The sequence below is a fragment of the Halichoerus grypus genome, chromosome 4, assembly GCF_964656455.1.
Source record: "Halichoerus grypus chromosome 4, mHalGry1.hap1.1, whole genome shotgun sequence".
NCBI lineage: Eukaryota > Metazoa > Chordata > Mammalia > Carnivora > Phocidae > Halichoerus > Halichoerus grypus.
The window spans coordinates 156,165,923-156,310,101 of NC_135715.1; the positions used below are offsets into that span (position 1 = coordinate 156,165,923).

At 37.6% G+C, this 144,179-nt stretch overlaps 2 protein-coding genes and 1 non-coding gene across 3 annotated transcripts; 1 reads left to right on the plus strand and 2 right to left on the minus strand.

The window, feature by feature from the left end:
• The first annotated feature begins 837 nt into the window (after positions 1-837).
• CCDC150 (coiled-coil domain containing 150) lies at positions 838-77,291 on the plus strand. The gene is made up of 27 exons (XM_036107934.2): positions 838-1,015; positions 7,549-7,712; positions 9,017-9,237; positions 9,358-9,536; positions 12,623-12,691; positions 17,549-17,665; positions 18,770-18,899; positions 21,544-21,587; positions 22,920-23,012; positions 26,803-26,910; positions 32,121-32,245; positions 32,493-32,670; positions 33,201-33,269; positions 43,026-43,139; positions 48,180-48,263; positions 53,851-53,958; positions 59,870-59,998; positions 60,613-60,782; positions 62,597-62,690; positions 63,505-63,674; positions 64,646-64,772; positions 72,746-72,940; positions 73,389-73,457; positions 73,549-73,710; positions 74,391-74,477; positions 76,544-76,663; positions 76,947-77,291. The coding sequence occupies exons 1-27, from the start codon at positions 1,004-1,006 to the stop codon at positions 77,061-77,063; spliced, it is 3,255 nt and encodes a 1,084-aa protein (XP_035963827.1). The 5' UTR covers positions 838-1,003; the 3' UTR covers positions 77,064-77,291.
• LOC118545602 (small nucleolar RNA SNORD56) lies at positions 70,640-70,710 on the minus strand. The gene has a single exon (XR_004922161.1). It is a non-coding gene; the product is annotated as a small nucleolar RNA SNORD56 (small nucleolar RNA).
• A 17,443-nt stretch (positions 77,292-94,734) lies between the features above and the next one.
• Positions 94,735-140,596, minus strand: GTF3C3 (general transcription factor IIIC subunit 3). The gene is made up of 18 exons (XM_036107935.2): positions 140,419-140,596; positions 139,435-139,546; positions 136,919-137,109; positions 135,600-135,723; positions 121,871-122,062; positions 120,851-121,016; positions 117,209-117,356; positions 116,606-116,675; positions 112,959-113,062; positions 111,445-111,616; positions 109,278-109,480; positions 108,849-108,950; positions 107,459-107,594; positions 105,140-105,377; positions 104,344-104,534; positions 102,199-102,323; positions 98,719-98,871; positions 94,735-96,137 (listed from the first exon to the last, which is right to left on the minus strand). Exons 1-18 carry the CDS (start codon positions 140,518-140,520, stop codon positions 96,015-96,017), a joined length of 2,652 nt encoding a protein of 883 aa, XP_035963828.1. The 5' UTR covers positions 140,521-140,596; the 3' UTR covers positions 94,735-96,014.
• Positions 140,597-144,179: the final 3,583 nt, after the last annotated feature.

Consider the following 144,179-nt stretch of genomic DNA (forward strand, 5'->3'; position numbering starts at 1 on the left):
TTGGCTAGCAGAAGAATCAGAACAGCCAGATCATTTCAGTCAGTCACTTGCTTAGCAAATGAGGACTCATCTGGAATCTGACTCCATTCATCTGAGGGCTAAAGTTATTCTCAGCTGTGCCCCCGAGGAAAGGAGAGAAACGCATTAATTGCCCTGATGGTGGTTAACAGGTGTTCTCTTCAGCTACCTAAATGTAAAGCCGTTTTGTCTTTTCACTGTAGAAGGCTTCTCATCTTTAAGTGTGAATTCCCACTCTTAGAGCAAAACAACTCTGAAACGACTGCACTATTATTTTCAATGCTTTCTTGTTTCTTAGCTATTTACAGTCATATTTAGAAATACCTATTCACTTCCCTGTCGAGAAGGCAAGAAATATATTATGCTCATGAGACAAAAGACAAGAGAGCAGAAAACATGTGTTTTACTCTCCGCCTGGCCATCATGGACGAGGATGAAGAGGCTCTTGGCTTTTCCTTCAAAGAAAAGAATGTTTGAACTTTGTATTTTTACCATTTCTTATGCTCATTAATGAAATCTGTTATTTTCCTATCGTTCAGAAGTTACCCGATACTTTAGTCCTCCTAAACCTAAAAACATTTTTTAATCATGGACTCTCTCCCGTTGTGGGGTATGTTTGCCAAATTATCCAAACGCCGCACGTTCACCCAGGTGAGACCTGTAACTGCAAAGCCAACAGGACAATCCGGGAGGCGAGCGGGAGGAAACTACATATCCCGCCATGCCTCGCTCATGAGCACAATGGAGCCCTGTCGTCATCCGGGTCACGGGGCTGCGCGTTCCGTGCGCGCCGCCGGATTCCGGCCTGGGTGCCGCCCCGGGCGGAGGGCCCTCCTGGGCCGGGAAAACTGCAATTCCCGGCATGCGCTGCCACGGATGCGCCTGCGTACAGGAGCTACCGCGCCGGAGCGGGTTGGTTTAAAGCGCTGTGTTAGTTCCATGGAAACCGGCCTGCCTGCTGAGGGATAGAGCTACCAGCGGACAGATGGAGTGTGAGGTAAGGCTACCGGCCGTGGACGGTGTGCCGGTCCTGCGGGGGGAGTTGGCGACTCAGCCAAGACCACCATGATCTCTTCCTGCCGCCCTCTCATTCTCTTGGCAGTGTTTAGTCTCCGCCCTCCCGACCCCAGGATCCTAATTTATGGCGCTTCTGCGCTGGATGCAGGTGAAAACCGTTTAGGAGCTAAGTTTGCGTTGGACTGGCTGCAGCTGAGGGACGGAGGATAGCCACCAGGGAGGGCCTTCAGATAAGCCCCAATACCACCTTTTCTTTATATGTTAGGTTGGAGGTTAGAGGTTCTTAGGAAAGCCATTTCGACGTGTTTTTTTTTTGTTTTTTTTTTTATTTTTGTCACCTGTTCTATTCCCCGATCTGCTTTTTAGAATGCATTCGTTCCTTGAAGTTTTCCCAGTACCTGACACTTGTGCTAGAACAGAATAGATGTTCGTTAAATTTTTGTTGAGTTTTCCGTTTGTTTGCCAGCCACAGCGCCCCATTTACTGTGCTAGGCTCTGAAGATAGGGAGAGATCAATTTGACCGTACTTCTGAGCACTCAGTCTAGCTCGAACACCCACACACTCCTCATGTACTCGACTTGTTAATAGTGGAGCACCTAGGGACACTCAGTTCCCTGAATCCTTTCTGTTCTCCGTTAGACAGTCTTGTGGCTTTACAAGTGGCATGTGCGTTGACAACTCCAAAATTTATATCGCCAGCCCACACTTCTTCCCTGAACTCCGAATTAACAAGTTCAGTCTTGTTTGGGCCATCTTTTCTGTTTTAAATTTAACATTTCCAAAACAACTCAATCTTTCAGCTAAAACCAGTTCTGACAGGCTTCCATTGTCTCAATTAATGGCAACACCATCCTTCCAATTATATCCTTGCTCTCATATTTCATATCTATTCCATCAGCAAAACCAATCTTTAAAACGTATCTGGAGTCTGACCACTTCTTACTATTCTCTTGCTATCACCCCGGTCCTAGCCAGTGGCACCTCCTGCCTGGGTTATTGTAGCAGCTTCCCAACTGGTCTTTCTACCTCTGTGGTTGTCCTACCCTCCTGGGAGGGTACCCAGAGTGATCCAGTTAAAAGGTAAGTTACATCACAGCACTCCCCCACTCTACACAGTCCAATGGTTCTGAGAGTCACTGAGAGTAAAAGCCAAAACTTTAAGACCTAATGTGATCTGGTCCCTTTATTACCTTCTGACCTCACCTTCTATAGTTCTCTCCTTCACTTACTCCTCTCCAGCCAGACTGACCTCCTTACTGTTTGTAAGGATCTTTGTACTCACTGATCTTTGTACTCACTGTTTACTCTTTCTGGACTTTTCAGTCACCTGACTTTTACTAGTATATTACTTAAGACATTGGTCTTATTCATGCCATCCTTTCAATGAGGTAACCTACTTAGGAGCTCCATAGAAATACTCTCCCTAAATACAGAAACAGAATTGTATTAATTTGATAATGATACGTTTATGAAAGTAGCTATGAATGCACTTTTTTAAAACTAAAAGTTTATATCTTAGTATTTTTATTATTGTTACGATCAAGCATCAGGCCTTGGGTTCAAGACTACATTCAATGATATTTGCATCTTTTCAAAAACTGCAAAGCACACATAAGTCAAGCCATAGTCTCTTTGCTGCAATATTAGCAATTAGAGCTAGATTCTTTTCTTGTAAGATTGTACTTCTTAGACTCCGAGCTTTTGAGCTCTGCCTTCTGAGGATCTGCCAAGTGGCCAGAGGACTGTGTGTGGGGCCTGCCAGCTGAGGGAGGACAGGCAAGGGTATACTGCAGTGAAAGTGAGAATCTTTCCTGACTCAGCAGATTTACTGGATCCCAGGTAGTTACCTCACTCTTCCTTTAACAGGCTCCCAGGTATTCCGGGCCTCTCCCTGGTGGATATTAAGGCTGTCTTACTCTTGCTATTCATCTACCATTGATTGCTTCCTCGAGCTCTCCTGACCTTGACATGTTTTCTTTTTTTTCCCCATTGCAGGGGAGGTTTGTGGAGGAATGGTTTTCAGTTAATCCTGGGACCTGTTTTTAATCTCCAAAGAGTAGATTGGCTTGTTTAGTGGTTTTTTTTTTTTTTTGGCTTGTTTAGTTTTCCAGTCAACTTCTTGGATGACTTGCACATGTTCATCAGTGATTCACTAAGAGGATATTTCAAGAACACCGCCATGTTCACTTAGAAGCTTTATCCCCTGCCCAACATCAGTCTGTCCCGAGCATCTCACTCTTCCCTTTCTTAGGGTGAATTTTCTTTCCAGAAACCTGAATGGCTCCAGGGTAGATCAGGTTCAGGTGGGCATGAGTGATGAGGGGAATCAAATTCTTACTCAAACATATATAAACTTTCTCTTAAAAAAAAAAATTAATTTGGTTTTAAATTTTGTTTTTATGGCCAAAAGTGCACACAATACTGTAAAGTAAGTGTGAGCATTTTATACATATCATAGGTACTTTAGGGAAATATCAGCAAAACTGTGACGTTTCAACAATACATGAAAAAATTTTATTTTATTTTATTTATTTTTTAAGATTTTATTTATTATTTGACAGAGAGAGACACAGCGAGAGAGGGAACACAAACAGGGGGAGTGGGAGAGGGAGAAGTAGGCTTCCCGCTGAGCAGGGAGCCCTGATGCGGGCCTGGATTCCAGGACCCTGGGATCTCGACCTGAGCCGAAGGCAGATGCTTAACGACTGAGCCACCCAGGCACCCCTACATGAAAAAATTTTAGATGGGAATCTGTATCCCATTCAAAATATGTGGTAAACTTGTATTCCATTTTCTGTATTTTTTCCCTAAAATGGACTAATATTTGTATTAGTATTTTATGCTTGGCTTTTGATATAAATTAATAGAGGCCATCCTTTATATTATAACCAGCTGCCTCAGCCTAACAAGTTACCAGGGAAATTGTCCTCCCTCACATCTCCGGTAGTACTTGTCCTTTCTTTTACCACCCCTTCTACTTGTTTCTCCACCAACTATTGCCTGGGGCTACTGTGTTTCAGGAATGTTTTTGCTGCAAGCAACAGAAAAACATGACTAACACAAAAGGCAAAAGCTTATTTTTCTCAAATAAGCAGAGGTTGGATGTTACTAGTTTTGGGCAAAAAAAAAACAAAAAACAACCAAACCTCAGGTTAATCTGAACTTCTCTGGCCTTTTCCTTGTATTTCTCAGATGCTGGTGATCCCTAGCTCTCTGTGTCTAAAAGTGAGGCACTGCATGGCTGACTAAAAGAGAGCTCTCAGAGCTCTGGGCCTCATACAGGGAAGTGAAGGACCGGCACCATCATTTCAGTTTTTTCTATCAGAAAAACAAAAGCCTTCTCAGAAGCGCCTTGCAAACTTTTTGCCTAAAGTCTCATTGGCCAGAATGTGTCACATGGCTGTGCCAGCTGCAAGGGAGGCTGGGGACATGAACTCTTCAGCTGCTTTTATAGAGAGAACAAAGGAGTCAGCTCTGTCTACCCCAAACCTTATTAAACACTTTACATTTTCTCCCCACTTCAAGCCTGGTTTATTTCTAGGTGGGCAGTAACAAGACAGCAGGTGATAGAAAATGGAATGGAGGGTAAATCCATGTGGTGTTTCTCTGTGGTTACCCTTCCATTTTCTCCCCTCCCACACTCCCCCAACCCTAACCCTGGTTTCATGGAGGCTCTTCCTTCTATTACCTGAGGAACACTATCCTGGTACATGTGGTAACATGAGCAGGAGTCTCCAAATCTGGCTTTTTTTCAGAAACATGGATGAAACTTACTTCAACTCTTTGTAGATCCAAAGACTTTGTTACTGTCTATACCGTTGTCTTTCTCTTCAGGAAATTTTGAAAGCATGGACGGAAATTAATAATAGAGAGCTTCTTTGCCCCCATGTCCTTAAGCTGATCATTAACAGAAAATCTTTTAACAAATTCAGATTACATGTGTCAGAAATGCTTTCTGTTTCATAGAAGAGAATAAAAGAGAGAAATCCTGGTCAGAAGCACTAAAATAAGAGTAAAAAGAAAATTTGTACCCTTTGACCTACATCATTCCATTTCCCCTTCCCTCCACCTCATTCTATTCTCTGTTTCTATGAAATCAACCTTTTTTTTTAATTCCACATATAAATGATATCAAACAATATTTTTCTGCTCTGTCTGGTTCATCTCACATAGCATAATGCCCTCTAGATTCATCAATGTCAGTGGCAGGATTTTCTTTTTATGGCTGAATAATATAATATTTTATTATATATATTATATATATAATATATATATATAAATCACTTCTTCTTTGTCCATTCATCTGGTGAATGACATTTAGGTTGTTTCTCTATATTGGCTATGGTGAATAATGCTGCACTGAACATGAGTGAGCAGGTACTTCTTTAAAATCCTGTCTTTGATTCCTTTGTATATATACAAAGGAGTGGGATTGCTCGATCATATGATAGTTATATTTTTAATTTTTTGAAGAACTTCCATACTGTTTTCCATAAATGGCTGTACCATTTTATATTCCCACTAACAGTGTATGAGGGTTCACTTATCTCCACATCTTCACCAACATTTGCTATCTTCTTGATAATAGCTATCCTAACAGGTGTGAGGTGATATTTCATTGTGGTTTTGATTTGCATTTCCCTGGTGATTAGTGATTTGAGCACCTTTTAATTTATCTATTGGCCATCTCTTTGTTGTCTTTGGAGAAAATGTCTGTTAAGATCCTCTGCTCATTTTTTTAAATTAGTTTCTTTGCATTTTTGCTATTGAGTTATATGAGTTCTTTATATATTTTGGACATTAACTGCTTATCAAATCTGTGGTATGCAATTATTTACTATGATTCTGTAGGTTACCTTTTCAAATAAGTTCTGAGGATCTAATGTACAGCATGGTAACATAGTAATACGTTGTATAGTTGAAAGTTGTGAGAGTAGATCACACACACAACACACACAAAGTTAACTATGTTATCTATGTGGGGTGATGAATGTGTTAATTATCTTGATCTTGGTAACCATTCTACAGTGTATATGTATATCAAATAATCACATTGTACACTTTAAATAAAATTATATTCAATTATTCCTCAGTAAAGTTAAAAAAAAAAAAAAAAGACTAGACCATTCTCTGGGACCTGTTGTGGGGAGATAAAAGGTGATTGGAGAGCTATTTCAAGATGAAGAAATGTTCGGGGCACCTGGGTGGCTTAGTCGTTAAGCATCTGCCTTCGGCTCAGATCATGGTCCCAGGGTCCTGGGATCGAGCCCCGCATCAGGCTCCCTGCTCGGCGGGAAGCCTGCTTCTCCCTCTCCCACTCCCCCTGCTTGTGTTCCCTCTCTCGCTGTGTCTCTCTCTGTCAAATAAATCAATCAATCTTTTTTTTAAAAAAAAAAAGGTGAGGCAATGTTCTTGATATTGGCAAGAAACTCAGTCTTTTCACTGCCCCCATCATGCTGCTACCCCCTTAAATCCTGCCACCAGTTTTCCCACTTCTTTAATTCTTGCCTTGAGTGATGGAGACTATCAATTACTTGGACCTGAGGTAGTCACCAGTTGCACTGCCTGGGAGGTGAGGGGAAGAGAGATCTCTGATTACACAGCAAGAGGGGGAGAAAAGATGTGTTCCTAATATCCAAAGTGGGATCTTTGTGAACGTTTCCATGGGAGCACTGTTGCTAGTAATGGTTAAGGTTTATAGTCGGTTGGTATAGAAATGTCTATACAAAAGGTTGGAGTTGCAGGAAAATGTCCTTAAAGTTTCTTTCCCCAATGACCTTGTCATTGAACTTTGGGCCCATGATTCATCTATATGTTGGGACTGCTTCTTCTATGCTAATTCTGCCTAATTCTGTCACTAATATTTCAAAATATTAGGAAAGAAGAGAAGTCTGGAAATTTTATGTCAATAGCTATAGAAGAGTCTTTGCTAGGCTATGAAGTTAAGTTTGCAAATTATTTTTTAAAATCACTGCTTCAATGTAGTTGGTAAATTTATCTTACAACAAGTGCTCAGAAATCTAAGTATAGAATGTTTTTCTGAAAGGTTGGTTAGAATATGTTAAAATGGTGATGGCTAGTAATTCCCTTAGCCAAGTCATAGGTCCTAGTATGTGTCTAATACTACCAGATAGATAGACTAGATTATGATGAAATAACAAACTACTCAACAATCTCAGTGGCTTATAACAACGTAAGTTTATTGCCCGCTCACACTGGATGTCATGGACGGGCCATAGCTCTGCTTCATGTCTTCTTCACTGTGGGATCTTGGCACACTAAGCCGGCCCTATCTGGGTTGTTGCTCATCTCATGGAGGGGAGAAAGAAGGAGATGATGAATGACAAGTTGGCTCTTAAAGTTCCCACCCACATTAAACTGACCAAAGCAAGACACATGGCCATTCCTGACCTCAACAGAACAGGGATGTGTAATTCTCCCACAAGAAGGGACAGTGACTATTTTGAACCATAATAGAACCTACTATACCAATATTGTGACTTTAATCTCAGGTGCATATGGAAACTACAGTGTCCAGACCAGTCCTCTCTCCAACCCACATCAATGCTACAGCTTCTGAAACATTCACGGTACTTCAGGAAAGGATGAGAATAGTTGAGGAACAGACCAGTTCTCTGAGGGATGACCTAATAATGTTGGACTTTGGTGAAAAAAGGTAACAAATGGAAAATGAACTAGATCTTTGTAGGTTGAAGAATTCTTAGGGGTCATAGTACAGATGGTTCGGCAGATGAAATATAGGTATTTATAAAAGAATTGAGAAAAAACAGTTTCCATTTGCACATTAATTAGAAAATATTTGCGAGATAGAGTTGTCATCTTGTAATAGAGCTACTACCACTATTCCCCTGAACAGATACTTATTTCAAATGAGGAGGTGGGTCGGGGAATGGGGTAACAGGATGATAGGCATTAAGGAGAGTCCGTGATATAATGAGCACTGGGTGTTATAGGCAACTGATTAATCCCTGAACTCTACCTCTGAAAATAATAATACACTATATGTTAATTAATTGAATTCAAATAAAATAAAATTTTATTTTAAAATAAAATTTTAAAAATGTGCTAATTAGGTGCACAAACTGTTCATCTTCAAAACTTGATTGAAAACAAATACGGAATTTTTGTATAATTAGAAAAAATTTAGTTCATATTTTTAAAATCAAAAATAGACTTTGATATTAGTTAAGGTGAACATCTAAACTTGATTCATGACATTGATATTGTCTTCATTTTCTTTCCCCAGATTTATTGTAAATTAAAAGAAAGGTTTTAAATCTTTAAAAAAATTTCATAATTTAAAATGAGGTACTCAAAAAAAAAAAAAAAAAAACAACCCCACCTTTTTTTCCCCTTGGCTAAAGAAGGTATTGCCACTAAAAGTTGGATTATTAATGGCCTGAGGAATCTGGGTACTTAAGCAGCCAATATCAAATTTGCTGGTGTGATTTTCTTTAAGATTACAATATATTTCTTTAGTGTCTCTCATGAAAACCTAAAATTATTATAGTTGGTATTATAGCACCCATAGAATGAATAATTCTTCAGTAGTTAGAGATTAAATTTGTATAGATGCTGAGTATGTTAGAATAAAGTAGGAATGTTTATTATGACCTTGTTTAAAATTTTTCTAAAAATATGTGAATATATTTACTCCATGCTAACTTTAATTTTTTATAATTATAGATTTATCATTTAACATGTTTTATGTACCACATAAAACTTTACAAAAAATTCACATTAAAAGAAACAACCGTTATAAAGTCAGTGGTCTTTATCCAACTGACATTAGTCTCATCCTCTTTACCTAATGGTGCTTTCTATATTTAAATTTGGAGAACCAACAGATGCTTAACTAAGAAATCTAATTTTTATTCTTGGTAGAAATGACCTGATGGTTGGGATTACCATAGTACACATTGCATTGCATAATATTGTTAAATTGGGATCTTTGTCCAGAGGCCAACTGGAGACTCCGAAATGTTTAGAAGAGCCTGTGAGCCAGAATATCATTAGTCCCATCCAGAACGAAATGTTTTGTTCAGGAAAACCAGATATCCTATGGAAGAACTGTGAGTTTCTGGTAAATCGAATGTGCCGTCTGGAAAGCCTCATCCAGTCCTTGAAGATGAACATCTTTCGTCTGCAAACTGAAAAGGATTTGAATCCACAGAAAACAGGTACAGAGAGAAGAGAATCATCAGAAATTTGGTCCTGTATGGGTGCTTAATGAGTTTATGATTCTTTTCCTTTCCTGACTCCTTTCAACTGCTCCATGACCCTCCTGTGCTGTTGGGTAGCTTTTCTGAAGGATCGACTGAATGCAATACAGGAGGAGCATTCCAAGGACTTGAAGCTGTTGCATCTTGAAGTGATGAATTTGCGCCAGCAACTAAGAGATGTAAAAGAGGAAGAAGACAAGGCACAAGAAGAAGTGCAAAGGTTGACTGCCACCCTGGAGATTGCCTCAGAGACAAAGGTTTGAATCCAGATTTCTGAAATACAGATTCACTGTTATCTGTTAACTGGAGGAGGCAACAGACCCATAAAATTGACTTTTAAAATTAGGTGATATGATGTGAGGGTTCTTGACATTTCAAAGTTACCTACATTGATAACCTAAACTATTGTGTACTATCAGTAATGTGGTGTTTATAGAGCCCTTACCCTGATATGCATGAGAGTGGGAGTCCAAAGGTATAAGGCAGAGTCTCTGCTCTTCCAAGAGCTTATATGCTAGCTGGGAGAACAAGGAATAGCATGAAAAACTAAATAGAGAAAAAATAAGAAGTGTTAAAGAACAGTGTAACAGTAAGTGAATATTGACGTGTGTTTTGTGTTCAGGTGGGTTTGAGAGGGGGGGTATGCCCTATCTACCTAGAGTAGATTAGGGTAGGCTTCAAGGAAGAGGTAAGACATGAGCTGAATTTTGTAGAAGGCAAAGTAGAGAGGTGAGGACATTTCAAGGAGTATACACAGGCAGGAAAGAATATAGAGTAGGATAATAAACTGACAATTTTGTTCTCCCTTCAAGGGCCAGGCAGTATAATAGATGGTCAACATGTTATTTTGTTAAATTTTTGAAAAACCTCATGACAGGATGATACTGTCCCCATTTTAGTAATAAGAGCATTGGGCCCCAGAGAGAACTCATTTCTCTAAGATGACCCTTCCCTATTTTCTTCCTGTTACCCATCTTTGAACTTAGATTTTTCCACTGATAAAGTTAGAGGAAATGCATAAACTAGCCTGAGAGGAGTGAGGATTGGGGGGGGGCAAATAAATTGGACATTAGTGAAGGATCACATTATAGAGGATTTCAAAATCAAGAATAATCAATAGTTGGGCTTGATACTATGGGGGTGATTATCATTTTTGATAAGGAAGTGACATAACGAAAATAAGAAAACTAATCTGGCAGTGGTGTAGAGTTTTGGGAAACCAATTAGGAGTCCATTGCATGATTTGAGCCACAAGCCTTATTAGGTCTGACTTAGGGTGGCATTTTGAAAAGAAATGTTTTATGAAGAAAGATATGTTAGAATATGATACTGGACAGGAGCTGAGTATAGGAAAGAAGGCAAAGATGACTGAGGTTTTACATCTTGGATTGTGGTGCCATTAATAGTGATATAAAAGAGAATAAATAGTGAAAGCTGTATTTTTGATCCTCAGCTCCTAAGTACGGATAATATTTGAGGCAAGAAGAGATTGAATACTTAAAAAAAAAAAAAAGAATATACTCTGTAAGAAAAAGTTCTGTCAATTACCAGGTTCTCTCATTATTGAATTTTACATAAAAAGTGAATGTGTTTGGGGTCCCTTGGTGGCTCAGTCAAGTGTCCGACTCTTGATTTTAGCTCAGGTCATGATCTCATGGGTTGTGAGATTGAGCCCTGCCTGGGGTTCTGTGCTGGGGTGGGGGGGTGGTTTGCTTGAAGATTCTCTCCCTCTGCCCCTCCACCAACTTGCACATGCATTCCCTCTCTCTCTCATCTTTTTTCCTTTTTTTTCTTTTTTTAATACAAATTCAATTAATTAACCTATAGTGTATTATTAGTTTCAGAGGTAGAGTTCAGATTCATCAGTTGTATATAACACCCAGTGCATCCCCCTACCCATCTCCCCTCCAGCAACCCTTAGTTTGTTTCCTATAGCTAAGAGTCTCTTATGGTTTGTCTCCCTCTCTGATTTCATCTTACTTTATTTTTCCCTCCCTTCCCCTACATTCATCTGTTTTGTTTATTAAATTCCGCATATGAGTGAGATCATATGATGATTGTCTTTCTCTGACTTATTTCGCTTAGCATAATACCCTCTAGTTCCACCCTCTTCGTTGCATGTGGCAAGATTTCACTTTTTTGAAGGCTGTGTAATATTACATTGTATGTATATGTGTGTGTGTGTGTGTGTGTGTGTGTGTGTGTGTATATATATATATATATATATATAGCACATCTTTTTTTTTTTTTTTAAAGATTTTATTTATTTATTTGACAGAGAGACACAGCGAGAGAGAGAACACAGCAGGGGGAGTGGGAGAGGGAGAAGCAGGCTTCCAGCAGAGCAGGGAGCCCAATGCGGGGCTCAATCCCAGGACCCTGGTATCATGACCTGAGCTGAAGGCAGACACTTAATGACTGAGCCACCCAGGCGCCCCTATAGCACATCTTCTTTATCCATTCATCTGTTGATGGACATCTGGGCTCTTTCCATAGTTTGGCTATTGTGGACATTGTTGCTATAAACATTGGGGTGCAGGTGCCCCTTTGGATCTCTACATTTGTATCTTTGGCGTAAATACCTAGTAGTGCTGGGTCGTAGGGTAGCTCTGGGGTTAACATTATGAGGAATCTCCATACTGTTTTCCACAGTGGCTGCACCAGTTTGCATTCCCACCAACAGTGTAAGAGGGTTCCCATCTGGCAAGGTTCTCCACATCCTTGCCAACATTTGTTGTTTCCTGACTTGTTAATTTTAGCCATTCTGACTGGTGTGAGGTGGTATCTCATTATGGTTTTGGAAGGCAGCTATGCTCACCACTATACCACCAACGCAGATTCATTATGGTTTTGATTTGTATTTCCCTGATGCCAGGTGATGTTGATCTTTTCGTGTGTCTGTTGGCCATTTGTTTGTCTTTGGAAAAATGTCTGTTCATGTCTTCTGCCCATTTCTTGACTGGATTATTTGATTTTTGCGTGTTTTGCAAATATCTTCTCCCATTCTGTCGGTTGTCTTTTGGTTTTGTTGACTGTTTTCTTTGCTGTGCAAAAGCTTTTTATCTTGATGAAGTCCCAATAGTTCATTAAAATAAATCTTTTAAAAAAATAAAAATAAAAGGGAAAATAATAGAAGTCATGAATCAAAGTGATAAAATAACTTTCTTTTTAAATATCTCATTGTAATAATTATTTTAGACTCACAATAAGAAGTATTTATAACTATATTTGGAATAGCATATATAGGTTGCTAGAAAAAAGTCTAGATTTGAACTGATGTGCCTATAGACAGTTTCTTTCTTCATTTCAGATTATTTAGAACCTTTTCCCCTTGTACTTTTAGAAGAATGCAGCCATTATTGAAGAGGAATTGAAGACCACAAAACGCAAAATGAACCTGAAAATTCAGGAGGTAAGATAAAAAAAAGGTTCTGGAGGGTGGAGGGGGCATTGGAATTGCTGAGGGGAAGTCAAGAAGGTAGAAAGAATGAAAAACTTTGAAGAAAAAATATGTTACTGTGGAGTAGGAAGATTTTAAAAATATGCCACGTGAAATTCAAGTGAAAGTGGCTACCCTTATTTGACATTAAGAGTTCCTTTTGCCTCAGTATGGCCCTACAACCAGAAATAAAGTAAGTGCTTTGTGAGCCAGGAAGGAAATTAGTTACCATGAAATTCATATGCTAGAGCTAAGTGAACACCTTCATCCAAAGACCTTTTAAACTAAAGTTGTGTTTAAAACAAAAAGCTTTTAATAAGCCTGCTCATCTAATTTTACCTTGAAACCTCCATTTCAGCCTAAGTTTTAGTAGATAACAGATTGGGATTTGTGAAGTAGGTGGCTGCTAAAAGTTGCTGGACTAAAAATTGGCAGCTGAAAACAGTGGAAGAGTCAGGAGAATTAGTAATCCCACACACCCTGACCTAAAAACCTCAATATTCCCTGACAGAATAATCATTGATGTTTATCCAAATCAAAAGGATCCAAATTATATTTAAAATACCAAGAAGTAGATATACTTTTAAAGAAAATTCTCATGCAAAATTACTCTTTTAAGTTACGATTTTTAGTGCGTAAGGTGTTAAGTATAGCTATCTGGAAAATTCTCTCATGTACTTATTTGCCAGTAGCTACTGATAAAAGCATGATTTTTCATAGTTAGAATGTATTACATTTCGTGTATTTTTTTTAGTTTTTAGATATTTTAGTAGACTATTTCTTTTTTTTTTTAGAGAAGTTTTGCATTTATAGAAAAATTGCACAGAAAACAGTTCTCATAAACCTGCTCTCCCTATCCCTCCAGTTTCCCCTATTATATTACTGTGGTACGTTTGTTAAATTTGACGAACTAGTCTTGTTCATAAATAAATTGATAAATCATTACTAGCTAAAGTCCACAGTTTATATTAAGATTCACCCTTTGTTCATTACATTATCTTACAGAATAGTATCACTGCCCTAAAAATGCTCTGTGCTCCATATACCCATCCCTCCCACCTCCTCTTCCTGAGCCCCTGGCAACCACTGATCTTTTCACTGTCTGTAGTTTTGTTATAGTTGGAATGATTCAGTGTGTGGTTGTTTTGGACTGGCTTCTTTCACTTAGCATATGCATTTAACGTACCTCCAAGCCTTGTCATGGTATGGTAACTCATTTTATTGCTAAACAATATTCCAGTTGTATGGATGTACCACAGTTTGTTTATCCATTCATCTATTGAAGAACATCTTGGTTGCTTCTGAGTTTTGGCAATTGTGAATAAAGCTGCTATAAACATTCATATGCAGGTTTTTGTGTGGACATGTTATCTACTCATTTGGATAAATACCTAGAGCACAATTGCTGGATCATCTGGTAAGCTTTTGTTTACCTTTGTAAGAAAGTGCCAACCTGTCTTAAAAAATGGCTGTACCATTTTCCATTCATACCAACAATGAATGAGTTCCTTTTGCTCCACATTCTCATCACCATGGTGTCTTGTCAGTGTTTTGAATTTTTGCCATTCTAGTATGTGTGTAGTGGTATCTTGTTTTAATTATAATTACCTAATGATATATGATATTGAATATCTTTTTATATGCTTATTTGCCATCTGTATATCTCATTTGGTGAGGTGTCTGTTAGATCTTATGCTTATTTTGTAATTGGGTTGTTTGTTTTCTTATGTTGAGTTTTAAGAGTTCTTTGTATATTTTGGATGCTAGTCCTTAATCAAACATGTGTTTTGCAATTTTTGTCTCCATTCTGTAGCTTGTTTGCAGAGCAGAAGCTTTTAATTTTAATGAAGTCCAACTTACTAATTTTTTCTTTCAGGAACTGTACTTTTGGTGTTATAAGTCATCACCAAACCCAACACACCAAGATTTTTCTCCTGTGTTATTTTTAGAAGTCTTATAGTTTTGCATTTTAAATTTAAATAAATGATACATTTCGAATTAATGACATGAGGTCTGTAATCTAGATTCTTTGTGTGTGTGTGTGTGTGTATGTCCAGTTGTTTCAGCACCATTTGTTTAAAACACTATCAGTGATTACCATTTATCATTACTCTTTATTAGGAAAGTCTTAATTCTGAGTGCTGTGATAAAATCTTGAATTTTTTATTGAACCCTGTCAAGGATCCTTAGAAGGACTGTCCTTGTCAAAATGCATTTTGGTATTCAAGCAGGAAGGATGTATTAGTTTGCTAGGGCTGCAGTAACAAAGTACCACAGACTAGGTGGCTTAAACAACAGAAATTTCTTATATTTATGGAGATTTGAAGTCCAAGATCAAGATGTCAGCAGGTTTTTTTCTCCTGAGGCTTCTCTACTTGACTTGCAGATGGCTGCCTTCACATGGTCCTCACGTGGTCTTTGCTTTGTGTGTTGCACATCCCTGGTATCTTCGTGTATCTCCGTTTCCTTCTCTTATAAGGACACCATTTGGGTTGGGTTAGGACCCACCCTAACAGCATCCTTACAGTTTATCACCTCTTTAAAGGCCCTATCTCCAAATACAGTCATATTTTGAGATACTGGGGTTAGAGCTTCAGCATAATATTTTTGGGGAATACAATTCAGTCCATATCAGGGGGCCGTATAAAGACAGAATAAATGTGGTATACATCTTCCTAAGAGGTAAGAAATATATGTAGAATCTGGTTCTGATAGACATAAAACTGGTTGCTTTTAATAATACTTCAGAATTAATACCTCAGTAGTATAATTATCAAATAAAGATCCCTCTATAAAGGACTTAAATAGTATCTCGAGTACATTATACTATATAATTTGATCCAGAGCTTAGAAAAATATAGTAAGCTACAAACTAATTATAATCTGATGGGGCGCCTGGGTGGCTCAGTCGTTAAGCATCTGCCTTCGGCTCAGGTCATGATCCCAGGGTCCTGGGATCGAGCCCCACGTTGGGCTCCCTGCTCAGCGGGAAGCCTGCTTCTCCCTCTCCCACTCCCCCTGCTTGTGTTCCCTCTCTCACTGTCTCTCTCTGTCAAATAAATAAATAAAATATTTAAAAAAAAAATTATAATCTGATAGTATAGTTAGTATTAGATTATTAATACAGCCAAAAGTAAAAACTGTGGTTCATCCTTAAATAAGATTGTAATACTTATAATGATGAGGAAGGATGAGGAAGGAATTTCTAAACTTGAAATGAAGGAATAGAATTATAAAAGGTTCAATAGATTTGAACACATAAGAATTAAAAATCCTACATGTAAAGAAAAGAGGGGCAAAAAGCAAAACTAGTAAAACCTAGCAAAACTAGATAGAGTTAACAATCTTTCCTTTTAAAGAACTTAAAATTGACTAAAAACAAAAAACAAAAACCCCAAAAAAGTGGTCAACTAACATTTCAAAAAATATATAATAGCTCAGAAAATATACAGAGCTAATAACCATATGAGAAAATGTTTAATCTCACTGGTAACCAAAGAAATGAAAAGCTGTCAAGGTGTTATTTTTAATTTATTAGATTAGCAAAGATTTAAGAAAACAACAATACATAGTACTGATGGGATTTATTCTAATACTACTGATAGGCTAAAATTGGAAGGAAAATTATATATCAAATTTATCAAAAGTCTAAACATTATTAAACCTTTAACCTAATGATTCCTCTTGTAGGAATCTATCCTAAGGAAATAGAAATGCAAAGAAAGGTTTATTCACAGGCATTGTTCAGCAGAACAATATTTAGAATAGTGAAAAACTGGAAAAACCTAAATGTTTGTTATTAGGAGTATGATTAAGAATATTACAGAACATTTGCAAAATGGGCTGTCACGTAAGTTTCATGCCGACACACTTTCCATGTCTTTCAACTTTTTAAAAAGTTTTTCAACATAAAATAAATCATCCATAGAGAAAACACATGTAAAACATATGTACAATTTAGGAAAAGAGCTATAAAGTGTACTCTTAGGTCATCTTCACTGGGGCTTAAAAAGCAGAATTTCTTTCAACTTAACATCATTTCATAAAAGGAATAGCATTCTGCAATTCCCATGTAAGTTTGAAAGGATCTCTTTACCTCATGAGAAAAGAGATTCTTTTTTATATCTTTATCTAACTCATCATCATTTATTGAGAGAAACAAGGTTAGTGTACCCCAATTCTTGAGTGGTAGTTTTATCCACTACTTAACAGTTACTTCATTGTTTCTTTAGACCCTTAAATTCCAAAACAGAATTGGAACAGCTTTCAAGGGTATGTTTATAATCCTATGGGATAAAAAATATTTTAAAAAGGGAGATGAAGTAATCAAATATGGAAAAAAAGGAGTTAAAAGTGAAAGTCAGAAAATTCAGAAAGTATGTATATACTAAGGTGTGATGTTAGTGTTTTTCAACCTTCTTTTTGACAAGTCTACTGAGACATACATTTTATATTGTAACACCATACATAAATAATATACACAAACATTTCATGAAGCCTTACTTATGCTTCTTTATTACATGCTCTGTGCTCTGATAATTTTTTTTCCCCTTTTGAAAGTGCTGCTTGCAACTTACTAATACATCTTGACCCACAATTTGGAAAAAAGACTTACACAATGGGAAGACAAGGGCAACAGATTTGACTCTTCATTTCTTAGTAGTTTATCCCTTAGGGAGAAACACAAGCTTGTTTCTGAGTAGTCATTAATGAATGAAAAATGTTTGGGAGTGAGATGGCATGTCTGGTAAACTTTTCATGGTGAGTTTGATCTTTGGCAAACTGCTGTGATGTTCCCTTGGTCTTGCCTAACTGCAATTTGTTCTGTAGCTAAGGAGACAACTATCTCAGGAGAAGCACCTGAAGGAATCTCTTGAGAAATCTGCATCAGCCATGCTGTTCAAAATACAAGAAATGGAATCAACAGTGGAGGTGGAACGGAAACAGGTAGATTTTTCTCTTCTTATGTCAAGGAAGTGAAACCAAAAAGAAAGCTGATATTTTACCTGTAAGTCTTTAGTTTTGCTAACTTTCTCTAGATTTATTAAATTTTTGCCTGTAGCATTATTTGAAATACCTACATGTAAATTAGACTATTCAGTTCTAAGTATTCAAGGCAATTAGTAGTTCCAAATTCTAATACCTGTATTTGGATTACATAATCTTTATTTTAACCAATGGCTGTCCTTCATAATAAAATTATAAAAAAGATTTTACTTAAGGAATTTGTTTTGTTTTTTTTAAATATTTTATTTATTTATTTGACAGAGACAGACAGCGAGAGAGGAAACACAAGCAGAGGGAGTGGGAGAGGGAGAAGCAGGTTTCCCACCAAGCGGGGAGCCCGATGCGGGGCTCAATCCCAGGGTCATGACCTGAGCCAAAAGCAGCTGCTTAACTGCCTGAGCCACCCAGGCGCCCCCCCCCCACTTTTTTATTTTTTAAAGATTTTTTAAATTTATACAACTGCTGTTTTTAACCTCTTTCCATTTTTTTTTAAAGATCTTATTTATTAGAAAGAGAGCACAAGCAGGGGTAGCAGCAGAGGGAGAAGGAGAAGCAGGCTCCCCACTGAGCAGGGAGCCCGATGCGGGACTCGATCCCAGGACCCTGGGATCATGACCTGAGCCAAAGGCAGCCACTTAACCTACTGAGTCACCCAGGTGCCCCTACTTATGGAATTTGTAAATGATCCTTTATTGCTATAACTTGCACTACCAATATAGTGGCTACTAGCCACATATGGCTGTTTAAATTTAAATTAGTTAAAATTAAGTAAAATTAAAAATTCAATTTCTCACCCACTCTGGCCACACTTCAGGTGCTCAGCAGTTACCTGTGCCTGATGCATGTTGTGTTGGAGAGTGTACAGAAAGTTCTGTCGGACAGCCCTACTGTAAGACACTGTACCCTGCTGAAATCTTTAACATAGAAACTCCCCTTCTCCCTCCAGTGATGTTAAGATCAGAAAATCTGCCTCACACGTGTGCTCGAAGGTAGTTTGGTAGAAATCTTTACCTTACAGAAAGGAGTTTTTCTTACACATTTCAGGTGCAGATCTTGCAGCAAAACTGCATTGCCCTACGCAGGTCTATGCAGACCACACAAGAATTACTGGTGCAGGAGCAACAGAAAAAAGGAGATTTGGAGACTTCTATCTCACAGCTCAAGTCTGACCTAAGTATGAAAATAGATGCTAGAAATTACATTTCTGTTAGTTTTTTTGAGATTTCATGCAAAAACTCTTAAGATCTGAAATTCTTGAAGAGGCCATTGTTACTGAGATTTACCACAGGACGAAATGTAAAAAATTGTTGATTGCCTTTTTGTCTGTGGCACTGGAAAAAAAAAAAAGGTAATAAAATAGAATTTGATCCTCTGTAAACTATTCTGTATTTAAATTTTTTCTCAGGTTTATTTAAGTGTTCGTGGACTTGGGAACATTGGATTTCTAGAAATCTAGATTGAATATTGGATAATAGAACATTAATAAGGAAATAAGTCCTTTAATAGTTGCTAACCTGATTCTAACCATTTATCATGTCAGACTCCCATTTTTCAGGTTGCCATCCTATTGACCTGTATTTGTAGCAATGGGTGGTTGTAAGTTACCTTAGAGCTTAATGTCCTCATTTTACAGATGAGTAAACAGAGTCCTTATAGGTGATTGAGTTAGGAAAATGGATGAGTCTAGTCGTGATCCCGTGTTGTTCAGTCACGGTTCTTCCAACCCATCAGCCTTGTCGTATTTACTGTTGTTAATACGTAATTGTAAAGCAGTTTCAGCCAGTATCAAGTTTAGGGATCACAGTGCAGTGCTTCACATGAGCAACACTTCCTGGTTTACATAGAGCTTTCACATAAACGATCTCAGGTAACACGCTACACTATCCATACTTCCCAAAGGTAAAGCGATGCCTGAGCCTGTATCTTCTACCTCCAGTGTTCCTGCCAGTGTGCCTTCTATGCTCTCTGGCTGTAGTGAGAGCAGGGAATACCAAAAGGGAAATGAAAATTATAAAAAGCATGGAACAAAGAGTAATCTGTTCAGTGTTTTGTTCTGCTTTTAACAGAAAGTACTGTTTTTCCTTATAGTTGTTGAGTAGTGAATTAATTATCTGTGGAGTTCTCACTGATAATGCCCCAAGATAATTTTCCATCTTCCTGGGATTGTGTGGCTACAAAAAATACTTATTATATTTTATGGGGCTGCCACATTATCTCATTTGACCTTACAACCTTGTGAGCAAGATAAGAAAATATACCCCATTCTATAGAAGAATAAAAAGGTCTGTATCCAAGGACCTATGGCAAATAGGATAGCTGGGACTAAAACACAGATCTTTCTACTATAGTAGTAATTTTTTTCAATGTCACTTTCTGATTGGATTAATGCTTTAGTTTTGAATTTTGTAAAGAATATATGGAAGACTATTTAAAAGATGAAAATTACACAACATTTATTAAAACTAACACGAGGAAAAGGAAGCCTGTCTGAATACCAACTATATGCTTCATATTGAATAAAAGACTCTTTACATGCATGCAGTTTGATTACTTTAAGGTACAACAGTTAGGCTAACTAGGTTAATAAAAGAAATGCCTCTAGATATTTGCTTTAATGAATTTAAAAATGTAATTATTAGCAATAAACTTTTATACACACACACTAAGGTGATGAAATTGTTCTCCCAAGTAAGATAAACACTCCCCTTTCATTCTTACTTTGATTACTGGAATTTTTAGAATAGATCATATAATTATCTTTTTATCCTTCACATAATTTAAATTAGCATTTACTGTATTTGAAATGAGTCTTGGACTTATATATTCAAAAAGTATAGTTTTTCTGACTATATCCTACATAAAATGTGAGTTTTTATGTGTTTTGTAATTTTCTGGCTTTAGAATATTTAAGTGAAACAAAACTAATAAATCTTTATGCATTTTTCATGAAGCCAAAACGTTACTGTCAGAAAAGTTTACTTTGGGCTATTGGTATACAATGCCAAACTGTTCCCGTTTCTATCTTTGGTTTTATTTTCACTGTATATACTCTCTGGGTGGTTTCAGATCTTTTTTTTTTTCCCACATAAAATCATCTTCCTGAGCTCCAGATGGTATCTTACTGCCAACTAAACATCTATATATGGATGCCTTACAGATACCTCAAAACACACGGTGAATACTTAAATATTGCAATCATTCTTACTCATTCTGTCCCCCGAACCTGCTCCTCGTCCTGTGTTTCCTATTTAGTTGAAGAGTCTGCCACCCACTCCATTGCTTAAATCTGGACACTAGATACTCTCCTTGACTCATCTATTGCCTTTACTCCAGCAGCCAGCCGCCAAGTCCTGACAGTTCTCCCTTCTTGTTATTTCTGGAGCGTGTTTTCCTTTGCATCTTCATTGTCCTTCCCTTAGAGCCAGCTTTCATTGTTTTATACTTTGGTTACTGCACAGCTACTAAACTGATATCCTCTTCCTTATTGAGCCTCTGTTAGAGTGTTCTCTCTAACAAAAAGCTTTTGATCAGGTGCCTCTCCACTTTAAAATCCCTCAGACGTATCAAGCTCTATGCCTGGAGTAAAATATGACCTCATTGACAATTGCACATGACTGTGGACTATTTTCTTGATAATTTCATGACTTAATTTCCAGTCTATAAACATATGGTAGAAATATTTGCGTTCTCCTTATTTACACAACATACAGACTGGGGAAAAAAAGAAAGCAAGCTGCTCCAGGAGATGATACTGTGTGATTTCAATTATGCTGTAGTAAGTTATTATTACCATAGTTACGTGGACTCTTTGTTTTTAGTTTCTAGAGATGAGCTCATTTCCAAGTTGGTTGAAGAAAATAAGGTAAGTTTTGAGGTTGTAAAGTTCAGAGATGTTCTTTCCTCTCTCACTGAGTAGTATTTCCTCACTCGTGTTGGTTTACAATTGTTCTGATTCTCCTGAAGTCTTTATTAGAAAAAAGTTGCAGTGTAAATGAGTTGTATATTCAGACCTATTGTCAACTGGGTATTAGAAAATCATTTCACGCAGGTTATTGCGGTTTGATAAAAAGATGAATTAGCAAAAATTATGAGACTAATTTGCATTTTATCTTTATTGCAAAATAATTGTTATAAAAAAGTTTTTTATGAAATATAAGAAATATTAACTACTTTCTGGTAGCGATGGTTGCACAACAATGTGAATATACTTAATGCCACTGAAATTAACACTTAAATATTCTTAAGTAAACTGTACATGTAAAAATGATTAAAATGGGAAATTTTATGTTATTTATATTTTACCACAATAAAAAATGAAAAAAAGAACTATTACCACATTTATATCTTAATACATTTCTAAATCAACCTTAATGTGTAGATCCTGTTTGGAATAATTTTTCTGGGTTCTATCTCATCCTGTAGTAGGTGATGTTTACGTTAAGCCTTGAGATGCTTCTCCTGGAAAAATAGAAGAGAGGTCCTCTCTCCATAGGGAGAGGACTTGCACTTTGCCCTTCCCCATTTCAATAACTACCTGTTAGGGAAAGCCTAACCCACAACTCACATCCCTGTCACCTGTTTGTTTGTTTGTTTTGTTTTTAGAGCAAAGGTATTTTCTTTTGCTCCACACCCAGGTATTCCTTGATGAAAACATGTTCACGTACTTAAAACTTTAAAAGATCTTTGAATGTGTTTCTTTGAAATCACAAAAGATCTTAACTGCTTAGGGAAAATAATGTGTTTATAATATAAACTAACAAATATTCGTCTTAGCAGAACTTTCTTGACTTGAGGATGCTAATTAAATATTTACAGTATGGTTTTAGGCAAATTCTTTTCAGTTTGAAACTCCATATGAGAACATTTTTAATAAACAATTTTATAATTATTTAAAAAGAGAAGTTTCAGAGTTGAAGATATCAAGATTTTTAAAAATTCTTTACAAGACACTTATCTATATATATCATTAGTACTAGAGCTCTGGGTGTTATATGCAACTAATGAATCTTTGAACACAACATCAAAAACTAATTATGTACTATATGTTGACTAATTGAACATAATAAAAAAAAAGAAAAAAAGAACTTGAACTCATAGTAGCCAAAATACAGAACAGGTATTTTGATAGAGATATTCGTAATAGCTCTTACATGTAAAAAAAGGAGAGAACTTATTATTGTTTTTGCTCTTATAGAATGTGGAGAGGTCTTTCAACAAGGAACATGAAGAAAATGCATTTTTGAGGTCTGAAATAGTATCCCTTCATGAAACATCAGAAAAAGCACAGGTAGATCTTATCATTTCTATAGTTTTTAGATGTTACTTTATTTTGTTTAATTAAGGAACCAAGAACAAATTAATCCTGATTATATTAATTCATACCATCATGATAGGTATAATTGGCATATAATATTATATTTCAGGTGTACAACATAATGAGTCAGTATTTGTATACATTGCAAAATGATTCTAGTTAACATCCATCACTATATATAGTTAAAAATTTTTTTTTCTTGTGATGAGTACTTTTAAGATTCACTCTCTTAACAACTTTCAAATATGCAATACAGTGTTATTAACTATAGTCATCATGCTGTACAGTATATCCCCATGACTCATTCATTTTCTAACGAGAAGTTTATACCTTTTGACCCCTGTCACCACTTTCTCCCATCCCTTATACCTCCTCCCTCTGGCACCCACCTGTGTGAACTTGGTATTTTGTTTTTTGTTTTTTTAAGATTCCACATATAAGTGAGATTATATGGTGTTTTCTTCCTCTGGTTGACATATTTCATTTAGTATGCATTCAAGGTCCATCCATGTTGTTGCAAATGGCAAGAGTAAATTCTTTTTTGTGGCTGAATAATATCTGTATCTATCTATATACACACACGTACCACATTTTCTTTATCCGTTCATCTATCGATGGACACTTAGGTCATTTCCTCATCTTGTCTATTGTAAATAATGCTGCAGTGAATGTAGGGTTGCAGTTATCTTTTTGAATTAGTATTTTTGTTTTCTTCAGAAGAATACCCTGAAGTGGAATTGCTGGGTCATATGGTGGTTCTAGTTTTAACTTTTTGAGAAACCTCGGTACTGTTTTCCACAGTGGCTGTATCAGTTTACATTCCCTTCAGCAGTGCCCAAGGATTCCTTTTTCTCCACATCCTCTCCAATACTTGTTATTTCTTGTCTTTTTGGTAATCACCATTCTCATAGGTGTGAGGTGATATCTCATTGTGGTTTTGATTTGCATTTCCCTGATGATTAGTGATGTTGAACATCTTTTCATGTACCTGTTGGCCATCTGTATGTCTGCTTTGAAAAATGTCTGTTCAGCTCTTTGGCCCATTTTTTGATCAGATTTTTTTAAAGCTACTGAGTTGTATAGGTTCTTTATATATTTTGGATATTAATCCCTTATTAGACATACGATATTGATGTATGATTGCCAATATTTTCTCCCATTCAGTAGGTTGCCTTCTCATTTTGTTGATGGAAGTTTCCTTTGCTGTGCAGAAGCTTTTTAGTTTGATATAGTCCCACTTGTTTATTTTTGCTTTTGGTGTGAGACCAAGAAAATTACCTATGTTTTTTCCTAGAAATTTTATGGTTTCAGGTCTTATGTTCAAGTCTTTGATCCATTTTGAATTAATTTTTATGTATGGTACAAGATAGTGGTCTAGTTTCATTCTTTTGCATGTGCCTGTACAGTTTTTCCAACACCATTTATTGACGAAATTGTCCTTTCCCCATCACAAAAAGCACAGGTAAATCTTCCCATTTTTGTGTTTAATGTTACATAATTTTGTTCAATTAAAAAACCAAGAACGAAGATTGATTCTAATTGTATAAATTCATACCATTGCCATCATCCAAATTTTTTATTTTCATAAAATCTATTTCATCTATGAACCATTATCACATTAACTACATTTCCCATTTCACCAAATCTCCTATGACACATAAGTATATGAGATACACTGCTAAATCATGCACTAATTTACATTTTGTCTTTGTTTGCTTTATAATTTACTCGTTAAATATATAACTTTCATCTACACCTATGAACTAAGCGGTTCAGTGCCACTGGGTATGCTTACACTTTCATAACAAACAGCACAGTAGGAACATAAGTGCTTGCCAGATTTTAGAGTTATGTGTAAATATTTCCTGTGGGATGGTGGTTGCCAAATTTAGCTGATGTTATTTATGTGTGTGTGTGTGTGTGTGTGTGTGTGTGTGTGTGTGTGTGTGTATGCAGGCAAACAAGTTATTTCTCATAGGGTCAGTGAAATGGTATTAATCACTTAAAAGAACTTTTTGTTAGTACAATTTGATTACTTCAGTGTTGGGATCATAATGTTGCTGTGCTTTCTTTATGATAAAGAAAATAGAAAATAAATGTGTGGGGTGCCTTGGTGGCTCAGTCATTAAGCGTCTGCCTTCGGCTCAGGTCATGATCTTAGGGTCCTGGGATCGAGCCCCACATTGGGCTCCCTGCTCCGCGGGAAGCATGCTTCTCCCTCTCCTACTCCCCCTGCTTGTGTTCCCTCTCTCGCTATGTCTCTCTCTGTCAAATAAATAAATAAAATCTAAAAAAAAAAAATGTGTTATTTTATAAAATAATATAATGAAAATTACTACTCTTGCTATGGTAGTAGTAATTAACATTTACCAAACCCATTCTATGTTCCAGGCATAATTGTAAGCACCTTATGTTACTAACAAATTGTAATGCTTGTAATAGCACTACTATAGAAACTTATTATTCTCATTTTAATGATAAGGAAGTTGATATACAGAGAAGTTCAATAACATAGGTAATAAATGGCAGAGTTAGAATTTGAGCTTAGGCATTCTGGCTCCAAAGAAAATTATTCTTTTCAAGGATCAGGAGTTCATCTCTGTCTTACCTCTAGGTATTCCTTGGTGAATAGTTTGTACATCTGGTTATAATTTTAAAATGCTCTGAATGTGTTCCTTACTTCTTTACTATACTACCACTTATGCTTCCCAGATAGTTTTTCATTTCTTTACTTTCTTGTTATCATTTTTTGAGTGTTTTTTTTTTAATTGATCCTATAGAGTTATTTGTCCCCATCCTTGAAGAACTTGTTCATTAAAAGATAAGATCTGGGGTGCCTGGGTGGCTCAGTTGTTAAGCGTCTGCCTTCAGCTTGGGTCATGATCCCAGGGTCCTGGGATTGAGCCCCACCATCGGGCTCCCTGCTCAGTGGGGAGCCTGCTTCTCCCTCTCCCACTCCCCCTGCTTGTGCTCTCTCTCTCTCGCTGTCTCTCTCTGTCAAATAAATAAAATCTTTAAAAAACAATAATAAAATAAAAGATAAGATCCTTTGGGTGCCTGGGTGGTTCATTCTGTTGAGTGTCTGACTCTTGATCTTAGCTCAGGTCTTGATCTCAGGGTCATGAGTTCAAGCCCTCTATTGGGCTTAAACCTAAAAAAAAAAAAAATCCTTGACAAATACACTTTGCAAAAATAACTGATAAATAAGATAAATGTTTTCCTCAGGAATAAAAATTTCAAATATCAAAAAGACAACAGAATTATCTGATAAATTTGTTGCACAAAAGACTTTTGTTTTGGATGATCTGTCTTGTGAAAAGGTACAATTATCTATATTTTGCTTTTATGGATACTGTAATTGGTGGTAAAAGAGCTTAGACAGTTTGTATTATTAGCTAAACAATTATGAATGCTCATCTCATTTTGGGAATGAATTTCTGTAATATTGGCTAGGCATCTACATTGTAAAGTCCATTCCATATATATCTTGCTCTGTCTCACAAGTGTTCAAAATTGTGAACAGGAGATCAGTAAACTGTTGAATGCTTCAGTTCCTCCACCAGATGAACATTTTGATTTAGAATTATGTGGGGTGTTGACTCCAAATATTTGAAAGTATTACCTAATGAAATATCAGTTGGAGATAAGTTAAATAAATTAGGTTCACATACAGAGTGAAATACTACACCATCATTAAAAATATGGTAAGTAAAAATAATTATTTACTGGAGAGATCTATGACTTGCTGTACATATCATCTTAGGTTTCGAATGACCAGCTGACTAGAAAGTGTTCAGAGCTGAACAGCATGCTTGAGACTCTTAGTATGGAAAATGCCAGAATTATTGCCAACCATCAAGCCATTCTGCAGGTATTCATTTAATACGAGTCAATTTCTGATAGAATCACAAGAAGACTCCTTGGCTAAGAAATTAGGAAATGTGTATGACCAAGTGGGTAAATAAAATACTTTAACAGTTCCAAGAAATTTACTGAATTATTTTTTCATTAGTGGTGTTCAATTTTCATCAGGGGGCCATTTAGCCTTATACTCAGTCCTTTCTTAATGGTTTCTTCTCAAATACCATTACTTTAAGAAAAGTAATTACCTGTTCCAAATACCATTTCCTCAAACACCTGTGGTTTCCCATTTTGCTTATGCCATTTCTACTGAGAATGGTCTTTATTTCATCTTCAACTATTTGAAATTCTGTTCATTCTTTAGGACTCAAATTCATCAGGAAGCTTGCTCACTCAAACAAGAGGGAATGAGTTTTCTCTGTTAACTCCTACTCCTAGGACATTAAACAGACTCTCATAATAATAGTCCTCACTTTTTTGGGAGCATACTATATGCCATGCATTATACTAATGATTTTACATATATTACCTCCTTTAATTCTAGCAGCCAGTATGTAAAGGGATATTTATTATCCTCATCTTATAAATAAGGAAAATGAGGTTTAGAGAAGTATATCAACTTGCCTGAAGTCACATACCTAGTAAGGGGTAGAGCTGGATTGAAACCAAGGTCTGACTGCAGAGTCAGTGCTTTTAATTGTTACATTATGCTGCCTCTCTATTTTGCATTCTGTAGCAGTTTATATGCATGGCTCATTTCCTGGATAACATTGTGAGCTTCCTAGAACTGGGGGCATCATCTTATACATCTTTGCTATTTCCCATAGTGCTTCCCACTGCACATAACAGATAATAAATATTTTTCATTAATTCAACAAGCACTTAGTGTTTACTCTGTGCAGGTATGATAGGTCTAGATGGGATTATAGTGGTAAACAAGACAAAATCTCTACTTTCATGGACTAAAAATTTAATAGAATAATGTGACATGTAATTCACACTGTCACAAACATTTTTTAACTTTGAAATGTTACACAAATGGGATTTTATTTTCCAAAGGTGTGCAGGTTTGCTTTGCAATCAAGTATTAAGATAAAAGTGTTTTAAAATATGTTTACAGAAGTAATTGTTAATATGTACTATACTTGCAAAAGCTTTATAAATTGTAGGTAGAAGGGATGTGTCTAAAAATGTTATGTTTTGAGAAGTCCAAAATGGTGAGCCAGAGGAAATAAATTATACAAAACAATTACAGGCATACATTGTTTTATTGTGCTTTGCAGATAATTGCATTTTTTACAACTTGAAGGTTTGTGGTAATCCTGCATCTAGTAGGTCTGTTGGTGCCATTTGTTAACAGCATTTGCTCATTTTGTGTCTCTTTGTCACATTTTGGTACTTCTCACGGCATTTCAAACTTTTTCATCATTATTTTTGTTCTGGTGATCTGTGATCAGTGATCTTTGATGTATTATTGTAATTGTTTTGAGGCACGACAAATCATGCCCATTTAAGATGGTAAGCTTAAAAAATGTTGTGTGTGTTCTGGCTGCTTTGACTGGCTTTTCCCCATACTTCTCCCTCTTCTTAGACCTCCTATTTCCTGAGACCCAACAATATTGAAATTAGGCCAGTTAATAACCCCTACAATGGTCTCTAAGTGTTCACATGAAAGGAAGTGTTTCACATCTCTTATTATAAATCAAAAACTAGAAATGATTAAGCTTAGTGAAGAAGGCATGTCAAAAGCCAAGATAGGCCTCTTGCACCAAACATTTAGCCAAGTTGTGAAGGCAAAGGAAAAGCTGTTGAAGGAAATTAAAAATGCTACTCCAGTGAACACATGAATGATGAGAAAGTGAAACAGCCTTATTGCTGATACGGAGAAAGTTTTAGTAATCTGGATAGAAGATCAGTCCATCTACAACATTCCCTTAGACCAAAGCTGAATCCAGAGCAAGACCCTTACTCTCTTCAATTCCATGAAGGCTGAGAGAGGTGAGGAAGCTGCAGAAGAAGAGTTGGAAGCTAGCAGGGTAGTTCATGAGGTTTAAGGACAGAAGCCATCTCCATAACATAAAAGTGCGAGGTGAAGCAAGTGCTGATGTAGAAGCTGCAGCAAGTTCTCCAGAAGATCAAGAGGATAATTAATGAAGGTGGCTACATTAAACAACAGATGCCATTGGAAGATGCCTTTAGGATTTTCATAGCTAGAGAGGAAGTCAGTGCCTGGCTTCAAAACAGGCTCTTTGTTGTTGTTTTTTTTCCTCCCACTCAATGTAAGGGAAACTTTATTGAAGCTACAGGCCACGGGGCTCGGGCAGGAGGCTGCCCTGTGGGCGAAGGAAAAGCTGATGGAAGGGCCTTAGTTGACCATCCTCTTGGGGCACAGGTTGTTGGTGTGACTGCGCTTCTTGCAGCAATTGACAGCACGGGGCTGCAGGCAAGCATAACACTTGGAGCAGGTAATCATGTCCCAGTTGTGACAGGGTGAGCTAGAGGAGGGAAGGTTCGATGATGTGATGATGCAGCCCCACAGACAAAGCACCCATTACAGGGTGAACTCTTTCTGGATATTGTAGTCTCAGAGAGTGCAGCCATCCTCTAACTGTTTGCCTGCAAAAATCAGATACTGCTAGTTGGGGGATGCATTCCTTGTCTTGGACTTTGGCTTTGACTTTTTTTTTCTTTTTTTTTTTTTTAGAGCAGGGAAAGAGAGGGAGAGAGAGAGAGAATCTTTTTTTGTTTTTTTTTTAAGATTTTATCTGTTAGCGAGTGAGAGCAGGAACGAGGGGAGGGGCAGAGGAAGAGGGAGAAGCAGACTCCCTGCTGAGCAGGGAGCCCAACGTGGGGTGTCATCCTGGGACTCCAGGATCATGACCTGAGCTAAAGGCAGACACTTAGCTGACTGAGCCACCCAGGCATCCCAGAGAGAGAGATTCTTAAGCAGGCTCCACGCTCAGCGCAGAGCCCTGAGCTGGGCCTCAGTCTCACGACCCTGAGATCATGACTTGAGTTGAAATCAAGAATCAGACACTTAACCAACTGAGCCACCAAGGCACCCCTTGGCTTTGACGTTCTAAATGGTGTCACTGGGCACAATCTATAGGGTCAGAGTGAGGGTCAGAGTCTTCACAAAAATCTGCATCTGTGCATCTGCTGCTTGGCCAACTCGTTGAAGAGAAAGAGCAAAGCTGGCTCTTTGTTTGGGGCTAATGCAGCTGGTGACTTTAAGTTGAAGCCAATGTTCCTTGACCATTCTGAAAATCCAAGACCCTTAAGAATTGTGCTAAATCTACTCTGCCTGTGCTCTATAAATGGAACAACAAAGCCTGGATGACAGCACATCTGGTTACAACATGATTTACTGAAAATTTTAAGCCCACTGTTGAGACCTAATGCTCAGAAAAAAGATTCCTTTCAAAATATTACCACTCATTGACAACGTACTTGGTCACCCAAGAGCTCTGATAGAGATGGACAAGATTAATGTTTTCATGCCTGCTAATGCAACATCTGTTCTTCAATCCATGAACCAAGGAGTAATTTCAATTTTCTAGTCTTCTTATTTAAGAAATCTATTTCACAAAGCTATAGCTGCCATAGATAGTGGTTACTTGGATGGATCTGGGCAAAGGAAATTGAAAACCTTTGGAAAGGATTCACCATTCTAGATGCCTTTAAGAACATTTGTGATTCATGGTAAGAGGCCAAAACATCAACACTCACAGGAATTTTGAAGAAAGGGATTTCAACCCTCATTGATGCCCTTGAGGGCTTCAAGACTTCAGTGGAGGAAGTACTTGCTGATATAGTGGAAATCGTAAGAGAACTAGAAATAGAAGAGCTTGAAGATGTGACTGAATTGGTACAATCTCATGATAAAACCTGAATGGATGTGGAGTTGCTTTTTATGGATGAGCAAAGAAAGTGGTTTCTTAACCTACTCCTGGTGAAGATGCTGAAATGACAACAGAGCATTTAGAATATTATGTAGGCTTAGTTGATAAAGCAGCAGCAGAGTTTGAGAGGATTGACTCCCATTTTGAAGGAAGTTCTCCTGTGGATAAAATGCTGTCCAAACAGCATCACATGCTACAGAGAAATCGCTCATGAAGGGGAGAGACGATCAATGTGGCAAACTTCATTGTTGTCTTGTTTTAAGAAACTGCCACAACTACCCTAACCTTCAGCAACCACCACCCTGATAAGTCAGCAGCCATCAACACCAAGGCAAGACCCTCCACCAGCAAAAAGATTATGACTCACTGAGAACTCAGATGATGGTTAGCATTTTTTCGCAAAAAAGTATTTTTAAATTATGTACGTTGTATTTTTAAGACATAATGCTACTACACACTTAATAGACTATAACTTGTATATGCAATGGGAAACAAAATAATTATTTGACTGGCTTTATTGTACTATTCACTTTATTGTGGTGGTCTGGAAGTGAACCCACAGTATTTCCTAGGTATTGCCATATAGTCTTTCTTCTGTAACAGTATCTGAGTGCAATTTCAAATATTTTCGGAAGAATTCACACCAGATTATTAACATGATTGTCCCTGGAGAGTGAGATTATTTTAAGGAGGGGGGAGTATAAGTGAAGAGATCTTTTCACTTTATACACATTGATGTTTTTTAAAAATAAAATATGTGTCATATTGAAATTTTAAAGTATCAAAATATTCCTAGTAGAATTTTATATCTAAAAATATGTTCATGTTAAGAGTTTTATAAATTTTGCAACAGGCTGGGTAAATAATGCATCTTCAGGGGCGCCTGGGTGGCTCAGCCGTTAAGCGTCTGCCTTCGGCTCAGGTCATGATCCCAGGGTCCTGGGATCGAGCCCCAGATCAGGCTCCCTGCTCCGCAGGAAGCCTGCTTGTCCCTCTCCCACTCCCCCTGCTTGTGTTCCCTCTCTCGCTGTGTCTCTCTCTGTCAAATAAATACATAAAAGAAATCTTTAAAAAAAATAAAAATAAAAATAAATAATGCATCTTCACTGTTGGCTGGTAGAGCTGTAAAATGATAGAATTGTGGTCAGGACAGAGTGGGGACAAAGAGAAAGCTGAACATTAAATAAAAAGAGGTTTTATTTATATAAAAATTTGTCTTTCATAAGCTAATTCAGTATATTTGATCAGTTAATTTCAGTGGTACCCTATTAAATGACTTTCTGGCATCTCAGCTTTTAATATTACTTCCAAAACTCAGGTAGAGCAGAAAATGATGACACAGACATTTCAAGAACAAAACTTACTCCTGGATGCAGCCCACGCCAACATCGCTACTGAGCTACAGACCGTTCAGAATGAGAAAATCCAACTCCAAGCACATCTGTAAGTAAATTACAGGCAACTTCTTCTGTATCTTTTGTTCTTGCATTTGATTTCTTATCTTTAATGGAAACGTCTCATTCTGCTTTTCTTGGGCCAGACACAAAGATAAAATAAAGGCTTTGCCCCCAGGGAACTAGTCTTGTTAGAACGTTTTGGTAACTGCTCTCAGCCAGTATGTTCTTGGAGAACATGAGTCTATTAAAGAACTCTTGTCTAACGGTCGTATCTCCTCGTTGTCTTCTTCCAGGGACCATGTAATCCTTGAGCATAATCAGTGTATCCAGAAAGCACAGGATGCTGAGAAGAGGACAGCCTTGCAGAAAGAGCTGCTAGAAACAACTATTGCAAGATTGCGAGGTGAATTGGAAGCATCAATCCAAGAGAAGAAGTCTCTGCTAGAGGAGAAAGAAAGATTTCAGGGAGAGGTAGGTAGAAGCAGATTTATGTTACCTCCTGGTTGTGGCGGTGATCTTGTTTTAAAACTATTTTAAGTGCAAAAGATAAGAAATACAGCCCAGATGCAGTTTGTCTGAGTTGCCCATTAAAGAAATCTTTAGGTGGCTAATCTCTGTCTTTTAGCATGTGAAGTAGACTGTGCCAAACAGAGTACCCTTTTATAGCATTAACTAATAGCTCACACATCCTCATGATAGCTAAGGGGTCAGATTTAAAAAGCTGATTTCCCCTGAAGGCGTGGGACAATGGAGGTTAAGGGGGGGACAGCTCTGTCTTCCTCTTTAGGACGGAAGCAGCAGAGTCTGACATGCAGACGTGTCTTTCTAATTTCAGGGCTATTTGTGAAGTCTGCTCTGCCTCAGAGACTCCCTGAGTGGCCCCCTTTCTGAGAGGATGTGCTATCTCTGCAGTGTAGGTATTAACTAACGTGCAGGGTGTGTCTGCTACCGTAGAGCAGGTGCTTTAAAATTCACCCATTTCTTTTCCCCTCCTTGGGCAGGTGAATAAAACAGAGAAAGAAACAGCGCAAGAAAAATGCAATTTGGAAAAGCAATTAGCTAAAAACAAGGTATTCCACATTTTCTTTGTTGATATTTCACTGTATTCCCTTCTGTATTTCTGCCTCCGGTATCAGCTTATCTTACTGAGGAGATGGGTTATTTTGTTGAATACCAGGCTGTGGGAGGATAAAGGAGCCACTGAGGTGGGTGCAGCACCGAGCACTCCGGTCACGGCAGCACAGGGCTGCTTCTGGGCAGCGTTTGCTTGTTGAGCATCTGGTGTGGGCCAGAGTCATGACTGGCTCTGGCCCTAGTGTTCACTGAGTATTTTAGCCAGGAAATCCATTGAGAGTGAGCTGCTGGCCCTGTGGGAGGCAAAGAGATCATTGCTGACAGTGCTGTTTTGTTTTATTTTGTTTTAAAGACTTCCTAAGTACCTGTTAGCACCTGTCACTTCATCTGCAATATACTCTTTTCTGGGTTCTAAAAAGATAGAATGGCCAGAGACACAAATACAATTCTTATTAAAATAAAACAAAAGCCAGTCTTTAAAACATTGCTGTTTGTGTTTCAAATTTTGAAGAGTATAAAGATTATGTATCACTGTCATCTGGAATTATCTGGAGTGTCAAGGAGAATTAGCCTACCCCAGACAGTAAATTCTGCAACACATGTCAATATAACAGTCAATCCTTGATTTCTTCTTGGCTTCTGGCCCAATTAAATAGTATTCATATTACCATCACCATATTACCATGTATGTGTGAACTTGTAATTTAAGAATTCGAGAGAGAAGAGAAGATAAATTCTGAGCCCAAGCTCTAATACAGCTCACCACTCTGGCAGGTAATCTGTGGTTTATTGACTAAACTGTAGTGATTTGAAAAATAGTCCAACCTAAGAATCTTTTTAAAAAGTTCACTTCCCATGGTAAGGACTTACTGGTGTCAGTTTGTCCTCCAATATGCTTTTTAAAATTTGGAAAATTGGTGGATACTATTAAATTCATGAATGCTTTTTGCTTAAAATGTAGGGAATGTTACATGGCTAAGGCAAATGCTGTATGTCTGTGATTAAAACAGTTTTGCTTTTCTGATTTTATTTGTCTGAACGTAGGCTAAGTGTAAGTTCATGGGGCTGAAAGATACTGGCTCATTAGAGAGGTTCTATTAGGCCAAATGATAATGCTTATACAGAGTCCCATTTTTTTCTTCTTAGGTCTAATTTGATATTTTTCAAATGTGTATTCATTGTAAAGCTATGTTTTTCTGAAGTCAGGCTTATTAAGTTATAATATACATAGTGAAATATACCCTTTTTTTAGTGTACAGTTCTGTGAGTTTTGACCAACACAATTATGTAACCACCACCACAATCAAAATACAGAACACTTCTATCCCCTCAGAAAGGTCCCTTGTGCCTCTTTATCATTAACCTCTTCCTCCGCCTCCATCCTTTGGCAACCACTGACCTGTTCTTCTGTTCCTATAGTTACGTCTTTCCCAGAATATCCCAGAAATGGAATCATACAACATGCAACATTTTAAGTCTGGCTTCTTTTATTTAGCATAAGGCATTTGAAGTTCATCCAAGTTCTTGTTGTGTGTATCAGTTGTTTGTGTTCCATTATATGGATATATCACAATTTCTTTATCTATTTGCCACCTGAAGGACATTTGAGTTGGTAAATTTTGGCAATTATGAATAAAGCCTATATAAATGTTCACATATGAACATGTATTTTTATTTCTCTTGGCTAATTATCAGGAGTTGGAATTCTAGATCCTATGGGAAATAAATATTTAACATAGTAAACTATTCAGCAGCTGTTTTCCAAAGAATCTGTACTATCTTGCCTTCCATCAATAGTATGAAAGAGCTCCACTTTCTCTGCATTCTCACCAGCGCTTAGTATTGTTGGTCCTTTTGGTCTTAGCCATTCTAACTGGTGTATACTGGCATATCATTGTGGCTATAATTTGCATTTCTCTAGTGATTAATAATATTGAGCATCTTTTCATCTGTTTATTGGTTATCCACAAGTTTAAGTGTCTCTTCAAATATTTTAACCATTTTAATTCAGTTGTTTGTTTTCTTATTATTGATTTTTCAGAGATTTTAAAATAGTCTCATGTTGATTCTTACATAAAAAATTCATACTTTTTGTATATGTGCAAATCTTCTAAGTGCTTAACATATTTTTTCTTCCATTTTACGCCTTGTTTTTAATGCTCTTTCAAAGAGCAGAAGTTTCACATTTTGATGAAATCCAACTTGTCAGTTTTTAAATTTTTGGATCATACCCTTTGCGTCATAGCTGAGAAATTTTTGCCTAACCTAAAATCACAAAGATTTTCCTTTTAGTTCTCTAGAACTTTTATAGTTTTAGGTCTTACATAGGTCAATGATCCATTTTTAGTTAATTTTCGTATATCATGCAAGGTTCATTTTATTTTTAGATGGATAGTCTGATCTGGTACCTTTTATTATTGAGATATAATTAATATACTGTCAATTCACCTTCTTAAAATATACAATTCAATGGTTTCTTAGTTTATTCACAAGTCTGTGCAAACATCACCACTATCTAATTCTAGAACCTTTTTATCACCAAGAAGAAACCCAGTACCCATTAACAGTCACTCCCCATTCTGTTCTGCCCCCAGCCCCCGGCAACCACTGTTCTACTTTCTGTCTCCATGGGTGTGTCTATTCCCACATTTCATATAAATAGAATAAAACAGTATGTGGCCTTTTGTCTCTGGCCTCTTTGCTAGGTTAATGTTTTCAAGGTTTATCCATACTGTAATGTATGTCAGTATCTTATTCCTTTTTATGGTTGAATGATATTATATTATGTGACTGTACCACACTTCATTTAGCCATTCATCAATTGGTAGACATTCAGGTTGTTCCCATTATTTTGGCTGTTTAATAATGCTATGAACATGTGTATACATTTTTTTTGTATGTGAGCATATGTTTTCAATTCTGTAGGAGTAAGACTGGGTCATAGGATAACTCTTTATCATTTTGAGAAACTACCAAAGTGTTTTTACAAAGTAGCTGCACCATTTTACAATCTCACCAGCAGTGTATGAGGATTCAAATATCTGCACATCTTCACCTACATCTGTTACTATCTGCTTTTTAAAAAATTAATATACTCATCCAAGTGGGTATGAAGTATTTCACTTTGTTTTTTCAATTAAGGTGAAATTCACATAATAGAAAATCAAACACTTTAAAGTGAACAATTCAGTAGCATTTTGTATATTTACAGTGTTGTATAACCACCAACTCTTCTAGTTCCAAAACCTTTTTATCACCCCAAAGGGAAACCCTGTTCCCATTAAGCAATCACTCCCTATTCCCTCCTTCCCCTGACCTCTGACAGCCACTAATCTGCATTCCATCTGTGTAGATTTACCTATTCTGGATATTTCATATAATCATACAATATGTGATCTTTCATGTCTGGCTTCTTAGCATAACATTTTTGAGGTTCATCCATGTTGTTCTACATAGCAGAACTTCATTCCCTTTTACTCCTTTTATGGATGAGTAAGAATTCACTGTGTATGTGTCTTTGTATGTGGTATGTATATATATACACACACACCACAGTTTGTCTTGTTCATCTTTTCATCTATTGATAGACATTTGCATTGTTTGCACCTTTCAGCTGTTGTGATTAGTGTTGCTATAAATGTGTGTGTTATACATGTATTTACTTGAGATACATATCTAGGAGTGAAATTGCTGGGTCATATGGTAATTTTGTTTAACTTTATGAGGAAGCACCAGACTCTTGTCCACAGTACCAAACCTTTTTCTTTTTTTTTTACGATTTTATTTATTTGACAGAGAGAAACACAGCGAGAAAGGGAACACAAGCAGCAGGAGTGGGAGAGGGAGAAGCAGGCTTCCCGCGGAGCGGGGAGCCCGATGCGGGGCTCAATCCCAGGACCCCGGGATCATGACCTGAGCTGAAGGCAGATGCTTAACGACTGAGCCACCCAGGCGCCCCACAGTGCCAGACCATTTTACCTTCCCACCAGCAGTGTACATAGGTTCCAGTTTCTCTACATCCTCACCAACACTGTTGTTTTTTTTGTTTTTTAATAATAGCCATCCTAGTAGATATGAAAAGTGGTACCTTGTGATTTCGATTTGCATCTGTCTAATGACTAATGATGTTGAGCATCTTTTCATGTGCTTATTGGCCATTTGTATATCTTCTTTGGAGAAATGTCTATTCAGATCAGTAGCCCATTGTAAACTCGGTTGTCTTTTAATTGTTGAGTTGTAAGAGTTCTTTATATGTTCTAGATAGCAGACCCTTATCAGATACATGATTTGCAGATATTTTTCTCCCATTCTATGGGTTCTGTTTTTAAATTTTTAGAGTTTTATTATGTTCAGTTTAACTTTTTTTTTTTTTTTTTGGTTGCTTATGCCTTAGATGTCACATCTAAGAAACTGTTGCCTAATCCAGGGCCACAAAAATTAACACTTTTTTATTCTAAGAATTTTATAGTTTTTTTGAAGTTTTATTTTTTTTAATTTTATTATGTTAATCACCATACATTACATCATTAGTTTTTGATGTAGTGTTCCATGATTCATTGTTTCATATAACACCGAGTGCTCCATTCAATACGTACCCTCTTTAATACCCATCACCAGGCTAACCCATCCCCCCCCAACCCCCACCCCTCTAGAACCCTGTTTGTTTCTCAGAGTCCATAGTCTCTCATTGGTTCGTCTCCCCCTCCGATTCCCCCCATTCATTTCTCCCTTCCTGCTATATTCTTCTTTTTTTTTTTAACATATAATGTATTATTTGTTTCAGAGGTACAGGTCTGTGATTCAACAGTCTTACACAATTCACAGCGCTCACCATAGCACATACCCTCCCCAATGTCTATCACCCAGCACCCCCATCCCTCCCACCCCCACCACTCCCAGCAACTCTCAGTTTCCTGAGATTAAGAATTCCTCATATCAGTGAGATCATATGATACATGTCTTTCTCTGATTGACTTATTTCGCTCAGCATAATACCCTTCAGTTCCATCCACGTTGTTGCAAATGGCAAGATTTCATTCCTTTTGATGGCTGCATAATATTCCATTGTGTGTGTGTGTGTGTGTGTGTGTGTGTGTGTGTGTGTGTGTGTGTGTATCACATCTTCTTTATGCATTCATCTGTCGATGGCCATCTTAGCTCTTTCCATGGTTTGGCTATTGTGGACATCGCTGCTGTAAACATCAGGGTGCTCATACCCCTTCGGGTCACTACATTTGTATCTTTGGGGTAAATACCCATTAGTGCAATTGCTGGGTCATATGGTAGCTCTATTTTCAACTTTTTGAGGAACCTCCATACTGTTTTCCAGAGTGGCTGCACCAGCTTGCATTCCCACCAACAGTGTAGGAGGGTTCCCCTTTCTCTGCATCCCTGCCAATGTCTGTCGTTTCCTGACTTGTTAATTTTAGCCATTCTGACTGGTGTGAGGTGGTATCTCATTGAGGTTTTGATTTGGATTTCCCTGATGCCGAGTGATGTTGAGCACTTTTTCATGTGTCTGTTGGCCATTTGGATGTCTTCTTTGGAAAAATGTCTGTTCATGTCTTCTGCCCATTTCTTGATTGGATCATTTGTTCTTTGGGTGTTGAGTTTAAGAAGTTCTTTATAGATTTTGGATGCTAGCCCTTTATCTGATATGTCATTTGCAAATATCTTCTCCCATTCTGTCGGTTGTCTTTTGGTTTTGTTGACTGTTTCCTTTGCTGTGCAAAAGCTTTTTATCTTAATGAAGTCCCGATAGTTCATTTTTGCCCTTGCTTCCCTTGCCTTTGGTGATGTTTGTAGGAAGAAGTTGCTGCGGCTGAGGTCGAAGAGGTTGCTGCCTGTGTTCTCCTTTAGGATTTTGATGGACTCCTGTCTCACATTTAGGTCTTTCAACCATTTGGAGTCTATTTTTGTGTGTGGTGTAAGGAAATGGTCCAGTTTCATTCTTCTGCATGTGGCTGTCTAATTTTCCCAATACCATTTGTTGAAGAGACTGTCTTTTTTCCATTGGACATTCTTTCCTGCTTTGTCGAAGATTAGTTGACCATAGAGTTGAGGGTCCATTTCTCTATTCTGTTCCATTGATCTATGTGTCTGTTTTTGTGCCAGTACCATACTGTCTTGATTACAACTTTGTAATAGAGCTTGAAGTCCGGAATTGTGATGCTGCCAGCTTTGCTTTTCTTTTTCAACATTCCTCTGGCTATTCGGGGTCTTTTCTGGTTCCATACAAATTTTAGGATTATTTGTTCTATTTCTTTGAAAAAAGTGGATGGTATTTTGATAGGGATTGCATTGAATGTGTAGATTGCCCTACGTAGCACTGACATCTTCACAATATTTGTTTTTCCAATCCATGAGCATGGAACGTTTTTCCATTTCTTTATGTCTTCCTCAATTTCTTTCATGAGTATTTTATAGTTTCCTGAGTACAGATTCTTTGCCTCTTTGGTTAGATTTATTCCTAGGTATCTTATGGTTTTGGGTGCAATTGTAAATGGGATCGACCCCTTCATTTCTCTTTCTTCTGTCTTGTTGTTGGTTTATAGGAATGCCACTGATTTCTGTGCATTGATTTTATATCCTGCCACTTTACTGAATTCCTGTATGAGTTCTAGCAGTTTTGGGGTGGAGTCTTTTGGGTTTTCCACATAAAGTATCATATCATCTGCAGAGAGTGAGAGTTTGACTTCTTCTCTGCCGATTCGGATGCCTTTTATTTCTTTTTGTTGTCTGATTGCTGTGGCCAGGACTTCTAATACTATGTTGAATAGCAGTGGTAATAGTGGACATCCCTGCCATGTTCCTGACCTTAGGGGGAAAGCTCTCAGTTTTTCCCCATTGAGAATGATCTTCGCTGTGGGTTTTTCATAGATGGCTTTTATGATATTGAGGTATGCACCCTCTATCCCTATACTCTGAAGAGTTTTGATCAAGAAAGGATGCTGTACTTTGTCAAATGCTTTTTCTGCATCTATTGAGAGGATCATATGGTTCTTGTTCTTTCTTTTATTAATGTATTATATCACGTTGATTGATTTGCGGATGTTGAACCAACCTTGCAGCCCAGGGATAAATCCCACTTGGTCGTGGTGAATAATCCTTTTAATGTACTGTTGGATCCTACTGGCTAGTATTTTGGTGAGAGTTTTTGCATCCATGTTCATCAAGGATATTGGTCTGTAATTCTCCTTTTTGATGGGGTCTTTGTCTGGTTTTGGGATCAAGGTAATGGTGGACTCATGAGTTTGGAAGTTTTCCTTCCATTTCTACTTTTTGGAACAGTTTCAGAAGAATAGGTATTAATTCTTTTTTAAATGTTTGGTAGCATTCCCCTGGGAAGCCATCTGGCCCTGGGCTTTTGTTTGTTGGGAGATTTTTGATTACTGCTTCAATTTCCTTAGTGGTTACACTGTTGGTGGGAATGCAAGTTGGTACGGCCACTTTGGAAAACAGTGTGGAGGTTCCTCAAAAATTTAAAAATAGAGCTACCCTATGACCCAGCAATTGCACTACTGGGTATTTACCCCAAAGACACAGATGTAGTGAAAAGAAGGGCCATATGCACCCCAATGTTCATAGCAGCAATGTCCGCAATAGCCAAACTATGGAAAGAGCCGAGATGCCCTTTAACAGATGAATGGATAAAGAAGATGTGGTCCATATATACAATGGAATATTACTCAGCCATCAGAAAAGATGAATACCCAACTTCTACATCAACATGGATGGGACTGGAGGAGATTATGCTAAGTGAAATAAGTCAGGCAGAGAAAGTCAATTATCATATGGTTTCACTTATTTGTGGAACGTAAGGAATAACATGGAGGACATTAGGAGAAGGAAGGGAAAAATGGGGGGGGGGAAATTGGAGGGAGAGATGAACCATGAGAGACTATGGACTCTGAGAAACAAACAGGGTTTTAGAGGGGAGGGGGGATTGGTTAGCCCGGTGATGGGTATTAAGGAGGGCACGTACTGCATGGAGCACTGGGTGTTATACGAAAACAATGGATCATGGATCACCACATCAAAAACCAATGATGTATTGTATGGTGACTAACATAACATAATAAAATTTAAAATAAATAAATAAATAAAATGTGTCTTTTATAAACAGCATACAGTTGGATCTTTTAAAAAATTCATTCTGCCTGTCTCTGCTTTTTTTTTGGTGGAGTGTTTAATCCATTTATATTTATCATAATTACTGATAAGGTAGGATTTACGTCTGCCACTTTACTCTTTATTTATTTATTTTGTCTTATATGCTTTTTATTCCTCTCTCTCTCCATTACTGCTGCCTTCTGTGTTAAGATACTTCTAGTGTACTTTTTAAATTCCCTTATTCTTTCTTTTACTATATAATTTTGAGTTATGGGTAATAAAGAGAGTTACAGACATAAACACCTTTTATATGTACTCATGTTGCTACCTTTACTGTAGTAGCTGTATTCTTTCTTTATGTGAATTCCAGTTATTGTCTAATAGCCTTTTATTTCAGCCTGAAGAACTCCCTTTAGTCTTTATTCTAGGGCATATTTTTCTAGCCCTAAGTCCAGGCCCCACCAAAGAGTGGACCTGGTCCAGGCCCACACAATTTTAATTGGGATTAGAGAGAATTTACATTTTAGCAATTGATCTTATTCACGAACGTGATATATCGCTCCATTTTATTTAGGTTTTTAATTTCTCTTACCAGTATTTTATAATTTTGAGCATATTGAATATTGGACATATTTTTTTTTAGATTTGTACCAAAGAATTTCATGGGTTTTGATACTATTACAAAAGGCATACTTTTAAGAAATTTCCAATTGTTTATTGCTAGTATATAGAAATACAATTGAGTTGCATCCCTTGTATCCTTCAACTTTACTAAAGTCACTTATTCTGGTATCTTTTTTGTACACTTTTGTGGGATTTCCTATGTAGATGATCATATCTGTTGTAAGTAGAGATATTTTTATTTCTCCATTTCCAATCTTTAGGTCTATTGTACTTTTTCTTGCCTTATTGCATCAGCTATAGCCTTCTGTATGATAATGAACAGGAATAGTGAGAGTAAATATCCTTGCTTTTTTCCCAGTGTTAGGGGGAAACATTCAAGTCTTTTACTATTAAGATTGATATTAGTTGTAGGTTTTTTATACATACACTTCATCAGGTAAAGATGGTTCCCTTTCATTTCCAGATTGCTGAGTTTTTATCATGAAGTAATGTTGAGTTTTGTGAAATGCTTTTTCTGCATCTATTGAGATGGTCATACATTTTTTCTTCTCTAATTTATTGATGGTAGTGAATTATACTAATTAATTTTGAATGTTCAACAAGCTTTGTGTTGCTGGGATAAACTTAGTCCTGGCTTGTTATCCTTTTTATATATTGCTGAAATCATTTTACTAGTATTTGGTGGAGGCTTTCTGCATCTATGTTCATAAGCTTAAATTAATATTTAAGTAAATACCAAGTACCAGAAGGTCTTCTACTTCTAGTAAATGTGAACAATGTAATTTGTCATAGCCCTCCTGCTGAAGACAACTAGAAAAGCTGAAAATTTTTAAAAGAAAAGAAAAAAGTTTACAAAATCATCAGAGCTATCAGACTACAAATCCCTGCATTTAGAGACAGGAGGACATGTTCATACAATAACTTCTAAATTACAGTTAAAAATGTCATTTTTAAAATAAGATAATATTTTTGGATCTAGCATAAATAGATTTCTTTTCTCCTTTTGTGTTTCAAAGGTAGATATAAATGCATTAACCCACAACCTGCAGACTCTAGAGGAAAAGAATAAGCACCTGGCGGAACAAATGGCTTCCCTAGAACTTCAGCAAGTCACTTCTGATTACAATGGGGTGGGTATAAAAAGGTCAGTCTAAATTAGGAATTAATGCCTGATGAGTTTTTTAAAAATCAGAAGTCAGAAGATGGGTTTTCTTCATTTGTTTGCGTTTTAATAATTATTAAGTCCTGGATAACTCAGGCTTAATATAGCAGAGAGCCTTATGAGTACTCAAACAATAAAAGATTTAAGAAAACAAGAATTTAAGGCAGCTATTAAACATCTGCCTCCACAGATGATCTATAATACTGAAAAGCACAAATATTTATAATGTTTTAAAATATTTCCTCTTCCATAAATTATGAGGAAGAAACTTATATATTTTTCTTTTCCTTGTCTGACAGTTCTATTAGGTAATCAGTAATAAGTACAATTTCTAAAAGCTGTTTGACAAGGTCAGTGCAAAACAAATAAATGGTAGAGTTTGTAAAACATCTCTCAGTGAAGGGTATTTAAAGAGATGATCATTCTGTTAAGCAGCTAATGAGTTTTCCTGTGTGCTTTTGAGTACTTGAAAAAAAAAATTGTTTCTGTAGAATGCAGATCACCTTTGAAAATTGCAGAGAAGGCTCCGATGTGAGTCTGTCTTAATCTGAGTTAAATTCTTTCAACCTCTGTCATAAGCTGCTCATTACTTCAACTATGTAGAGAGTAAGTCTAAATCCATTACATTTTCATAGCTTTAGAGCCAGACTGCCTATGTTTCAATTTTGGCTGTGACCTCTCTGAGCTTCAGTTTCTTAATCTGTCAAAGTGGGGAAAATAATACCATTATTAGGAAGTTGTCTGAGGATTAAGTATGTTAATACATGTAAAGCATGTAGCAGATAACTACCATTTATTGAAATTTTAGTATCTGAACCATCCCAGAAAAAAGGCCTTTAAGTTGCTATTACAGCAACAAGGTGCATTAGCTCTAATTCCTGGTACTATCTCAGACCAATACTCCCTCCCCCAAGATTAAAGATTTATCCATGTCCTCTACTTGCTCGTTGGCCATGCATCAGCTGGGCATATCAATCCACCTGCTTCTGGTCCCTCTGGAAGACCACATCTCAGTCTTCCTGATTCTTTCATCCCCCTCTGCCAGTGAGTAGGCCTGTAACCTCATCCTAATAGTGATTTTGACAGATCCTGCCAATGATTTGATCAGTCAGTGTTGATTCTTGCCTGCTCATAGCACCTCTTAAGGTCTCTCAGTGATAAAACAAACCTCAATTCCATCTTGCAGTTCTGTGTTTCCACATAGAATTTTCTCTGACCACGCCTGCCTGGAAGCCCTCCTGTTGGCTGTATGAATCTTGAGAAATGCGGTTGAGGTGTCAGGGGGTTTTTTTGTTTTTTTTTTTTTTAATCTCAGCAATATCATTAAACCTATCACCATTCAATGTTGGCAGTGTATTTTTGTTCTTTGGGAATTAACACTTGAACTTCTCAATAAGAACTACCTTCTAAAATAACCTCTTACTGGATTTTGGAGATAATGCTTATGAGTGTGTGTTATATATGCCACACCACAGATTTGAATTCAGACAGACCTGGTTTCAACCCTTGGTTCCATTTACTGTGTGACTTGTGCAGGCCTTAACCTCTATGGACTTTGGGACTAAGGAGATCCCCCCTAACCATGGGGTTCCCACAGCATGCTGTGCATATACATATCAAAATAATAATTTCATTGATTAGAAATTGATTAGAATTATGTATCTGCCTTCACTCTCTTCTAATGCAAGAACTGTAGTTACTTATCTTTATACTCCCTTACCTAACATAGCACTTAATACATAATAGGTATTTGAGAAAGATTAATTCAGTGGAACATAAGGAGGGTCATGTCTATCTTGCCAGGATATGAGGATTAAATGTCATATTGTGTGTAAAGTGCTCATCACGGGGCCTAGCTTACTTTATCCATGTTTAAACAGTATTCTTTTTTTCTTCTTCACACTGATTTTGGGTTTGTTTTTATTTTGGCCTTTAATGATGGTATAATTTAAGTCTCTCATCACAGGCAGTCATTCAGGGAACCATAGTGAGGAATGATGAAAATGGGGGAAGCTTACTATTCCTGAGTTCAAGTTAAATAACTATTCTCCTCACTTCTCGATTTCAAATGATAGCACTAGACAGAAATACAGTTCCCTACACAACTAGGACTTTAATGATTTGAAATCATTAAAAAATGCATTAACTGTATTTCTTCTCTCTCTCAGATAAATAAAATCTTAAGAATAAATAAATAAATGTATTTCTTAAAACTAGGATGACATTCAGTCAGTGTACAGTTGGGCAGGTGTCAAAGTTGGTTCTGTTTGCTGTGGCCCGTGCAAACTAGTTGTTAAATATTTTTTTAAAAGATTTTATCTATTTGAGAGCAAGAGACAGAGATAGCGAGTGAGAACACTGAGCAGGGAAGGGAGGGAGAAGCAGGCTCCTCCCTGAGCAGGGAGCCCAATGTGGGGCTCGATCCCAGGACCCCGGGATCATGACCCTAAGACAAAGGCAGACACTTAACCGACTGAGCCACCCAGGCACCCCTAGTTGTTAAATATTTGGATAAAGTCCCTGCTTACAGGAGTGCCTGACGGCTCAGTCAGTAGAGCATGCAACTCTTGATCTCGGGGTTGTGAGTCCAAGCCCCATGTTGGGTATAGAGATTACTTAAAAATAAAATCTTAAAAAAAAAAAAAATCCCTGCTTACAATCTGCCTATAAAATAGCTTTAACAAGATGCTAGTATCTGTTGGCTTTATGTATTCTAACAGCTTCTGCTAACTTTCACAGCTTATCTAAATTTTTTTTAAAAGATTTTATTTATTTGAGAGAGAGAGAGCAAGCACGAGCAGGGGCAGAGGGAGAAGCAGAGTCCCCGCTGAGTAGGGTCAGCTCACCTAAAATTTAAAAATGATTTTAGAAATCATTCTGTGGCTTACAGTTGAATCCTTGTCAACCTTTCTTTCATATCTTAAGATAATTCTGTTTGCTTCCTGCTTTTTCCAAGTAGTGATATTTTCGAATCAGTTAAAATGCATATTCTAACCATTAGCATTTTTCTTTGTATGGTAATTCTCAAATGATTCTCCAGTTTCTATTTTGCTTTGCATATTAATAACCTTTGTAGTATATTGACAAGATTATTTAAGCAAAGGTTAATCTCTGTTTGGCCTTCCACAACTCAGAATCTGAGATATTCACTCATTCAAGTGCTCTCTAATTTCTGGTCTTCCATTGATTCTCTTTAATAAAAGGCCTATTTAAATAATCTGGAAACAGGGCGCCTGGGTGGCTCAGTTGGTTAAGCGACTGCCTTCGGCTCAGGTCATGATCCAAGGGTCCTGGGATCGAGTCCCACATCGGGCTCCCGGCTCAGTGGGGAGCCTGCTTCTCCCTCTGACCCTCTCCCCTCTCATGCTGTTTCTCTCTCGCTTGCTCTCTAATAAATAAATAAATAAAATCTTTAAAAAAATAATAATAATAATCTGGAAACAATAATTTAAATTACTGCCTTAATATCTGTTTTCCTTTAGCAACTAGAACAATTTCTTTCTTTGTTGTGAATTTAAGTGACCTTGTGTCAAATATTAATCACATTTTGATTTTGCTTAGACACTTTACACTTACCACTGCATTAGCATTCTCTTAGGTGACCAAAAAAAGGGAAGATTATTTTTAAAGTATACTTAACAGATTAATAGAATTTCTGTATACCTTTGCTTAAAAGAGGGAATTTTATTGAGGTAAAAGTGCCATTATTTAAAAAAATTCCTGGACACCTTTTGTAAGAGACCCAGATCATCTAAGTTACTGCAAAAAAAACCCTTTTCATATTCCAAAAAGGCAAGCAGTTATCTCTGTTTGTTACAGCTAGCATATTTTAGGTTAAATCTAGCTCTTGGTGTTTTATACACTGAATCTGCACTTTACAGTACATTGGGCACCTCAGTTTATAGACTTTAGAATTGAATTCTAAATAACTAAGCTTTTATGGTTATGGTATAGCTTTGTTTTTGTAACATCATTGGCCACCCTTGTCATTTATTTTTGCTGAAGACTTAATCAAAACATAATCCCAAATGTTGTGTTCATGGAATGTTTTTACCTCAGTTTCCAAAATAGAAAGTATTGTGGGAAAGGGGGATTTCCACTGACAGAAAATTGATGATTAACTTTATGATAATATATTGTTATTAGCTGCCTATTTATTGATAACAGTCTATATTTCTCTTAGGTTATTTTGAAACCAATACTTTTTTGGTCTGAATGCTTTTAAAAAATATTTTCCTTTGCCTTAGTGGGAACCGCACATAGTGATTAAAAGTGAAACTTTAATGGGGCATCTGGATGGCTCAGTCAGTTAAGCGTCCGACTTTCAGCTCAGGTCATGATCTCAGGATCTTGAGATCAAGCCCCATGTTGGGCTCTGCACAGAGCCTACTTAAGATTCTCTCTCTCCCTCTCCCTCTGCCCACTCCCCCCTTGTACTCTGTCGTGCTGCTGTCTCTCTTAAAAAAAAGAAACTTTGGGGCGCCTGGGTGGCTCAGTTGGTTAAGCGACTGCCTTCGGCTCAGGTCATGATCCTGGAGTCCCGGGATCGAGTCCCGCATCGGGCTCCCTGCTCGGCAGGGAGTCTGCTTCTCCCTCTGACCCTCCTCCCTCTCATGCTCTCTGTCTCTCATTCTCTCTCTCTCAAATAAATAAATAAATAAAATCTTTAAAAAAAAAAAAAAAGAAACTTTGAGAAACAATGTATGAATATGTATAATTAATGTATGAAATAAATACTGCTCTGATAGGACAAATACTCAGATGGCCATAATAGTTAACCTACTGATGCTTCATATTGGATATAAATTTTTATATTGAATGTGCATAATTTTGGGGTAGGTTGTATAGAAAGACTAGTCACTCTAGGGAAAAACTAAGAGGCAGCAGAGGCAAATAAATATGAATCCTGGTTTTGTCACTGTAGAAATGATAAGGGTATGAATACTTGTTCAGAAAATGGTTATTCCATTCTATGCCTAGGTACTGATACCTGTGTTTGCTTTGTCAGCTTGCCCAACAGCAAGTGGAAAAGGCTTTGGGAAAAATTACTGAGAGTAAAAATAAACTGGCCTATGAAAAGGGAAAACTCCAGGTATGAGGTTTTATTTTCTGATTTGTGTTGTGTAATTTTTTAATCACAGTTGTCAAGTTAAATATTGCCAGGTTTTGAGAAATTCTGTAACTTTGGACCAAAGTTTTTGAACCCCCCCTAAGTTTGTTGCCTTATTAAATAAAATCCAGATGACTTCTATTCACATATCTGTAATATAATACTGAAAGTTAAAATTATGAAACCAAAGCCCATTCTGTGACTATTTGAAGTTGTATTATAATTGTTTTATGCATGGTCATTCGCTGAGAATGTAGACAGCCTATGCTCTCTTTTTTTGCTGGAATTTTGTAATATTCTTAAAAAGAAATAACCCTGGAAATTGGGACTCAAAGGCAATAGACTTGAGTGAATGGGATACTGTTTTGCTTCCTGTGGGGTTTATCCCTATAGTACCTGCAGAGCAAGAAGCTTGCCACTGATAACCAACTCCAGCGGAAATGCTGAAGTCTGAATAAATGGGTCACAGCCTTAGCTACACATTACAACTTGAGGAATTTTTTAAACACCTCATTCTGGGAAGTGTATGATGTCTGCCATTTACTTTGAAATGAATCAGAAAAAAAAAATAGTTTGGTGGATCAATAGAGGAAATTGATAGGTGAATTGGTATGTGATAAGCAGGTATAAAAAAATTAATGGTAGAATTTGGATGGTGAGGGTATTCACATTCACAGTAAAATTCTTTCAATTTTTCTGTTTATCTATAAAATACAAGGGGAAAAATCCCCATGACAAGGCTTGCCCCCCAGAACAATTAGATCAGAATCTCAGGGAATAGGTCCTAGGCTTCAGTGCTTTTTAAGCTCCCCAGTGATTCTAATATGCAACCATACTTGAGGACCACTGGATTAAATGGTATGAAGTGAAGTCCAGTTAGAGCTGATTTGATTAAGTAATCTCACTACAGACATGTAAAGCATGTCAGTGTTAATCTCATCTCATTTGCTCCAGGAGCTTGTTATAGGGTTAGCACACCAGATCGGCCCAGATATGTAAAAGGCAGTTGGTAAAGTTGGTTGTGAAATAATAGGTTGTCCGCTGAAAAATAAGGCTATTTGGCCACTGTCTGTGTGCTTTTAATATTTTCTGGAGTCAGTGATACATTTAAATATAATCATTTATATTTGTTTAACCTTGGGCAAGTCTTAATTTTCTTGAATTTCATATTTTTTTAAAAAATTCAATTCCTGGGATATCTGGGTGGCCCAGTTGGTTAACTTTGGACTCTTGATTTCGGCTTGGGTCATGGCCCTCAGGGTTGTGAAATCAAGCCTTATGTCGGGCTCCATGCTGGGCATGGAGCTTGCTTAAGATTCTCTCTTTCCAGGGACGCCTGGGTGGCTCAGTTGGTTAAGCATCGGCTCAGGGTCCTGGGATCAAGCTGCAGGTCTGGCTCCCTGCTCAGCGGGGAGCCGGCTTCTCCCTTTCCCTCTGCCACTTCCCCTGTTTTTGCTCTTTCTCTCTGTCAAATAAATAAATAAAATCTTAAAAAAAAAAAAAATTCTCTCTTCCCTCTCCCTCTGCCTCTCCACCCCGCACCCCACTGTGCATTCTCTAAAAAAAAAATTCTTTTAAAATCTATTTATCAAAATATTCAAAAATAATTGATACTTTAATATTTGTTTCTTTTTTAATGCATTCAATAACAAGATCTAATAGTGTTTTTATAAACTATAATTTCAAACTAGTGATAAGCACAGCTTCTCAAGATATTTGCAGTAACTGTTAATGTGATATGAAAATATCTGTGATGTCTACTGGAAACAAAGTAAGAAGTGCTGCTAACACTACTGTGGTGTACTGCCTACATTTTTTTATTTTTAATTGAAACATAGTTGGCATACAATATTATATAATTTTAGACATACAACATAGTGAATCAGTAATTATGTACATTACAAAATGCTTACCATAAGTATAGTTACCATCTGTCACCATACAAAGTTATTATAACATTATTGACAATATTCCCAATGCTGTACTTTTCATCCCTGTCACTTATTTCATAACTGGAAGTTTGTACCTCTTAATCCCCTTCACCTAATTCACCTATCCATTCCCCCCCACCTCTGACAGCCATGTATTTATGAATCTGTTTCTGGTGTTTTGTTCATTTGTTTTGTTTTAGATTCCACGTAGAAGTGAAATTATATGGTATTTGTTTTTCTCTGACTTATTTCACTTAGCATAATACCCTCTAAGTCCATCTATGTCATTCCAAATGGCAAGATTTCATTCTTTTTCAATATTCCCAAATATTCCAGAATATAGAAGAGGAAGAAAAACTTCCAAAAATCAGAAACAGATTCATAAATACAGAGAACTGGTAGTTGTCAGGGGCGGGGGGTGGTGAAATAGGTGAAGGGGATTAAGAGGTACAAACTTCCAGTTATGAAATAAATAAATGACAGAGAAAATTATATAATATTGTATGTCAACTATAATTAAAAATTTTTTTAATGTAGGCAGTAAACCACAGAAGTATCAGCAGAACCTATTATTTTATTTATTTATTTATTCATTTTAAGATTTTACTTATTTATTTGAGATAGAGAGCAAGAGCAGGGGGCAGAGGGAGAAGCAGGCTCCCTGCTCAGCAGAGAGCCTGATGCAGGGCTTGATCCCAGAACTCCAGGATCATGACCTGAGCTGAAAGCAGATGCTCAACTGACTGAGCCACCCAGGTGCCCCAGAACCTGTTACTTTAAATGTTTGGTAGAAGTCACCTGTGAAGTCATCTGATCCTTGACTTTTGTTTATTAGGATTTTTTTTTATTGCTGATTCAATTTCATTACTAGTAATCAGTCTGTTCAAATTTTCTGTCCCTGATTCAGTCTGGGGAGATTGTATGTTTCTAGGAATTTATCCATGTTTTCTAGGTTGTCCAGTTTGTTGGCATATAATTTTTCATATTCTCTTATAATCCTTTGTATTTCTGTGATATGGTGTTTATTTCTCCTCCTTCATTTCTGATTTTATTTACTTGAGTCCTCTTTTTCTTGATGAGTTTGACTAAAGGTTTATCAGTTTTATCTTTTCAAAGAACCAGCTTTTGGTTTCATTGATCTTTTCTATTTTTTCAGTCTCTCTTTTGTTTATTTCTGCTCTAGTCTTTATTATTTCCTTCCTTCTGCTAACTTTGGGCTTTTTCTTTTTCTACCTCCTCTAGGTGTAAGGTTAGGTTGTTTATGTGAGATTTTTCTTTTGCCTTGCTGTACACTTCCCTCTTAAAAGTGCTTGGGTTGCATCCTATGTTGTTTGATTGGAGCACTTAGTCCATTTACATTTAAAGCAATTCTTGATAGGTACTTACTGGCATTTTGTTAATCGTTTTTTGATTGTGTTTGAGTTTCATCTCTTTCACCTATAAAATGAGGAGGGGAAAGCATACCTCTCATCTCCTTTTCATTAGGAAAGCTAGTCAACATTACAGGCTGGGTGTATAGATTACTATTTAACCTTTTATACCTCAATTACATACTTTAGAGGTTATCCTCAGAATCTTAAGGAAAATACAACTTTTTTCTGCTCATATTCCTACAACAAGGGCTTAATGTTTTTGATAGTCTTTGAAAGCTGAAACACTTGAAACTATTGACTCATGGTGTTTTTATGTCATACCTTGGGTTGGCACATTCCAAAGGGACTGACTTCATCAACCCAAGGGAAAATGCTCTTATACCATAATACTCTTGCAAGATAATTTAAAGGAAGAGCTGCATACTAAACATGATCAAAATAATCTTCTGTGTTCTCTCTACATTGAATAATTGATTAAAATATTACCTATGAATCATTTGATAAAAGATTACATTTTAGAATTGACTTAATGATTGGTATAAAGAGTGGGTTTTAGCTGCGAATATAGACTGTGTCAGAAACTGCTGCCCCAGATTCAAACATGGTCTGAATTTTATTTTCAATGTAATGTACTATTCCATTTTATAAATATGCCAAAATAGATTTATCCTTTCTTCTATTGATGGACATTTAGGCAGTTTCCAATTGCTTACAAACAACACCAATGTGATGAATTATTGTACATGTCTCCTTGTACTCATATGTAAAAAAATTCTCTAGGCTGAGTATAAATCTTGAGAGGAGAATTCCTGGATTGTAGGATTACAGATGTTGAATTTTACTAGAGTTTATTAAATTACTCCTGAAAGTAGTTATACCAGTTTTGGAAGCAGTCTCTATAATAGAGACATGTGTTAACATGGATCAGTCTCATAAAATAATACTATATACTATTTAGGGATACATTTATAGTAAAACTATTAAAAAGGATTAAGAATGATAAACAAAAGACCTTGACCTAAGTTATTGCTGTTCCTGAGACTAGCTGATAAGCTAGTGTTGGAAGCTGCTTGAATTTTAATCCCCCCACCCACCCAGATCTCTGTGGGGCAGCACAATGTATTTGCTTCTGTGTTCTTTCCCCTATGAATGTCCTGAATTAAAAATCATGCCAAATAAGACAATACAAAAATTAAAGTGCTTATAAATGAGAACATGCCATCTGAAAAGTTTCAGAGCATTTTACTGTGTACCTAGAGGTTGAGTTAAGCAAAGATAAAAGAAGGATCCAGCTTAGTGGAACAGGAGAGATATCCTGAGACAGAATGTGTTTTTATGCAGTCTTTGAAAAAAACCCAATATTAGCAATCACATTTTTAACAGTTCCTGAAAGTGTCCAGTAACTATAGGCAAGAAGTGTTTACCCTCTACAGGTAGGAAACAAGACACACAGAGGGGGAAAAGTTGATTTAAATAAAAAAGTTTTGGATGAAATTTTTTCTGATTCAGGGATAAGCTCAGTAATGTTAATTGTTGGTTTGTATGAAAGGGTGGGTAGGATAGGAAGAAAATGTGGAAAAACACAGTTTGGAGGTTAGTGAGTAAATATTAATGATTTCATTCCCCCAAATGATCATTTTCTTTAAAGAGAAAGATATGTCATCTTTCTCAGTTAGTGTTAAAGTATAATTCATTGTATAAGAACTTCATTTATTCAACTTTTATAATTCTGTCAATAAAACAAGACTGTCATCTTGCATATTGACAATTCTAATTATCCATATTCAAAATGTGTTTTGAATGTTAGATATCACAATTTTTTAATTGAAATTATTACCCACAAAGTCTCACTTTTATATTCATGAGTCATGTTAATTTGGAGTTCCCATAAGCAATAGAAACCAAATTAGTTATCTCCATACATGTAAATGGCTATAGCCTACTTTAAGCTATTGAAATAGCTATGTTAGTTGAAATAGCGTTCTTTACATGATTAGAAAAACTTGGGATTGCTTTTATAACTTTTAAGGATTCTCTGTGATTTTTCCAAACTCATGACATCTTATTTTTCTTTTTAGAGTTTTGTGTGTGTGTGTGTATATATGTATAACATATATATCCTTTTAGAGTATGTGCATGTATATATGTATGTATATGTATATGTGTGTATATATATAATATATCCTTTTAGAGTATATGTATTAATAATATATATACACATAAAATTAATAAGCCTTATTTTATTATTCTTCTGTTTTACCCTAGATAAAAGTTAAACAGCTAGAAGAACAACTACATTCTTTTACTGAAACCAGTTCACAGAATGACCATCTACGCAAGTTGAACAAGGCTCTAGAGAGCAAATATGCTCAGGTGTGATTAATAGCTACAAAACAGATTGCTGTTATATTGTTTTAATTAGGTTTTAAGAAATTGATGCCTTTCTCCCCACCTTACCATATAGTCCCAGAAAGATGAATATTCTCTCATTTGACTCAATTCACAAATATTTTTTAAACACCCCAATGTACAAGGTTTTGCTGAACTGTGAGAAAAAAAGATGCCTGAAATAGGACTGGACATTCCAACTTATTTATGCTCTAATTGGAGGCTTAGGAATGTACTCATAAACTTTATTATAGAATTAAAAGTTATGTCTTTCAGAAGCAAAATAATGTTGTGAGTGAGCATTCATAGGGAGCATCATTTTAATGAAAGCATCGAGAAACACTTTCATAGAGGAAGCGGTTTTATAATTATTGGCAAATTCAGAACTCAGTGCCAACAAGATACACCTGCACCAGACAGCTCACATGAAAGAGGCATTAGTATAAGTGCTTACTTGTCACCGTGGTGGCTGCTGAGGCTGAAAACATTTTGTAGTTCATATAAAATTTTAACACATGAATGGAGAAAGACAAACAATGTAACAAAATATTTAGTGAAGAAAAATAATCAGAGTAGTTACATAGAAGACGACTTCATGTAAGCTGCTTGTAGTAAATGGTCCTATTTTTTCTCCCCAAGATTCACATTCCCTCTTTCACAGAAATTTCTGAAATTGTTTTGAAAATTTCGATGAACACTTAACAAAAATGTAAAATTATCATACCTTTTCAAAAAATGCTAATATTATCAATTTGAATTCAAAATTCAGTAGTACAAAGCCACTTACTCAACAAAGATGACATAACCCAAAACATTTACACTATTATAGGCTACACTTCAGAATCATTATGGCAATAAATTAATGGTTGAAAAATAATTGAAGCCATTATTCCTATTAATAGGACACAATATAAAGCTAACTTTAAGAGCTGGTTAATTACTTAGGAGTCAGATATAGAACCTCAGGAAGAATTTTTGTCACCTCCCCACACTCCCACAAAATAACTGTCCTCTTTTTTGTTTGTTTGTTTGCTTGCTTGCTTTTTCTTTTCTCCTTATTCTCAGGAATTACATCTAATTCAGTAGTTTCCAGACTTACAAATTTGGCCAACTGTAAAAATTATTTTTTGTTGAGAAAAAACTTGCCATGATTCTTTGTTCTTCTCCATGTGACACTTACTGCCTCTTGTTTTGGACTCTTTTCAAGAATGAATATATAGCAAATAGCCTTGTGGGACAGAGATGGCATCATCTCTCTCCTGACCAAAGGGCAGGCATGCTTATTGTCCATTATAGAAGATTCAAGTTCCATAAACTCAGGGTTCCTCTTTTCTAATGCTACTCATTGCGTGTGCTAGTGCCATCTGGCCCTCGTATTGCCCTTAGGACTCAGGGAATGAATGAAAATATGCTGATGCCCATGCTGTTTGTTGTGCCATGAAAATAAAGTCCTTTGTCCCTAAAAAAAAAGAGAGAAAAGAAAAAAGAAAAATAATCCAGGAATGTGTTAGCAAGAGAAAGTGATTCATTTCAACGATTTAGATTTACCATATATGAAATTTAAAAAAAAAAATCTTAAATACTCAGTATGTCTAACTTCTGTATCTATAATATTTTTGTTTGTATACCACTGGTAACCAAGGAGGTAGAATGTGTCTTCAAAGAGAATACTGTTAGGGTTCTAACCATCTGACTATACTGGAAAAGGGGGCCTCATTAGATACACTCTCCTACAGGGAATTCGATTTAAGGAAGGTCTGTTTCTTCACTAGGACAACTTTACAGTGTGATTTCTTCATTCTGAAAGCAAAGGAACACATTTTCAAGTATATTTTCCATCAGAGCTTCATTTAGAGTATTGTGTTGTTCCTCCTCATAAAAGGAGCACTCATTGAAAAATAACTCTAGGTTTAGTCATTTTACTGTTTTTAATTGGTGATGCCTCCAAGAAGAAGGAAATCTCCAGAGAGGCCTGCGTCTTCGAAATTGTTTGAAAGCTATAGGCCCCATGTAAACAACGTAAGGGAAAGAACTTCGTCAGTTGGTTTGCCCAGTGTTATTCCCAACTCTGCACGCCGTGTGACCTTTGCACCTACTCTGACTACTATGAGAGCTTCTCAGGAGATTGGAGACTCTAGAATCTCTCTAAAGACTCTTTTGAATGCTATTAAAACCATGGAGGGAAGACTGGAAGGTAAAATAGACATTCTTGCTTCAAGACCATTAATTAATGAATCACCAAATTTTCTTAAACGGGATTCGGTAAGTGAAGACCACAAATTAAGTCATAAGGAAATTTCAGATTTATACAACAATGAAGAAAAGTAGTAACAATCCAGAAAGATAATGTTTGGAGGTATGAGTAACAACAAGGAAGTTAGGTTCTTCACAAATAAGAAAAACTGACAATGTAGATTGAAACCATCATTTTGGCTAGCACATAACTAATTTTTAGACAGAAAGATTTGGATTAACAATAGCCATTGAGATTTTTTTAATCTGATTTTGATTTTTTTAAAATTCAAAATATCTATCTAATCTTAATATTCATGGTAAAATGTTTAGATAAAGCCTGCTTTTAAAATAGAAATACATTAATAAAAGCCCCAAGAACTTGAACATTGGAAAATATTTTCCAAAGAAAACTTTTTAGAGTATCCATCTTTGCTTGATATTTAAAAATAGAAATTACTATATAGTTTGTCTTCTAGAGTTGACTACTATTTAGATCTTTTCTGTAAACATTTCTGCTAGTGGCCTTTTCATATGTATCTTAAAAAATTGGTAAAATTATAAAAACTGTATTCTTCCTTGAGTCCCTTTCTAGAACAAAATAGAGTAGGTTTTCAGAGTCTGTGAATTGACATCCTTTGTAATATTTTTGGAACCTTAAAAAGTATTTCAAATGTTATAGGTGAAAAGTTTTAAGGGAGTGTAATAATGTTGAAGAAGATGTAGAGAAAAGATACTGTTTTTTGTTGCTGTTGGAAGTGTAAAATGTTACAACTTCTTGTGGAGGACAATTTAGTATCTATCATTTCACCTCACAGTTATACTTCTAGGACTTTCTCCTACAGATATACCAGCTTATACATATGACATGCTTCCAAGATTATTTATTGAAGTACTGTTTGTTAATAGCAAAAGACTGGAAGCAACCAAAATTTCATCAGTAAGAGACTAGCTAAATAAATCATGGTGTATTCATGGTTTGGAATACTGTTTGAACATATGTATGTATATACTATATATGTATATAGTATATATGTATTATATTAAAACAGTCAAGGTTCAGAAGAGTATACATAGTATTTTACTATTTGTGTAGTAAAAGGGGTAGGAGGATAAAAAATATATACATATGTGAGTGTGTGTGTGTATATATATATATATATTCACTTGTAATGCATAGAATAGCTCCACAATGCATCATAAATTGGCAACATTATTTTTGAGGAAGAAAACTGGATGGCAGGGAAATTTTTCACTTTACCCTTTTGTATCTTAATAATGTGACACCTATTCAAAGTAATTTTATGAACATTTCATTTTCAACAAAAGTGAAGGTAGAGAAAGAATGGTCTTTTCAACAAATGGTGCTGGAGCAGTTGGATATCCATATGCAAAAACAAAAAGCCTATGATTCATACCTCACACCATATGTAAAAATTAACTCAGGGGCACCTGGGTAGCTCATTCAGTTAAGCGCTGGTCTCTTGATTTTGGCTCAGGTCATGATCTCAGGGTCGTGAGATTGAGCCCTGCTTGCCCCTTTCCCTCTGTTCCTCCTTGTGTGCTCACTCTCTCTCTCAAATAAATAAAATCTTTAAAAAAAAAATCAATGAACTCAAAATGAATCAGTCCTAAATGTAAAACCTAAAACTGTAAAACTTCTAGAAGAAAACATAGGAGGAAATCTTTGTGATCTTGGATCACTCAGAGATATCTTAGATTTGACATCAAAAGCATGATCCATAAAGGGAAAAAAAAGATACGACAGCTTATGCTCTTCAGCAATATTAATAGAATGAGATATAAGCTGTAGAGTGGGAGAAAATAGTTGTAAATCACATATCTTATAAAGGCCTTGTCTCCAGAATGTATTAAACTATCAAAACTTATTAAGAAAACAACTCAATGAAAAAAAGATATATGGATAATAACTAAGTACTTGAAAAGATGTTAAACATCAGTCATTAGGGAAATGCAAATTAAAACCACAGTGAGATAGTACCACACACCTATTAGAATGTATAAAACTGAAAAACTGATCATACCAAATGTTAGTGAAGATGCAGAGCAACTGGGACTCATACACACTGCTGAAGGGAATGTCAAATGGTACAACCACTTTGAAAAATAGTTTGGTAGTTTCTTTAAAAACGAAACACTACTGTATAACCCAGCCATTCCTCTCCTACATATCTACCAAAGATAAAGCATAAATCTATACAAGGTCTTGTATACAACTATTCACAGCAGCTTTATTTGTAATAGCTTAAAGCTGGAAGCAACGCAAGTGTCCAGAAGGTGAATGGATGAGTAAATTGTGGTATGTCCTACAATAGAATACTGTTCAGCAACAGAAAGGATCGAACTATTGATACATGAAAAAGATAGAATGAATCTCAAAATAATTATGCTGAGTGAAAGCCATTCAAAAAAGAGTACATACAATATAATTCTATTTATAAAAAATTCTAGAAAATAAAAACTATCATGACAGAAAACAGACTAGTTGCCTTGTGTGGAGGTGGGGGAACAAGGAGAGACAGAAGGGGGAGATTACAAAGAGGCATGAGAGAACTTTTGAGATGATAGAAATGCTTATTATCTTGATTATGGTTTCAGGAGTTTATACAGATGTCAGAACTGTATGCCTGAAATATACACAGCTTATTGTAGGTCATTCATACCTCAGTCATGCTGTTTAAAAAAGGATAATGTGAACGTATTACCTATACAAAAGTTAATTACATTAAAATGTTCAACATTCTTGAAATGACAAAACTACGGAGGTCTAGAACAAATTATTACTTGCCCCGGGGCAGGGGATGGGTTTGGGAGAGTGTGTGTACAAAGAAGTAGCACATGTGGATTCTTTTGTGGCGGGATGGGGCAGTTCTGTATCTTGATTGCGATGGTGTTCATGTGAATAACGTTCATGGGATCAGATTACATAGAGCTCTGTGCATGCACACACACAGATGAATGCAGGTTTAAAAAGGGAAAATGGAGTAAGTTCTGTAGTCCATTTAATCTGCTAGTTAACAATAATGTACCAAAGTCCGTTTCCCAATTTTGATGTTGAATTACAGTAGTGTAAGATGTCACCATTAGAAGCAGGGTGAAGAATACATAAGACTCTGTGCTACTTTTGCAACATCCTATGAATCTAGTTATTTCAACACTTTTTAAAAAAATAATATTTAAAATAGTGTGATCGTTTGAAATGATTGTGTAGATATACTAAAAGTATTTCAGGGATATAAAATACTAATACTTCTAATTAGGATGCACTCTAACACTATTTTCTTGACACTACTTAGTATTTATTTGTCTTTGCTTTTGTTATAGTCTGCATTTGTTATACTCTCAAATTCCATGATAATCTGTTTCCCACCCCATTACATCTGACCTTCATAGTCTTATCTCCCTTATCACTTAGCCTGTACTTTCCTGGAGATTGACATCTATTAGGTTTGCTCATGTTTACTGACACAGATTTTTTTTTTTTATTTTGCTTTGTAGTTTTCTTTAAAGGGAAAAATAGCCAATAAAGCTGGTGGATTTATTATAGTGGATAAGCGTATTTAATTAAACATTTTAAGTTTGGTTTCCAAATTGCTGTGTCTTATTCTAATTGCTGATTTACAGTGCTTTGTTCTCTACTAAGGTGAAATCCATTCTTGAAAAGAATGAAGAGGAGCTCTCACAAGCCATGAAGTGTCGGGACGCAGCCCTGAAAGAGAGCCAGAGGTTGAAAGGGGACCTCGAGGCCTTGGAGGACAGAGAGAACAAGAAGGCAAGGCATCAGTCCTTTGTGAGAGTTTGTTACTGACACGAGGTGCTTAAGAAATCTTTCACAAGTCCTATTCCTTCATTTCTTGTTCCCTTGAGTAAGAATGAGGATTGATCAGAGGTGGATTATTTTTCCTAAAGATAACTTTAGAAGAGCTGCAAAGTATTTGCCTTAAAAACACATCACTTAACTCCCAATCTTAAAAGAAAATGTCCTAATTTTTTTCTGTTGAAACACATCGGACCTTGGTAACAAAGAACTGTCTACTTAAGTGTTATTAAGATGTCAGTAATTCTGATGGCTCTCAGATGTGTCCTCTTCTGGCCCCATCATGAGCTCACCAAGCAGACCAGCCTGGGACACGCACATGGAGAACCGGGAAGTCGGGAGGCCGCTGTGGGGAAGCACTGCAGTTCCCCACAGGATGTGGGGTCTAGTGTTCCTTTTTCTCTCAGTCCCAATAGCTTCAGATCTTAACAAGATAAACATGCTTCCGTTCCTCTTAGCATTCTACCCATGCTTGCTTTCCATACTCTTGCCTAGAAGTAATGGGACTCAGCAACAGCAGAATAACCAGAAAGGATCAAATATCTTTGTCTTGTTTCATTTTCTCTTAGGTGGGAAACTTTCAGCGACAACTGGCAGAGGCTAAAGAAGACAACTGCAAGGTTACAATTATGTTGGAGAATGTGCTGGCTTCTCACAGTAAGATGCAAGGTGCTCTGGAAAAAGTACAAATAGAGCTTGGGCGGAGGGATTCAGAGATTGCAGGCCTCAAGAAAGAAAGGTACTGGAGATTATCTTTCTGTCTTTGTGCGTGTAGCTGTCTGCTGCATTATAGTAAGGAGCGGCGTGCAGTCAAGGAACAGTCACTCTAAACTAAAGAACTAGGCCCTGTTTGAGGAAAGCATCCTAGGAACTTGACCGGAAAGCAAGATCTTTGGTGAATGCACTAACCTCGGCCTCTCGACTTCCCAAGCTGCTCTTACCTACAGGCCCCGGCCCAGAGCCACAGCCTCCACCCGGGGTCCCCCGCCTCCTGCCAGGCCGTGCCTGATGCACGCTGGCTGCCCCCGCAGCCGCACCCTTGTATCCTGGCCATTCCTCCTGCCCAGTGGGGTTTTGTGCAACGCACTGTTCTTTGTAAACCAACATGCTTATTTGGATAGTCTTTAGTCAAGGGGAGATTTTTGTTTGGAACCAAGGACCTCCCTTCAGTCCTGAACAGGTTTTTCTTCCAATTCCAACCCAAAGTTTGACATATTTCCCTCTCCCTATTTTACTACTCACTAAATGTATGAATATGACCATTCATCCCCTTTACTATGCTACACTCGTAAAGTCCTCTATTTTAGCTTTACATTTCAGAAATGGTGAAATGTAGACCTCTTCAATGAAACGCAATATTATAAAACATAAAGACCTAGAAAATTAGGGAGAATCTGGAATTAGCAATGAACATGATTTTCAAAGATTGAAAATTCCCGTATTTTGTAGTGATGTAAAGGAGTTGTATTCTAGAAGTTCGTGTGTGATATTGCTGCTTTACCCATCCTGTTTCTACACCATTTAAACCTACTCTTGGGTCTACAGAATAATAGTTGTCTAGTCTAGATAACTAAAGCTAAGTGCCTACTTGAGTTTGAATTATCTATATATTAGTGTCCTATTTATTTATTTATTTATTTTTAAAGATTTTATTTATTTATTTGACAGGGAGAGAGAGACAGTGAGAGAGGAAACGCAAGCAGGGGGAGTGGGAGAGGGAGAAGTGGGCTTCCCGCGGAGCAGGGAGCCTGATGCGGGGCTCGATCCCAGGACCCTGGGATCATGACCTGAGCCGAAGGCAGATGCTTAACGACTGAGCCACCCAGGTGCCCCTATTAGTGTCCTATTTAAAGATTAATAATTATTTTAGAGGAATTCTGAGAACTACTTCTAGCCATGTTTTATGAGTAAACTCCTTCTTTGAATGTTTCAAGTTGCATAAAAGTTTCCCCTTGAGGTTAATAAACAAATGGTTTGAGTTTAATAATTGCTCTGAAATATATTGTAATGTGTATATTAATGGTGCATATACCCTCTGTGTTATGGGGGAACAGATGCCAGTTTTATATTCTCCATTGTACTTATCTTTATTTTTTACATATTATAAATATGTTATCCCTGAACTTAAAAAGTTAAGGGGATGGTATTGAAAATTGCTTGCCATTCACAATAAAATTCTAGGTGGTTGTATTTAGAAGCAAAATGTCAACAACAGGCCCATCCATCTAGAGGGGATATATTTTTGTACTAGTGATTTGTATATATGTATAAAATTACCAGCTCGTAAGTTAGTCATTAACAAGTATTGACAGCTTAATGTATTAAGCCAAATTGAATCATAGCTGGGACAAATTTTTAATCTCTGAGAGCCTTAATTTCTTAACCTGAAGCTGAAGCTACTAATTGTCACTTGCCAAGTCTTAGATACTCTGAGCATCTCTACTACATATGCTATTTGAGCTTCTTGGAAGAAGAGTGCCCTGTAACTCCCAGTGGTATCATTCCTAGATGGTTCTTTTCTGCAATCATTCTTCCTGCGCTTTCCATTTTTAGGGCTCTAAATCAACAGAGGGTGCAGAAGCTGGAGGCAGAAGTGGACCAGTGGCAGGCCAGGATGCTGGTTGTAGATGCCCAGCACAACAGTGAGGTAAAGGCCACTTTTTTTTTATAGATGATAATGTTGATATTTTTTATTTTGGGGGGATATTGCTCTTTTAGGAAAAGGGAGTAAAATAATCAGGGAAATTTCTTTGTTCATCCAAGTCTGAGTTTCGGTTACAAATGGGAAGTGGTCCTGCTGGAGCCTTCCAGGGAGCCATTTATTGGCAAACCAGGACCGCAGTTATGCCTAATTTTCTCTTTCTTATATGGTTTACTTCTTTTTATTTATTAATGCGTAAATAACTGCAGAAGTTAAAGTCTCAGAGAGTAATTTGTAACTTCAGTCAAAAGTTGTTGGAGTGATCCCACTATGAATGAGGAGACATATTTACATGTGTGTGCTCACGGGTGTATGCACTTACGAATATATCTCTACATATATGCACATATATTAAAAAGCCAGGGGTATTTCATATAAAGGAGCTTTTTCTGAAAGGACATATAAGGAACAAGTGCCTATTCTTATCTATCTAGGCAGTGACCCCTGAAGGTTATAGGATCAGAAAGGGGAATTTAACTAGTTTAAAATTTTAAAAATAAAAATAAAGTTGGCTCAATTTTTCAAAGCTCACTGGTTACCAGTGGAGCATACTTTTCCCATTGCCTTCTGAGCGTCTCCTAAGCAATGTCTGTAGTAAGTTCTCACATATATATCCCAGGCAGCTGCAGTCTTTGGTTCTGGTTCCATCTAATTATTGTTTCAGTGGCACTTGATGGTAAAGTGTAAGGAGTGAATATATAGTGTTACAGACTTCTTGCATCTGTGATAGTGGAATTAAAAAGAGCCTTCTCTCTTTCAGATGGAGCCTCTACAGAAAGCTCTCGATGTAGCTAGAGAAGACAACAGGAAACTGGCTTTGAGCCTGGAACAATCTCTCCAGACAAATAATCATCTACAAACAAAGCTCGATCATGTTCAAGAGAAATTGGAAAACAATGAACTTGAGCGACAAAATTTGGAAAGCTTCAAGTAAGGGCAGGATAGTCACGGTGAAATTAGGGAAGAGCCTCTGGGAGAGAAAGTTCAGCCCAATCACATAAACCAGTTTGCGCCAGTCTTCAGCTTGGAACTGGTACTCCCAGCAGAGCCATGTTAAGGAACCAGACATACCTGATCAGCAGCAGACACTAGCTAGCTGGGGTATGCTCATTCGGATCTCCTTTTCAGCTCTTCCCTCATCTAGTGTCAAGCTGCTGCTCCACATGAAGGTTAAACCAAAACTTAAAGAATATTGCATGTTTCTGCCAACCCTTTCCTATCAAAAGCTGATGTGTCCTTAAGAAGCATGATTTGGGAAAGGAAGAGCAACAGCCTGGGTGGGAATAACCCATTCTAGGAGTGGGATGACTCCACCCAGGCAGATCCTAAACCATTGTTTTCCCTTGGGGCCTAAAATTAGTTAGGTCAAACCCATCAAGTTCAGGTCCAGCCCCTCATTTTTTTGTAAACTGCATCTAGGTAAATAGGATTTGGATATAAAATTTCATGAAAATTTTTAACCAAGGGAAACACAGTGTGCACATAGATCTTTATGCCTTTCGGCTAGTGAACATACTGATACACGAAAGGCATAAAACGAAAAGGCATGTTTTCCAATTTATGATCTGTGCAAATTCTGTAATGTAGTGAAATGTTGCTAGCTCAAGAAATGAGCCAGAAACTGTTGCTGGCTTGTTTATTGGTTGAAACAAGAGTATGTTTGACTCTTTCAGTTGGGTATCTTTATATTGTGAATGACTTTTTGGCTTTTAATGCTACAGGTACATGCTTTTTTCCCCCCCTTCTGTTAATGGGCTCCAGACCAGTGAAGTTCACCTGGTGCCTGATCTGCTTCTTGTTTGTAAATCACACCTTTTGGACAGTTGCATGTTCCTCTCCAGGCCTTCCTTACCTCCTAAAGATGATTTCTAAGGGTGACTTCTTTTTTCCCCCCGAAACAGAGAACGAATGACTGAGGAATCTAAAATGGAAGCGGAAATGCATGCTGAACGCATAGAAGCTCTAAGAAAGCAGTTTCAAACTGAGAGAGAAACGGCCAAGAAAGCAGCACAACGGGAAATGACTGAGGTATGGAGTCAAGTGACAAGAAGTGTCTCTCTAGATGAGTGCCTTTTAAGAGCAGAACCAGTTACAGGATTTCCAAGCATGGCTGCAGTTGTTCTTTGGTCCTTCTAGTCCCTCTGTGATCAATAAGCCCAATGTGATCAAGCCATCTCTGTGCTCTTCATAAATCAAAACACAAAAAGCTTCTGATAGACAGTTCTCTGCCCAGCCAAGGAGTGTCTCGATGAGAGCTTTCCCATTAGACAGTGATAACTGAGGGATAGAGGAAGGAAGTGGCTGCCCATAGGGTAGGCATCAAATCGTCTGTCTCTTCAATTTGCTTCATTAGCACCTATTACTCGTTTACCTTCTCTTGAGAGGCACGTATGTCCATGCTCTGATGTGTGCTACGTGACCCTTACTTAATTGTGATCTCCACTCTTTACATAAGACAGGGTAAACAGCAGAGGACCTTTGTTGAGTAACTAGAGGCTATGTACAATTCTGAAGGAACTCAGAGTAAGGGTTGGGTGATAGAAGAAGGGAAACAAAAGTACACTATTGAGCCGGGCAGAGCTGACGGGGCCAGGACACCCAGTGTAAGGGGATGACCAAAGCTTAGTTACAAAAATGAATAGGACGTGTGAGCAAATGAATAGGATTTCTTTCTCCCAATCAGAGCAGAGATTTTGGGAAATGTCTGAGAAAGAGTTGGTAGCTGAGATGGTACCAGCTGGTACCTTGACTGTCAGAAGGTTAGAGGTGAACTTTCAGGTCAAAGTGGAGTTCTGTGGCTTTCTAAGAAATGGGTGGTGTGATGTAACCACCATTTTAGGAAGGGGAGTCTGGTGGTAGTGGGGAGTAGGCAAGCATGAAGAGAAATGGGAGGCATGTAGACCCAAGAAAACTAGGACAGTTGGGGTGCCTGGGTGGCTCAGTCATTAAGCGTCTGCCTTCGGCTCAGGTCATGGTCCCAGGGTCCTGGGATCGAGCCCCACATCGGGCTCCCTGTGCTGTGGGAAGCCTGCTTCTCCCTCTCCCACTCCCCCTGCTTGTGTTCCTTCTCTCGCTATCTCTCTCTGTCAAATAAATAAATCTTTAAAAAAAAAAAAAAAGAAAACTAGGACAGTTACTTTGGGCTTTCGAAGATTAGGGCCAACCAACATAGTTAAGCTGAAAATAGAGAACAATAAATCAAAAAAGTATTTTAATAGAAAAATCATCAAACAGACACTGAATGTTGTATCATGAACAAAGGGGAGGGAGGAATTAACTCCAAGACTTGCTTGGAGTGGCTGGTCTGTAGGTCTATATTTTGCCAAATTTGGTGTATTTAGCGATTGCAATTTACAGAGACCATTTAGAAAATTTGTAAATTACAAAACACTATTTAAACATTAAAACTTTATAAAGGGAAACAAAGGTACACTGAAATTAAAGGCACCTTTAATCAGAGATAGTTGTCAGAATACTTATAAAATTTAAATCCTTTTAACAAGGATCACTGAAGATTGTGAACTTGTGGGGAGACCAATGGAAGAGTGAGAGTTGATGTTGGGGGGGCTGGTTAGCAGCAGGGTGGGCTCAGGGTGCACCACTCAAGAGTCCCGGCTCTGCCTCTTATTAACGGGGTGTTAATTAACTGCAGATAATTTCAGAGTCTCTATTTCCTCAGTCATAAAATGGAAATCATCATAACTACTTTCCAGTGTTTTTGTTTTTGTTTTTATTTTTTTTAAGTTGGAAAATATATGTAATTATCACAGTGCCCGAACATAGTAAGTACAAAGTAAGTGATCATTATTAGGGCTTACCCAGTTTTGACAAAGCTGTGATTGAGGTAATGGTAGAATATAAATAAAAAGGCCAGCACTGTGGAATGGAGTTAGGATCTGAAGGAGTGAGCCAGTGTAGAAAGAAAATGTACAAATAACAGCATGTCAAACACTACCAGCCGTCCCAAGTACTGCATTCTTCTCCCTTGTGTGCTGCCACCTCTTCCTAAAAACCAAGCGGCACTGATGTAAGGGTACTGGAGGAGGAAAGGAGCTCTGTAAAATGATTTAAGTCATGTTAAAAGATAAACTGAGGCATATTAAACATTTTAAGAGTTTATTTGAGCAAAACTCAGTTCAAATCAGGCAGTATCCAATCTAGCAGATAAAAAGGAGCTTCAAGGAGTGGTACAAGATGAAAGGCTTTCAGAGGCAGCCAGGAGCCAGGAACAAGATATATTAGGCAAAAAAGCAGGTTGGTTATAGAAAAGTACTTTCCTTTAGGGGATGGCAGGGGTCTTATCAGGCAGATTACTTGGTGGTTAGCAACAATGAACATACATTTCAAGGTTTTGAGAGAATACAGCACACTAGGGAGACTGCTATGATTATTATAAGCAGGATAATTCCCAATGTCTAGAGTGTCCTTTGGAGCCATGGTCCCCAAGACCCAAATCAATCAGAGTCTAATAAGGGAAGGACTCTGTTGAAGGAGTCACTTTCTTAAGCCAGCTAGCTTGTTCAGTAATCTTATGTAGCTGAGTCTCAGCTTCCCCAGAAGTGTCAGTCTAAGTGCAGCATGTGGTGTTGTCCCCAGCACAAACACCTCCTTACTCAGCTAAAAGATAATCAATAATACCCTATTATCCAGAACAAGTTCAGGCAGAGAGTCTAGGGGTTTTTGTTGGGCAGCTATTTATCAGCAGATTCTGCAGTACCTTTAAGAGTTAAGGAGAGGTTTCTGATTGTAGCCCCATTTGCACATACTGCTAGCCAAGGCACTAGGGATCTGCCAGAGGAAGCTAATTTTGAATCATGAATGCCTCCTGGTAAGTACTGTTTTCAGTCTGTGGCTCAGGACTGGAAAGGTGACAACAGTGGAGGCCAGTAAAATTTAAGTCTGTAGACCACACCAATTTTATTCTAGTTCCCTTTGCCTCTGTCCCTTTTTTGTACAGAACCTGGATGCAAGATTCCCCGGGCTTAGAGTTTTTAACCAGAAGCAGAGAAATTGACCCTTGGGTGTAGGGAGTATGATATAGTGGAGAGGGGGGAGAATTTGGTCCAGAGAAACTGAAGCATTGGAAATCAGGGAGAAGTGTGTGATGGGCAGAACTACAGGATCACCAACATCATGGCATTTCCACCAGTTGTTTGAAGGTTGGATTACACCCTTTGCAATGGCATCATTTTTGTAGGCCAGAGCAAGGCAAACGGTGGGCAAAAGAATCCTAAAGACCTTCATGGTGTAAGAATTAGGAAAATGATGGTCAGAGAGAGAAGGAAGAATGGAAAGAAACATTCTTGATCTGACATCTTAGGCGGAAACAGTCTACCCCAATGTCAGCTACTTCTCAGTCAATTTGATTTTGAGGCCTCCACACCTCATATTTACATAGGACCAGATGTCAGATGGAGCCTTCTTCAGTTGTGAAATGTGCACCAAAGGTTTGATACCTTCTAATTTGGCAGGGGTGTCAGTACTCAAGAGTACTTAGTAGGGTCCTTTCCAGGAATCTCCCTTTTGCAAAAGTATCCACGTGTAACAACAGCTGACTTTAATATGCTCATGTTTAAAGATCTGATGAGAGTTCACTCTAATAGAATTGATAAGGATATTGGGTTATATCTGTGATATACACCATTTTAAGATAATAACTGGAATTATGACTGATAAAAGAACATACCAGATTTTTAGGAATTTCCTACAATTGCTAGAACACATATTAATAACACACATTATACAAATATAAGGCTTATCATCACTTATTTGACAATGCTTCCCATGTAATTTAGCATACCAAATAAACCTAATTAGTTTAACATTTCTCTTTTACATGGTGAGACACAAATACTTTGAGATCAAAAAAGACTCCATTTAGAATTTGATTTGGGGAAGTTGTCAAAACATTTGAACATTTGACTATGATCACAAATTACTATGAAATATTATTTAAACAAAGTGACAATAGAAGTTTTAAAGGCAAATACAGAAAGTTATATAGTTGTGAACAAAACTTAGCTCTTAAGAAAACCCAGTCTTCTCAATGTTAAGTAATAAAAGACAATGTGAAGCACAGTAAGTTATTTTGCTAGGATGTAAAAATCTTTGTTTTTCAGGGAGATTACCCAAAAGATTTAAAAAAAAAAAAAACCTTTCAGAGACTCTTATCAAGAACAGACCAATAGTCCAAGAAAACTGTCCCTCTAATGAAGAGAAAACCAAATTCTAATTTTGCACCAAATTCATTCTTTAAAAACAACCACCTTGACCACACATAAAATTCCTTTCTCAAGACTCCTTTTCCACAAACCAACTCTTTCTTTTATCCATTCAAACTTTGTTCTGTGTCTTTTCCTCTTTCTCATTCTGGAGCAGTCAGTCATTTTACTTCCCTTACTACTTTTCATAGTTATTATTTTGAAGTAATTTTAATTACACATATTGACTAGAATCCTTAACCCTTAGAACCCTTATTCCTAGTGAAAACTAAGAAATAAGCAATTGTAGAGTGTGTTACACTAAAATTCTGTGGGTTGGCAAGTTTATAAATACATTTCTTACTTTCTAGAAGTATATTCTTCCTCATAGTAAACTTTCTAATGTAGCACAAAAAAAATGTTTACTAACCCAAATATCTTTAGTTTCTCTGTAAAAGAAAGCCAAAAGTGGATAAACCTATGTTTAGTAATTAATGTTTTGGTATTTTATTTGGAAATGATCTAGATATTCAATGAGTATCCACCATTTAATTTATTTTAGGGTGATTTCAAGATTTCTAGTTAACAAAAAATTGGGTAATTTTACCCAAAATTGGAAAATTTTATCCTACATCTCTTTAACAGTTATGTTTAGATTACTGATGAAAATTTCATGAGACATTAAACAGCTTACCATGATCTTAAATTTCTTGCTGACAAATTCTGTAACAGAGATAGATGAGCCTATCTGACTTTTAGTAAACGTGGTAAAACAGAAGTATTACAGCTAATGCTGATAATTCTGAAGACATGGATATTTTAAGTAAAAGTTAGCTTAAGTTTGTTGTTTTATTTGTTGACGATTATCCTAGATCTTATGAACTTGATATGTATAAATACTTGTCTTTAAACCAATTAAATAGAGCTCTTGATAAATTCATTTCAAAGGTAAGAAAAAAGTCTCTAACATGCATACAAAAACAAACATACAGATACAAACAGATCTTACAAGTTTCATTTTACAACTTTAGTTTTGAGACAGGTACAATAATGCAAAACTCACTAGTTTATAAAAGAACAGTTGGATCCAAATTCTGTTTTTGACAAATGAAATAAAATTAAGGTTACCTGTTCAGGCTCAAGCTTTTAACTCCTTTTCGTGAAGGAGAATTTTAAGATTCTTCATGGGCCTACTTTTCAAAATATCCTTTTTTTTTTTTCCTCCTTCATTCTTGGAAAAGACCAAGTAGAATACTTACATTTCAAAAGTCACAGAAAAAGAATATCAGTTGCACCAAGGATATTCTTTTGTTCCCTAAATCCAGATCTTTTACAATATCTGCAAGCCTTAGATGAATTAGGGGAGTTTTGGGGATTGGTAAAAAATTTGAATTAGTCTAGGCCTGAATTGATGTTCTTGTACACTTGATTTACAAGACAAGTACAGTTTTTAATTTATCAAAGAATTGGGTTACAACCTTTAATAATATACAGACTGACCCACCCAGCCAACTACATTATCTTCGATTTGCTTCTTTGTATCCAAAAGATTCCTATGTTGCAGATTTAGAGTTGTGTGTCTTTGGAATATTTTAGTAAATGCTCCCATAGAGACTTTAGAATGTTTCTCTTTCTCTCTAGGTACATAGTTTCATTTTAGCTGAGGGGAGAAGGACTTTTCTTTTTTCCTCAGCTTCACTCAGACCCAAAGTATCAGCACTCACTAGGTGAACTGCTGTTGACAAAAAATACTGCCATCATGGCAGGGGGAAGAAAGGAACTTTTAAGTCTATCAGGCTCTGAATATGGCCATCTTCTGACCATAGAGCTACTTGAAATCCTTTCAGATATCTTGCCAGGTTTTAGCCATGACAAACGGTAAATATTCCTAGCATTACTGAACAACCCCATGGATGCAAGAGAGGTCCCCAGAGAGGACACAAAAGATAATCCCCGCCCAAGATCCAGAGCCACCCCCAAAGATAACCAAAAGAATTGTCCTGGCTGGCATCAGTCAGGTTCCTAGCCAACCATAATTTTAGAGCCTCTAACCTGATGGTTGCCTAGCCAAGTTCTCAGGACACAAAACCAGATAAACAAGAAGGCAGTAGTTGTCCCTCGGAGACAAAGGATCAACTACCAATGGGTACCCAAAAGCAGATTCACAAGACACAATTCAAAGATCTAATTCTTACACCTATCTTTTGCCTGTCAGTCTGAATTTGGAAGGGATGTGAAATTTTACCTTCCTCTCTCAACCAGACACCACGGACATCTGAGAGAGCTGACTTTGGTAAGACTTGTCACCCGTTGCTAGCTTCTGCTAGTTTTCCAGATCCTGTCTGTAGGCTGTGGGCAAGTGGGGAATTCCAGCGGGTCTCATTCTAGTCACCAGAAACAAGAGAGGATGAAAAATAATAATTTTCCTTCTACCCATTATAAGTGCTTGGCTTTGCTTCTCTAGAGTACATCATACATGGATAAGCTTATTTAGGTTAAAAGTTCTCCATGGTAGCCACTGTACTTCCAAATTATCTGTCTGTTCAGCCTTAAAGTTTTATTCACCTGAGGCCTCACACTGGACCCACTCCAACTCTGGACCCAATTCGATTTTAGGGTCAGAACCAATCTAACTCCAGTCAGTTTCTGGACCTAGTTCAGAAAAACAAAGGCTCAAAGTCTGACAGCTGCTAACACAAAGCTGCAGAGCAAGGATCCAATAGGGACTTACTGTGACCTCCAGAGGCTTCAAGGAAGCAGGGAGCTCAGTGGGTGCCTACACCTGGTTGCTTGTTGCTCCCAGGGATCATTGCTCTCCTTCCTTTTTCTCTTCTGACACCAGAACTGTTAAATATTTAATATGCCTCAGTTTATCTTTTAAGAGTTTATTTGAACAAAAATTGATTCAAATTGGGCATTATGCAATCTAGCAGAGAGCTCCAAGGAGCTGTACAAAATGAAGGCTTTTAGAGGCAGAAGGGAGCAGGAACAAGTCATACAAGCCATGACTTGAGTTGCTTATTGCAGAGTTTCTTTCCTGTAGGGGATGGCAGGGTCAGGCAGATTACCCAACTCGTGTTGATCAGGCAATTCCTGAAGGACTCGTTTAAGAGTTCATTTCTGGGAAAGCCAGAACTAATTCAGTCTCAGTTTGGTGACGTGGGGCTTAGCATACAGGATTCCATTTGGGGCTATCATCTTGTTTTTAACAGTAATCTCTATGCCATTTTTCCGCCAGACAAGTTTATTAAAATCTTTAAAAACTGAAAGCAGTATTATAAAAATCTATACAATGGTAGTAACGGGCAAGTATTTATATAAATTAACCTTCTAATTTTCAGTTCTCCAGACATGAAGTCACAAGCAACAGAAAGGAAGAGAAAAGCTTAAAGCTGAGCATATGTGCCAGGCTCTCCCTTCTTTCTCTACTTTATCTTACTTAACTAGGAATCCTAGGAGATAGGTCATTTGCATACTTGGCTAATAAGTGCTACAGCTGAGATTTGAACTTAGGTTGGACTCCAAAGTCATGCTCTTTAAAAGCAAATGATGAATATATATTGTTTATCTGTTCTAGGAAAGATTGTGTTTAGTGTTAAAAATTAAAACAAAAAAAAGGATGAAAACCACTTAGAATTTTGCTCCACAATTCTTAATGAGACATCATTATTATTGCCTCACTTACCCTCCTCTTTAAAAGAAAGGTCCAAAGAGAACTAAATACGGGGACAGGCCTAATCATAAGCTTCTTTTCCAGAATGGAAGCTTAAAATGATCAAATTTTCCCTTTGTGTTCCACAGCTGAAGAAAGCCCTTGACGAAGCCAACTTCCGATCAGTGGAGGTAACCCGGACCAACCGAGAGCTGCGGCAGAAACTGACAGAGCTGGAGAAGATCCTGAACAGTAGCAAGGAGAAAATAAAGAATCAAAAGGCCCAAATTAAGCTCCACTTGTCGACCAAGGCGAATAATACTCAGAATGTAGAGAGGATGAAGGTTGTATGAGAAATGCTAAGTCTCCCCTCACTTCTTTAGTATCTGATGAGGATCCAGGCAGGTGGCGGGGTCCGGTGAAGATGGTTCCAGAGTCCTCTAACAGCAGCTGTGTTCTCTGGGAATTAGAGCTACACCTGGGGTGTGGGCAGATTGCCGGGGGGCCTGGGGGGGGTTACTATCTCTTTTTCCAGCAGAGATACTGCTGTGTAAATGTGTGGTTTCTCATTAGCTGCCATGTCACCTTCTGGCCCCCCCCAACTGCCTCTTCCCCAGTGGTTGCATACAACTTTGCTCTTTTAGGGTAGTGGGCCAGACAGGAAGGAGGACCCAGGAGGAGCTGCTAACTGTGGGTCTCATATGGGATTCTTTCTGTCATCCTATAGGCAAAAAGAGCAAGCCAGTTTTTTCACTGATCATCTTTCTATGTTATTTCCACATTTACTTTCAGCAAATAGAAACAGAATTGAGGCAAATGGAGCTAATTAAGGATCAATATCAGAAAAAAAATTATGAACAGGTAGGTGATTTTCACAAACTGCATGTTTACCATTCACATAAAATCTCAAGACTCAGGTTCACCAACTGCTTCCCTCTTTGTGCCCCACCAGTCACTGAGTATCCAGAAGTTCGTATCCGAAATGAGTAACCTACAGAAGGAGATGCAGCTGTTGGCCAAGAGCCAATATGAGACATCAGCACGGAATAAACAGCAAGAGCTGCGACTCGAGGCAGAGCGGAAAATAAGGCAGGAACTAGAGAGCCGGTGCCGGGTGAGAGGCTTCCTCAGAGTCCTCTGAGATGAGCAGCAAATGACATGTACTGAAACCCAGCATCAGAGCACCTAGATTTTCTAGATTCTAAAGAAGAAACATAAACCTGCAAGAGGAAGAAGCCTATAGCTGAGAATATGGCACATGTTCTCAATTTTCAATTTATGAAGTATTCATTCTTAACAACTGAAGCTCACATATGCAAAATACTGGTTCCTAAGACTTTGGAACTGAATTTCCTAGTCTTTCAGGAACTTTATAGCCTTTGGTCCTTCCCTGAAGCTCAGCTATCCCTGCTGCTGTAATAGGACTTGCAGCTCTACCCAGCCTTCTGAAAAGCACAACATTCTGTCACTGAATACAGGGACTTCAAGGGATTATCAAGCTCTTGCCTTCTAGCAGACGGTGTCTCCTGTGAAAAAGTATTCCTTCGGTTCTGGAAAGAGATGTCAATCTCTTCCTCCTCAGGAGAATACATAAAATCAAAATCTGTGATCATATGCATTATGTATACTACTGAGAGTAACAGTTCTTATCTTTTATTTTGGTAGCACATGAAGTTAGAAAGTATAACCCCATTATACTTTCATAATTTGGTTGCCCATTTATTACAATATGGAAGCTTCCTGTTCCATATGGTATATTGGGAATTTGTAAAAATCTTTGTATCACATTTTCAGGAATTGGAAGAAACTATCAGACACCTAAAGAAATGTAAAGAGGCAACAGAGCATAAACTGAAAGAAGCCAGTGTGGAATCAGAACAGGTAAGCCACGGACATAAAGACTTAGACATTCAAGGTAAAATCCTTCATTAACATAGTTGTCAGGAGTGTAACAGGCAAGAACCAATAACTTAACTAAGCCTAATATCTACTATGAAGAATAATTTTTAGATTGAGATTCTGTGTCCTAATAAAAGAATGTTGAAATACTGACTAAACTAAGTCCAAGTCTCTACCCCTAAATATAAGAAGGAAGACCAGCATGTGTGTAAATTTTAATGCATTCCTGCTTGACATCACTAATAAAAATGGAAGCTCTTTGTTCAGTCAATAACTAGAAATGTAAAGTAGGCCCTCTTTTTTTTTTTTTAAGTTTTATTTTTCTGAAGTAATCTCTCCACCCAACATGGGGCTCAAACTTACAACCCTGAGATTAAGAGCTGCTTGCTCTTCTGACTGAGGCAGCCAGGCACACCTCATAGGCCCTTTTAATTTGGGAATTTGCTTTCTCTAATCTTAAATTGGCCTTTTTGAAGGTATTTAAAATCATACATTTTTTAGAGCTGGAAAGGATCTTTGAAATCATTGTCTGACACAACCACTCCTCATTTTCCAGATAAGAAAAGAGATTCTTAAGCTATCATAGTGATGATGTCATTGGTTGGTCATGATTTGTCCTTTTTATAGCCATTAAATGACAGGACAATAGGACTATCAGAATGGTATATTAAAAGGAATATGGACTCTGACACGCATGAGTTTGAACACCAGCTGTGACACTTTCTGTGCCCTTGAGGATGTTACATTTACATTAACTCATCAGTTACCACATCCCAAAAAGTCGGGATAGTACGACTTACTAAGCCGTTATGCTGTTAGATGACTCAGAGTACGTCTCAATAAGTAGTACCTCCCTTCTCATTCACCATACAAGAGGAGACATGATGTACAGGGCCATTGCAAGCATCTTTCCCTCCACCCCTGGTAAAGAATGCCTGAGAAAGGTGGGGTTGGGTTTGGGGGAGGGGGTGTGAGAGTATCACTGGCATTAGGATATACAAACAGCCCTGGAAAGTGCATGAGCTTTGTAGCTTTCTAAAGGTTAAATGCCAAGGGGAGCTTTATTTTCTTACCTCACTATTTTGTACCCACACAAGGACCTGGCTAATCTGGGACAAATATTTAGTCACACATACTGACTGTGGACCTATCCTATGGTGGGCGCTGGGCTGGGTGATGGGATGCTGGATGAACCAAGCCCGAGGACGCCCCTGCTTTCATGGAACTTGCCTTCTCCCAGGCAAGAGAAATACCTGACTTCAGAATCAAAAAACGAAAATGCTGTCCATGAAACAAATAATCACATGGGGAAAACAGTCATTTTACTTTTTATTCTAGAGGATATGTTTTGGAGCTATTTTGAAGCAACCTTTATATAACCTAAAAGCATGTCAGCTTTACCTTAAAATACTGAAGTATCCCAAATACATACAAAAGTGCCAGGCACATATAGGCACTCTGTAAATATTTGTCAAATGATTCCAGATCATCTTCAAAGGCAGACTACTAGAAGGACCGTTTAAGTCTAACAAAGGTAATTTAGAAGTTTGTGCTTAGGAGCTAAAGTATACAATATTTTGAGGATAAAGGAAATAAAGGGAATGCAATTTACACTAAGCTAGTCCAGTCTTTTACTAATTCAATTACTTTCATAAAGCCCAAAAGAAAGATCTAGTGTAGGGACTTTGGAGAACTATTTAGTCTTAGAGAACAGAACTCAAAAATTCAAACTATGGTTTGAACTACCATATTTGTTAGCAGTGCCATCTTGTCCTTTTCATTCTTATTTTCCTCCTGGGTCCTCTCACTTCCATTCACATCCAGGAAATATTAATAAAGCGTGAAAGCAGCAGATTTGCATGCATTCAGCTCTGCATTCAGAAATCACTCCCATCTGTAGGAGTTGTGTTATGCAAATATGTTGCAAGGACCTTGCACTCAGAATTTGGGTCTTTTAACATCTGGGTCAAAAAGTCTCTGCAACTAATACACAAAACACTTATAACTTTCTTTGTTGTGATTTTTACTGATAACACTTATATGTCCAGATAACAGCTAACCTGGAAGAAGCTCATCGCTGGTTTAAGTGCAGGTTTGATGGCCTCCAACTTGAGCTGACCAAAAACCGGTTGCAGAGGCTTCCCCGAGAAGATAGGTGGCTGGAAGAGGTAGGGTATTTAGACATGGCTGTCTTCAGCAATTTTGGATTTGTTCCTTCTCATTTTCTCATTGCAGAAGTTCTCTCTTCATCCACCTCCTCTCCCCACTAATCTTTAGATTTCTTTAAACTGCAAGGAAAACAAAGTTTCTTCCTTAAAAGTTGCCCATCTCCCAAACTGTCTAGATTAGAACCACTCACCTTGATGAATAGATTATATTCATAAAGACAAAATAGGTCTTCAGCTCTGCAGGTAGTTTTGAACAGTGTTAGGTCTGTTTTCTCTCTAACAGGACCAAGGTAACTGGCACAATGTTGCATCCAGCCAGTCTGCTCTACATCGATGGGAGAATAAACAGAATCTTAAACTTGTGCCCAAGAAGGGTCATTCTGAACTAGAGAGAAAGTGATGTCCTTGACAGAGGCACTTCTTCCTTTAGAGCTACACTGCCATGATTTCCTGAGCCTGGTGACCAGGGCTGGCCTTGTCCACAGTCATCAGAACATGAAGTCTTTGATGTGGGCTGAAGATTTGGGACTTGAGTTTATCGTTTTATGAGCTTGGTGATATCAGTACAGAACCACCCCATCTTTTTTGTCCTTTTCCCCATTTTCCACCCAATAAATTTATATTAATTTGTTGTATTATAGGTGATGCTGTTGCATGATATTTGGCTATTTTTCTAAGTACATTTTATCAAAAAGCACTTAGTAAGGTACTAGATGATGTGGCAACCAAATGATAGACTAGGGCATTTCATTGAAACAAAATATCCTAATATCCAGTAGATAATCCCTGGAACTGGAATCACCTGGAAAATGGTAAAACTCTTCCACAGTCATACAAATGTATACCTTTTATGCTAGGTAAATTACCTAGTAAGATGATGTCTCTATTCTGTATTTTATTGTTTGTTTTAAGTAAGTTCTACCCCCAGTGTGGGGCTTGAACTCACCACCCTGAGGTCAAGAGTCACACGCTCTACCAACTGAGCCAGCTAGGCACTCCCATATCTATTCTTATATAAGAGATTGTATTTACAGCTTCCTTGGACATTTACAAAGCAAATTATTCTGTAGAGCAGTCTACTCTGCTCCAGGAAACTATGCCTGACCAATGCAGCTTTTCCTTACTATAGTAAGCAATAAATTCAGATTTTTAATTTCAGATACTGAGTGGTAGATTATATATATTAAGTCTGGATTACCATAATAACTAGCCTAATTGATGCTCAAGCCATGGCAGCTACTGATACTATCAGGACCTAAATCAAGTGAGCAATTGTGAAACTGGAGAGAATATAAAAAATAAGACTCTCAGAGGTTGAAGAGCCCACCACTCTTTATCTTATATAAAAAGACAAAGCTGAGTTTAATGCTCACTGGTAAAGAAGAGCTGTGTTGGTCAGGCAGAGTCGTCCCTGAGCTGAGCAGACTGCTGATCTTCTACAGGGTGTTGGGGAAGCAAGGAGGTCAAGGATTTCAAGACTTTCAGAGGCTTATGAGGCCTCTGTAGAAGTGTAGTTAATGGGGGTGAGCCTGTTAATTGGCTTTCAGGGGCAAGTTTATTGGAGTGTGTCCATTCCTGTTGTCGGGCTTTCAGAGGTAAGGCCTCACTGATTGGCAGACTGGTAAAAGCTGCCTCAAGTTGTCTAACTCCCAGGCTCTATCCCTTTGGACTCCTCATAAGATCTAAGATGAAGTCAATTGAGGGTACCAGGGAGTCAATCTTGAAATAGTTTAACCAAGAGCCCCACAAAAGAGTTGACCTTAGTCCTGAATTCTTTGTAGGAAAAAAGATCCCAGTTACTGCATGGGAGAGATGATCAACCTTAATGGATTGTAAACCTACCGTTTCTGAGTGTTGTCATGACATTGACTGTTACTGGCCAAGAATATGTTTATCTTCATCCAGAACAAAGACATTTTTCTTCACTTGTGTATGGTCTTCAAAGAGTATCACTATTAAAGTCAGTGTAACGTACCTTTTTATCATTTTTTAGGTTGGGTATACTAAACAAACATTAGCTTGAGAGAAGTGAATTATAGAGTTAGGTCGGTGATCATTTCTAGTAAAGCTTATAGTTAGAACCGCCTGTTTAGAATGATGAATTTGCTCAAGTGTTTCTATAGTACCTTTGCAAGTGTCTATTGTATAGTATACTAGCTTCCATTGTGGGCCTCTACTTTCATCAGAAACAACCAAAAAACAAAATGTCAAACAGTGGTTTTTAAGACACCAGACATCATGCAACAGAAGTGGTCCCTGAGAGAGAGGACGCAGATGAGGTAAACCCTACTATTGCCCCAGCTTACAGCCTTCAGAGTGTTCATGCTGCATTGCAAGGAGGGGAAATCAACGTGGACTCCCCGAATTAAGGAACCAGAGCCCAGGGAGACATGACTGCCAGAGTCCAGGACCAAGTCCCAGAGAGGACAGAGCTGCACGGAGGGAGAACTTCAGAGAGGTCCCGAAGTTCCTCTGAGTATTCAGCTGAATACATGCATGGGAGGAAACCACCCAAGGCTGGAGAAAGAATCATCCAAAAGGGCCCGAGTTAACAGCACCCACCACACACAGTACCAGTTCCCACCAGCCAGAATCAGAAACCTCATGCTTTCCAGGACACTGGGGGGAGTATACGAAAGAGTATCGGTCTCAGATGTAGAGACGAGTTAGCCCTACAGGAAACACTGCTCTGCTCCTACCTAACGAACCTTAAAAGCAAGACCCCAAATGACCCATTTCCAAGTGACTGCATTCCAAAACAGAGCTCAAGAATATTTAGAGGAATACAAAAATATATGGCACCCATCAAGGTAAAAAAAAAAAAAAATCACAATTTGTGGTATTCAATCCAAAATTATCAGACATACAAAGAAGCAGGATAATTTGACCCAGAACTAACATAGATGTCAGGAGTGACAAAGACACTAAAACAGTTACTGTAGCTATATGTTCAAAGAATATTACAACAATGGATGGTAATAGAAGATTGAAAATAATTCATAATTATTAACTAGTAGAAAAATGACGGGTGGTTTGCTTTAGCAGTGGAGACTTACATGTGGTAACAGGCTTAAAGGGAATTCTGATACAAGATCTGAAGATGCTTTGACTAATTTTTTTGACAACTGTAGTTCTGAAGCAAGGAGACTAAGCTGTGGCTACTGAATTAAGGGATAGGCAATGGTAGTATGCTGTTTTAACACCTACCCACCTTTTCATGTTAGTACAAAAAGATTTATGAAAATCTAGGAAGAATCCATATGGATTCTGACCAGTGATCCCAAAGTATCAGATATGGGTTGAGACTTAGGAAAGGACTCAAAATTGCTGTAAGTTCTCATTTTTTAGAGTGGTTTTAGTAAACCAAAGCAAATAATGTTCATTTCCTCTCAAACTTCTATAATTACTACACATTTTCAAATTCATCTTTTATTACCATCTTTTTTTTTTTTCTTAACATTTATTTATTTGACAGAGAGCACAAGCAGGGGGAGCGGGAGAGAGAAGCAGGCTTCCCGCGGAGCAGGGAGCCCGATGTGGGGCTCGATCCTAGGACCCCGGGATCATGACCCGAGCCGAAGGCAGACGCTTAAGCAACTGAGCCACCCAGGCGCCCCTACTACCATCTTTTGTCGTAAAGTCACCTTTATATTAAGACGAAACCACTCTCTCACACACTGTAAGTCATTTTGCTTTTCTTTTTAGGCAACTTTTTTGTTGGGGGGAGGGGCAGAGGGGGAGAGAAAATCTTAAGCCAGGCTCCACACCCAGTGCAGGGCCCTACATGGGGCTCGATCTCCCAACCCTGAGATCATGACTTGAGCTGAAATTAAGAGTCAGATGCTTACCTGACTGAGCCACCCAGGCGCCTGCTTTTTAGGCTTTAACATTTTGGCCTGAAGGAGCAGATGTTCCAGAGTAGTAGGATTAGTTGTAGCTAACACTTGCATCAAGTGCTGTTCTATTCCACTTGGGAGTTTAGAGGAAAGACAAGGAATTGTGGGCTCATCTCCCCCAGAGTGGCATCATTAGATTTCAGAGGGTTGTCCTTCAGTTTCTATTAGCCCAATGACATTTTTGCTTAGAATTTCTCCCAATCTCTTTATTGACAGACTTCCAATTCTTAACAGATCTTTTGGCCTCATTTTTATCTCAGGGTCAGTTGTTTTATATAGACAGCCAGAGCTTGTGTACTCTAAGACTTCCAAAAACTTCTAGCTACAGATTACTGGTTTTCCAAAATAGTTTCACATTTCAGTGTTTTTTCTTATTAAATTCCCTAGTTTAGATTTGAGTCCATTAACAAAAAGGACATAAGGCTCTTACTTCAGCTATTGGGTCTACCTCAGGATACCATTTGAAAGAAGAGGGGCGCCTGGGTGGCTCAGTCATTAAGCATCTGCCTTTGGCTCGGGTCATGATCCTGGGGTCCTGGGATCGGGCCCTGCGTTGGGCTCCCTGCTTCTCCCTCTCCCTCTGCCTGCCTCTCTGCCTACTTGTGCTCTCTCTCTTTCTGTCAAATAAATAAATAAAATCTTTAGAAAAGAAAAAAAAAAGCAAAATATCTAAGAAATTTGACTATTGGATGGTATTTGGCATCTCCTCAAGAACATTTACTCTGGGCTCTTATCTCTGATCAATTGCATTTCAGTGAGCAAGATGACTTTAGGTTCCACTGTTCTACATCATCTGATGTTCTCCACTTTGGACTTCTTTGGGCAATAGGGACTCTAAACCATTTGCTAATACAAGCCATTTTATAAGTGGTCAGAAACAATGTACAATATATAGAAGACTAGAATAGACTGGAACGTTTTCTGCTTACCAACCCCAGCAGAGATTTCATATAGCTCCAATAAATCCAGGATTGAGTCTCATTGGATGGGCTGATGACATGTCCACCCTCAATCAATCACTGTAACTTCAAAGATAAATTATATACTAATTGGCTAGGTCTAGAGGTGAGATGTATCCAACTGGAACTGAGAATAGTTCCCCAAAGGAAATCTCAGTGATGTTCCTAGAAGGGGAAATGGAGGTAAGTCAGATCAAAACCACAGATGTCTATCACAACTGTCAAAAGACTGTAAGCAGAGAAAATAAACCAGCATGGTCACTACTGAACTTCATTAACACAGCCCCAGAGCTCTGAGTAGGTGCTAGGTTCCTTTCGTATTGACACTCCATTTCCTCCAAAGCATTTCTAGGAGACAGCCAGAGGCTGTCAAGTTCTTCCTGGGCTTTTAAAACTGATTCTTTAATAACCTAGAGAGTTTGAGGCAGCTGCTTAGCTACCTACCTCCTCCTATTTCCTTCACAAGCAATAGGAAACAAAGGAAAAGTGAATTCTACATAAAACCACACTTAGTAGAACTTGCAGACAATGTCAAATCGTTAAAAGTAAGTAAAAGGAGAAAAATCAGCAAATCCCAGTGTGTGCTCACTCACACTTCGGCCCCACCTCACTACAAGGTTTAGAGCAGACAAAGGCAGATCAAGGTAGAAAAAGGAAGCTAGTGAAGGGATCTAAGGTGGATCTGACACTGCTGCCACAAGGACTAAATGCCCCCAGAACATAGGAGTACTGAAAAAAGTGTCCAGACATATCAGAGTATGAACTACAGCAAAGGAACTTCCAGGTACACAGGATTTAAAGGTGTGATTTAAAGTGGCATTCTGCAAAATGCATGTCTGCTGGAGGAGGAGAGAAAGGCAAAAGGGAGAAGCCCCCACTGGAAATTGGACTGTTAAGGGAAAAGGAAAATGAAGTTTTAGGGTCAGTTAAAAAAAAGAAAAAGAAACAAAAAATTGAAGGACTCTCAACCCCACAACACAAATACGCCCTAACCAAAACACAAGAAACACCCTGAAAAGCACCTGGACTTTGCTATATGGCCAAATGAGGGCTCAATAAATTAGAAATATTGCAAAACAACCCAATACCGTACACATGAACAAGAGGAAAGTTAAGTCCTTAAGAGTCCTGCAGAAAGTCAGGAATGAAATTCCTTCCATATCAACGGAGGAAAATTGCCCCCAATAAAAACCCTCATGAAGGGGAAGAAACTCCAAAGTGAACAGTCGAAACAAACTGTATTTCAGATGAATTTTTCAGGACAGGTGAACCACTGTGAAACAAATTTTAAAAACTAAGGACAGAAATGGACAAAAATCAGAGAAATAAAAAGACTTGTTTGCACTTAGGACAATGGAAAAGATAAAATTATCTCAGAAATGAGGAATACGTTACAAGATGCCCAAGTGAGAACTGATTCAGATCAAAGTAAGAGTCACTGAAGAAAGGCAGGAAAACAAGGAAATGAAAATGGCATTAAGAAGTAAAAAAGGTCAGGGGTGCTTCACTGGCTCAGTCAGTGGAGTGTGTAACTCTTGATCTTGCGGTTGTGAGTTTGAGCCCCATGTTGGGTGTCAAGAATACTTAAAAATAATAAAATCTAAAAAAAAAAATAAAGTTCAGAGAAAAAGTAATGGAATGGAAGATGGGCAAAGAAGGAATAATATTTGTGTTATTGGGGTGCCTGAAGAAAAAACAGTAGATCAGAAGTAATATTTAAAACTATAGGGGCGCCTGGGTGGCTCAGTCAGGTAAGTGTCCAACTCTTGATTTTAGCTCAGGTCATCACCTCAGGGTTGTGAGATCCAGCCCCATGTCAGGCTCTGTGCTGGGTGTGGAGCCTGTTTAAGATTCTCTCCCTTTCCCTTTGCCCCTCCCCCACCTCTAAAATAAAAATAAAAATAAAATTACGGCCCAAGAACATAGAAAAAAATATATCTGAATCTACATATTGAAAGAACTCACCAGGAAACTGAAAAAAAAAAAAATCAACTTCATGACATACTCTAATAAAACTACTAGATTTCAAACACAAAATATTGTCAAAGTCTACAGGTAAAAAGGTCAAATAATTTACAAAGGCAAAAGAAACTGGCATCACGTTTATAAACCAATGCACTAAGCAAGGCAACAGTGGAGCAATGTGGTCAGCAGAATTCTACAATAGGGCCCAAGATTTCCCATCTTCTGGAAGACATGCCTACATCATCTCTTAGATGGTGAAAATGATGGGTTTCATGCTCATGATTAGATTACATGTCACAGTTGACTTGAAGGACAGAGTATTCCAAAAAGCCATTTTCTCCAATGGTAAGTCCGAGATTTGAAGCACAAGAAGATTTCATGTTCCCCTGCTGGGTTGAAGATGGAGAAGGCTGCAAAGCAAGGAATGCAGGTGCATCTAGAAGCTGAGAGCAACCCCTGTCTAAAAACCAACAAGGAAATGGAGACCTCAGTCCTAAAACTGCCAGGAACTGAATTCTGCTAACAACCAGAATAAGCTTCAAAGTAGATTCTTACCCCAGCCCTTCAGAAAGGAGCACAGTTCTGCCAACCCCTTGATTTCAGCCTGGGAAACCCTGAGATTTTAGCCCCACTCTACATTCCTGACCCATAGAAACTGTGAGATAATAAGTTTGTATTTTTTAAATTTTCTTATTTTTTATTTTTTAAAGTAAGCTCTATACCCAACATGGGGCTTTAACTCACAAACCCAAGATCAAGAGTTGCACGCTCCACCAACTGAGCCAGCCAGGAAGCCCAGGTTTGCATTGAAGTTTGTATTATTTTAAACCCCCAAGTGTGTGGTAGCAGCAATAAAAAGTTAATACAGTGATAAGTAACCTGATTAAGAGTTCAAAGCAGTGATCATAAAGATTCTCACCAAAACTGGGAGAAGAATGAACAGTGAAAACTTAAAAAAGAGAAAATGTAAGAAAATACCAAAGAGAAGTCACGGGGCAAAAGAATACAATAACTGTACTAACATATACAGTAAAGGTGTTCAATAGCAGACTACATGGGCAGAAAAAAAAGGATTAGTGAACTCTAAGACAGGGCAGTACAACTCACCCCATCAGAGCAACAACAACAACAAAAAAAGAATAAAAGTAAAGATAGCTTTAAGGGACTTAGGGACAACATCAAACACACTAACACTCACATTATAGAGGTTCCAGAAGGAGAAGAGAGAAAGAGAAAATGGCAGGAAACTTATTTGGAGAAATAATGGCTGAAAACTTCCTAACCTGAGGAAGAAAACAGACATTCAGATCCAGAAGACCAGAGAGTTCCAAATAAGATGAACCCAAACAGACCCACCCTGGGACACATTACAATTAAAATGTCAAAAGTTAAAGGAGAGAGTCTTAAAAGCAAGAGAAGAACAACTTGTTACATACAAGGGAATCCCCACAAAACTATCAGAGTTTTTAGAAGAAATTTTGCAGGCCAGAAGGGAGTGCCACAATATATTCAAAGTGCTAAAAAAGAAAAAAATTTCTAACCAAGAATACTCTACCTGGCAAAGTTAATCAGAATTGAAGGAAAGATAAAGTTTCACAGACAAGCAAAACTAAAGGAATTCACCACTAAATTAGCCTTATAAGAAATGTCAGACCACTTTAAGTTGAAAAAAAAAGGTGCTAATTAGTAACAAGAAAACATATGAAAGTGTAATTCACACTGGTAAAGTTAAAGGTGGGGGTGCTTGGGTGGCTCAGTCAGTTAAGCTCCACCTCTTGACCTCAGCTCAGGTCTCAGGGTCATGAGTTCAAGCCACACATTGGGCTCTACACTGGTCATGGAGCCTACTTAAAAAAAGTTACTATATCTATCTATCTATCTACACACACACACACACAGAGTAAAGGTAGTAATCACTTATAAAGCTAATATGAAAATTAAAAGAAAGTAGTAAAAATAAACTAAACTTACAATAATTAGTTGAGTGATACAAAGGATAAAAACATAAAATATGATATCAAAACCGTAAAATGCAGTGGGGGGGTGGATAAAAATGTAGAGATTTAGAATGAGTTCAAACTTGTTATCAACTTAAAATAGGCTGTCATAAATATATATGTAAGCCTCATAGTAACCACAAAACAAAAACATCAGGTAGATAAAGATAATGAGAAAAAGGAATCTAAGTATACCACTAAAGAAAGTCATCAAACCACAAAGGAAGAAAGCAAGAGAAGAAAAAGGAACAGGGAGGAACTACACAACAGCCAAAAACAAAAATGGAAATAAAAACGTACCTATCAATAATTACTTTAAATGTAAATGGACTAAATTCTCCAGTAAAAAAAAGAGCAGCTGAATTAAACAAACAAACAAGACCCATCTGTATGCTGCCTACAAGATACTTCAGCTGTAAGAACACACAAAGTGAGGGGATGGAAAAAGTCCATGTAAATGGAAGCCAAAAGAAAGCTGGGGTAGCTATACTTGTATTGGACAAAATAGACTTTAAAACAAAGACTGTAATAAGAGACAAAAGCATTATAAAATAAGGGGTCACGCTCCCCCCACAAAAAAGATATGGAAATATTTATGTACCTCATATAGGAGCACTAAATATATAAAGCAAATATTAAGAGCCAGGGGCATCTGGGTGGCTCAGTTGGTTAAGCATCTGCCTTCGGCTCAGGTCATAATCCCAGGGTCCTGGGATTGAGCCCAGTGTCAGGCTTGCTGCTCAGCACTGGGAGCCTGCTTTCCGCTCCTTCTGCCGCTTCCCCTGCTTGTGCTCTCTCTGTCAAATAAATAAAATCTTTAAAAAAAGTATTGAGACCAAAAGGAATGGACAACAATACGATAATAGTAGGGGACTTTAATATCCCACTTACATCAATAATGGATATCAGAAAATCAGTCAGTAAATATTGGCCTCAAATGACACATTAGATGAAATGAACTTGATATTTACAGAATATTCCATCCAAAAACAACAGAATACACATTTTTCTAAAGCGCACATGGAACATTCTCCAGAATAGACCACAAAACAGGTCTTAATTTATTTAAGAGGATTAATACCATATCAAGCAGCTTTTCCACCAAATAGTATGACACTAGAAGTCATTACAAGAAGGAAACTGGAAAATTCACAAATATGTGGAGGTTAGTCAACATGCTATAGAATAACCAATGAGTCAACATAGAAATCAATAGAAATAAAATACCTTGAGAAAAATGAAAATGAAAATACAACACACCAAAATTTATAGGATGCAGCAAAAGCAGTTCTAAAAAGGAAGTTCACAACAAATGCTCACCTCATGAAACAAAATCTCAAAAGAACATTATAACTCAAAGAGCTTTTTCTAGCTCATTTGCATTGACATGGATAGAACTGGAGGGGATTATGCTAAGTGAAATAAGTGAAGCAGAGAAAGACAATTATAGTTTCACTTATATGTGGAACATAAGGAATAGCACAGAGGACCATAGGGGAGGGAGGGAAAACTGAACGGGAAGAAATCAGTGAGGGAGACAAACCATGAGAGACTCTGGATTCTGGGAACCAAACTGAGGGTTACAGAAGGGAGGGGGTTGGGGGATGGGGTAACCAGGTGATGGGTATTAAGGAGGGCACGTGTGGTGATGAGCCCTGGGTGTTATACACAACTAATGAACTGTTGAACACTACATCAAAAACTAATGATGTACTACATGTTGGTTAATTGAACATAATAAAAAATATTTTAATTAAGTAATTAATTTTTAAAAAGAGCTAGAAAAAGAACAAACCAAACCCAAAGTTCATAGAAGGAAGAAAATATAACAAAGATCAGAGCAAAAATAAATGAAACAGATTTTAAAAGGACCAATGTAAAAGATCAATGAAAGGCTGGTTCTTTGAAAAGATAAAGACTTAAAAAAATAATTTCAGAAATGAAAGACGAGGGGCGCCTGGGTGGCTCAGTTGGTTAAGCGACTGCCTTCGGCTCAGGTCATGATCCTGGAGTCCCTGGATCAAGTCCCGCATCGGGCTCCCTGCTCGGCAGGGAGTCTGCTTCTCCCTCTGACTCTCCCCCTCTCATGTGCTTTCTCTCTCATTCTCTCTCTGTCAAATAAATAAATAAAATCTTAAAAAAAAAAAAAAAAAAAAAAAAGAAATGAAAGACGAGCTGATACCACAAATACACAGGATCCTAAGAAACTGCTATGAACAATTATATGCCAATAAATTAGACAACCTAGAAGAAATGAATAAATTCCAACATATAACCTACCAAGCCTAAATCATAAAGAACCAAAAATCTGAGTAGACCAATGCTAGTAAGGAGATTGAATCAGCAACTGAATACCTTTCAACAAACAAAAGTCCAGGATCAGATGGCATCCCTGGTGAATTCTACCAAACATTCAAAAAATTAATACTAATCCTTCTTAAACTCTTCCAAAAAAACAGAAGAGGAAGGAACTCTTCCAAACTCATTTTGCAGGGCCAGCATTACTCTGATACCAAAACCAGACAAGGATGCCACCAGAAAATTACAAGCCAGTATCCCTGCTGAACAAAGATGCAAAAATCCTCAACAAAATATTAGCAAACTGAATTCAACAATACATTAAAAAGATCACACGCCATGATCAAGTGGGATTCATTCCAGGGATGCGAGGATGGTTCAATATCTGCAAATAAGTCAGTGTGATACACCACATTAAGAAATTAAGGTTAAAAATCTTATGATCATCTCAATACATGCAGGAAAAAAAAGTTGAGAAAATTCAACTTTCAATTATGATTTTAAAAACTCTCAACAAAAAGGATATAGAGGGAATGCATCTCAACATAATAAAGGCCATATATGACAAGCCCACAACTAACATACTCAACAGTGAAAAGCTGAAAGCTTTTCCTTAATTTAAGATCAGGAACAAGACAAGGATATCTATTCTTGCCACTTTTAATCAACATATTATTAGAAGTTCTAGCCAGAGCAATTAGGCAAGGAATAAAAAGGCATCCAAATTGAAAAGGAAGGGGTAAAACTCACTATTTGCAGATGACACGTTATTATATATAGAAACTCTAAAGATTCCACTAGAAATCTGTTAGAACTAATGAACAAATTCAGTAAAGTTGGATAAAAAAATTATAAATATCAAGAAGAGAAATTAAGAAAATGATCCCATTTACAAGTGCATTAAAAAGAATAAAATACTTAGGAATAAACTTAACCAAGGAGGTGAAAGACCTGTATACTAAAAACCATAAGATGCAGATGAAAGAAATTGAAGGGGGCACAAATAAATGGAAAGATATTCCATGTTCATGGATTAGAAGAATTAATACTGTTAAAATGTATACTACACAAAGCAATCTATGGACCCAGTGCAATCCCTCTCAAAATATTCCAATGTCATTTTTCACAGAAATAGACATACAATCCTAAAATTTGCATGGAACCACAAAAGACCTCAAATAGCCAAAACAATCTTGAGAAAGAAGAACAAAGACACCATAAAATAAAGTGAAAAAACAAGCGACAAACAGGCATCATGCTCCCTGATTGCAAACTAGATTACAAAGCTAGAGTAATTAAAACAGTGTGGTGTTGCCATAAAAACAGACATATAGATCAATGGAACAGAATACAGAATCCAGAATCCAGAAATAAACGCATGCACGTATAAAGTTAATTATTTTACAAGAGAGGTGACAAGAATGTACAATGGGGAAAACACAGTCTCTTCAATAACTAGTGTGGGGAAAATTAAACTGCCACATGCAAAAGAATGAAACTGGACTTTACAAACACAAAAATTGACTTAATAGGATTTAAAGATGGGAATGTAAGACCTGAAACCATAAAACTTCTAGAAGAAAACATAGGGGGTAAGCTCCTTGACATCAGTCTCTTGGTGATGATTTTTTAAAATCTGACACCAAAAGCAAAGGCAACAAAAGCACAAATAAACAAGTGGGACTACATCAAACTGAAAGCTTCTGTACAGGGGCGCCTGGGTGGCTCAGTCAGTTAAGCGTCAGACTCTTGATTTCAGCTCTGGTCATGATCTCAGGGTTCTGGGATTGAGCCCTGTGTCAGGCTCCGTGCTCAGCAGGGAGTCTGCTTAAGATTCTCTCTCTCCTCTTCCTCTGCCCCTCCCCTCCCCGCTGCTTGCACACTCTCTCAAAAAGAAAAAAAAGAGAAAAAAAGCTTCTGTACAGCAAAAGAAACCAACAGAATGAAAAGGTGACCTACAGAATTTGCAAATCATATATCTGAGAAGGGGTTAATATGCAAAATATAAAAAGAACTGAGAACTCAACAGTAAAAAACAAAAAATCCCATTAAAAATGGGCAGAAGCTCTTCATAGACATTTTTCCAAAGAAGACAGACAGGTAGGTGGCCAACAGGTAAATGAAAAAATGCTCAACATCCCACTAATCATCAGGGAAATGCAAATCAAAACCGCCATGGGCTATCACACCTGTCAGATGACTGAAATCAAAAAGAAATGAGTGTTGGCAAGGATGTGGAGAAAGGGGAACCCTTGTGCACTGTTGTTGGGAATGCAAACTGGTGCAGCCACTATGGAAAAGAGTATGGAGGTTTCTCAAAAAAGTAAAAATAGAACTACCATATGATCCAGCAATTCCACTTCTGCGTATTTACCTAAAGAAAACAAAAACACTAATTTGAAAACATACACACCCCTATATTTATTGAGGCATTATTTACAATAGCCAAGATATGGAAACAACCTAAGTGTCCATCAATACATGGATAAAGACAATGTGATATATGTATATGTGTGTGTGTGTGTACGCCCTCTTTGTAGGGCTCACTGCCGCTCTCGTCTTTGCAGCCTCCCCCGGCCTGATGAGGAGGCGATCTTGATGCTCCCAGCTGCAAGCTTTCGTGCAGCTGGAGGGTTCTGTGAATAGCATCCTCCCCCTTGCGGTCAGAGCCGCTACCTTTCTCTCCCTTTGGTCAGCAAACAGAAGCACCCGAGATGGAGAAGAGGCAGATCAGCCTCACTCACACCATAAACTTACCCTACGTCTCTGTCCAAACAAGACAGACCTAGTTCTGTAAAGCAAGTTATTACAATACTTCTTTCATCGGTCTCTATGTATGTAGGTAAGCTTCGATGAGAAACACTACTTGTTTTGTTACAACACGAGCTTGAGAAGGAGGGATCTGACATCCTAGAACCTGCGGCATCAGAACTGACTTCCACCTGTCCTGTTGTAGGCAGCTGTGGGTCACTGAGCAAGAGGAACCTGTTTCTCAGCTCTTTCCTCCCTTCACGTGTTTGAACTCCTTTTGCTGAACATAAACACCTGACTTTCTTTCCTAAAATGTCAAGCGGTCCTGCTAATTCTCATTCTAAGCTTGCTTACCTTGAGCCTGCAACAGGGTAAATGTTGGGTATGATCTTCAGGGTGTCGTTAGAAACTTTTAGCATGAAGAGGTTACCCTGATATCTGCCAGACATTTTTTTTGGTCAAGGGAGAAAAATGGGCAACGAGAAACACACGTTGGGGCTCCAGCTGTCCTTTCCATGCTGACAGCATGCAAAGGGACAGAGTTTTGGATGTGATTGCCAAAACATAGAGGATACTGACTTTTTTCTACCCAAATAAAAAATTTAAGCTTTTTGGAGGAAAATGTTAAAAGCTGGCATAACTGTATTAAGACAATGAAATGAAGTGTACTTCTAAGTTTATAGAAATATACTGCCATCTACAGCATATTAAAAAAAAAAATCATTGCAGGGGGCGTCTGGCTGGCTCAGTTGATAGAGCATGAAACTCTTAATCTTGGGGTTGCGTTGGAGCCCCACATTGGGCATAGAGCCTACTTAAAAAAAATAAAAACTAAAAATCATTGCAGATGTTTTGTTCCCCCTACTGGAATTACTTACAACCAAGCAATCAAACACCTTGAAATTTATAAGCTCTGGTAACTGCCACAAAAAACTTCTCATTTAGGCTGTTTTGTAGCCTTTGATTTCCTCATCTGAAATTTTTTCATGTCTTAAATTTTCCATTTTTTTCTTTAAAATTCAATTTTCCCAACCTTTCCATTGGATTAATTTCAGCAGTTACACTTTTGATGTCATAAAGCTCTCTTAATTTTGAATATTTCTTTTTATACATTCCTCTTTCCATGTAGACAATCTCATCTGGGGATATTAATTACATTTTCTTTATTTCTATACTTCCTGCATTATTTCTGTTTTGAGTTCCCCCTCTCCCCCACCTGTTTGCTCATCAGGATCTCTGTCGCTGAAGAGGCTTTCCTCAAATGCTTACTGCTCCTGAGCTGTCCGCCCCCCTGAACAGCAGGGTGCCACACGCTGACTGGGGCTCGGTGGGGTGGGAGGGGTTTGCCCATTGGCAGGCTCCCCTGGGCCAGGACCAGGCCGTTCCCCTGGAGACCTCCAGCTATCAGTCTCTATAGGTCTTTTCTCTTGGGCCGGGATTTCCTCAGAAAGGAACCCTCTAATCCCCTGCTTGGAGGATATAACTTGGCTGCCCGTGTTCTGGGAGTTAAATAGGAGGACACCAAGATCGCTCTTCAGTGTGCAGACTCACTTAATCCTCTGCTTTCAACCTAACACTCTCCCTTCAGAGGAGGCCGCTCCAGATTACCCACCGGCGTTCTGCAGGGGAGGGGGTGAAGTGGTAACACGCTCTAGATGAAGAGGGTAACTAGGAGGGTCTCGCTGCTTCTTAGCAGACTTTCATCGGCTCCACCTGACCTGCCCGTGGAGATACCCATTGTCTCTCATGCAGGAGCCTCTCAGGCTCGCATCAGCTTGCTTCTGGCTGCCTCCCATAGCTTTCATTCTTCTCTGGTTTATTAAGTTACTTGCTAATTGCCCATTTGCTTTTTAGCTTCTAAAATTATTTTGTCATCTGTCTGTCATCTCTGCTTTGTTTTGGGTTTTTGGCAGTTTTTTGGTCTTGAAACCTCTGTGGTGTTTCTGTAAACAGGGATGTGGTTAGTTGACTGCCTTCAGCTGTTAGCAGCCTTAAGCTGTGCCTAGCTTCTGAGCAAGTCTGGAACGTTAAGGGCCGCGCTATGTCCGCCATCATGGGGACTCCTGCTGCAGGCAGTCTTCGCTCCATTGCTCCACAGCAGATCAACCAGCCACATTTCTCCATTTAATCCACAGGTGTATCACATAGGCTTCCGCAAGTACTCTGAAATCCAGATACACCAGAACTGTAGTAGTCCTCTGGGCTATCAAGTCCCCTTCCAAGGAAAAGGAGTAGGTCTATGGAATATCACTTCTACTTGCACACAACTAGAATCATGTCAGGAACATCATACTCAAGTGGTTTCCAGAGTCCACCTTTTTCCCACTTCAAATACTCAATTCATTTGATCATTTTCTTCTTTAGAATGCCTCAAAAATTGTAATTTGCAGTTTCATAACATAACAGCAATTGGATTTGGGACTATGGACCCGGAGATGAAACATTTATAGTTCTCCCTTACCATAGCCTCAGGACTTAACCCCTTCTTTTCCAGGCTTTTCTACCTTGTTCTGTTCAAGTATTGTGCTTCTTATAGTGTTAACTACCATTATGCATGAAATTGGACAATTCTATGGTCTGTCAACTTTACACCACCAGACAGTAGGCACATTCCTACTGTTCTTGCTCTGAAGTTTTTAAAAGCCTCTTTATTGTGGATTAGACTTGACACTACTTAAAACTCCAGGACATTGTCCTTGTTTGCTCTCTGCCCTTCTTGTGAAAATAGCTAGAAAGCATGAAGGATAAATGAAAACAAAAATGGAATGACAGTGTATCAGGACTATTTTTGGTGCAAATAACAGGAAAACTACAGCTAGTATAAATTTCACAGTGGAATTATAGAATTGGATATATCTTATACAAAGAACCCAAGGGTAAAAACACAGCTTTAGAAAGGATGGGAATGGAAACTAGAAAATCTCTAGGAACCCATGGGGTTTCCTCTCCATCTCAGTTTTTTTTTTTTAAATTTTTTTATTGTTATGTTAATCCCCATACATCATTAGTTTTAGATATAGTGTTCCATGATTCATTGTTTGTGTATAACACCCAGTGCTCCATGCAGAACGTGCCCTCCTCAATACTCATCACCAGGCTAACCCATCCTCCCACCCCCCTCCCCTCTAGAACCCTCAGTTTGTTTTTCAGAGTCCATCGTCTCTCCATCTCAGTTCTGCTTAACGCATAGGTTCTACTTTTCTTGCTCAACAGAAGGGTTAACTGCTAGTTGGCCCACTGGGAAAGCAGAAATTGTCCTCATGTTCCAACCCTACAGAAAAACTCCATTTCAATTCTAAAATTCCCAGGGAAGGAGCGAGGAAACTCTTGATTGGCCCAGCTTGGCTTAGGAGACTCATCTGAATCAACAGAGACCAGTAGAAAAAAATCTTACTGTATAAAGTGGCTGCCAGAATCCCATGGCTGGAGTGAGGATGGTAGGTAAGAAAGTGAGCATCAGCTTTTTAAGACACCTCCAAAGATGTTTAACTACAGGAGCTTTTTTAATAGGCTGAAGGCCTAGAGGACAGAAAAATAACAGCCATTCTCATTTTTCTTTCTAAAATAAACTTATGCTCAATTGCTATGTTGTTGTTACTCTGAATTGGAATAAGTATATTCCTGTATACAACACCTACCTTGCAGGTGATTCTCTGAGAAGAGCAGAGATAACGTATCTACAGTATCCAGCACTGTACTTGGCACACAGTAGCATAGTAAACACTCAGCAAATGGTAGCTATGATTTTAAATGCTAAACAAATTCATGCAATGTCAACATTTTTTCTTAAAAGACTGCTAGAGAGATTTATTGTTTCCTATAAGGCTGTTCAGCACTTCAACTGGAGTCATAGTCCAGTGAGGTTTTTTTTTAAAGGTTTTATTTATATGAGAGAGCAAGAGAGAGAGAGCACTAGCAGGAGGAAGAGGGAGAAGCAGGCTCCCCGCTGAGCAGGGAGCCCAATGTGGGGCTCGATCCCAGGACCCTGGGATCATGACCTGAGCCGAAGGCAGATGCCCAACCAACTGAGCCACCCAGGCGCCCCAATAGCCCAGTGAGTTTAATTCAAAAGAAAAACTCAGAACATAGAATACTCAATTCCATAGGATTCAAAGATATAAATCTAACTTAAACACTATCAGTTAGCTTTATCATTACCTGCAAATGGCATGAAATAAAATATATAAGCATGTGAAACAATTAACTTTAATTATAAAAATAGAATTTATTTAAATTATATACACATTTAAATACACACATGCAGAGTGCATGATACATTTACTTATTACATATGAATTTTGCTTTTCAACTACAAAGTTATGTATACAGGATAAAGAGCAGTTAAGAATTCCTAAAAAGCCCTCGTTGTATTTCTTTGATCCTAAGTCTCTTACTTGTTTCCCTCCCACGATTAGACTGGGTCTTATAATCCACACTCACATTTATTACAGCATTTTTCCCCTAAAAAGAAACTCTCGAAAGCTGTTAGTAAACCAATAGTATATCTTAAAAGTATTATCTTAGATTCAAGAACATACCATATTTAATAAAAAATTTTAATCTACTTTTTGTAGTTTATCACAGCAATACTTTATTCCATACATACAATTCCCTAGTCTTCCTACATTCCTATTGATCTTGAAATGCAAACTAGGTCACATTATTGAATGTGGTCCTCTCTTTTCTATTTTTTTGTCAGAAAGCCACCAACACTGGTAATGCATTTTTTTATCTGCCTCAGAACAGGATGTTTTGAATTATGCCAGCCTCCCAGGTCTCGATCTGTACAACTAAGATACATGCAGGTGAAAAGTAAAAGATTAACTCAATTGTGTGTCTTCCTACCACATAACCATTTCAAATAATCTTCTTAGGAGCCAAGTGAATTACATAATTGTGTTGCTATGAGAAAGAGTCCCAATTGGTCTTTCCTTTAATAAGCAACCTCCTTTTCTATATAGTTGAGAAACTGCCTGTGCAATAGCAACAGAGCACAAATAAGTGGATGACTCAACATGATAATGTAGGCAGAAAATGCAGAAACATCTCTTTCAAATGAATATATACTCAAGTTGTGTATTTAAAGAACTGTATTGAGAGGTCACTTCTGCCCTACTACTGTATTCCAAGCACCCATCACAGGGCATGGTACACAGGTGTTTAGTACTGAATGCACAGATGAATAAATGGTATGAGTAAAAAATTAGCGTATTTAACCCGAAGCTGGCTTAAAGGCTAACATTCTCCATTTCTTCACCTTTGGGGACAATTTTACTAAAAAATACTAAAAGAAAATGACAGAAGAATGTACAAATTCTTATAGGAATGATAATTTTGCATATCAAAAGATGATCACATATTAAAAATTAAATACACAGATAATTCTGAAACTGTCATTTCCGGTTTGGGGTTAATACTAAGTAAGCCCTTAGAAAATACTGGTCCACACACAGAGCACCAATGCTTCTTTCTCAGTTGAGGTACTTTATATACAGCAATAGGTATACAAAAGCTTTTGAGCCATTCCAATGTTCCCACTGCTCTGATAAATGAGAGACAAGTTGTAGGCAATATCTCTTCGCAAGTCTAACTGGTCAACTTCTATACCCTAGGAGGAAAAATACATGAATGAGTTTTATATTTCAAACTGACAACCAGGACAATTTTATGGCAAATAATAGTTTCGTAAGTATTCAAATATTAAAATTCATGATACTAAAAAAAAAAGTGTAAAACTAGGCATATACCTTGGATCTAAATTTTATTAGGTAATGCTGATTCAGTTAATCACTGTAATAACTATATCATTAAATAATTTAAAATGTCTAACCAATAAGTTAAAGAAAAAAGTCTCACCCAGAAGCAATAGCAGAATAAACTCCAGATGAAGTAAGAATTTAAGATTAAGAAAATGAAACCATAAAAGAAAAAAATTATAGTTGAATAATATAATCTTGGGTAGGAAAGGCCCTTCCAAGTATAATAGCAAAAGTAGAAACTATAAAGGAAAAGGTCAACAGATACAATTTCATTAGAAAACATAAAACTTATGCATCTAAAAAAGAAATAAATTATAACACAAATGACCAGATGGGAAAAAAATACCTATACTATATAGCAGAAAGGCGTAAGAAGGCATACACCAATTTAATAATAATATTACCCCAGGGGCGTATTACACCTTTTTTCCTACTTAAATAGCTAAGCAATGAACTCAATAGAGTAGGCTAGATCTACGTTTCTAAATCTTCCCCAATACAAAATTTTGGAGTCAACTATAAAAATATCTGCAACAATGAAAAATGATACCTATAAAGCTTAAGGAACAATACCTAAAGGTATTTATGAAATAAAGAACACAAAAGTGCATATATTTCATCAGCATAACTGTAAAAGTATGTATTCATTTGTTTAATGACTAACATTGAACAAGAGTAATACAAAACAGTTGTGAGGGCATGTGAGAATTATGAGTGCAACTTAAAAAAATTAACAATGAAAACAATATTTTTCTCCAGAAATTAAAATAAGAATGAGACTTTATTTTTTTATTTCTTATTATGTTAGTCACTATACAGTGCTCCTTGCAATACGTGCCCTCCTTAATACCCATCACCGGGCTAGCCCATCCCCCCGCCCCCTTCCCCTCTGAAATACTCAGTTTGTTTCCCGGAGTCCATAGTCTCTCATGGTTCATCTCCCCCTCTGATTTCCCCTTCATTTTTCCCTTCCTTTTCCTAATTGCCGGGAATGACCAGCATCCCCAAGGCATTCCAGCGGCAGAGTGGTCACGCAGGCCTCAGCATTCCAAAGGCCTACGCCCTTCTCTAAAACTTTCCCTCGCCTCCAGCAGCCTCTGTTACATTTTAGCAAGCCAGCTATTATGGCTGATTTCATGCTTTACACTAACCCCAACACCTAATGTCCTCCATGCTATTCCTTATGTTCCACGTGTAAGTGAAAGCATATGATAATTGTCTTTTTCTGACTGACTTATTTTACTTAGCATAATCCCCTCCAGTTCCATCCATGTCAATGCAAATGGTGGGTATTTATCCTTTCTGATGGCTGAGTAATATTCCATTGTATATATGGACCACATCTTCTTTATCCATTCGTCTGTTGAAGGGCATCTCGGCTCCTTCCAGTTTGGCTATTGTGGACATTGCTGCTATGAACATTGGGGTGCATGTGCCCCTTCTTTTCACTACATCTGTATCTTTGGGGTAAATACCCAGTAGTGCAATTGCTGGGTCATAGGGTAGCTCTATTTTTAACTTTTTGAGGAATGTCCATGCTATTTTCCAAAGTGGCTGTACCAACTTACATTCCCACCAACAGTGTAAGAGGGTTCCCTTTTCTCCACATCCTCTCCAACATGTGTTGTTTCCTACCTTGTTAATTTTTGCCATTCTAACTGGTGTAAGGTGGTATCTCAATGAGGTTTTGATTTGAATTTCCCTGATGGTTAATGATGTTGAACATTTTTTCATGTGTCTGTTAGCCAAGAATGAGACTTTAAACACAGATTATCATAGTACTAGCAACACTTTACCCTGTATTACATTATCTTAAACAAAACTACATTTATACTGGTCTTTCATCTTTTTAAAGAAATACATTAGTTACACTTGAACTTGAAAATGAACAATGGCTATATTACTCAATACTCAGGCTTTGTGTCTACCAGCTCACCCCTGTAAACCAGGGGGGCTACCTTAAGGTAACTGAAATGTTCATAACCGTAAGTTGTGTATGTCCACATGGTTGCTGATCAGGTCACAAGGCCAGAATGACAAAGATCTACTTGTTGCTGAACACAATTACATAAATACATTCAATAAAGAAAAAATACATTCTAATACATAATTTATTTCACTGTCTGGGCTACGACATGAGCTAACTGCACTTATCTATAGATGAAATGAAGTGACTCATCAGTTTTTAAAGTAAATCATACAGGGGCGCCTGGGTGGCTCAGTTGGTTAAGCACCAACTCTTGATTTTGGCTCAGGTCATGATCTCAGGGTCATGAGATCAAGCCTCACGTTAGACTCCGTGCTCAGCATGAAGTCTGCTTGAGATTCTCTCCCTCCCTTTCCCTTTGTCCCTACCTCTGCTTGCGAGCTCTCTCTAATAAATAAATAAAATCTTTTTAAATAAAAAAGCAAAAGTAAATCATACAATACCTCTACCACAAGTGGAGGGAGTTCCAGGGCCTTCTGATAATAGTGGATTGCAAGATGAATCAGCCCCAGTTGGTGAAGGCCACGGCCCAAATTATAGAATGATTCCTGGCAAGGTCCACGTATACTGAGGTATCGATTAAGAAAGGAAAAGCCCTACCAAAAAGATAAACAATTCAGTATTATAATCATTTGACAAGTACATATTTGAACCAATATATGTGCCAGGTATATCCTGTACAGAATACAATTTAAAAAAGAGACATCCTAAAAGAACATACGTCTGTAGTGTAGTGCCATATCACAGGGTAGTCAAGAGCTCTTCTGAAGATAGAAAAGATTTTTTTTAAGCTAAGGACAAAAATATTCACAGAAAACAAAGCCAATGTCACAACTGTCAAAGATCCATAATCTATAAGAACACAGGATTTTTTTTTTTGAAGGTTCCAAGTTGGCTTTTGTGACATTAGAGGCCAATAAACTTTTTGATTCACGATGTCTAAAACCTTGAGCAAAATATAAAATCTGAGCCCTTACAATAATTTTAGAAAGGTTTCTTCTCAGGGAGAAGACGCTTTCTGGGTAAATGGTTACCTCTCAGGACCTTAATAACTTCTTAACCCAAAAAACTTAAATTTTTTTTTTTCCCTGAAAGCTTCTGACTCAAAGACTTTATGGAAAAACTGGTTATTTCAGAGCACAGCTATAATAATGCAGGCTCCATGTGTGTCACAGTGTCCAAAAGCAACTTGCTTCTTTACCTCCTCCTGTATTAATTTCCCCCTTTAATGTAGCTTCAAGTTACCAGCCACAGAAAGTTACATACTGCAAAAGTACAAGTGTCCTATGTTAAGTAATTAAATAAATATATTATCTGTGAATAGAGAATATAAAATGCAACTATTTCCTGGGTGATCTGCTTTCTAATAAATGGTCACAAATTTTTCTTCATAAATAAATAAACAAATAATAAAAATTAATGAATTCTTTAGAATTAAAGCATTTTAGGGATAAAAATAATTATGTTCACTAAACAAATCATACTTTCTGCATAGTAAAAGAACCTACTTATGTATAGGAATATGACCTCTATGCCACTGAAAATTATGGTTCTCTGTTAAGTAAAGCAGACAAACTATTAGTCTCAGAGAAATACCAAATTTTAAAATGACAAAGTGCAAAAATCTGAGGAAGAATAGTAAGTAAACCCAGATGAACTACTGCAACCCAAAGAAACCTGCAAGTCACTTTATCTCTTAGGTACTATGAATTATCAAATATAAAAACTACAAAAATATCACAAAAAATTTTTAATGAAATAGAAACAAGAGTTCTTTTTACATTAAGTATGTTACATTTCAAACATTTTTATCACATTATTCAGTAAAGGGCCCAAGTATACACTGTCTATAAAATACTAAATACAGACAGAAGAAATCATAAAGGATTTTACTTTCATGGTATAATATAAAGGTAGGAAAGACAGTAAAACATATGAAATTAGTTTGCTTTTAAAGTACTCCAAAGAGAAACAAACTGGTCATGTAGCATGAAGAAATAGATTCATAAGAAATTAAAACAATTTAAGAATCATGGTTTTTACAATAAAACTTGTTTTTAGAAACTCTAATGGAAAATGTTTAACACACACAAAAGTACAGAGATTAAGACAACAAACTTTCATATACCCATCTCCTGCTGTTTGATCTCTATCTCAACCAATTAAAAACTGCTGTTTAACTATAAAAGTGATTTGAAATTTAGCTTCTAAATTACTTTGAAGTATATAAATTTTTTCCTTACCAGGCCAAAAAACTACATATTTTAACTATTTAATAATGAGTCAATCCATAAAAATTTCCTGTCAGTATTTACCAGAATATAAGTTTCATGAAGGCAAGGAATTCTGCCTGTATACTCCCTGCTATATGCCCAGTTCCCAGCATAGTGCGTGTTCATTACGTATTTAATTTAATTTTTTTTTTTTTTTAAAGATTTTATTTATTTGACAGAGAGAGAGACAGCGAGAGAGGAAACACAAGCAGGGGGAGTGAGAGAGGGAGAAGCAGGCTTCCCACCAAGCAGGGAGCCTGATGTGGGACTCGATCCCAGGACCCTGAGATCATGACCTGAGCCGAAGGCAGATGCTTAACGACTGAGCCACCCTGGCGCCCCACGTATTTGTTTAATTTATAAGTAATCCTATATTACTTAATATAGCAAAAATATCCATTAAGAGAGAAAAAAAAGCACAGAGCAAGAAGTAGATAAATTTCACAAATAAATACCCAAGAAAAGGAAAATTTCTAGATTTGTCTTTACTTTTTATTATGAAAATTTTCAAATATATAAAAGTAAAGAGAACATTATAATGAACCCCAATACCAGCTTTAACAATTATCATCATTTGAATTTAGGCTTTCTTTTAACCATTTTACTTTAAAAAACAAAACAAAAAATCCTTTACTCAATCCTGCTACTCCATTCAAGCCAACATTTTCTTTCCTTCCATAACTACTTAAAAAAACATGTCTTTAAAATGCATCAAACATATGAACATAAAAACAACACAAAAGTTTTAAAGATACAGTGGTGAACAAAACAGACTCCCTGATCTCTTGGAATTTATATTCTTTTTTTTTTTTTTTTGAGAGAGAGAGAGAACGTGCACCTCATCGTGGGGGTGGGGCCGGGAAGGGCAGAGGGAGAGACAGAATCTTAAGCAGGCTCTAGTCCACTTCTCCAAGATCATGACCTGAGCTGAAATCAAGAGTCAGATGCTAAACCAACTGAGCCACACAGGAATCCCCGGAGTTTATATTCTTATTAGAGAACACAAGCTATATAAAAAAGTAAACAAGAAAATAAAAAGGCTAATTTCAAATTGCTGTAAGAACCAAGAAAGCTTTGGGGCGCCTGGGTGGCTCAGTCATTAAGCGTGGGCTCCCTGCTCAGTGGGGAGCCTGCTTCTCCCTTTCCCACTCCCCCTACTTGTGCTCTCTCTCTCTTGCTGTGTCTCTGTCAAATAAATAAATAAAATCTTAAAAAAAAAAAAGAACCAAGAAAGCTTTAAAAGAGCAATTTGTTGGTGATGATATAAGGAAACAGTCACACAGTCACATGTTCATACATTATTGTATGTATATATTATATATATTTTTAAATGGATTTACAATAAATCAATCTTCAGGACCTAGAAGGCTGGAGGCCTCAGGAGCTCTAGAGTATAAGGATGCCTCCAGATTCTGCTCTGTCTTCTTTCTGTATGATCTGGCTGTGTCCCCTTTCTACATGGCTGCATAAGCCTTAGCCAGGAACACCACTAGATGTTGAGTCCCTGAGTGCTGAATACAGGATAGGTGCTGCGAACTCTCACCATGTATACTAAGCAGGTATTACTTTTGAAGCAGGACAATAAAAGCATTAAGTATATTCATTTTAAAAGAACATAAAACCAAGAATTGAGAAATCCAAATGAATCACCTGCACAGTAAGAGCATGTCTCCTTAATACATACTTCTGAGATGCCATGTGAATAAACGTTAGGCCTATACAGAGGCTATAGAGAGGTTCGTGGGGATGGGTGCGAAAGGCTTGCACATATTGTCCTGAAAAAAGAACAGTGATGTCAGATGGTGTGACATAAGCTTGGTTCCTTATTTCTTCATTTATTCAAATATATGTTATGGCTAAGCAGTACTGATTTTTAACATATGCAAGGTGTGCTTTCTAAAATATCAACCAGATACACATTAATTTGAATTTTAAATCAATGTATAAAATATAGCAAAATTAGGAGGATTTACCTATAAATGTATCCTGACTACAAAGATTAAATATGAGCAACTAAAAGTAACTTTCTTTTAGGCACAGCTAGACACTTCCATGTAGAATAATATTTCTAAAATAAACAATTTATCAATTGTGAGCATAAAATCTATTTTATGATCTTAAATCTATTTTAAAAGAAACAAGGGAACGTGTCTTTTGGCAAATTCTTTTGTAAAATTAATTGATCTGTCTTATAAATTCAAATACAATGGATCATGGAGGTAAGAAAAAGAAAAATAGTTTTGTTTTTTAGATTATGGGTGTTGTTTCCCAAATGTAGCACTATTTTGTTTTTCCTGAGAAAAAGATGTTTTCCTTGTTTCCATGTATTCTATATATGCAATTATTCCATGTCAAACAAAAGCTTAGCCATATGAGATAGGGGAATTTAAAAAAATTTTTAGGTAAATTTTTCTTATAAAGGGATGATCTATAATTTATCATATATAGATAAAAGCTTCCATTCTTTCCAGCTTCTATGCCAGAATAAACTGCACCACAGAATCTCTTTAGCAGCACAGATGGTAGACTGCCATTTGGACTTTCTATTTTTACTTCTATAAAAGGTCCTAAATTTAAGACAATATAAATCTCTATTTTATATTTCTTAACATTAAACAATTCCATAAAGCACACACAGTGGAGGACAGTTTCAACATCTGATGTTCAAGGTTACTGGCTGAACAATTATAAAAATACCAGCCATACACGAAGAAACACTGAAAGTATTTAAATAGCCAACATCCCAGTTTACCCAGAAGTGAACCTGGCAACACTAGCTTTTAGGCACCAAGAAACGCATGCTCATTTTAAGTTTAAACATTTGGCCAGATATTTTTCTACGTGTTTGCTTCTGATTCATTATACAGAAAATTTCAAGTGATTAATTAATTTTCCCTGAGTTTAATTAGAATTAGCAAGCACCATGTAAATAAATCTTGACATAAAGACCTGTCTCCTAGAGGAACAAACTATCAGCAAATCTTAAATCCTTTTTTTGTACTACAACAAATTAAAATCAGGTGGCAAAGCATCCACAATTAATGAAAATTATTTTAAAAGCAAGCCGGGGCGCCTGGGCAGCTCAGTTGGTTAAGCTTCTGGTTCTTGATTTTGGCTCAGGTCATGATCTCAGGGTTGTGAGATAGAGCCCTGTGTTGGGCTCCATGCTGGGTGTGGAGCCTGCTTAAGATTCTCTCTTGCTTTCTCTCTGCCCCTCCCCCAGCTCATGCATGCTCCCTCTCTTAAAGAGAGTGGGGGGCCCTGGCTCAGTCGGTTAAGCGCCTGCCTTTGACCCTGATCAAGCCCCACATCGGGTTCCCTGCTCAGCGGGGAGCCTGCCTCTCCCTCTCCCTCTGCCGGCTGCTCCCCCTGCTTGTGCGCTCTCTCTCTCTAATAAATAAATAAAATCTTCAAAATTAAAAAAAAAAAAATCAAGCCTAAGCAGGGACAATTGTGGACTTTTAAAATGAATTATGACTTACTCCAGCCTTTTGAAACCAAAGCTTCATAAGGAAAATAAATATTAATTATTATCATTGTTGCTAATAGCTACTTATTATATGTGCCAGACATTTTTAAAAATACTTTATATTAACTCATTTAATTTTCACAATAATTTATAAGGTAGGTCCAATTATTACCTCCATTTCAGAGATAAAGAAACTGAGGCAGGAAGAGGTAGAATAACTTGTCATGAGGAAGCCACTATTTAAACACAGGTAGTTGCACTCCAGAGGCCTAGCTGTTAACCACCACTCCATCCACACTTGACAAAGTCATGTCCAGGACACTTACCAAGTGCATGCTTAAAACTACCAGATACAAATGCATTGTGTCCATTTAAGACACACAGGGCATGATTATCTGGGTTTTTCAGCATTAGGCGAAGACAGAAGCGATGATGTCGTACTTCTTGGGAGTGCATGGTAACCTGATTGAAAATGTTCCAGAGCTGAGGTTTATTGACATTTTCCATTACCATTACCCTAAAATTGCAGAAAGAGGGTGAAGATAAAAAATCATGTAAAAAGAAAAACTTCTGATTTCTAAGAATGAAATCCTTCAGTGCAGCAACATCTTCCAAGGAAAAGCAGAGTGTCTCAGGGTATTTAAGCAGAAACATTTACACAAAGATTTTTCCCAGAAAATGCTACTTAAGTTAGTATTTCTATATCTTGCTTTTTCTTTTCAACAAAACTTTTAAACAACAACAAAAAATCAAATAGTTTAAATTTCACCATTTCTACCCCTGACCCTACAGCTGCAGTACAATGAATAGTGAATAATAGCTAATAATAATGTGTGCCAGACATTGTTAAAAGGCCTTATATATAATAATTCACTTAACTCTCACAATAATCCTACCAGGTGGTAGTACTATGATATCCATTTTATAAATGGGGAGACTAAGGCACAAGAGGTTGAATATATGAGAGGGGATGCCACTGAGAATCACCAATGAACTGAATTAACGAGTAAGCAACAAGAGAGTTAAAACAAAACAACTTATTAATTCTTGAGCTTAAGAGACTAAGTCAAAATAATACACGTACTCTTTCAAAGAATCTAAAATAAGCTATTAGAAAATTACCTGATATAGTTGTATGCCTTTCTGAAATTTTTGTCCAGTATTGCAGCAGAAAGACCAAAGTATTCTAGTTCTTTGCGTTTTTGCTTGTCATCATAAAATGAATAATATTCCAGTGAAGAATCCACAAGTAACTCAGCCTCCTGAAATCGGGATAGGTCACACAAGCAGTATATGGCCTTCAACAGAAGGTTCCACCAGTCATCTTTTGTCAAGACACTCGTGAGTACAGCAAATATTGCTAAAATGATGCCAGTGACAATCAGTTAGGACACTATATTTTCAGAAAGAGCAGTATTAGAAAAATTCATATTATTAATTTTAAGGTTAAATTTAATAATCACAGTCCTATGGGCCTGAATTCTTGCCAACACTCTTCTGACAATATGAGAAGTGGATAGTTGCTTGTTTACACTACTTCAATACCACCCTTTCTGCTCTGCCTAACAATCTGCAATCCCAGGTAATTCTCACTTTGGATTTGTCCAGCTACCTCATTTATATCTCTCAGTGCTAGCTAGGATATATGGTCCTCTAGGGCAGAACAAGTGTGTGTTCCATAACTGAGGTCAGATACAGGATTCTACCCATACAAAGCATTCAAATGTTTGTTTAATAAAGGACTTGAAATTCATACTTTGAGATTTGGATTGTTCTTGATCTTTTTATAATCTTAATTTTCTTTTCTCTGCCTCAATATTTCCTTCCTTAAAAATCTTGCCTTATTTGTCTGTAAGAAGCCCCCTTCTTATAAATTTGTAATTCTTGAGAAATATCGAAAGCCACAAAAATATTTTAATCTTTGACCCAGAATTCTGAGACTCTATTCTACACAAGTAGTCAAAAATATGGATATAGGGGCGCCTGGGTGGCTCAGTCGGTTAGGCGTCTGCCTTCGGCTCAGGTCATCATCCCAGTGTCGTAGGATCGGGCCCCGCGTCGGGCTCCTTACTCGGCGGGGAGCCTGTTCTCCCTCTCCCTCTGCCTGCCTACCTGGTCTGCCTACTTGTGATCTCTCGCTCTCTCTGTCAAATAAACAAAATCTTAGAAAATATATATATATGGATATATAGGCATGAAGATGCTCACTACAGTATTATCTATAAAAGAAAATTATCAGAAGCAACCATATATCAAAAAATAATAAGGGAATAATTAAAGTACGGAACTGCTATCCAATGGAATATTACACATTCCTTAATAATAACAGCTATGAAGAGAAGAGAGCAACATGAGAAAACATCTGTGAGAAAATGCTGAGTGAAAAAATCAGAGTATAAAGATGCATGTAACATAAAGAGGCCCTGTAGCCTATCCTGGTACACACCAGTGTAATGTGATCCCCACCATGAGGAAATGAACTAACAAAAAAAACCTTATGAGCCTAAGAAAAACCAACAATAGACCTGAAATGAGAAAATACTGAAAGAAAAAACCAGGTAGGATCACATATACAGAAAAATATAACTTAAGGAAATACAGTCTTAAACACATGAAGCAGAGTCTACCTTTGGATGGCCCCAGAATCCATGGACTGTTGAAATGGCAGGCCTCTGAGGCACTTATGGCTAGATTATGAGCAGCTGACCCTCATTCCTCTCCTGACTCTCCTCCCCTGCAAAACCTTGCTTAATGTTAGGTCCTTAAAATGTGCTTATAGAGATTCAGCTCTTCTGGATTCTAAAATCTTATGCCAGGCACACTGCCATGCCTGTAACAATTATTTAATAAATGTCTACTGAATTAATTAACAATGAAATAATTTTCTGCCAGACTGATACCTCCAGTTTAGACTCTTTTCAAGTTTTCTGAGTAATAATGTCACCCAAACTTACTTGATGCATTACCAACTAAAAATAGATGTCTTTTAAAATCATATTACTTGAGACTGGGTCAAAGCAATTTAGTTTCAAAGTTTCTATGACTATTTCTACATTTGTCAAAAATGAATTTAACAGAGAATGAAACATGTAATTGAAGTCACTGGACAAATACAGTAATTTATATTGCCATCTAATCTTCACAAATTTCTTAAAATAAGGTATATTTTCTTTTTAAAAAGTCAAAAGTTCTGTTTAGTTTTTTCACAGGAAGATCCAAGCAGATGTTTTCCTTTTAATTTTTAGAAGTTAAAGTATTTACATAACCTTCCTTTCTTTTTTAACATCAAATGAGTTTATTATACTTAGGGGATCTGGATTAGAAAATTTCATTTTATTTGAAAAGGGTATTATTTTCAATTAGGTTACTATCAGGTGATACTTCATGAATATTTTTTCAACTCAGCCAAATTTTATGTAATAAAGCAAATGAAAGAATTACCTTTTGCATCACAATTTGCTGTCTCTTGGTCACTGTTGTCTGATATTTTGTCTCTTGACACTTTAATAAGGTAGAGATGCCTCTCTCCAGATTTGGAACTAGATATCAAACAAACTTGGGCTCTATTCATTGCTACCTGAATTAAAGATAAAAATTTGAGATTTTTTAGTCATATAATTTCTTTTTAATATTTTATTTCTAAGTAATCTCTACACCCAACGCAGGGCTCAAACTCACAACCCCAAGATCAAGAGCTGCAAGCTCTACCGACTAAGCCAGCCAGGCGCTCCAGTGATATAACTTTTTAAAGAAAATCTATGGAGTGGGGGGGGGGCAGCATGACTGGGTGGCTCAGCAGGTTAAGCCTCTGACTTCTCAGGCCATGATCTCAGAGTCCTGGGATTGAGCCCCAGGACATTGAGCGCTGTGCTCAGCGTGGAGTCTGCTTGTCCCTCTCCCTCTGCTCACACACTCACTCTCTCTCTGAAACAAATAAAATCTTAAAAAAAAAAAAAAGAAAAAGAAAATCTCTGGGACGGAAGTATTGCAGGTGTGCCTGAACTCTTAGTAGGAAAAAAAAAAAGGCCAAAGCATTGTGTATTTAAACACCTAAAAGAGAATGAATAGACTTATTTTTTTCTTACCAGAGGAATTTAGATCACACCTTAGTAGGGAAAAAGAAGTTACATAAATTAACTTATACACACACACACACACAACTACTTACAGTCTAGTGCAAAAACGCGAGACTCAGAAATGATGTCACATGTGGAAAACATTTTTGCCAAGCGAACAATTTTGGCATGTGGTAGTGTCCAGAAGGCCAATAATTGATTATGCTATGGTTCTCGCTTTTCTAGATATGTACTCACAAAGATTTTATTTCACTTACTCTACAGTCAAGTTTACACTTTCATGTAGAACTTTAAATTACAGTTTACCCTTGAACAATATAGGTTTAAATTGCAGATTCACTTATACATGAATTTTTTATAGTACAGTACTGTAAATGTATTTTCTCTTCCTTCTAATTTTCTTAACATTTTTTTTTCTCCAGCAAGGAGAATACAGTATATAATACATACAACATACAAAATACGTGTTAATCAACTGTTCATGTTATCAGTAAGACTTCCATTCAACAGTAGGCTATCAGTAGTTAAGTTTTTAGGAAGTCAAAAGTTATACATGGATTTCCAACTGCGTTAGGGTTGGTGCCCCTAATTACCATGTTGTTCAAAGGTCAACTGTACATACCATTAACTTCTAAGTCTTCTGTCTGTATCTGACTTTCATTTTTAAAAATTTAATAGCTATAATCTATGTTTAAATCAAATTCTAAACATTTAAAAAGTCAACAATGCTAATATACAGAAAGACCATTACCCACCTTTAAAAGCATGGCTAACATGGTAAGTAAGGTGTCCACATAACCACACATTTTGCCTTGAGAAAACAGCAGAGTAGAACGATGAAGCAGTAACTTCAGTTCCTAAATAAATGAGCACATGATAATGAATGTGACAAGATTCCTTTCTGCAAGTTGTTTTGTTTGCACAGAAAAGTTTTATTTTAGAAATCAAACCTTAACATTTGCTTTATGATCTTTCACAACTTAAGATCCAATATTTTAGATACTGTAATTTATAATGTCTAACAAGAGGCTGAAACTTAAGATTCAAAATCACTTTTCAAAAAAGCTGAATTTAATACACTAAAATAAACTTTTTGGATATATGCTATAGACACCCTTAATGGAGGAAAATGTTCAAAAATATAATCTACCAAGAAAAACTTCCTGTTATGTGACAGAGTCTACCTGCTGTGCAGCATTTGCATCTTGTGCTAAAGTATCTGGATCATACATTGGTTCCAGAGCTTCCAGAGCTTTCTCAGGACGGCCCAGCTGCTGCTGAAGGGTGGAAAGTGAAATTCTTGCATCCAAATGAAGAGGGGCCAGATCAACCACTTTGCCATAGCTTTCCGCAGCACGTTCCATATAGCCTAAGGCCTTTAAACATTCTAAGATGTTAAAATAAAGCATAAATATGATCTACAGATTTGTAAGCTTGCCAAGATTATTTTTCCATTTTAAAGAAACATTACAGCAATATAAAAAGAATTATAACAAAAATGAAATGCGTATTTCTAGTACTTTAAAACAACTAACCCTTCTAGTCTCCATCTATTGACTGATCAATCTATCGATTTCTCTAACTAAATCCAAATAGCTACAAGGATATAAACAACATATACATACACTTTGGGGTTCTGCTTTATTCACTTAGCATTAAGCTTTCAACACTTCCTACGTCTTCCTTACCACTTTGAATGGTTATAACATTCAACTGATTATTTATTTCACCATACTATATGACTGATATTTAGGTTATTTCCAAATTTTTACTCTAATAAATAACACGGCAGTAAACATTTTCATGTATATAAGTTTAAAAACTGGCAAACCAATTTAGCCCACAGACGTGTTTTTTAAGCCACAGTGCTGTTAAAAACAATACGTGGTCTACATTTTTTTAAATTAGGATTTTTATGAACTCCCAAGTTACTGGATTCTTTTGAAAAATGTGGATTTGAGAAAAAGCAGCAGCATCCTTTAGAGAGGGTTCTCCAGTTTTTCCCCCTACCCTTGAACTTCTTTACTTGCCCAATTCACTCATTTTGCTACTTGCCAGGCTCCTAGGTTTTGTGATCCCCAATATGAACTACCTCCCCTCATCTCACTCAATTATTTCCTCAGGATAAGTTCTCAGAAGGGGGATTATTGGGCTCTATTGCTCAAATTTTATGTCAATTAATCATTAAGTCCCATCAGGTGAACTCTCCACTGTAATAGTGACAACACTAATCTAGGATTTTTTCATCTCATTCCTTTTTCAGTGCAATTCCCTCCTAGAATGGTACTTTTGCCTCCAATTGCTTTCTTAAATCTCAAATTTCTCAACTCTCTGCTGAATATCATCTTTAGGTTGAACTTTGATAACAGGCAATAAAAACTCCCAACTCCCTGCTTATGTCTTTAAAATTCAAATACCATAAATAATGTAAGTTTTTATGATGGTATCACATTTGTATTTATGTTCAGTCATCCAAACAGTAAAGAGTTATCATTAAATGTTTTTTTGCAATTTCATATCTGTGATATGTCGCAAAACAACCCAAATTGTCAATCAATGCTTCTCTAGTTATAGAGTACTTTCAACCATTATGTAATATTTTAAGAACTATTAGAACTATTCTGCCATCATGCAGTATTTTAGACAAAGACTATTCAAATTTTAATGCCTCTTTTATGTGGACTCAATATGAAATCCTACTAGAATATTTTTTGGCTTTCATACATTTAAGAAATTTAGTTGTTTTTCTTAAGCTATTTTTCTACTGTATTTCAGATTATTATAAATTTAGATACAATAAAATGAAATGATACACAAAACCCAATCTTGAGCATATCTGCAGCTCAAAGAACACTGAAAATACATTAACTTTTTTTCTCAAAATAACATTAATATAAATTCATTAAAACTCTTTAAAATTAGACTGCACCCCAAGTCTGATTATCTATTACTAGAAATCAGAGCCTATGGTTAAGACAGGTAAAAGACATATACAAGGTATTTTTAACAAGGACATGTTAGTCCTACTTCATTCTGGTACCATTAAATGAATCATTCTTCCAAAGCATTAGTGTGGGGGAAATCATGTAGTGGCATACCAAAACAATTTAAGATACTGACATTCGTCGGATTATTGAATCACTATGTTGTACATCTGAAACTAATGTAACTTGTCAACTATACTCAAAAAACAAGCAAACAAAAAAACCTGATTTTCAAAAACTGCCCTGAAACCAGAAACTTTCACTTTCACCAAGACATTAATATTTTAAAATAATTATTACCATCTTGAAAGTAAGTTCTTGCCTGCTTATATGATTAAAACTTCTCCCTCCCACAAAAAATTATTACCTGCATGCCGAAGCCAAACTACTGCAAGGTTGTATCTTTCAGAGCAGACTAGTGCACTAAGGAGGGGAAGTGCAGAATTATATTCACCAACATCCAGAAAAGCTTCAGCAACATCTAGATAGAGGTCTCCCATATCTTCAGGATTCTGTTCCACTAGTGTTGTCAAAAGAGGCTAGACCGCAAAAATAAAAGGCTGAAGTCACACATTCATTACAAATATGCATATCTATGTGTATTTCTCTTTTTACATATCTATCAGTTATCTGAGGCAAGCCTAAAAGCAAGGTTTAATGAAAACAGCTTTAAATAATCATTTTTCTATTAATTTCTGTATCTCTATTAAAAAGAACTCATACTGCCATCATTCACTCATTGAACACATTACTTTTGAAGCCTGTTATAAGCAGACATGTAGGAGCTAAGATAACACTGACCTGCTGTGCTCTTCCTCTGCCAAGTCAAACATACCCAAGCTTCAGGGCCTCTGCGTTTGCTGATATTTCGGTCATTATTCAAATGTCACCTTTTCAGAGAGGCCTTTCCTGACCACCCTATTCAAAATTGCAACTCCTGGGGCGCCTGGGTGGCTCAGTCGTTAAGCGTCTGCCTTCGGCTCAGGTCATGATCCCAGGGTGCTGGGATCGAGCCCCATATCGGGCTCCCTGCTCCGCGGGAAGCCTGCTTCTCCCTCTCCCACTCCCCCTGCTTGTGTTCCCTCTCTCACTGTGTCTCTCTCTGTCAAATAAATAAAATCTTTAAATAAATAAATAAATAAATAAAATTGCAACTCCTGGGGCGCCTGGGTGGCTCAGTCATTAAGTGTCTGCCTTCGGCTCAGGTCATGATCCCAGGGTCCTGGGATCGAGCCCCGCATCGGGCTCCCTGCTAAGCGAGAAGCCTGCTTCTCCCTCTCCCACTCCCCCTGCTTGTGTTCCCTCTCTCGCTGTGTCTCTGTCAAATAAATAAATAAAATCTTTTAAAAAAATGATAAATAAATTAAATTAAATTGCAATTCCTCCTACCCCCCATATTTTCTCTCTTCTGTTTGATTTTCTTCCAGAGTATTTATCTCCAACTAACATCCTATATTTTACATACTTATTTTATTTATTTCATCCCATTAGAACAAAAGATCTATGACAGCAGGGATTTGTATATTGTATTCAGTACCTTATCCTAAGGTCTGCAAAGTGTGCCCAATAAATTTTTTTTATTCAATGAAATAACTTAGTCCAAAGCTGGCAAAAGAGAAGAGCTGTCAGAACTTACCAAATGTCTAAAAAGCCCAATCTCAAATTCTGATCTCTGGGTTGTTCTCATTTAAAAAGAAAAACAAATTATTGCAAGCCCTGTTCAGCTTTTATAAGATACTCACACACAAATAATTTATGCTTATGGTGACTTCCTGGTTATTGAAAAATGTGAAATTTAGGGAAAACTTAAAATTTCCTGTCAAAGAAAATAATGTGGATTTGATCTGAAGTATCTGAAGTGCAGATCTTAATGTTACTTACATTAAGTGGTTCGAGGATGTTGAGATGTACAAGGCAGACCATCAACTTCACTGTGATATCTATTGGCACACCATCAGGTATGGTGCAGGTAACATTCTCACCAGCTTTGGATTAGACAGACAGACAAAAAACAGTTCCTATATACAAGCTTAGAAAGTAGAACAAATGAAGCAAACTACATCTTGTACATAAGATCTCATTTACTTCATTCAGGGTAAATGATTCCATAGCCAATTCTAATTTGACCAACTCTATTACTCGGTTTCTATACTTCCATCAGTCTGTCCTTTGGTAGGAATTATCCTTCCTATTCTTTTCCTAATAGTTTATCTACTTATCTGAAACCTACAAAAACTCCCACACCTTCTATCAAAACTACAGAGAAAAACCAAAAAAAAAGAAAGAAAAAAGGAGAGAAAGACAAAAATGACCAATAGGTATATATGAGCTCTTTCTTTTTTAATTCAAAAGCCTCTTTTCAGGCTTTTAGGACACAGAGGCTAAGAAAGGGATAAAATAAATACTACGTTGTTTTCTAAAACTTCATTACAGTAAAACAATTTTTAAAGCCCTGAGAAATTAGTCAAAGGAATTTTTATCCACATTTAAAATATTTTGTATTTTGTAAAGTCTAGTAAATTCCAAATAAGTTTCCATTTCAGAAAAAAACTGCAGCATAGAGAAACATCAGAGATTTATTTATCCTAAGTGGTGGAATAAAAACTAAAATTATATTAAAATGAAATAACTTCATGTTTTATAGAATTTGTCATATAAATTATAGAACTCCCTAAAGTTATGAAGTCATAGAAGAATTTGGACAAGTTTAATTAAGAGACTATTTTTATTACTAAGCTCCAATACAATAACTGATACAGAAAGCCAACTTAAGAAATTTAGTCTGCTCAATGAAAGTCCTAACATTTAAATTTATTTACACTAGACCCTAAGCTCCATGAAGATAAAAACTAGTATACCTGACTCACAACTATATCCATAGCACAATTCTGTAGACAGTGGCTATGGCATACCTATTAAAGATACAGTATGTACAGATGTATAAAGCAAAAATTTAATTTCAGAAATACAAAGTAAAACTCAATTTTATGTTGAAAGTAAGACATATGCCTAAAATCATGTAACCCAGGAAGGCTGAAAATAAAAGGACAAAGATATAGTAGGCAAATGCAAACAAAAAGAAAGTAGGGGTCACACTCTCATCAGACAAGGTAGAATTCCTATCAACTACACTTTAATAAAGAGGCAAGAAGGACATTTTATAATGCTACAGGACAGTGCTACTCAAAGGGAAGTCTGGGACCTGTAGCGGTCCACAAGCTGTTACTAGTTCAATCAGGTAAGTACAAGAGATTAAGAGTAAGTATTTAGACACTTTAGTAGGAATTTGACAATGCTAGAGAAGGCAGTAGATATTATAGCCCCTATAGCTTAAATAATAGTTTATTAACTAATTTTTAACAGCAGTATATTTTACACCTCATTTTATTGTGAAGCTCAATAGAAATGCTTAATCCACCAATAAATGTTTTCATTTTCAAAAATGCATACAGGGGCGCCTGGGTGGCTCAGTCGGTTAAGTGGCTGCCTTCGGCTCAGGTCATGATCCCAGAGTCCTGGGATCGAGCCCCACGGAAGGCTCCCTGCTCAGCGGAGAGCATGCTTCTTCCTCTCCCTCTCCCTGCTGTTCTGCCTACTTGTGCTCTCTCTCGCTCTCTGTCAAATAAATAAATAAAATCTTTTAAAAAAAACAAAAAATGCATACAAAAAACAACCATCTTTGCTCACCCTGGAAGTGTTTTAATGTCCTAGTCTTCTGGACATATCTTTTCTTTAAAGTTATTTCATCAACTCTAAGATGCCAGATTTCAGATGCACCATTATCTTATACACTAAGAAAAACACCACTACTTAAACTGTGACATATCATTGATTTATGTTAAGATGTTTCCTGAATTCAGATATGCTAAATCATTAAGAAAGTAAAGAAAGAAGGAAGGAGGGGTGGATCAATGAAACAGAGCAAAATATATTAAACAACAAAATGACTAATATATCTATAATTAAAACCTGAACATAACTCTATTTTTCCTTAATATTTTCAAAACAATGGACAGCAATAATTTTCAACAGGAATGTAACTTTTGGGATGAAAGATCTTAAACAGAAAATATGGCTGCAAAACAATTTGAGACTTGGCTCTAGGTTAGACCGGGTCCAAGGAAACTATCAAAATTGGCAGTTTTTCAGATGCCCTAATTCATGCTTTCATGGCATTACAATTCCTAGTCCATTGTACTGGAGTTGTACTCCAATCTACTCATTCATACCACCCCTAATACTCAAGATCCTCAACCAAAGCACCCTATCTAATCCTATCCATACCAAGTAGTACTCTCATACCCTGTGACCTCTCAGTCTGAAATGCACTCCCCCCCCCCCGGTGTTTACTTAAATTATGCTTCCAGAAACATCCTCTGATCTTAGTATATTGCTCTTCTCTATTTTCCCATAATGTCAGGTTTATTACAGAAATTATCACACTATTCCTCCTATAATTAAATTGTATATACTTCATTTGAACCCCACTTCCCCTCCTTGAGGGCAGGAAATGTCATATTCATCTGTATATTCCCCAAACACCCAGCATAGGACCTTATAAGAAACTCTTTTCAAAGTGGGCTTTTCATTCCGAACAACTTTCCTCTTCAATATTTATCTGTCCCATGTCTCATCGTGGGCCTTGTACTCTATGAATTAGCACACAAATTCATTTGTAAAAATGAATTACTACTTTACCACTAGGATGGATCATTTAAATAAAAGGCTTTTTGATTTTGCATAATTATACCTTAACCCAAAGGATTTTATGATGATGGAATTTTTAGGCACCATGACAGGCCAGGGAGGGAGCTATTCTGAAGCAGGCAGTACTCAAGTACCAAGTGCCTCACCCTTCCCCACCACCACCAAAAGCCTCATGGGGTAGAGATGGAAGGTATTACATAGGAATTTTCTTACAAGAACAGGCACATCTACTCTGCCCACAGAGTTCAATTTTGTTACAACCTCAGGGTCTTGCATGTTAATATTTTCACAGAACAGTTAATGGGTGTGATACAAAGAAAAGAGCAGGGATGAGGAAGAGAACTGAAAGAGACACTGCAAGCCACACCTCAGGTATGACTCTCTAACTAGATTCCTAACTACGTATTTTAAGTTTTCAAACAAAGGACAGTAATCAGATTAGTTTCTACTTTTTCTGTGAATGCTTAAGTTTGAAGTAGAAATTTTTCAATGAGAGTATTTTGTCCTTTTTGAAAATTAAATTGCTTTAGATCTAAAAGTTTTTGATATACTGTTCAGTAATCCATTCTTTTTTCACATGTCACTAAAAAGACCCCAGGCAATGAGAAATGCCGTGTTCAAATGGATGTACTGAGAAATGAAAAGATTTTTTTAAGATTTCTTGTGAGTAAATAGTCACAAGAAAAAGATAGAAAATCTCTATGAGGAAAGAAATGCTTCTGGGAAAACTTGTTATGAGAACATTAACTATCAATTTCAAAATGCCACATTATAAACAAGAGAGGATTATGTACACTATCCTATGAAGAAAAAATTACAACCTTTATTCTCTTCTGAAGTTCCTTCTTCTGCATTTTTTTCCAGCACAATTCCAGAAAAATCTGTAATTACCTAAAAGAATGGAGAAAAAAAAGAAATGATACAACAGATATATATGAAAAACCTCTTCACAACGCAAAGATTTACATAGTTAATTCAAATAATCCTTATATAAATGGACTATAAAAAGCAGAAGTCTCTTAAAAATAAGGAACCACTGTGACTTACTAACATTTTTGTATCATATGAACTAATGCTTAACTAAAGATATAGAATTCCTCCATATCAAACCAAACTACTTTTCCCAACAGCTTAGGAACTGAATCACAGCCATCAGTCTGGCTGCTGAGTGCTGCTACCCTGAAGTACAGACATATCTGGCAACTGTGATAATGGTGAGAGCTTTCATCATATAACTATATGTTATATTTCATTTGGAATTACTATGGAATCTAGAAATCTGTTTCCATACAGACGTTAAATATATAATTTAGTATGTAAGTAGCTTACTACATATAACTAAGGTGAGGAATTGTCAATCTATATAAATTTCTAAAATGCAGAAATGTGTCCAAAATCCAACAGAGAAACATTACATTTCCCACCTCCAAAGCTTTGTCGTAATGTTTGTTAGAAATGTAGAGTTCAGCTGCTATGTTAACATCTTCCATGGAGACAAGGCCCTGATGTTTTGAGAAAGCTTCTTCAATTATATTAATAGCTGAAGTAACATCATTGGCTTCATAGTAACTCCTAAAAAAAATAAATGACAAAATGGATGAATATTTATTTAACTCAGATTATAAAACTCATATCCTTGCTTAGACCATCTAACTATTAACTATGATTTTCATTTTCTTAAAATTGGGGAGGAGAAAAACTTTTCTTTAAAATCATAATCACAGCTGATGCAGAAAAAAATGGGCAACATCAGTATGACAATGTCATTATGCCAAGCATCTCACTCTCCAAAAGCTACCTCATGTCATTCCAGTTCATTCCCTGTCACCTAATTCCAACAACTCTTTCACCTCAGTGGGATCTACAAAGGATTCATCTACCTGTTTCATGTCCTGCTGCTTCCTGCCCTCACTTTCCTCCTTCTCCACAGACCATTATAATTACTCCTTTGCACATCTCCTCACTTCTGCCCCTCTCTCCTTTCTGATAAAGTCATGTGATAAAACCCCAACCCTTGTTAATCCAAATATGCCTACTCTTCACCACCACCTGTCCATGCTGACTGGGCTCACTCCAAACTGACAATCATAAGCCTCAAGTGGGCCCACGGTGCTGATCAGCAATCTTGCTACAATTACCTTGTCCAGTACTTTTCAAACTTGAATATGCATGCAAAGTAACTGGGGATCTTGTAAAAAGGCATCTTCTGATTCAGTAGAGCTGGGGTAGAGCTGAGATTCTACATTTATGACAGAATCCCAGGTGATGCAAATGCTACAGCAAGGCCCCAAGGACCTAGACAACTATTTCTCATCTTCTTTCTCTTCAAACCTCCAAAACTCTCTGATCCTCATTCTCAGCTGATAACCTTGCTTCTTAGTTTGCAAAGAGAACCAGATCATAACATCTCACATATTCCCAACATATCTTCCTAGTTACACATACCCATGGCCATATATTCCACCTTCTCCACTTATAAGGCCAACCCCCAACTAGATCCCATTCCCTCCAACCTACTCAAGGATCTCACTCAAGCAATCGTCCCTTCTCTCATGAATCTTCAATGTGTTCCTCAATTGTGGATTATACCATCTGAATTCAAATAAACTGTAATTTTTCCCAACTTAAAAATTATCTCTTACCCCTATAACCCATACCAATTATCTCCCTATTCCTCTGCTCCCCTTAGAGCTGCCTATCCCCAAGGAACTCCCACCCCATCTCCAACACCAATACTCAGTCCTCATTTTACATGAGCTACCTGGACTATTTCACATAGATGATCATCCCTCCTCCTTGAAGTGCTTTCTTCAATATTTCTAGAAAATCATCCTCTCTTCATTTCCACCTACTTCATTGCCCATTTCCTTTCAGTATCCCTGCTGTTTCCTCCTCATCTTCCTGATTTCTAACACTGGAGGACCTCAGGGTTTAGTCCTCAGAACTCTTCCCTTGTCTGTCTGTGTGTGTCTGTCTCTCTCTCTCTCACACACACACACACACACACACAAACACCATTTCCTATCAGAAAATCCTGAGAGCTCAGCCTTCAAAATACATCTAGAATCTGATTACTTCTTACCACCTCCTGCACTTTTATCCTGGACCAAACTACTATTATCCCTTTCATAGATTGTTGCAATAATTTCCTAACTGGTTTTCCTGCTTCTGCCCTTACCAGTTCTCAAACTATCCTCAAAATAACAGTCAGAACTGATTTAAAGTTAAAGTCAAATTATGCCACTCTTCTACTCAAAACCTTCTAATGACTTCCAAACTCATTCAGAGTAAAACCTAAAGCACTTACAATGGCCTGCTAGGGCCAAGTGACCTTTTCCTGACATCTCTCTGATCTCAGCTCCTCCTATGTTCCCTTAAACCTTCAGCTTGTTCCCAGAACATACCTCAGCACTTGCCATTTCCTTTGCCTGTGGCACTCTTCCCTAAATATCTGCTCCCACACCTCCCACGGTTTACTTTCAGGTCATATGATCATAACACAGGGAATTGAGTCCTTCTCTAACCACCCTACTTAAAATAATATACCCTTGGGGCGCCTGGGTGGCTCAGTCGTTAAGTGTCTGCCTTCGGCTCAGGTCATGATCCCAGGGTCCTGGGATTGAGCCCCGCATCGGGCTCCCTGCTCCGCGGGGAGCCTGCTTCTCCCTCTCCCACTCTCCCTGCTTATGTTCCCTCTCTCGCTGTGTCTCTCTCTGTCAAATAAATAAATAAAATCTTTAAAAAAAAAAAAAAAAAATATATATATATATACCCCTATACTTCAGCTTCCCATCCCTTTTCTGCTTCATTTTTTTCTTCATATCCCTTATTAACATTTGACATAGTATATATTTCGTTGTTTTTGTTGATTCCTTGTCTCCCTCAACTAAAATGTAAGCTCCACAAGGGCAAGGAAAATTAAAACTCATTCACTACTGGATCTCCTGGTGTCTTATACACTGCCTAGCACATAATTTATATTTAATAAATATTTCTGGAAGAAAAGTAGCATCTGAGAGAAATCCTAATAAACTGAAGTTATGGTAACATAATTCCATGTAGGAAGGATCTCTATGACAGTGGCAAAACTATTCATCCTCACACTTTCCCAACAAAAATATTATAAATAATACAGGTGGAAAACAAATTTACTATCAAAGGTCAACTAACAGTTCATAAAATAGAGGCTTAGTGGGCTAATCACTATGACAGCTAGAGATGTGACCAATAGCAGATAACCTGAAAAGTTCCTCAATGCTCATCATATACATCAGAGGATCGAGTTGCCTTGCCTCAACACATTACTTAAAATTGCTTCTAGTCTTCTTACATAACCCATCCTTATGGTAACAGGGAGTGATTTCACAACTAAGCATCTTCAGGACAATGGCCACAAAGTTAACAGGGTTAACCCTAAGATACCCAGATGAAAATGGTTGATCCTGGGCTGAAATACTATATAACAGATATCCCTACAATACAGAGCTTATGACAAGACGTTATTTAGCCAAATGCTTCTTGCTTTGCTTTGATGTACAGCATATTGGAAAGTAAATGTAGCAGTACATAATATTTTAGAATAAAATATATATCACAGTCAGTAGCATATGTCAACTATAAAGAACATTTTTTTGTCTTAAAATGTTATTCTAATACTGACTAAAGATAAAATGATTATAAAAAACCCCAGATCACAAACATTTCATTAGCACATTTACAACAAACAATTCAAAATAATATAACCGCAAATGTACATAACTTCAACTAAGTCATGGAAACCTGGCAACCTAATCATCCTTTTAGAACATGCCCCACTTTTAAGTTTCTGAACACTTGAAAGGCAATTGTACATACAAATTTTTCTGAGTAACCACAGAGCTGACTTGCAAACAGAAAAGTACTGAAAAAAATAAAAAACCACCTCTATATTTAAGCACAGTATAAAAATACAGGAAGTAAAACACTTCTTTGAACCTCAATAAAAAAATATACTTTACTTCAAATATGTGTTTTGATTTGTAAAATAAGATGATTAACAGGAGCATCTATATATACTCCAAACTTACTTTGCCATATCTCTAGCCAATTGCATAAAACGTTCTCCATCAGATGGAGACAAAAGGTTTAAAATACGCCTATAACCATCCATTGCCATCTTATGATCTCCCATCTGTTCATAAAGGCTTGATCGCTCCCACAGATAACGGACATTAGTAGGTTCATATTTAAGAGCTAAAAAGAAAAAAAAAATTACAGATTTACTACAAAAAGGGGTTCATGATACCTGGTTAAGACCAATCCTCTTTTCAGAAAATTAAATAAAAAAAAACACTAGTAATATTTGAGCAGACATTTGAATGAAGAGGAATGAAATGTGGGGAGCTTTGGAGCATGAAATTTGGGCCATGCAGAAGAAACAGACAATACAAAGACCTCAAGGAAGGGGAAGGATTTGGCATGCTGAGACAATCTTAGGAGAGGGCATGGGTATATGATAAAAGCACTTGGAATACCCGTGTTATTCCTGAGGGCACCCCCCAGCCCCAGCCCCATTTCTCTGTTTCTCCTTTGTTTGAATGACGTCTTCAGACCAATTTGTCACCCCACTTGTCTGTTTAATAAATCTTCTACACTGTCTATAAAAAACAAAACAAAACAAAAAAAACCACTCTAAACTAATTCTCCAATAGAGCTAAGTGGGTTAATTTTGGAACAAAACTACTTTCACAGGAACTCTCAACTAAGTTTAGTCTAAGACCAGACAGAACCTGAATCTCTATATTAAACTTCACTTGGTCACTCTTGTGTGATGTTAACCCTCAAGGAACAGCTTAGAACCAACAATGATCTTAGCAGGAAATTGAAGGTACTGTTCTTCTACCAACTTTTGTGCTGTATTAGCTCACAATATAAAGTTGCTGATAAACATGAAAGCAGAGAGACGCCCAAATACTTACCTCTGGGATGCCAGAATATAAGGAATAAATATACTTCAGCTAACATTACCCCAGAGTAGTAATTACAATTATCAAAAAATCTACTATGTAACATTTTATCAAACAAAATAAGAAAAACATTTTAATTACCTTTTGTGTAGCAAAAAATAGCCTGCTTAATATTGTCTTGTTCCAGAGACATTTCTGCCAATCTAACCCATTCTTCGGTGTCACTAGGATTTAAATGTGCAGCAATCAACTCAAACTGAAGAGATTTTTCCATGTCACCTTGGTCCTCATATATCATAGCAAGAGTAGAAAATGGCTCATAAGCCAGAGGAGCTAAAATGAATTAAAAAAACAAATTCTACTGGCTGAAGAAAGAGGCATGAGATGACATCAATCCCATGGTTCAAACTATGGATCCTTTTTTTAATGTTTAAACTCTTTAAAACACTCTAGCAGAATTATACAAACTACTTAATAGAATTTAGAATAAAAATTAAATTTGCTTTACTTCATGTTCATACACAATTAGTGTTTTAGTATTATTGTCTCTGAGCCAAATGTAATTTCATGAAAAAATTCTACTCTCCACCATGCACCCCTCATGAAAATCCCCATTTGCTAAGGTTAAACATGGCTCAATAACTCAGCAAGTTCATCCCAAAGAACATCATCACATCAGTGTTTATTTAATCTTCATGATCCAACAACCACAGGTGTATGGGATGAATGGACTAAGGATGGCTAAACTGCACCTAACTGAGGATATCAAAGTGAATAGTTAATCTACATTTCTGAAATGTTTCTGAAATGAAGTTCTAAGATCATAGGGGATTAAAGTTAAAGATAATTGTTAAAAATAAACAATTATAAACTGGAATAAAGGAACAGATAATATTGGAAAGTAGGAACCAAACAAAATATCCTTAAGGAAAAGTTTGGTTAATCTTGTTTCTGGTGGAGTAGATAAAAAGCAGTGACCTCAAATTATCCTAATGAGTAATCTGGAAATTTTTTTTTTTTTTTAAGTAAGCTCTACACCCAACATGGGGCTTCAACCCACAACTCCAAGATCAAGAGTTGCATGCTCTACCAACTGAGCTGGCCAAGTGCCCCAATCCAGGAAATGTTTAACAAGACTTTCAGGAGGGTTGGCTGGGAAGACGGTAGAGTAGGAGGACCGTAACCCCACCTCATCTCATGGATACAACTAGATAACATTCATTTCAGCGTAAATAACCCAGAATATGATCTGAAGACTGGCAGAACAAATGCCACAATTAAAAGTAGAGAGGAAGCCACGTTGAAGAAGGGAGGAAGGGCAAAGACACAGTCTGGGAGAGAAATGGATGGGGCTGTCCACAGTGGGGAGTAAGCCCATAGTGTGGAGAAGGGTGAAAAATAGACTTCCACAGTGAAAAGCCTAAATGAAAGAGGACCAAACCACAGCAAGAGACCAAAGCAAAACCAATATAAGTAATATGCCTGATAGAGAATTTAAAGTAATGATCATAAAGATACTCACTGGACTTGAGAAAAGAGTGGAGACCCTTAACACAGAGATAAAAAAGAACCAATCAAAGATCAAAAATACAATAAATGAAATTACAAATACACTTGACGGTTGGGGCACCTGGGTGGCTCAGTCGGTTAAGCGTCAGACTCTTGATCTCAGCTCAGGTCTTGAACTCAGGGTTGTTAGTTCAAGCCCAACATTGGGCTCCATGCTGGATGTGGAGTCTACTTTAAAAAAAAAAAAGAAAATACACTTGATGGTATAAGCAGCAGGCTAGATGAAGCAGAGGAACAAATTAACAACTTGGAAGACACAGTACTAGAAAGTAACCAAGCTGAGCAAAGGAGAGGAAAGAAAATAATGCAAATTGAAAATGGTCTTAGGGAACTCAATGACTCCATCAAGCATAATAACATGCGATTTATAGGGATCTCAAAAGAAGAAGAGAGAGACAAAGGGACAGAAAATTTATATGAAGAAATAATAGCTGAAAACTTCCCTAATCTTGGAGAGGAAACAGATGCCCAGATCCAGGAGGCACAAAGATCCCCCCAAAATGCAACCCAATGAGGTTCACACCAAGATGCATAGTAATTAAAATGGCAAAAAGTAGTGATAAAGAAATAATTTTAAAAGTAGCAAGAGAAGGGGTGCCTGGGTGGCTCAGCTGGTTAAGCGTCTGACTTTTGATTTTGGCTCAGGTCATGAGATCGAGCCCCACATCAGGCTCCATGCTCAGCAGGGAGTCTGCTTTCTTTCCTTTTCCTTCTGGCCCAACCCCCCCACTCTCTCTCTCTCTCTCTCTAAAATAAATAAATAAATCTAAAAAAAAGGCAGCAAGAGTAAAGAAGACAGTTACATACAATGGAAACCCTATATGACTATGAGCAGATTTTTCAGCAGAAACTTTGCAGGCCATAATAAAGTGTTAGGATATATTCAAAGTGCTGAAAGCGAAAAGTCTGCAGACAAGAATACTCTATCCAGCAAGGCTATCATTCAAAATAGGAGAGTTTCTCAGACAAACAAACACTAAAGGAGTTCATCACCATTAAACCAGCCCTTACAAGAAATATTAAAGGGGACTCTTTTGAGTGGAAAGGAAAGAATTTAAGTGAGAATATGAAAAGTAAAAAACACGAAGGCAATAAAAATAAATTTCTGTAAAAATCAGTCAAGGGAAAGTGGGCTAGCAAGATGGCAGAGGAGTAGGAGACATAAATTTCGCCCAGTCCCAGGAATTCACCTAGATAGTTATTAAACCATTGTGAACACCTATAAACTCAACAGGAGATCAAAGAAAAGAATAGCAGCAACACTATGAACAGAAAAGTGACCACTTTCTGGAAGGTAGGACATGCGGAGAAGTGAATCCGAGGCCATACATGGGAAGATAGACCGGGGGGGTGGGTGGAGGGAGCCTCCGTCAGGCGGCTACCGGCAAGTGATAGAGCAGCAGAGCACAAAATCAGAACTTTTAGAAGTCTGCTCTGGTGAGGGACGTTGCTCCAGTGGCTAAGCGGGGGGTGGAAACCTCGCTGGGACAGTGTGGTCTCAGGACGCTCAGGGTCACAGAAAGACTAAGGGTGCTTGAGTGTGGCAGAACCTCCCAGGTATCGGTAGCAGGGAAGCTGACCGCAAAGAGTGAGCTGAGGAGTAGGTTCTCAGCTTGGGGCTGCCATAAACCGTGATGGCCGGCAGTTGGGCAACCACTCTTCGAGCAGGAGCCCAACAAGCAGCAAATCAGGGGAGACTCCCCTTCGTCCCCCAGGAGGAGCGGCACAAGAGTACGCCTCAGGAATCTACTGGGTTTGGAGACTCCAAACGGGGTCATGGGCCAGAGATAGAAATGCTTGGGCACAGGCTGGGTGAGCTCAGAGTGAGGCCGGAGACCACGGAGATAGGAGTGACTGACTGCTTTTCTCTGAGGGCGCACTGAGGAGTGGGGCCCTGAGCTCTTGGCTCCTCTGGGGCCAGAGACTGGGAGGCCGCCATTTTCATTCTCATCCTCCAAAGCAGCGCAGAAAGCCTTTAGGGAACAAAAGCTACCAAGAGCAAACCCGAGTGGATTACTTAGCCTGGCCCCTGGCAAGGGTGGTGCAATTCTGCCTCGGGCAAAGACATTTGAGAATCACTGCAACAGGCCCCTCACCCAGAAGATCAGCAAGAACATCCAGCCAAGACCAAGTTTACTGACCAATGAGAACTGCAAAACTCCAGCGCTAGGGGAATACAGCACATAGAATTCATGGCCTTTTCCCCATGATTCTTTAGTCTTTCAAAGATATTTTTTTTAATTTTCTTTATTTTCTTCTTTTTCTACTTCTTTTTTTTAAATTTTTCTTCTTTCCTTTTTCAGCCAACTTCTTATAAATTCCTTTTTTAAAAATCTTTTTTAACTTTCATTTTTACAGTCATATTCCCTCCCTTCATTGTATTTACCCTTATTTTTGTATGTATATGTTTTTCTTTCTTTAAAATTTTGGGAGGCAGTTTCTTCTAACAGACCAAAATACACCCAAAATCTAGTGTGTGGCTCTGTTCTATTCAGCAGCCTGATCACATTCTTTTTTTTTTCTTTTCTTTCCCCCCGGTTTCAGGTCTCTTCTGATTTGTTTAGTGTATACTTTTCTGGGGTTGTTGTTACCCTTTTAGCATTTTGTTCTCTCCTTCATCTATTCTTCTCTGGACAAAATGACAAAATGGAAAAACTCACCTCAAAAAAAAAAAAGAACAAGAGGCAGTACCGAATGCCAGGGACCTAATCAACATGGACATTAGTAAGATGTCGGTCAGAACTAGATTTCAGAATGACAACTATAAAGATACTAGCTGGGCTTGAGAAAAGCATAGAAGACACTAGAGAATCCCTTTCTAGAGAAATAAAATCTAACTAAGTCAAAATCAAAAAGGCTATTAATGAGGTGCAATCAAAAATGGAGGCCCTAACTGCTAGGATAAATGAGGCAGAAGAGAGAATTAGTAATATAGAAGACCGAATGATGGAGAATAAAGAAGCTGAGAAAAAGAGAGATAAACAACTACGGGATCATGAGAGAATTCCAGAGATAAGTGATACCATAAAGCAAAACAATATTAGAATTGGGATTCCAGAAGAAGAATAAAGAGAGATGGGGGCAGGAAGTATATTGGAGCAAATTATAGCAGAGAACTTCCCTAATGTGGGGAAGGAAATAGGCATCAAAATCCAGGAGGTAAAAGAACCCCCCTCAAAATCAATAAAAATAGGTCAACACCCCGACATCTAATAGCAGAACATACAAATCTCAGAGACAAAGAGAAAATCCTGAAAGCAGCTCAGGACAAGAGGTCTGTAACCTACAATGGTAGAAACATTAGACTGGCAGTAGACCTATCCACAGAGACCCGGCAGGCCAGAAAGGACTGGCATAATATATTCAGGGCACTAAATGAGAAAAATATGCAGCCAAGAATACTATATCCAGCTAGACTGTCACTGAAAATAGAAGGAGAGATAAAAAGCTTCCAGGACAAACAAAAACTAAAAGAATTTGCTATCACCAAACTAGTCCAAAAGAAATATTGAAAGGGGTCCTCTAAGCAAAGAGAGAGCCCAAAAGTAACATAGACCAGAAAGGAACAGAGACAATATACAGTAATAGTCACCTTACAGGCAATACAATGGCACTAAATTCATATCTTTCAATAGTTACCCTGAATGTGAATGGGCTAAATGCCCCAATCAAAACACAGGCTGGGGCGCCTGGGTGGCTCAGTTGGTTAAGCGACTGCCTTTGGCTCGGGTCATGATCCCAGGGTCCTGGGATGGAGCCCCGCATCGGGCTCCCTGCTCGGCGGGAAGCCTGCTTCTCGCTCTCCCACTCCCCCTGCTTGTGTTCCCTCTCACGCTGTCCATCTCTCTCTCTCTCTATTAAATACATAAATAAAATCTTAAAAAAAAAAAAGACACAGGGTATCAGACTGGATTAAAAAACAAGACCCATCGATATGCTATCTGCAAGAACTCATTTTAGACCCAAAGACACCTCCAGATTTAAAGTGAGGGGGTGGGGGCACCTGGGTGGCTCAGTTGTTAAGCATCTGCCTTTGGCTCAGGTCATGATTCCAGGGTACTGGGATCGAGCCCCGCATCGGGCTCCTTGCTCTGCGGGAAGCCTGCTTCTCCCTCTCCCACTCCCCTTGCTTGTGTTCCCTCTCTCGCTGTGTCTCTCGTTGTCAAATAAATAAATAAAATCTTTACTAAATAAATAAATAAATAAAGTGAGGGGGTGGAAAACCATTTACCATGCTAATGGACATAAAAGAAAGCTGGGGTGGCAATCCTTACATCAGACAAATTAGATTTTAAACCAAAGACTATAATAAGAGATGAGGAAGGACATTATATCATATTTAAAGGGTTTATCCAACAAGCAGATCTAACAATTGTAAATATTTATGCCCCTAACATGGGAGCAGCCAATTATATAAGCCAATTAAAAAGAAAAAAAAGAAACACATCGACAATAATACAATAATAGTAGGGGACTTTAACACTCCCCTCACTGAAATGGACAGATCATCTAAGCAAAAGATCAACAAGGAAATAAAGACTTTAAATGACACATTGGACCAAATGGACTTCACAGATATATTCAGAACATTCCACCACAAAGCAACAGAATACACATTCTTCTCTAGTGCCCATGGAACATTCCCAGAATAGGTGACATCCAGGGTCACAAATCAGGTCTCAACCAGTACCAAAAGACTGGGATCATTCCCTGCATATTTTTGGACCACAATGCTTGGAAACTCAAACTCAATCAGAAAAGGAAAGTTGGAAAGAACTCAAATACATGGAGGCTAAAGAGCATCCTACTAAAGAATGAATGAAATTAAAGAAAAATTTAAAAAATTCATGGAAACAAATGAAAATGAAAACACAACTGTTCAAAATCTTTGGGATGCAGCAAAGGCAGTCCTAAGAGGAAAGTATATAGCAATACAAGCCTTTCTCAAGAAACAAGAAAGGTCTCAAATACACAACCTAACCCTACACCTAAAGGAGCTGGAGAAAGTAGAGCAAATAAAGCCTAAATCCAGCAGGAGAAGAGTTATAATAAAGATCAGAGCAGAAATCAACGAAATAGAAACCAAAAGAACAGTAGAACAGATCAACGAAACTAGGAGCTGGTTCTTTGAAAGAATTAACAAGATTGATAAACCCCTGGCTAGACTTATCAAAAAGAAAAGAGAAAGGACCCAAATAAATAAAATCATGAATGAAAGAGGAGAGATCACAACCAACACCAAAGAAATACAAACAATTACAAGAACATATTATGAGCAACTATATGCCAGCAAATTAGACAATCTGGAAGAAATGGATGCATTCCTAGAGACGTATAAACTACCAAAATTGAAACAGGAAGAAATAGAAAACCTGAACAGACCCAAAACCAGCAAAGAAATTGAAGCAGTAATCAAAAATCTCCCAACAAACAAGAGCCCAGGGCCAGACGGCTTCCCAGGGGAATTCTACCAAACATTTAAAGAAGAATTAATACCTATTCTTCTGAAACTGCTCCAAAAAATAGAAATGGAAGGAAAACTTCCAAACTCATTTTATGAGGCCAGCATTACCTGATCACAAAACCGAAGACCCCATCAAAAAGGAGAATTACAGACCAATATCCTTGATGAACATGGATGCAAAAATTCTCACCAAAATACTAGCCAATAGGATCCAACAGTACATTAAAAGGATTATTCACCACGACCAAGTGGGATTTATTCCTGGGTGCAAGGTTGGTTCAACATCCGCAAATCACTGTGATGCAATACATTAATAAAAGAACAAGAACCATATGATCCTCTTGATAGATGCAGAAAAATCTTTTGACAAAGTACAGCATCCTTACTTGATTAAAACTCTTCAGAGTGTAGGGATAGAGGGTACTTACCTCAATATCATAAAAGCCATCTATGAAAAACCCACAGCGAATATCATTCTCAATGAGGAAAAATTGAGAGCTTTCCCCCTAAGGTCAGGAACACGGCAGGGATGTCCACTATCAGCACTGCTATTCAACACAGTACTAGACATCCTAGCCTCAGCAATCAGACAACAAAAAGAAATAAAAAGCATCCAAATCAGCAAAGAAGTCAAACTCTCACTCTTTGCAGATGATATGATACTTTATGTGGAAAACCCAAAGACTCCACCCGAAAAATGCTAGAACTCATACAGGAATTCAGTAAAGTGGCAGGATATAAAAAATCAATGCACAAAAATCAGTTGCATTCCTATACACCAACAAGACAGAAGAGAAATTTAGGAGTCGATCCCATTTACAATTGCACCCAAAAACCGTAAGATACCTAGGAATAAATCTAACCAAAGAGGCAAAGAATCTGTACTCAGAAAACTATAAAATACTCATGAAAGAAATTGAGGAAGTCACAAAGAAATGGAAAAATGTTCCATGCTCATGGATTGGAAAAACAAGTATTGTGAAGATGTCAATGCTACCTAGAGCAATCTACACATGTAATGCAATCCCTATCAAAATACCATCAACTTTTTTCACAGAAATGGAACAAATAATCTTAAAATTGGTATGGAACCAGAAAAGACCCCGAATAGCCAGAGGAATGTTGAAAAAGAAAACCATCACAATTCCGGACTTCAAGCTCTACAAAGCTGTAATCATCAAGACAGTATGGTACTGGCACAAACACAGACACATAGATCAATGGAACAGAATAGAGAGCCCAGAAATGGACCCTCAACTCTATGGTCAACTAATCTTCGACAAAGCAGGAAAGAATGTCCAATGGAAAAAAGACAGTCTCTTCAACAAATGGTGTTGGGAAAATTGGACAGCCACATGCAGAAGAATGAAACTAGACCATTTCCTTACACCGCACACAAAAATAGACTCAAAAATGGATGAAAAGACCTAAATGTGAGATAGGAGTCCATCAAAATCCTAGAGGAGAACACAGGCAGCAACCTCTTCGACCTCAGCTGCAGGAACTTCTTCCTAGACATATCGCCAAAGGCAAGGGAAGCAAGGGCAAAAAATGAAGTATTGGGACTTCATCAAGATAAAAAGCTTTTGCACAGCAAAGGAAACAGCCAACTAAACCAAAAGACAACCGAAAGAATGGGAGAAGATATTTGCAAATGACATATCAGATAAAGGGCTAGCATCCAAAATCTATAAAGAACTTATCAAACTCAACACCCAAAGAACAAAGAATCCAATCAGGAAATGGGCAGAAGACATGAACAGACATTTCTGCAAAGAAGACATCCAAATGGCCAACAGACACATGAAAAAGTGCTCAACATCACTTGGCATCAGGGAAATACAAATCAAAACCACAATGAGATTCCACCTCCCACCAGTCAGAATGGCTAAAATTAACAAGTCAGGAAACGACAGATGTTGGCGGGGATACGGAGAAAGGGGAGCCCTCCTACACTGTTGGTGGGAATGCAAGCTGGTGCAGCCACTCTGTTCCTCTGTTCCTTTGAGGAACAGTATGGAGGTTCCTCAAAAAGTTGAAAATAGAGCTACCCTACGACCCAGCAATTGCACTACTGGGTATTTACCCCAAAGATACAAATGTAGGAATCCGAAGGGGTACGTGCACCCCGATGTTTATAGCAGCAATGTCCACAATAGCCAAACTATGGAAAGGGCCCAGATGTCCGAGGTGACAGATGAATGGATGAAGAAGATGTGCTGTATATATATACAACGGAATATTATGCAGCCATCAAAAAATGAAATCTTGCCATTTGCAATGACATGGATAGAACTAGAGAGTATTATGCTAAGTGAAAAAGTCGATCAGAGAAAGACAAGTATCATATGATCTCACTGATATGTGGAATTTGAGAAACAAGGCAGAGGATTATAGGGGAAGAGAGGGAAAAATGAAACAAGATAAGACCAGAGAGGGAGACAAACCATAAGAGACTCTTAATCTCAGGAAACAAACTGAGGGTTGCTGGAGTGGTGGGGGTAGGAGGGATGGGGTGGCTGGGTGGTAGACATTGGGGAGGGTATGTGCTATGGTGAGTGCTGTGAATTGTGCAAGACTGATGAATCACAGACCTGTACCCCTGAAACAATACACGGTTTATTAATAAAAATAAATTTTTTAAAAATTAGGGAGAAATTAGTCAAGGGATTAATAAAATAAGAGGATATGAAATATGACACCATATACTAAAATAGAATACACATTCTTTTGGAGTGCACACGGAACATTCTCCAGAACAGATCAGATATTAGGCCACAAAACAAGTATCAACAAATTCAAAAAAATCAGTCATACCACGCAGCTTTTCTGACCACAATGCTATGAAACTAGAAATCAATCATAAGAAAAAATCTGGAAAGAGCATAAATACATGGAGGTTAAATAACATGCTACTAAACAATGAATGGATCAATCAAGAAATCAAAGAAGAAATCAAAAACTATATGGAAACAAAATAAAATACAGTGGTCCAAAATCTTTGGGATGCAGCAAAAGTGGTTCTAAGAGGGAAGTTTATAAGCTATACAGGCCAACATCAAGAAGCAGAAAAATCTCAAATAAACAACCTAACCTTATACCTAAAAGAGCTAGAAAAAGAACAAATAAAACCCACACCCAGCAAAAGGAAAGGAATAATGATTAGAGCAGAGGGGCGCCTGGCTGGCTCAGTGGGTAGAGCATGTGATTATTGATCTCAGGGCTGTGAGTTCAAGCCCCACAGTGGGTGCAGAGATTATCTAACAATAAAATCTTAAAAAAAAAAAAAAGATTAGAGCAGAAATAAATGATATAGAAACTAAAAAAACAATAGAACAGATCAATAGTTCAGAACAGAAGCTAGTTCTTTGGAAAGATCAACAAAATTGGGGCGCCTCAGTGGCTTAGTCGTTAAGCGTCTACCTTCAGCTGAGGTCATGATCCCAGGGTGCTGGGATCGAGTCCCGCATCGGGCTCCCTGCTCCGCGGGAAGCCTGCTTCTCCCTCTCCCACTCCCCCTGCTTGTGTTCCCTCTCTCGCTCTGTCTCTCTCTGTCAAATAAATAAATAAAATCTTAATAAAAAAAATTGATGAACCTTTAGCAAGACTCATCAAAAAAGGGCACAAATAAAATCATAAATGAAAGAGGAGAAATAACAACAAACACCACAGAAATACAAACAATTGTAACAGAATATTATGAGAACCTGTACGCCATCAAATTGGACAACTTAGAAGAAATGGATAAGTTCCTAGAAATATAACCTATCAAAACTGAAGCAGGAAGAAACAGAAAATTTGAACAGACCAATTAGCAGCAATGAGATTGAAGCAGTAATCAAAAACTCCAAAAAAACAAAAGTCCAGGAATAGACAGCTTCACAGGCAAATTCTACCATTTAAAGAAGAGTTAATACCTATTCTTCTCAAATCATTCCTAAACATACAAGAGAAAGGAAAACTTCCAAATTCACTCTATGAGGTATTACCTTGATACCAAAACCAGATAAAGACACCACAAAAAAAAAAGAGAGAACCACAGGTCTATATCTCTCATGAAAACAGATGCAAAAATCCTCAACAACGTATTAGCAAACCAAATCCAACAATACATTAAAAAATCATACACCAGGATCAAGTGGGATTATTTCCAGGATGTAAGGGTGGTTCTTTATTTGCAAAACAATCAACATGATAAGATACATCAACAAGATAAAGGATGAAAACTACATGATCATTTCAATAAATGCAGACAAAGTACAACATCAACTCCTGATTAAAAAAAAAAAACCCTCTGCAAAGGAGGTCTAGAGAGCACATACCTCAACATAATAAAGGCCTTATATGAAAAACCCACAGCCAACACCATACTCAATGGTGAAAAACAGAGCTTTCCCTTAAGGTCGAAGCAAGACACTCTCATCACTTTTATTCAACACAGTACTGGAAGTCCTAGCAATAGCAAGTAGATGACATAGTGAAATAAAACGCATCCAAATTGGTAAGGAAGGAGTAAAACTCTCATTATCTGCAAATGACATGATACTATATATAGAAAACCCTAAAGACTCCACCAAAAAATTACTAGAATTGATAAACGAGTTCAGTAAACCCACAGGATACAAAATCGATGTACAGCAATCCATCACATTCCTATACACTACTAATGAAGCAGCAGAAAGTGTTTTAAGAAAACCATCCAAGGGGCACATGGCTGGCTTAGTCAGTAAAGCATGCAGCTCCAGATCTCAGAGTCATGAGTTTAAGCCTGATGCTGGGTGTAGAGCTTACTTAAAAAAAAAAAGAAAGAAAACAAAAGAATCACATTTACAATTACACCAAAAACAATAAAATATTTAGGAATAAACTTAACCAAAGAGGTGAAAGACCTGTACTGTGAAAACTACGAAACACTGATGAAAGAAATTCAAGACACTGCAAAGAAATGAAAAGACATTCCATGCTCACGGATTAGAAGAACAAATATTATTAAAATGTCTATGCTACCTGGGCGCCTGGGTGGCTCAGTTGGACAAGCATCTGCCTTCGGCTCAGGTCATGATCCCAGGGTCCTGGGATCGAGTCCTGCACTGGGCTCCCTGCTCAGAGGGGAGTCTGTCCCTCCCCCCTGCTCATGCACTCACTCTCTCTCTCAAATAAATAAAATCTTTTAAAAAAATGTCTCTGACATTGGCTATAACATTTTTCTTTATGTCTCCTGAGGCAAGGAAAATAAAAGCAAAAACAAATTATTGGAACTACATCAAAATAAAGTTTCTGCACAGCAAAGGAAACAATCAACAGAACTAAATAAAAGACAACCTAGTGAATGGGAGAAGATATTTGCAAATGACCTATCTGATAAAGGGTTAGGATCCAAAACATATAAAGAACTGATACAACTCAATACCCAAAAAAACAAATAATCCAATTTAAAAATGGGCAGAAGACACGAATAGACATTTCTCCAAAGAACACATCCAGATGGCCACAGACACATAAAAATATGCTCAACATCACTCATCATCAGGGAAATGGAAAGCAAAGCTACAGTGAGGTAACACCTCACACCTGTCAGAATGGCTAAAATCGGAAACAAAGAAACAAGTGTTGGCAAGGATGTGGAGAAAAAGGAACCCTCATGTACTGTTGGTGGGTATGCAAACTGGTGAAGCCACTGGGGAAGACAGTATAGGGAAGCGAGTTTAATTTTAAAAAATTAAAAATGGAACTACCCTATGGCCCAGTAATTGTACTACTGGGTATTTACCCAAAAAATACAAAAACATCCTGATGTTTATAGCAGCATTATTTATAATACCCAAACTATGGAAGCAACCCAAGTGTCCATTGCTAGATGGACAAAGAAGATGTAAGATAAATATATAAGGGAACATTATTTAGCCATAAAAAAGAATGAAATCTTGCCATTTGCAACAACATGGATAGAGCAAGAGAGTATAATGCTAAGCGAAATAAGTCAGAGAAAGACAAATACCATTATGATTTCATTCATATGTGGAATTTAAGAAACAAAACAAATGAGCAAAGAAAAAAAAGAGAGAGACAAACCAAGAATAGACTCTTAACTGTAGAGAACAAACTGATGGTTACCACAGGGAAGGTGGGTGGATGGATGGGGGAAATAGGGGGCGGCGATTAAAGAGTACATTTATCATGATGAAAACAGTAAAATTAACAAAGGAAAAAAGACTTCTAACAGGACGCTCATCTAGATAAAAGGAAATGCCAAAATACTGAGAAGATAAATTAAGAGTTCACTGTATTATAACTACCTAAGCCACTATGCAGGGCATTATTTGGCAACACATCAGGAAACCAAAATAATAAATACTAAGTGATTAGTCAGAAAGTCACTTCTGAAGATATCCTTCAATATGCCCCAGATGTGCAGTTTAAAGAAGGATAATAAGTATAAATTGTGTCTTTTATCAAAAAGTAGATTAAAATAATCTAGCTCTGCCTAATCTGGAAAGTGAAAGAAAAAAAAAGAACACTTTTTAAATGGTTTTAACATGTGCTTGCCATATTTAAAAAAGACTAATGCTACAAAAGTCTAAAACTCCAAAATAAAACATTAAAAAACAAACAAAAACAAAAAAGAAGCCTGGCAGAGTTCAATAGATATTAATATTTCATTGAGCCATACTCGGATTTTCATTTTCTTGGTAAGGACTTCTACTCAATGTGAGTGATATGCCACATCACCTCAAGCTTCTGAACATATTTTCCAAATAATACAGTGAAGTGCTCCTCCATTTGTTTTAAAAGTCACACTATTAAAATGCTATTATCAATAATCCCCACAAAAACGACCTTGTCTTATGATTTCCATGCACATCAGTATCGCCTCTTCACGTTCTCCTCGAGCAAAGCGAATGTTGGCTTCACCCATGAGACCCCTCAGAGCTCTGGGAAGTTTACTTCGAGGCCTTTTCTCCTGTATAGAAAAAAAAAAAAAAATTTAGCTAAAATATAGTAATATTTTAGATTTCAATTCCAACCAAATTAATAAATGCAGAAGATAATGAAAATGAAATTTCTTTTTAAAACTTCTTAATATTCTAAATTGAGAACTAAGGACTAAATAACTTCAATACTGACTCATTAACATTCAAGTCTGTATTTCAGGAAAAAGTCTAAAATTAATCTCAGGAAAGAAATTATTCTAAAATATTCTCCAAAAAGAAATACCTCAGAAAACTAAAAAACAAAAACAAACTTCCTACAGTAGAAAGTTCAAAGCACAGTAAAATATATGAAGAAAGCAAAAACCAATATGGTCAGGAATCGCTAATTACTAATTAGAATAATAACAAATGTAGAACCTGATGCTGCAAAATGGGACTTATGTGCCAGGAAACTTCTTATAATATAACCTACTGAAGATTCTCCTTCCTTCAAATTTATCTACTCAGAATAAACTTGATTAAAAAAATATCAAGTTACATTGGGGCGCCTGGATGTTTAAGTCAGTTAAGTGTCTAACTCTTGCTTTCGGCTCAGGTCATGATCTCAGGGTTGGTCATGAGATGGAGCCCTGTGTGGGGCTCCGTGCTCAGCAGGGAGTCCGCTTGAGATCCTCTCCCTCCCCACCTCCCCACCCACCCACCCCTGCTCTCACTCATGTGTGCATTCTCTCTCTCACTAATAAATAAATCTTTAAAAAAATATATCAAGTTATAATATGGACCTTTTATTTATTTTTTTTAAAGATTTTATTTATTTTTTGACAGAGAGAGAGACAGCGAGAGAGGGAACACAAGCAGGGAGAATGGGAGAAGGAGAAGCAGACTTCCCGCCAAGCAGGGAGACCGATGTGGGGCTCGATCCCAGGACCCTGGGATCATGACCTGAGCCGAAGGCAGATGCTTAATGACTGAGCCACCTAGGCACCCCATAATATGGACCTTTTAATAGCAAAACCACAGTACATTCTGACACATGCATAATTAAGGTTTTGCATTTTTTAAAAATCTCTAAGATGAAACATAAGAAACCAGTAACAGTTGTCTCATATGTCCTTCCTCACAGTTTGAATTCTTTCCAAATATATGTATAATTTAAAGATTCCTTTTTCAATTACTATGTCACATTTTTACCTTCCATTTATAAATACTAAAATAAGTATTTACTTTCATCATTTTCTTGGTTTCACGATTGAGAACCATCTCCAGTACAAACACATCGCCCGCAGTGGGTTGCTCAGGTGTTTCTTCTTCCTCCTCCTCCTCTTCTTCCTCTTCCTCCTCATCATCTTCATTCTCTCCAAGCATGGAAGCAAAGACCTTGTGAACTGACTTACTGACTCCATCTGACATTTCTCCTGAAGAAAGACACATTAAGGATGTTGGATAAAACAGACAGTTAATATGTTTAAGGAAGGACACAATTTTTTAAAAACCCACAAATTCTGAGCAACATATAGTCATTCTCATGAAATCATAACAATCATCTTAAGAATTCTGAACATCCAAAATAAATATAAAAAGAAATGTGTAAAATATAACACTGCCAATCAATAAAATTTATTCCAGTAACAGAAAGGAAAAAAAATCATATGATCATCTTGATAAGGAGAAGCATTTGATAAAATCCAATTCCTAATAATAAATTAAAAAATAATGAATTTATCATTCCTAATAAAAATTCTAAGTCATCCAGAAATGGAAAGGAATAGCTTTAATTTGATAAGCAGTATCTACAAAAAAATTTTCCACACAGTTAATGGTGAATTATTCAGTTACTGGGAATGAGACAAGGATGCTATCACCACTCCTTTCAACATTTTGCTGGAGGTCCTGGATAATGTAAAAGAGAAGAGAAAAGGCATAGAGATGGAAAGGAAGAAATAAAACTGTCATTATTCACAAATGATGTGATTATGTATATAGAAGATCCAAAAGAATGTACAAACTGCCAGAATACATGAATTAAGCCAGGTTCCTGGATTCAAGGTCAATATACAAAAATTAACTGTAGTTTTTCTATCAGCAATAATGAACTGAAAGTGAAATTAAAAGAAGGCCCTATTTGCATGATGTGTAGGAAAGGTACTCAAGAGCAAGAATTTAACAGTGATATTCAGTAATGCATAGGAGAAAAAAGACAATTCCAGTGGCCATATATTCCAATTAGCAGACTTTGTCAAACTTGTTCAAAACTGACCCTTCTGTTGTTCTGAATATATGTGCACACTCACCAAGGGTCCTGATAGAGCTCTGGGATGATTCCTTCCTGGGAAATGGGAAGTTTTATATCTTAAAAGGACTGATGGGATTATTTGAGCTGAGGCAATCTAATACATGATGCCTACTGCTCCTGATGAGCAAGAATCGACTCAGTTAATCCCCTTTTCTAGGGAGGGCCTGATGGCCACTTCTCAGGGGCAGCTTTAGTCAACCAAGACTGGGAGGCACCCAACGGTGCTTCTACTACAGTTACCCCTCAAAGACCTGATGATGGAAGAGCTATTCCTCCCCTAAGCAGATAAGACCCACAAGTTATTAGAACAACTTCAGTCCTCTTTTCCACCCCACCTGCCTGACAAGGTAAGAAACCGTAGTAACCCCAATTTGCTCTCCTTTTTGCCCCTTCTTCTCCACTTGATCGAAGAAGGCAGGAATAAAGCTTGTTTTCTGTCTATCCTATTAGTATGCATTCTCTGTGTAAAGAGAGCTGTATACAGGGGGGAAAAAAAAGCTTCTACTTCTACTCCCTAGAACAAGAAAGTTCAATTTAGTTCTCAATCAGACACTATACACAAAGCTACATTCTAACTGATGGTTCAGTATCCCACGTAACTTGTCATGGGCAGATGAATACTAGGAACTATTATCAGTATTCTGATCACTAGAAAGGTATATGAATCCCTGGAAATTAATGAATTTGCATACTAGTTCATCAATTAGACTCTGATGGCTTTAATGAGTTTGGGACTAACCAAATCTAGTATCTGGACATGCCGAGCTGAGGACTGGATCCTAGAATGAGGCAGCATACCAAGATACCTACTGTGTGTGAGGACCCATCTGGGCAGCCAACAGGACTTCCACTCTGGCATTTCTATCTTATCTCCTATAACTAAAGCAGTTGTTTGGAAGTCACTTTGTATAGAAGTACAAACCATTACAATTTGGGGGGAGTACAGTCTGGAAGTAATTAGTAACTGAAAGAGCCAATTTAAAAAACAATGACCCCAAAAAGGCTCCCATCTGAAACACTTTTCCAAAGGGCACCTGTGCAGCTCAGCCGGTCAAGCAACTGACTCTTGATTTTGGCTCAGGTCATGATTTCAGGGTCCTGGGATGGGTGGCGTGGGCCTCTGCGCTCAGTGGGGAATCTGCCTGAGGATTCTCTCTCTCCCTCGGCCCCTACCCCCGAGTGGCGCATGCACATGCTTGCTCTAAAATAAATAAATCTTTTAAAAAATAAAAATAAACACTTTTCCACAAAAATAACCCACAAAACTACCCATCACCATATTCAATAACTCCACAAATATTTATTGAGCACCTGTTATACACCATGCACTATGCTGATAAACCAGGTAATCAACAACAGAATACCACTGCAATGAAAAAACAATGTTTTCATTAAATTATTAGGTACTCTTAATATTTAATGCAGGTGGCAAATGATTTTAACATACCTTCATTGACATCTTTGTCTCGCGATTTGGTGGAGTCAATTCCTGATGATGATGGAACTTCAGAGTCATTTGGATTTTCTTCAGCTGATAACTTTCCTTTTTCCTGAAGACTCTGTGATTGAAAATTAATGATTCCAAAAAATAATGCAGATTTAGTTCTCTCCAGTTGGGAACAGGGCATTTCCCTCATTTTCTTTCTATAAAACTTGAGCTCTGCAAACACATACAGTATCTGGAATCCAAACTTGAACAGTCAAAGCATTTCAGAGTACTTAGATCTCATCCCCCACGTCTGTCTGCATCAGTCACTTATAAAAAATAATTTAAAATACCTTGATGATTTCATGAATCTACACATTGTATCCTAGCTTTTTAAGTGAAAAGAGATGGATCATTATTAGCTGCATGAATTAGGAGAGAACCCACAGTTAATTTCAAAGGGTGAGATTATTTTTATTTTCCCTCGGACTTCATGTAAATGAGAAGGTAAGGAAAGTTCAGATATTCTAAAGTATGAAAAATTATGTGAGTGGAGATTTTGTTATCAGACAAGAAAATTCGCTTTTTTGTAGAAGATTACATCAATACCACTGGGAGACACCTCAGAAACGGGCCCTCGGTTGAGAAATAAACTGCCGCCTAAAGAAGAGAGTGAGTCGCTCACCCGAACACAAAAGAAACTCAGTGGCAAAGCTAGGACCAGAATCAGAAACTGACGGGGTGAGGGAGGACGGCGGTGGGGAGAGAAGGGGAGAGAGAGACAGAGGTTACCACAGAAACAAGCTTTTTGGCGGGGGGAATTTTTAAAGAGGAGCTTAACACAAGGATGAGAGGTGAGAACCGGGGTTTGGGGAAGAAGGGGAAGAATCTGCCGGGAGTTCCGGCCCGCCCCATCACAGCGAATGGGGCCATATAGGTCCCGCACATCTAGGTGTATTAGGGCGACGAGACAGTGAGGAGAATCCTGGCCTAGCATCGCCTCACTTTCTTCTCGCGGGTTTTTCTCTCTTCTCTCCGCCTTTCGAACTCCTCAAAGGAGATCTTCCCTTCCAGGTAGTCGATGAGCTCCGGGCTGAAACCCGACATGTCTGCGGGGTGCGGAGACACAGCACCACGCGCCAGGACAGAGAACCGGAAAAGCAAGATTTTATCCTGCTCCGGGGCGCCGCGAGAAGCGACCCGGCGTTCTCCTGGGAAACGGGCCCGGCCGGCGCTGCAGCCGCTGCGCTCGGGTTCCGCGGGAGCATCTGGTCCGGCTTCCCTCCAGGCGGCGGGAGCGGGATCTTCTGGGCGGAGTCCGGTGCTCTGGGCCTCGCCTGCTATGCTGGTTTACGCCTCCTATTTAAGATGATCGGGGAGTTAAAAAAAAAAGTGCTTTAAAGAAATTTTCCTTAATCTAGATCGCTTCCCTCAATACTTCATTAGGATTCTTACTCCCAATTCATTTCCTTTTCTGAATGTTTGTTCTTTAAATTAATTTGAACTTTGCTGTAGTGATTATTTTCTTAATGTAACCATCTGCACTGCCTCGTACATGTTTCACTGTACGTTGTTCCCCTGCCACAGAAGGCGAAAGTCCTCTCCCAATTTGTGCTTTAAATCTCATCTCCTCCACCAATGGCACCATCAGTTTTCCCGTCTTCCATGAATCCTCAAGCTCTCCCTTTCCTCAGGGCTCCTTCTCAGTCTGTAAATAAGTTTATCAGGACTTCTTGTTCCACCTATCAGGCCTACCCAAGTTTTCTTCTTTTCTTAACAAACTTTTAGAAAGAATCAAATGCTTGATGTGATTACCATACACTCTTGCTCATTTACTATAGGACGCGTACTAGCTTATGCGTATTACATACATTGCCCAAAATAATCCTTAAAAACAGATGTTGCTATTCTTTTTTTTTTTTTTTTTTTTTTTTTTGACAGAGACACAGCGAGAGAGGGAACACAGGCAGGGGGAGTGGGAGAGGGAGAAGCAGGCTTCCCGCAGAGCAGGGAGCCCAATGCGGGGCTCGATCCCAGGACCCTGGGATCATGACCTGAGCCAAGGCACACGCTTAAGGACTGAGCCACCCAGGTGCCCCCAGATGTTGCTATTTTTAAAGCCAAAGTCCTGTATCTAATAAGGAGCAGAGCCAGGATGTGAACCCTGGTCTGACCCCAAATCCCATGCGTGGAATTAATATGGTATATAGCCTCCCCTAAATGGAACTATTCTTTACCTCCTGAACACTCCTGTGGTCTGTACTTTACTTTGTATTAATATTTCTATTATTACTATTTCTCCACTGTCCTATTCTAGAGACACTATCTGTCAACATCCCGAGAACAGTACTACCTGATGCATCTTTGTGAACGCTAGTAATCTGTGCTCAAAACACATTTCTGAATTAAATTGGATGAAATTGAAAGTGCACTGGAAATGGGCAAGAGCGTTGAGGTATGGGGAATGCTTCTTGACATAAAGCTAAGTTTAAAGACAAGTTACAAGGAGCCTGTCACTTAGCCATTAGTACCTCTTTGTTATAATCCGGATGAGGATAAGCAACAGTAGGATGGCAGAATGAAAGCCACGACCCCAAGACTTCCAGGTGAGAGAAAAATACCTCACAGCTAGAAGCCCTCCCCTTTCTCATGATGAAGAATCCTCAGCACTCTACCTGGGTATAAAATATGGAGGCTAGCAGGGTGGGTTGGATTAAGGTTCTCAAAAGACATCATTAATAGGGAAATTCTCCCCTGAATTTCTCCAGGCAGTCAGGGAACTACATCTAAGAGGAAGTCAAGGGTCTGGTCCTAACTTCCTAGGGGGAAAAGAAGGGAATCAAGGGCAGGAAAGATGCTCACCTCATAAGAACTCTCTCCTAAGACCCAGATGGCTTAGACCAACTTGTTTCATTATTAGCTCCCCGGAATATGGGATAACAATTGTGAAGCTGTAGATTCACATTGGGGAGAATAGAGAACAGGGAGCATGGGGTGGAAGGATAGCTTTTATGCTGTTGATAAAAAGACAACAGACCCAAAATGGAATCACTTGTGCTAAACCCACATCACAAAACCAAGACTTAATACTTAACTTAGTTACAGTTTCAACCTCTCTCAGGAGTGAAATCTTAAGCCTGTCAACCTGTAATTACCTGAGCAGCACTAGTGAGGTGACCTCACTGCATGATAGACCTCTGCTGTCCCCTAAAGGGAGGTGACCTTGCCACAAACAATCCACTCTCTGCTAGTAACTTCCTTGTCCCACCTTCTAGCTACAAAAGTCTTTCATTGTGTACAGCTCTTTGGAGCTCCTATTTGTTAGATGATGCCCAATTCATGGTTCATTGAATAAAGCCAATAAGATCTTTAAAATTTACTTTAAAGTTTGAATTTGGTTTTAAACACTGCTATGGAACACCTTATGTACACGAAGTTCTTCTTTTTTTTTTTTAAGATTTTATTTATTTATTTTGACAGAGAGAGACAGTGAAAGAGGGAACACAAGCAGGGGGAGTGGGAGAGGAAGAAGCAGGCTTCCCGCAGAGCAGAGAGCCGGATGTGGGGCTCGATCCCAGGACCCTGGGGTCATGACCTGAGCCAAAGGCAGACACTTAACAACTGAGCCACCCAGGCGCCCCAGACACGAAAGTTCTTTTACAACTCAGACTATAGGAACATATCTTATAAAATTGTAATCTTTCTGTTTTTCTTTTCTCCACTTCCTTGTAAGTGATTTGTCCCCTGGTGAGTCAGAGGCATCCGTATTACCTTGAGATGAAGTGGAATTGTTCTAGAAGTAATAAAAATAGCAAGAAGAAACCTTTCAGACTTTCTGACTGCTTTTGGGAATCAAAATGGAATGTCTGAAGGAAGCAGAACATTGAATTTATGCCATAACAATAGAATTAAGAGTACACGGAGGAGATGACTCCATCCTTTCTCCTCCTCAAGTGGAGGAACGGGAATGGGGTGTGACCCTTTTGGGGAGACAATTTTTCCATAATTCTCTCACTTTTCTGCAAAACCTTGTGACAACTTTCAATCTGGGCTATATTTTCAAAGATGTCTGTAGAACAAACAACCTTGAAAGAGGAATTATCTTTCCCTGGAGCAGAGGACAGATTTGTTTTCTGACCAGTACACTAAATATAATGTTTCCCTCTGGAGCAAAGGCTGCGTGTGTTGCTAGTAGCCCCTTATAAAAGTGGGGATTTCCTAAGTTTGGGGTTCCTCAGCTGTGGCACAAACCCACTTGTGTGCAGCATATACTTGAACATACCTCCGTGTGGCTCCCATGATACTTGGGGGATAAGGAGAGCCAATGCGGATGTAAAACTCATGCTGCATGCAGCTCCATGAGTAGTAAAGTCTGTTGCCTCAGCCCAAGAGTCTCATGTGTCTGACAGAAACTGAAACCGTAACAGGATAGTGTGCGGCTTACAAGTAGAGCAGAACCTCACACCCTTGATGGTTCTTGACTCCCCTAGATCTGTGATAGGGGACAATAGGTCACGTCCTGAGAATGGAGTACTCATCAAAGAGGAACAGAGTCAGTGTTGAAAGGCTGTCAGAGACCTATGGAAAGAATTACCATGGGCCCCTTGAGAACCTGGATCTCATACAAAACATTGATTTTCACTGGAGGAAACATGACACTTCTGCTCTTTTCCTAGCAATGGCTCTCAGCCAAGAAAAATATCCCTTGCCCTGTGGGATTTTAGAAATGTCTGTAGGGAAGTTTGGGTTGTCAAAATAACAGGGCA

Bases quoted from the DNA above. Each gene is read 5' to 3' on its own strand.
- GTF3C3 (XM_036107935.2), bottom strand. From the start codon at position 140,520: ATGTCGGGTTTCAGCCCGGAGCTCATCGACTACCTGGAAGGGAAGATC. The intron at 122,063-135,599 runs GTCGTTTTTGTG...AATTCATTTTAG, and splicing joins CATGGAAATCATAAGACAAG to CTCCTCTGGCTTATGAGCCA. The intron at 109,481-111,444 runs GTAATAATTTTT...TTAACATCTTAG, and splicing joins AGTTTGGCTTCGGCATGCAG to AATGTTTAAAGGCCTTAGGC.
- CCDC150 (XM_036107934.2), top strand. The intron at 33,270-43,025 runs GTATTCCACATT...TGTGTTTCAAAG, and splicing joins AGCAATTAGCTAAAAACAAG to GTAGATATAAATGCATTAAC. The intron at 74,478-76,543 runs GTAAGCCACGGA...TTATATGTCCAG, and splicing joins CCAGTGTGGAATCAGAACAG to ATAACAGCTAACCTGGAAGA.